At 39.0% G+C, this 127,618-nt stretch overlaps 2 protein-coding genes across 9 annotated transcripts; one reads left to right on the top strand and one right to left on the bottom strand.

Annotated features, from left to right (window-relative positions):
- Nucleotides 1-22,607: 22,607 nt before the first annotated feature.
- On the top strand, nucleotides 22,608-55,720 carry LGALS8 (galectin 8). Of its 6 annotated transcripts, XM_054694977.1 has the most exons (12): nucleotides 29,338-29,421; nucleotides 31,329-31,467; nucleotides 32,368-32,515; nucleotides 41,790-41,878; nucleotides 43,028-43,238; nucleotides 44,711-44,830; nucleotides 45,428-45,484; nucleotides 46,168-46,194; nucleotides 46,750-46,872; nucleotides 47,373-47,461; nucleotides 48,430-48,595; nucleotides 51,869-55,720. In XM_054694977.1, the coding sequence occupies exons 3-12, from the start codon at nucleotides 32,471-32,473 to the stop codon at nucleotides 52,016-52,018; spliced, it is 1,077 nt and encodes a 358-aa protein (XP_054550952.1). In that variant the 5' UTR covers nucleotides 29,338-29,421; nucleotides 31,329-31,467; nucleotides 32,368-32,470; the 3' UTR covers nucleotides 52,019-55,720. The 6 variants fall into 6 exon arrangements, with proteins under 6 accessions (XP_037366276.1, XP_037366279.1, XP_054550952.1 ...); XM_037510379.2 differs by lacking the exons at nucleotides 29,338-29,421; nucleotides 31,329-31,467 and adding an exon at nucleotides 22,608-22,659; XM_037510380.2 differs by lacking the exon at nucleotides 31,329-31,467.
- On the bottom strand, nucleotides 54,486-103,479 carry HEATR1 (HEAT repeat containing 1). 3 transcript variants are annotated; one of them, XM_037510377.1, is made up of 45 exons: nucleotides 103,363-103,479; nucleotides 102,887-103,061; nucleotides 102,139-102,355; nucleotides 101,426-101,567; nucleotides 99,900-100,001; nucleotides 99,331-99,471; nucleotides 98,342-98,553; nucleotides 98,058-98,191; nucleotides 96,889-96,991; nucleotides 95,590-95,700; nucleotides 94,133-94,250; nucleotides 92,135-92,242; nucleotides 90,036-90,131; nucleotides 89,168-89,256; nucleotides 88,034-88,245; nucleotides 87,396-87,517; nucleotides 86,659-86,850; nucleotides 85,881-86,064; nucleotides 85,614-85,750; nucleotides 84,117-84,309; nucleotides 80,473-80,642; nucleotides 79,637-79,795; nucleotides 77,891-78,133; nucleotides 77,497-77,628; nucleotides 76,346-76,449; nucleotides 76,091-76,234; nucleotides 75,334-75,452; nucleotides 75,110-75,231; nucleotides 73,435-73,563; nucleotides 70,870-71,100; nucleotides 70,048-70,174; nucleotides 68,402-68,562; nucleotides 65,816-65,862; nucleotides 65,585-65,708; nucleotides 64,652-64,792; nucleotides 62,535-62,824; nucleotides 61,497-61,647; nucleotides 60,123-60,281; nucleotides 59,827-59,961; nucleotides 59,576-59,680; nucleotides 59,323-59,491; nucleotides 58,683-58,837; nucleotides 57,395-57,553; nucleotides 55,830-55,938; nucleotides 54,486-54,797 (listed from the first exon to the last, which is right to left on the bottom strand). In XM_037510377.1, the coding sequence occupies exons 2-45, from the start codon at nucleotides 103,026-103,028 to the stop codon at nucleotides 54,709-54,711; spliced, it is 6,429 nt and encodes a 2,142-aa protein (XP_037366274.1). In that variant the 5' UTR covers nucleotides 103,029-103,061; nucleotides 103,363-103,479; the 3' UTR covers nucleotides 54,486-54,708. The 3 variants fall into 3 exon arrangements, with proteins under 3 accessions (XP_037366274.1, XP_037366275.1, XP_054550950.1); XM_037510378.1 differs by having other exon boundaries at nucleotides 79,637-79,774; XM_054694975.1 differs by lacking the exon at nucleotides 103,363-103,479 and having other exon boundaries at nucleotides 102,887-103,063.
- Nucleotides 103,480-127,618: the final 24,139 nt, after the last annotated feature.

The following is a 127,618-nucleotide window of genomic DNA, read 5'->3' as shown; positions in this document are numbered from 1 at the left end:
TCATCATCTTTCTAACATTTCCTCACTTCTGCCTTCCCTCTTCTATAATTTTCCTCTCCTTTGGGTCCATGTTTTTGCTCTTAGTGTGGCTTATTTTAGAGTCATTCACTCATTTCTCAAATTGGATTTCCTCTGTGGGACTATGGTCTTCTCTCTTCCAACTACAGGCTAATATCTGCTTCTTATCACTGACATGTACAGAAAGAATTTGTTGGTTTACTCCTTTCTTGACAAATTGAGCTTAATAATGTTAAAACTGCTTTCTACCCTTGTAACTGACACATAACTATATGCACCCAAAGTAGCAACTGAGAAACATTCACCCTATTGGTTCCATGACTTCTCCGTGAGTGTTCAGACTCTACTTTCTCCATCCTATGCACTTGGTTATAAAGACGCGAGCAAGTCTTACTTCTGTTGTTTTTAGAGAGGGTGGTGACCATAATCTGAGCTGTGTGCTGGGCCCACTGAAGCTTTCCAGAGAGTGAATGTCACAAACCACCTAGAGAAAGACTCCTGGCAGAGGAGCCTGTTCTCCTCCTTCCCGTGGCCATATTATCAGAGGATGACCCCTAGACATCAACTCTACATTGAAGAGATCAAAGATGTAAATCGTACTGCCTGAAATGCAAAGACTGAGTTTCTCAAACTTTTTGGAAGTGGGGGGAAAGGGTAAAAGGATCAGCTTCTTGAGCTGATCCATGCTCTTCTGTTTCATGTGACAGCTAGTGATCATTCTCCTTTGAGGCAGTGTCCATAGAGGACACTTCTTGAGCTGATGAGGGTGATGCTTTACTGAAATTTTCTGATACTCCATGTAAAGGCTTTGTTCTGTACTTTTAAACTGCCTTTGTTTCACTTTCCTGTGTCAATTTATACTTTTTTTAAGAAATAAAGATTATTTTAGCTACGCTAATGGGTCCTATGAAATTAAAAATTGATGTCAACCACTCACTACCTCTGACTGGTGCTTCTTTTGTGGATTTCCACACGATCATAGTTTCTTATGTTCTACTGGCCAGGCATCAATCAGAAAACTAATGAGTCCAAAATGTGTCCTGGACACTGGGGATACAAGGATTAAGCCACCACACCTTTCAACCCTCAGAATAGGGGACATTGACAGAATAGGGGACATTGAACACAGTGAGAGCCATTCCTGGGGAGAGCACTGAGAACAATATTGAGAATCACTGAGGTAGGGAGAAAGGTAAATAAAGTGCTTCAGATGCTGTAATAATATCTACATGTGAAAGGTGATTTCACGCTTACTTTCCCCCTCTCCTAAGTTCCTGTCTCTGGCCCTGGCCTGTCCTCTGAGCTGCCAGACATCCCAAACCCCAAACTATTGACACTTCCATGTGGATGATTCGAAGGCACCTCGAATTCAACTCACCCTAACCTGAACCCATGAGCTTTCCTTCTAAACTTTTTCCTACCAGGGTTCTCTTATCACCTCCCTCCCTCTCCTTCCCTTACTATTCCACCTCCAAAATACCACTTAACTGTCTTCCCTTCTCTCCATCCTCATGACTGGGATGCTAAATGCAAGCAGCCACCCTTAATCTCAACCCATAATGGCCTCCCAGCTGGTCTCCATATGGTGGGTGGCTCCTGTCATCTCCACAGTTATACCTTCAGTGGGTTCCCATTTTGAAAATAAGATCCCAAATTGTCAACATGGCCTACCTCTTCCTCCCTCCTCCACTTAGCATCATCTTGCCACTCTGGAGAATGAGGGCCCCGTGGCCATCCTTCTCCTTCCTGCCCAAGGCTTCTCCCCACCATGCTGCTTCCTCTGCTCTGTCCACATCTACATATCCCTCTCCCTGGCACACTTACACTCACACCTGGACTTTCTGCCCACTAGCTAATCCTTCTCAGCCTCCCAAGTCTCACCCTTTATACCGTCTCAGAAAAATTACGCCTGACTCCCAGCCCTGGTTGTCTTCCTACTAGTTACCCCTAATTACTCATCACACTAGTAATAACTTGATTGCTAGCATTGTCCCTGATGGACAACAAACCTGAGGACAGGGACCGTGTTTGCTTAGTCACCTCTGGGACTAACTCACCATCTGTACTTAGTGGTCTAGAAGAGATTCTGAACATGCTGAATGAATGAATAGGAACTAATGAATAAATAAAAACTGAATAAAGTACCGCCTTTCAGACAATTCACCACTCTTGAAAAAGCTCAAAAATAGAAAATGCAAAATGAGGGAAATTGCTTACCAAACCATGAATGGCTCCGGTACACTGGAAACTTCTGTTTATTTTGATAAGGTTCAGCCCTCTCCGTTCATCTTCCAGGTTTAAAAGATCAAAGCAAAAATGTTCTGAAATTAGATAATGGTGATGATTGAACAACATTTTGAATATTCTAAAAATCACTGAATCATACACTTTAAAATGATTGATATGGTGAATTTTCTGATATCTGAATGATATTCCAATTGGAAAAAAGAAAATAATTCTTTCTGCAGGAGGAAGTGAGGAAGAAGCAGGTCCCAGATTAGAGACCAGAGTCTGAAACTGGGGGAACAGGGAGAAGCAGGAAGAGGGAAGCTGAAGAAGAGGCTGGTTTGACATTCGGTGAAAACTGTGCTCTGTGAGCCCAGCAGGCCATGTGCCTTCCACGTCCTTAGTGATGGCTAAGGTGACGAGAACCCTCTGGAACCCTGCTCTCCATACTTTCTTTTTGACTCAGTGTTGAAGATACTATTCCTCAGAAGGTCTGTAGAACTAGGGACCTCGCTCCTACCAACCACTTTATCCTGTTGGCCTCTTATCCCTTCTCCACAGCTACCACCACCCCAGGACAGGGCAAAACACTGAAAAGGCCAAGATGGTCAGAGATGTAGCTCTTGGACTTGTACAACTTATAGATAATTATATTTGCCGTGGATGCAAATGACATCTGAGAACCATCCAGACCACATAAATGGGAGTGTAATTAAAGACAAAAAAAAAGTTATTTTTCTTCCATTCAAAATTCTTCCACCTGAATGGAGCTGGAAGGGATCATGCTCAGCGAAATAAGCCAGAAAGAAAAAGAAAAATAGCAGATGGTCTCACTCATAGCAGGAATTTAGAAAACCTAAATAAGGGACCAGGAAAAAAACTAATAATAATAAAGTAAAAATCAAAGTCAACAAGCAACTATAAACCAGAGACACACTCTGGGGGAGGGGCGAGAAGGGAATAGGATCAAAACAAGGGCGATGGGAATTGTATGGGGACTATAACCAAGATGAAAATGCATACGTTGTGCAAAAAATAAAAATGATGTAAAAATATATAAAATAAAATAAAAAAATAAAGCAGCATTTTCAGAAAAAAAAAAAAAAAAGGCAATCAACGTTATGATCGTCTGCAGCTTCCTCCCTTCCTTCACAGCCTAGTATCTTAAAAAAGTTGTCTGCTCTTTCTGTTTGGAATTCTTGTTTCCCACTGGAGTCTGTACCTCACTGAAGCCTGACTTAAATAAAAGTGGCTGCAGAGATGCAGAGATGAAGAATGACCCCTAATCACCACAGCCTTCCCCTTCGCCACAACAGGCCATCTCATTAGGTAGAAAAGGGCTCGCCAACTCCATGCATGGTGTCTAGTGCCCACTTGTAAGGTTCAAATTCCTTGACAAAATGGCTTGATAGACCCATTGTACTGCTGTACAATATCCAGGGCACTGCTGAGACTGGATCTGGGTACATGGTGGGGGGAATATTCAGGGCTTCACACCCTGAACGAATAACACACCTCTAACAACCTTTGACTTAAGGAAGGACCCATGCTCTCTCCCTCCATCACAAATCTTCATGAAACTTTGGCACTTTGACAGCTCAGGGTGGCCAAGGGCCGAAAGAACCATGAATGGCAGAAGGAGGGGCAGCAGTGACCTTGATCCTGCTTTGGAGCCACAGCTATATGATTGGAGAAGGATCCATTCTGCTTAGCAGGAAATGCCTTATCCAGGGATGCCTGAAGATCCCATGGAGAGCAGCACAGGTGTGATGCGCCCAAGGAGCACTTCTGGTTGGAGAAGACTGAAGGTGCCAAGGGCCTCATGTCTGCAGCTGGAAGTAAAGAGCCAGGGAGAATTTTTTTCTGCACATTTAATAGTAACTCATCCTCCTTTGTTTTCAGAGACTCCATTCACTGCTGGTTCTCCTCTAATTCACTGACTTTTTTTTCCCTCTTCATTTCCTTTGAAGCCTCCTTTTCCTCGCCTGCCTCATTAAATGTTGGTGCCCCTCAGTGTTGCCATTTTCCTTCCCTGCCCTTCTCATGTTGTCCTCAATCTCTTTGGTTTCAAAGTCTCTGCTGCTAACTCATGGGTTTTTGGGGTTTTTTTTTTTTTTTTTTTTAAGATTTATTTATTTATTTATTTATTTATACAAGCACTGGGTACAGTCAGAAGTGTGGGAGGGTGAGAGAATTCACCAGAGCCAGAGCGGGGAGCAGAGAGCAGAGCAGACAGAAGGACCGAAGTACACTGCTGAGGGGAGCAGCGGGCGGCAGGAGAGGTCTGCGCGCCATGTGGGACCCTCCTCCGGAGGCCGGGGAGAAGCCAGGGATTGAACCAGCGCCGTGGAGGCTCCAGGCAGCTTCACAACCCAGTGCTCAACCGCTGCGCCACCAGGGAGGCCCTAACTCAGTTTTATTTCTTAGTCCTGAACACCCTTTATGCCTCCTATGCAACTTTTCATGGAAGTCTCAGGTTCTTCAAACATTGTAGCTTCAATATAGCACATCTAAAATGGGACACCACTTTCTGCCTTATATCTGCCCTTCCCCTTAAATTACCATCTCAGGAAGAGCGCTCACTTAAGTAGGATCTCAAACTTGGAGTCACCCTCGTTCTGGCCACATCCTACTGATCGCCAGTCCTGATGACCCTGCCTCAGCCCCTACCCTACAGAGAACATATGGTCTCATGCCTTACCTAGCTCATTGCTATAATCATAACTGGTGTCTGACACACTGGTGTCCCTTTACACTTCACCACCCCCTTCTCAGGTCCTCCTTCCTCCATCTGCTACAGTGATCCAAAATCAAAATCCAGTCAAATTACTACCCTTCTTAAATTCCTTGGTTTGCTCCCCCTCCCAACCAACCAACCAAATACAATAACTGCCTCTGAAAGAGAGTTTTCACTCTTTCCTGGGAAGTGGTATATCTCTGTCCTGAGCTCATGTATCACGACTATTCAAGCCAGAGTGATGAAGCCTCATGGTCACACGGTCTAATTACAATTTAAAAGTCAACTTAAAAACAATTTTAAAAACTCAGTCCAAATCAAACACAGTCTTGGTAGCTAGAAGCAATATTCTGTTCAGGTCCTTAGTGGATCTATTTTTCACTCCCATTCATGAAAACAAAAAGTCCTTTTTACTCACCACTCAGAAAGAAATACATAATGGACAGTCTTACCTGTTCTTTACAAAGACAATTTGTCTTAACAAGCAGGGTAACTATGCAGATGGTGTTTTGCTCCAAACTAACACTTAAATATTGAATTCGAAAACTATCAAATGGGAGGAAGTATTCACTGGGAAGTTTCATTCATTTAACAAATAAGGCTAATATCAAGCACTGTGTCAGGCCCTGAGGACCTGAAACAGGGCTGGAGGGGTCTGTAGCCATCCAAGGATAGTGGTTGGTAGAGGACAGGTCACTGTCTGTGGGTTCTTCACCGGCACGCACAATTGCAGACCACTCAGGCTCAGGGACAACAGTGGGGTTTATTAACAAACAGGGAAAACAAAGAGTTTCTAAGGCCACAGGTAGCTGGCTATCTCACCTCAGAGAGTATCCACAGTGTCCAAAAGTCCCAAACAAAAGGCTGCTCATGCAAGATGGTGCCATCCTGCAAGCAAGGACCTGGAGCTCATGACACATCAGCCAGCCAACCCACTGCAGCTGGAGGTGCTCACAGGTAGGGTCACTGAGATGACACCACAGCAACAGTCTGAAGATCAGGATAGGCAGCACCAGACACTGGACCAGACAGTAACAGATACAGCAGCACCACAGAGATGGGTCTGGATGATTAACAGCTCTCAGAAGTGACCCAGACAGAGAGTGCCAATCACCTGTCAACAATACTGGACAGCACTGACCGTAGTACCAGTCACCTGTTCACTAGCGATATAGCTTTGTGTGAGTTGCTGGCCCACACCAACAACAAACAGCTCTTTGAGACACTAGGCCTGGGACGTGGTACTCCTTTCAGGCGATGTCAAAGGCAGGCTGGAGGTAGGTGCAGCCAACCCAGCCTCTGTGAAGCTTTTCAGCTTTTCTTCTTTGGAAGTCAGCTTCTAGATGTTTCTTCTTCAGAGGCCAGGAATAGCATCGTTCTCAAGCACAAAGTGAGAAAGTCTCAGAGCCCAGTGAGTGGGGGAGTGTGGGAGTCCATTCTGAGGCAGTTCAGTCTGAGCAAGTCAGAGAGTGCAGAAGTGCAGGAGTCCCAAACTGGCTTCTCTCTTACATTATCTCCTCTTCCCAAGTCTCCCCACTTACTAGTCTGATTGAACCAGTTTCAATCCTATGGCTGATTGGACCATTCCACGATCCATGTACCAAATCTATGGGCCTCTCTACTACCTGCAGCTGGAAGAGCCTCAGTACTGGAGCGGACCCCATGGGGACCCATGTTTCTCCCTGCAGCCCTGAACCAGGAGCAGGAGTGGCATTGTAGGGGAACCACTGCCTCCTGCCATCATTGCTGGCCTCTGCCTGCAGCATGAGCCCCAGTGGAGGCACCGGTAGCAGGCAGTAAAATGTCCACCACCTTCTGCCACTTGCACTGCCCATGAGCAATGCTCTGAGGCCAAGCACTGGAGCCCTAAGGGGGTGGGGGGGCCTTTGGTTTCTGAACTAGTCAGATGTGGCCTCAAGCTCTGGACAATGTGCCCAGGATCCAGAGCAACCCATGCCGGTGCTCTGCCTTTTTAACACCACCCCTTCCCCCCACTGAGTCATGGATGAAGATGTGTCTGGCCTACCTGGCCAGGTTTTCCCCATCATGATGAACAAAGAGGCAATTTCCAAAATGCACATGCATTATTGAGATTTCTCCAGAGAAACAGAATAAGTAGCATAAACAGAATAAGTAGCATAAAACATAATATGAAAGAGATTTGTTATAAGGAATTGGTGCACTCGTGTGGATCATGTCCCAAGATGTGCAGGGTGAGTCAGAGAGCTGATAGTATAAATTCCAGTCTGAAAGCTGCCAGGTTTAAGACTGAAGAACTGACATTTCACTTCAAGTTTTACTTGGGGAAGGGTCAGACTTTTGTTCTGTTCAGGCCTTCAACTGATTGGATGAGACCCACTCAGATTAGGAAGAACAAACTGCTTACTCAGCCTACAATTCAAATTTTAATCTCATCCAAAACACCATTCCAGACACTCAGAATAAGTGAACAGCAGCCTCTTTCGGGGGTGACCCACATGGTGCAGCAGACCTCTCCTGTCTCACCCGCTGCTCCCCTCAGCAGTACCTTTCAGTAGATCTGCCTGTTCTGTTCCCCACTCTGTCTCTGGTGAATCCTCTCACCCTCACACCTCTGGCCTGTACCCCAGCTCTTGTATGCATCAATAAATAAGTCTTTAAAATAATAAAAGAAGAATTAATCAAATGTCTGAGCGCTCCATGGCCCAGCCAGGTTGACATATAAAAAAACCATCAAAATACATCAATCTTTGGCTGAACCCAGATACTTTTAGGAAATGTCAACCCTCTAATACATTAAAAAACAAATTATTGAAGGATTAGGGAATCATCAGATTTCAACTTCAAGTGTCTATAATAAAGGTCTTTATCAGAAAGAGGGGACTTGACAAGAGTCAGTGAAAGCAGGAATTCCCTTCTTAGAGCTCTGCCTAGGCAGGAAAACTAAATAGTAGAGTCCTGTACTACCATTTTTCAATTATATTTTTAAAAGTGCACTACTGATCAAATTGTTAGATAGTAAACTAACTTTAAGATTCACTTTTGTGAAGTTCTTTTTTTTTCATTCTCCATGTCACAAAATAGAATGGCACAAGGATGAATACTTAATGAGAACATCAAGAGACATTAAATGCCAAGAGTAGTTAATGAATAAGATCTCCTTTTACTTGGTGAATCCTGTGTCATCTTCTACAACTGGTCTAACCACCCCTCCTAAATCCCCATCACTGGTTGGGCTAGCATTATAGGGCAGGGTGACAGGCACCCCAGAACCCCCAAACTGCCCACTCTAAATAGGTTCTGCCATCTGCCACATCAAGACAAAACTTACTTTAGTGCATAAAACCTTTAATGGAAATGAACTTTAATGCAATTAGTGTGCAACCAAGACACAAAACAAAAAATATAGTTTCCAAATCAAGCACCCAAAGTTACCCATACCCCTCATGAGTAAATGCCCATCCAAACAGGGTTGGCCTAATGCAAGGCCATTAAGACCCAAAAGCTTGCCTCAAGTCTAAGGCACCTCCTGGTGCGGACCCATAGAAAGGGGCAGAAGGGTCCATCCAGATTAAATATGGAAGGAAAAGGCACCAGTAGCAAAATCAAAATCAAGATAAAAGTTGCCATTGTCAGACTTCCCATGGGTCTCTCATCCACATCTCTGTCTCTTTCAAGTGTCTCCTTCCATGTCCCCCAAGTCCCTGGTACAAGACCAAGGCTAAAAAGCAAGTGCCGGTTTCTCCTCCATGTCTCCTTGCTTTCCATCTTTCTTCCTTCTCCAGTCTCTTCTCCAGCTTCTCCTCCTCCCTACTTAGCTCCACCCTCCCTTGGGTGGGGCAGGGAACTAGAAACTCCCCTTTCCTTGGGGACCACCCTGTTACACTAGCAGCTACTTTTATTGTACAAATTAAAGGAGAAAACATGTTCCCATTTCCTGCCATCCTCACTGGTGTTGCTCTCTTAGATTATGTAATTTTGCAAGGAAAGGTCTATGTAAACATGATAAATGGGAAGTCATGGTGTCACCTATTATTTGCTGTTACCATGGGAACTATTCTGGAGCACCCTTGTGACACTTAAATATTTTGATTTCTCAGGACCAAGTCATTGCCAAATTACAAAGGATATGGGATTTCCAGAAGTTTTAAATACTAACTGAAAATGCTAATGTACTTGCATGGAATTTACTGCATGATTATATGTTACAGATGTTAACTCATTTGATCCTTATGGCTTTATGAGGTAATGACTCCTCTTATTCCCCCTTAATGGATAAGAAAACCAAGACACAGAAGGGTTACATCACTCCCCTAAGGTCATGCAACTAGTAGGTGGGAGAACTGGATTCCACTAGTCAGCTGTGCTGAACCACTCTGCCAGCTTGCGAAACAACCCAAGGACAGGAAGTAGAAAAAGACACATTCAGAAATGAATACCATAAAGAAGTCATAAGATTACTAGATCATCCGTAATGTCACTCCTCTTGTTCTTTTTCAAAAGCCCTGAGGTGGCAGGAAAGCTAGAGGGAGCCCTGAAGGGCTGCATTCTACTCCACTGTGCCTGAAGGGGTGGTGGGTGACAACCCAAGTGGCTATAATAGCTTTAGAAAAGCAAAAAAGGCCTTCCTGCTGCAGCTGCAGCACAGGTTCTATTCCTGGCCAGTCCACATGGCCCGGCAGACCTCTCCTGACTTGCCCGCTGCTGCCCTCAGCAGTGCTTTCAGTCCATCTGCCTGTTCTGCTCCCCACTCTGTCTCTGGTGGGTTCTCTCACCCTCCCACGCCTCTGGCCTGTACCCCAGTTCTTGTATAAATAAAAATAAATCTTTAAAAAAATAAAAAGGAAAAAAAAAAAGAAAAGAAAACAGGTTCTGTTACAGGGCAGGGAGAGGGGCACCTCAGACCCCGCAAACCTGCCTACTCTAAATAAGTTCTGCCATCTGCTGCATCAACACAAAACATATGAGACTTTAATGGGAAGGAAATGTAACAGGGTGGTCCCCAGAAAAGGGGAGGTTCCAGGTTTCCTGCCCCACCCAAAAAGGAGGGTGGGGCTTAGCAGAGAGAGAAGAAGCTGCAGAGGAGACTAAGGAAGGAAAGAAGCAGGATGGAGCCAGAAGGAGACCTGGAGGAGGCACATGGAGCAGAGAGACACGTGAAGAAACTGCACTTGTCTTTTGGTTGTGGACTGGTTGACACAGATGTGGGTGAGACCCGTGGGGAGGTGACAATGGCAGTTTTTGTCTTGATTTTGATTTTGCTCTTTTCCTTCCAGACTTGTCTGGTTGTTTCTGATCCTTTTCTGTGGGTCCCCACTGGAAGATGCTTTAGACTTGTGGCAGGCTTTGGGGCCTTGCTCTGGGCCAATCCTGCTTGGGTGGACTTTTACCCACGAAGGGACAGGTAACTTTGGGTGCTTGATTTAGAAACTAGATTCTTTGCCTTTCCTGTATTGTTTCCTAGTTGTATCAAAGTTCCTTCCCATTAAAGTCTCATATGTTTTGTGTTGATGTAGCAGGTGGCAGAACCTATTTAGAGCAGGCAGTTTTGCGGGGTCTGGGTGCCCCTCTCCCTGCTCTGTAATAGTTCAGCCTTTGGGATTTTGAGGAAGAAAAAGGAGGTGATCAGTGGTTCCTGGCTTACAGACAGAAGGCACACTGAAGTCCAGACACTTGTCTCTTCACACACATTAATCCCTTATTTCCTGAGATCACTTTAGCCAGACTGCTTTATACATGATGGACATTATCTTTAGGTAATGGAATGGTTTGCTTTGACTGGGATTCCCTCCTCCTGCAGCTTGCTCCACAAGGTCTATCCCCTGACCTGGGCCCCTAACTCACACAACATTTAACAAAAACCCAGACCAGGTACAGCAAAAATGCCAAGCACAGTGGCCACTTAGGGGAGATATCTGGAATGAAGGTGTAACAAGGTGGTCCCCAGGAAAGGGGGAGGTTCCCTGCCCCACCCAAAGGAGGGTGGAGCTGAGCAGGAAGAGGAGAAGCTGCAGAAGAGACTAAGGAAGGAAGCAGGATGGAGCCAGGAGACCTGGAGGAGGCGCATGGAGCCTAGAGACACGTGAAGAAACTGCGCTTGTCTTTTGGTCGTGGACGGGGTGACACATGTGGGTGAGACCCATGGGGAGGTGACAATGGCAGCTTTTATCTTGATGTTGATTTTGCTCTTTTCCTTCCGGGCTTGTCTGGTTGTTTCTGAGCCTTTTCTGTGGGTCCCCACTGGAAGATGCTTTAGACTTGTGGCAGGCTTTGGGGCCTTGCTCTGGGCCAATCCCATATGGATGGACTTTTACCCACGAGGGGACGGGTAACTTTGGGTGCTTTATTTAGAAACTAGACTCTTTGCCTTTCCTGTATTGTTTCCTAGTTTTATTAAAGTTCCTTCCCATTAAAGTCTCATGTTTTGTGTTGATGCGGCGGATGGCAGAACCCATTTAGAATAGGCAGGTTTGAGGGGTTTGGGCTGCCCCTCTCCCTGTCCTATAACAAAGGGGGCCTTGAGAAGTTAGTATTGCCTTATAGGGTCTAAAATTTTCATTATGGGGCCTCCCTGGTGGCGCAGCGGTTGAGCGCTGGGTTGCGAAGCTGCCCGTGGCCTCTGCGACGCCGGTTCGATCCCCGGCTGCTCCCCGGCCACCAGAGGAGGGTCCCACATGGCGCGCAGACCTCTCCTGCCGCCCGCTGCTCCCCTCAGCAGTGTACTTCGGTCCTTCTGCCTGCTCTGCTCCCCGCTCTGGCTCTGGTGAATTCTCTCACCCTCCCACGCTTCTGACTGTACCCAGTGCATGTATAAACAAAACAAACAAACAAACAAATAAATAAAAACATGCCTCTATAAAAAAAAAATAAATAATAAATAAAATTTTCATTATGTGGCTAGTATTATTAAAGTTCTTAAACAGTTACTTGAGTCCATACATTTGTTCTGAAGAGAGGCAATTGCTTGGGGGGTGGGGGGGTTAAGTATATAAACTACATTACCAACACATTTTATAAATTATCAGTTGGAACAGAAATCTTAAAGAACAAGCCTCATAGTTTTCACACACAGCTCTAACAATTTGGGTGCAGTGCTTTTGTGAAGGACAACTAGAATTACTTTTAGGAATCCTTAAATACTGCCAAGATTACCTGATTTTTTAAAAAATCAGATTAGTGGTACATCACATGTTTTTAAAAGTTCAGATTAAATATTTAGAGGATCTAGATTATCAGAAAAGATAATGGGTTTTTTTTAAAGATTTATTTATTTATGCATACAAGAACTGGGGTGTAAGCCAGTGGTGCGGGAGGTGAGAGGATTCACCAGAGACAGAGTGGGAAGCAGGACAGACAGATGTACTGAAATACACTACTGAGGGGAGCAGCGGGTAAGACAGGAGAGGTCTGCTGCGCTATGTGGGTTGCTTCCTGGCCAGCAGGGATCGAACTCATGCTGTAGTGGCTGGCAGTAGCTTGATAGTTCTGTCTTTAACCCCTGCACCACCAGGGAGGTCCTGATAATGTTTTTTTTTAACTGCACAATGGAATTCATTCAAAATTTCTATGCATAAAAATGATGTTGCAGAAAAAGCACAGCATTTTTATTGACATGAAGATGTTCATTCTTTGTGGTGCCTTGGGTACCAGGAACTATGGGTACATTTGTTCTTTTTATTTTTATTTATACATTTTTTCTAGAATGAAAGTGTGCTGACTTTGTGCTAGAAATGCAAAGTAAGGGCCTCCCTGGTGGCACAGGGGTTAAGGACAGCCTGTCAAGCTGTCGCCAGCCACTGTAGCAGGAGTTCAATACCCAGCCAGCCAGGGAGTTAACCCACATGGCGCAGCAGACCTCCCCTGCCTGGCCTGCTGCTCCCCGCAGCAATGTACTTCAGTAGATCCACCTGTTCTGCTCCCACTGTTTCTGGTGAATTCTCTCACCCAGCCCCCCGCACTTATGGCTTACACCCCAGTTCCTGTATGCATAAATAAATAAAATCTTTTTTAAAAAAAAGAAATGCAAAGAAAAATAATTTCAGTCCTCATCACAAGAAAAATATTTTTTGTAATTTATGTATGGGGTTGGATGTTAGCTGGACATGTATCACTTTGCAATATAAAAAATATTAAATCGTTATGCTGTATACCTGAAACTAATATATGTCACTAAAACATAATAAAAATGATTTCATTAAAAACAAAATGATAGGGCCTTCCTGGTGGCCTAGCAGTTAGGTCTCATTGATATCACCGCTACTGTCAGAGTGCTGGTCCACATACAGCATGCTCCCCTCAACAATGTATTTCAGCAGACCCATCTGATCTTCTCCCCGCTCTGTCTCTGGTGAATCATCTCATGCCCTGCAACTTGGCCTACACCTCATTTCTTCTCTACACACACACACAGAATTGTATATCCAAGTCAGTGTACAATTACAATTAAGTATCTTTGCATCAGCAGTACCCAACCAAATTCCCTATTGCAACTGTGTTCACTATAGCGCTCACAGACACATTGCTCAGTTAAAAGGAAGAGGCAGATGTAAGTTGATATAAAAATCAAGGACCACTAAAGCTTCCTAAAATGCCAGCCTGGCCCTACAGTGCAACTATTGGGCCCCAGTAACAGAAACACCGTGGAGAACTGCACCCTGGCGGTCTTAACTTCTTGGATCTATTTGGTTGTAAAGGAAAGGTGGAGCTGGGCAGGGAGGAGAAGCTAAAGAAGACTGAGAGAAGCAAGGAGAGATCAAGAAGGAGACCTGGAGGAGGCACATGGAGCAGAGAGACATGTGAAGAACCTGCACTTGCATCTCAGTGTTGGACTTGTACCAGGGATTTGGGGGACATGGAAGGAGACATATTTGACCCCTCTGCCCTTTTCCTATGGTCCCTACCATGAGGTGCCTTAGACTTGTGGAGAGCTTTTGGGCCTCAGCGGTCCTGCTTTGAGCCAACCAACATTTTTTGATTGGGCATTTACCCACAAGAGTATGGGTAACTATCAGTGTTTCACAAGGAAACTATTATAACTATATTCTTTCTCTTTTCTCTATTGCACACTAATTGTATTAAAGTTCTTTTCTCTTGAAAAAAAAAATCAAGGAAACAGTTTGGTATCAATTGCAGGTCAATTATATGTACCGGAATACTTGCTTAATTCAAAGTTACAGCAAAACATTTGCAGTTCATTGCTAAGACTGCAATGGTACAGGAAGGGAACGCAAAATGTACCTGTGAAGCAAAAATATATTATTGACTAAATGAATATAATAAAGATTCCAGCAGAACTTCCAGCCCAGGTGCAATGAACATTCTAATGCAGGCATAATCAACAAGTTTGCTTACTTAACAGCTCCTTCCCCTTCAAGATTCATGGCCAGGGCCTCAGTACTCTTATCTACAACGTTGGGCAGCTGGCCAAGCTGGTCTCTCTCTCCAAGGCCATCCCCGAATGCCTGCATCTTTTCCCCCTTGCCTTGCCCCCCTTGTCTGGGGACTTTGCCCCAAATGGTTGTGTCTGCTGAAAAACGATGTTATCCATGTGACAGATATGAACATGATTGTATACAAAAGGAACCGTTGGTCTTTAAACGGGTGCTCAGACCTTACGGGGCCACCCAGGTCTGGGACCTCATGCATGAGTAATAAAGCTTCCCCTGACCTCACCATTCCTGAAGTGCTGCTTGTTCTTCCCCTGCCTGGGTAAAAGGCTAGAATTTATTTCTACAACACCTGCAGGATCCTAAATATAATCGTCACCTTGGATGAGTTCACTGAAGATCATGGAAGCTTGGAGTAGAAAATTTAGGATGGAGGTTTTCATAAGATCAGAAATCAAAGGTGGGGGCAGAAAGGATTATCAATCAGAGGTGGGGTCAGAAAAGATCATCTGTCATTATAGAAAACCAGCCCAACCTTACCCCAAACTGGTAAATTCCACAAAGTAATTCCCCCAAAGCACAATATATAAGGATATCCCTTGCCCTGACAAAATAGATCTTGCCCTAAGACTGCCCATTTATGTTTATGCAACTATTTCTTTTTCCTAATAAACCTGCCCTTTAAAAAATGCAGCCTCTGCCTGTTCGTGCTTGTGCAAACAGCTTTTTCTTAATGAAACTTCTGTGAGCCGCAGAGTGGGAACTCTGCTGAAATCATTCTCAGAGGAACGCAAGTATCCCATTCACTGAACCTCAACAGGACATTAAGCAAGCCATATTAGAAAGGTCTTGCTGGAAGTGTTATAGGACAGGGAGAGGGTCAGCCCAAACCCTGCAAACCTGCCTATTCTACATGGGTTCTGCCATCCGCCGCATCAACACAAAACATAGGAGACTTTAATGGGAAGGAACTTTAATTAAACTAGGAAACAATACAGGTAAGGCAAAGAGTCTAGTTTCTAAATGAAGCACCCAAAGTTACCCATCCCCTCGTGGGTAAAAGTCCATCCATATGGGATCGGCCCAGAACAAGGCCCCAAAGTCTACCACAAGTCTAAAACATCTTCCAGTGGGGACCCACAGAAAAGGGTCACAAACAACTGGACAAGCCCGGAAGGAAAAGAGCAAAATCAACATCTAGATAAAAGCTGCCATTGTCACCTCCCCACAGGTCTCACCCACATCTGTGTCACCCAGTCCACGACCAAAAGACAAGCGCAGTTTCTTTACGTGTTTCTAGGCTCCATGCGTCTCCTCCAGGTCTCCTGGCTCCATCCTGCTTCCTTCCTTCCTCAGTCTCTTCTGCAGCTTCTCCTCTTCCTGCTCAGCTCCACTCTCTCTTGGGTGGGGCAGGGAACCTCCCCCTTTCCTGGGGACCACCCTGTTGCAGAAGCAACAGAGGGAAAACTATGAAAATAGTGGCATATGTATACAACATGGAAATGGCTTGAAAATTCAACTTCTTAATGAGAATCAGGCATATCCATGGTAGGGAGACCAAGGCTTGTGGATAGGAGACCCACTATGAAATCCTTATCCACCTCCATTTCTCTCTCTAAGCCCAAAGATAAGAGTCTTTCTTACAATAAACTCAATCATATATGGAGGAAGGCCTGCATCCTAGTCAGCAATGAAACCTCTCTCTATTAAGTGAAAGAGAAACTAACTCAAAAAGTATTCTATAAGGAAGAGCCACTCTGGTGGCACAGAGGTTAAAGTCCCAACGCTGTGAAACTATTACCAGCCACTGCGCAAGAGTTCAATCCCCGGCCAGGAAGCTAAGTCACATGGTGCAGCAGACCTCTCCTGCCTTGTTCTCTGCTCCCCTCAGCAGGGTATTTCAGTAGATCTGCCTGTCTCTGGTGAATCCTCTCACCTTCTGCACTCTGGCCTATACCCCAGTTCTTGCATACATAAATAAATTAAAAAAAAAAAAAGTAGTCTAAGGGAAATGGAGCAGACTTGACTGAGGTCTCACAGCATTATCAGGACAACCTAGTTCTCCAAGCCTTCCCTCACAGTCAGGCCCTGAGGCCCTTCCGACTCAGCATGACTCAGCCAGAGGAACAGAGCCCCTCACTTTGTGAGTCCCTGCAGCAGAGCAGAATTGCTGCAGGCCAGCCTAGCTCCCCAGAGACAGCAGACACACCCACAGAGACCTGTGTAAAGTGAAATGATTAGGAAGGCAGCCAGCTGAGTTTTGCAAAATGCAAGGTAGGGGAGGATAGACCCAGGCTCTAACTTGACTTCAGAAGCCTAGTGGGAGAGGTAGTGCTGTCCTGGAGTCTACATTTTCAGGAAATGGTTATATTCTATGGCCTGTTGGTCAGACTTCTAAGTGGTCCTCAGTGGCCGTGGACCTCAGATGGCCTGTCTTGGACAGACAGTTCTGAGGCCCTGCCACTCCCAGCCTCTCATCCTGGTCCTGAGCCAGGACAGGTGAGCAGACGCGCATGCCTGGCAAGAGTGCTTTAGGTGTGCCTTTTCATTAGATTGTCTCCAGTCAGTTATTTCATCCAGCTTGTATCTTACACCCAGGAACCCTCTGGCTGCTGTCACTTAGTGAACTGTCTTGTCCAATGACAGGCCATTTCACTGTCCTTTATACTATGAGTGTCTGGGTGTCTTTTTCCATGTTGTAAATGATTTATGGAAAAGCAAGTGCCCTTCCATCTCAGGCCTGCTATGGTCCTTGTTTCCTGCCAAATGTGGGGGGATAATTTGCATTTTAATTTTCTAATCTCTGGTTCTGTACTGTTGAAAGGTTCTTGGTTAGCTCTGTGGAGTCTCCTCAGTATGTGTGCATTTCATGCTGCAGCATCATAGGTAGATGCCCACCTTCTGCTCTCAATAAACATTCTGAATGAATTAAAAAATAATAATAATCTAGGAGTAGAATGGTGGTTGTCAAGGACTGAATGGGCCGGGGGACCTGGGGATTCACTGTTTAATGGGGACAGAGTTTCAGCTGGGGAAGATGAAAAAGTTTTGGAAAGGGACAGTGGTGATGGTCACATCACAATGTGAATGTATGTAAAGCTGCTGAACTGACACTTAGAAATGGTTAAAATGGGGCCTTACCGGTGGCGCAGCGGTTGAGCGCTGGGTTGCGAAGCTGCCCGCAGCCTCTGCAGCGCCAGTTTGATCCCCGGCTGCTCCCCTCAGCAGGGTACTTCGTCGCTTTGCTCCCTGCTCTGGCTCTGGTGAATTCTCTCACCCTCCTGCACTTCTGACTGTACCCAGTGCTTGTATAAATAAATTAAATAAATAAATAAAAAGGAAAAAAAAAAGAATTGGTTAAAATGGTAAATCTTATATTATTATATTTTACCACAATAAAAAAGTTAAGTAATTGGGCCTCCCTGGTGGTGCAGCGAGTTGAGCGTAGCACTGTGAGAGCAGCGCTGTGAAGCTGCCCACAGCCTCTGCAGCATGGGTTTGATCCTGGCCAGCTGTGGAGCTACCCACATGGCGCAGCAGACCTCTCCTGTCTTGCCTGCTGCTCCCCTCAGCAGTGTATTTCAGTCAGTCTGCCTGTTCTGTTCCCCACTCTGTCTCTGGTGAATCCTCTCACCCTCTGGCACATCTGGCCTGTACCCCGGTTCTTGTATAAATAAATAAAATCTTAAAAAAAAAAGTTAAGTAATCTAGGAGAAGTGAAGACATTTTCTAAAATGTAGTAGAATAAATCTACCATTTCCTACCTAGTTTTTATGGAACCCAAAACAAGATTTTATTATTGGAAAAGCATCTGTTACTCTTTACTGAACTGCTTCCCAACTGTTAGGTAAAAGGGAGAGGAAGCAAGTATATATTTGGAACAAATTATTCTGAAACACTCATAAAGAAAATTAAGATCTCCAGAGCAGGCACTGAGTTTTCCTTTGGTGAAATAAAATACTATATTTCAAGGTTGGCAGAGATGAATGAATGTGGAGAGGAATATAGTGATTTTTGAGGATGCCATGTAGCTCCACATGTACACAAGTGAATAGGAAGGAGCCAGTCATTTTGCTAGGCTTGCTGTATTTCTTGGCAGTGTGTTCAGCTGGCAGCACCGAAAATTCTAAATTAAACAGCCAGAAATTATCTTAAATATTTGGACATGATATTCCCCTAACAGATTGGCTTCAATATGTGTCTGTTGTGATAGAGAACTAAATGAATACCTCCCTAGTTTTAAGGTCTGTGTGCTATAGTTCTCTATTTCAGAGCTGGGTAAATAATTGTTTTATCATGCAAACACATTCATTGTATGATTTGCCAATTTGTTCAGATAGATCAAAAAGAAGCAGCAAATCTGCAGATATTTAAAACATATAATGTGTTATGTTGGGCAACAGGGACTACTTTACTGCATAGCAAAATTTTCTTATTTAATTTTATAAGCTGTGCAACTTTGTATTTTGGGGGAGATTCCTATTATAACCTTTAAAATCCAAAATTACAATTTTCATTTAAACACTTCAAAATACAAATTATTTCCAAAGGGTTAATATCTAAAACTAAATTATCCTTATATTAAAGATACACATTCCAAAAGAAATTGGGCCAGCAACTAGATTTGAAGCATTAGCTGGGTTTAATCTTGTGTTTTTTAAAGCAACCTATTAACTTCACCCCAGGGTGGCATTCTAGAAAGAAGAGTGTGAGTTTATGGATGGAACTTGGGAGGCGGCTGGTGGAGCTCCTGTTCTTTTGACCTGTTTGGTATATATTTAACCAAGGACAACTCCCATGCAGATCATCAATTCAATGTTCAGACACTAAAATAATACAGAAGAACCCTACTGCCTGGCCTAGGGCCTCAAGACTGCTGGTTAAGAGTCTGTTCTAATGTACCACCTGGGTGTCTTTGTGCTCTGGTCTTTCAACTTCAGCCCTTCAATCTGCTGGAGTGTCAATCCTAGCAGGCAGTCTGCCCCATAGTCTCAGTGCCTACTGATTTCCCTTCTTCCTATAGGTTGTCACTGGGGGACAGTGGATATTCCCAGAAAAAAAGGCATTTGGGATTGTAATAGATTTTAAGGGTCATTGCTTTCATTGCATTCAAAATATTCAGTTTCTGGGACCTCCCTGGTGTCACAAGGGATTAAGCATCAGCACTATGAAGCTGTCGGCAACTACTGCAGCACAAGCTCGATCCCCAGCCAGGGAGGTGACTCACATGGCACGTAGACCTCTCCTGTCTCGCCCGCTGCTCGCCTAAGCAGTGTATTTCAGTAGATCTGCCTGTTCTGCTCCCCACTCTGTCTCTGGTGAATCCTCTCACCGCCCCCCCACACCTCTGGCCTGTACCCCAGTTCCTGTATGTATAAATAAATAAATTTTTAAAAAACCCGAAATACTCAATTTGTAAAAGAATCCAGCTTTAAATGCCTGAACCAGAGGTAATGCAGAGTTCCATTTTCCACATTTTTGGGGAATTTATCCTTTTGCATTTATATATATATCTAATTTTCCCAGCACCATTTGTTGAAGTGAATGTGTTTTTCTCCTTTGAGTGGTCTTGGAACCTTTGACCATATAGATATATATATGGTCACACATACATATATATATATATACACACACATATATATGCAAAAGTTCACTTCAAGACCCTCTGTTCTGTCCCATTGGTATATCATTTTAGCCATCACTACCTTATTTTGGGTACTAGTTTGTAATATGTTTTTGAAATCAGGAAGCATGAGACTATCAACATTTTCTTCTTTTTCAAGATTATTTTGGCTACTCAGGGTCCCTTGAGAGTCCATATAAATTTTAAGATATTTTTTCTATTTCTGCAAAAAGTGCTGTTGTAATTTTGCTAGGGATTGAGGTGAATCTGCTGATAACTTTGGGTAGAATCATCAAATTACTTTAAAGCAGATAATTTGATGTATTTTTTATGAGACATAGCCTACAGATTAAAAAAAAACTGCAAATAAACCTTGGTTTTATTTTATAATGATATTGTTAGGATGACATTTAATTTTTAATCCTGAAACTATTATATATAATAGGATAAGTAATGATAAGTAATTATAAGCAAGTAATTATAATTATTTACATGTCTATGGTATATAGGTATACATATATATAATTCCAACATAAGTGTAGTTGTTAGAAATCAAGATTTTTTTTTGAAAATGGGGTATAAATATAAATTAAAAAGCTAAATGAAAACATTATAATCTTGGGCCTCCTCTAGTGGCGCAGTGGTTGAGCTCTGGGCTGCGAAGCTGCCCGCAACCTCGCTCGCCGGTTCGATTCCCGGCTGCCGGCGAGGGTCCCACATGGGGTAACAGACCTCTCCTGCCGCGCCCGCTGCTCCCCTCAGCAGTGTATTTCTCCGTCACTCTGCCTGTTCTGTTCCCCACTCTGGATCTGGTGAATTCTCTCACCCTCCCGCGCTTCTGACTGTACCAAGTGCTTGTATAAATAAATAAATTAAATTTTAAAAAAGAAAAAAAAAATTATAATCTTAAATGTAATGAAAAGAAATCAGTATAAATTCAGATTTTAAAAACTTGGTTTTCTTAGTTTTCACCCACTGAGGAAGTCTGGCAATCAAACACAGTTATGACAAGTATCCCTAGTCAAAATTATGGTTTCTACATATCATTTCCCACTAAAAGGTTCTTTGGAGAAACTGCTGAGTCCAAGTTTGGCAGGAAATGAAAGTAACACATAAGACATCCTGTCATTACAGAAAGCAAGACAACTATCTAAGGTTACTGGGCTGTGCCAAAAGAACCCAGAAGCCAACTCAAAGAATTCCCACCTGCTTTAATATGAGATAATTTTTAGAAAAAAATAAGAAACACATCAACTATGTTAATATTATGAATTCATAACATTTTTAAAAACCAACTCATTACCTTTTGCTGGGCTGAGGAAACGCCTTAACAGTAAGAAAACTGCTGAGTAAAGGGAAAGAATCAAGCACTTATCCTGTCTTCCTGGCCAGGGTTTTTCTGGTATAAACTTCACCTTGGGTTTCCCAAAGAGTTGATAAAGGAAGCAGTATTTCCTTGCAAATTCTAGTCATAAATACATGAGGAATGGTAAAATTGATATACTACCATTTTTATCTCCTAATTAAATAATAGATCTAGTCAATGATAATCCAGCACTAACTGCTAAAACCATCGATCAAAAATCAATGGGAATTTTGTAATTGATGCATCAGGCTAACAAAATCTGAGACCACTGATCAGTCTTAAAAAAAAAAAAAAAGAAAAACAACCAGACATTAATGACTCTTGATGCAACTGGTAGTCCATCTATGGACCTCTGTCAGTGATCTTCTACCTTCTACCACATATGAAGTCTTCAGGCCAAAAAAGTTGAACCTGAATCTTATTTCAACTTCAAGTATAACAATCAGTTTTAAGTTTAACAATCAGTTTTGAAGTTTTACAGATTAAATGAAATCATATTTGCTTCAAAATAAGGCAGTGGTGGGGAGGAGGTAGGTGAGATATAGATGAAATTAGGTTGGACCATGTCCATAATGGATGTGTTGAATGGGAATTCACCTGCCATCTCTTAATGTGTATGTTCTAAATTTTCCAAAATAAAAAGTGTTTTTTAAAGTACTTGGATGCCATAATATATTTCTATTTGGAAAAAACCACCTAGATTTCTTGCTTGCTTCAACTTATCACAAAAGTCTTCCCTCAGGTTTGACTTGTCATTTTATCTTATAATAAACTGTGTAAGTATGAGCTGCGAGAGGGTTAGCTTTGTACAAGAGAGGTTGGTTAAATGTTCAGATTGTGTCACCAAGCACAGCCTTTTAATAGTCATATGAATCTCAGCAACTTTGCAGGAACAGAGACCACAATAAGCATTAGCAGTAACTAATACCATTTTGTGGCACTTTTGAAAATACCTATGTGAAATTACTGAATGCCTAATCTCCAGGATAAGATATATATTTATCCACTGTGTCGCTAGTGCCCCACACATTGAGTATACTGGAATTTTAAGTATTTTATTTTCACTTCTAAAATGTATGATCTCAGCTCCATTATTCTCATGTCAAATAACAATATGGCATTTTCTAGTTAAAACACCATGGTCTGCCAAACCATTCAAAAAACTATTTAAAAAGTAGGACAGCATCTCATTCTTTGAGCCATTGGGATGAATCTCTCCCATCTCCAAGATTCTTCTATTTTATGACAAAATCATAGTTCTAGAAGCTTGTTTCTCACATCTGAAAAGACTACATTAGGGGCATGATCCTGTAGAACATAAGAGGTAAGCCTGATGAATCTGAACAGGGGACCTGGAGGGTGAAAAAAAGGTTGAGGGCTCATAAGTGGTGCTAGTACTGGGATGTGGGGGAGATTATTTTATAGCAAGAGGATTCTGAGGAAATGAGTCCATCTGAAGAGGATAGTCAGAAGATGTTGAGGACAACAACAGTGACATTCTCTTGGGAAGCAGGCATATGTATAAGAAATATGACTGCTGTGGTTTTGTAAAGAGTGTACTCCTAAAGGCTGCATAATCTGAAACTTGCATAATTGAAGACTACTATTCTCATGAGAATAAATGGAAAGCAGGGTGTTATTCTTAGAGCTCAAAAGTGTATAGCTATTGTGGCAAATTTCTATTTTACTATTTTTTTTTATTTATTATTGTTGCTAAAGATTTTAGAGTGCTGGCTCCTGAATTCACAGTGAAAAATCAAGCACTTATGTAAAGTTCTTTACAGTTTATCACATCTAACTTGTATTCCAAAATGGTTAATTGGAGGGGCAGATTTTCTTGGAGGGTCAAAAATTGTTTAAATTATAAATAACTAGATCTATAAATTACAATTATTTATGTATTTTCAGTTATAAATAAAAATAACACAGCAGCACAATTATATACAAAGTTAGAGTTTCCTACCTTGAAACAAGATTGTTTACATCATTGGCCAAAGATAGCAGGTATTTCTGTTTAATCGGCTACTCCTGCTAAGTAAAAGAACATGTGTAGTTTCAATTCATAAATCTAAAATCAGTTTATTCTTACTCATTTTTTTAAAATTGGGGGCAAAATTTATTATTTCACATTTTGTTATATGACTTACACTTTTATATTATACTATTACTAAATTTACAGTCACATTGTATTATATAAATGTAGCTACTTGGGTAAGGATAAAGGATAATAAAGATAATTTTTTTTTCTCTATCAGAAATGATCCCTTCATCTTTTAAACTCTAAGGCAATTGCATGTAAATAATTGGTAGCATCTTTGTTATAGTTTGATAGTCTCAACTTTTATTCCTGTTTTGGGGGCAAAATTATTTCAAGAACCACTTTTGTAACCATGCCCTCTCTCCTGCACCAATCGCTTTGTCTTCTGTACTGGATCATTCACATGGAAGTATAGTCAGTAGTATATTGGTAAATGCTTAACATCTGGCTTTCTGGAATCGGGGATATGTGAGGAGAAGACATAAGTTGCAGTAGTTGTTTATTTCCATGGTGTAAAAATTCTTATTCTGGTCAATTTCAAGGTGCCAACACGAGAGATGTACAAAATGGGTCCTGGCAAAGTGGTGTGATCTAGCTCATTTACACAACTATAAGTGTCTTGTCTTTCAAGCCTCCAGCCACAACTCATGGGTGGGTCTTGGTTCAAGTTATACAACTTTTTTTTTTTTTTTTTTTTTTTTTTTTCTGTTTTTTTTTTTTTTTTTAAATATTTGTTTATTTATTTATACAAGCACTGGGTACAGTCAGAGGCACAGGAGGTGAGAGCTTCAGCCAGATCGGGGAGTGGCAGTGGGGATCGACACCGCACAACTGCCGTGTCTTGCTTTCAAGCCTCCAGCCACAACTCGCTGCGCCACCAGTGAGCCCTAAGCAACATTTTTTAAATGAAAAATTAGGATGCTTCAAACATGAGTATTATTTCATGTAATTTGTTTGTTTCCAGGATTTTAAGTAGATATATAACAAGTATGTAACAAGTCAGAATGATGTAACTATAGCAACAAAATGCAAATATAGTCCTTACTGTGCTTACTTACTTGAAAAAAATCTAAAAGGCACCCCTGTAATATCTTCCCCCTTTATAATAAGCAAAAATAAAAACAAAACAATTAAAATCATTCCTTTACCCTACTGCTTCCTCAGCTGCAAGTTTTTCTGTTCCTCTTTACAGAAAACTTCTTGAAATATTTATAGTCACTATTTCAACCACTTCATCGCCTCACATTTCTCAACCTGCTTCAGAGTTGGTCACTAATGGTACCATGTTGCTAAATCCAATGGTCATTTTTATATTCCTTAACTTTCAAGAGCACTCAGCAAAACTGACTGTTCTATTCTACTTTTTAAAATTTTTTTTATTTATTTATGTATACAAGAACTGGAGTACAAGCCAGAGATGTGGGGGTGAGAGAATTCACACGAGTAAGAGTGGGGAGCAGAACAAGCAGATCTACTGAAATACACTGCTGAGGGGAGCAGCCAGCAAGACAGGAGAGGTCTCCTGTGCCATGTGGGTTGCTCCCTAGCCCACTGAGAAAAGTGATCAAACTCGTGCTGCAGATGCTGCCAATAGCTTGAGGCCCATGTTCTCTTTTTTTTTTTTTTTTTTTTTTTTTAAGATTTATTTATTTATTTATACAAGCACTGGGTACAGTCAGAAGCGTGGGAGGGTGAGAGAATTCACCAGAGCCAGAGCGGGAACAGAACAGGAAGAGTGATGAAATATACTGCTGAGGGAGCAGTGGGGGAGGGGGGGCAGGAGAGGTCTGCGTGCCATGTGGGACCCTCGCCTGTGGCTGGGGATCCCTGGCACTGCAGAGGCTGCGGGCAGCTTCGCAGCCCAGCACTCAACTGCTGCGCCACCAGGGGAGGCCCGCATGTTCTCCTTTCTTACAACTTTTTTTCTTTGAGTTCTGATCCCTTTTTTTGCAGGCCTTCATGGTGTCCCTTCTCAGACTCCTTCATTAGTTTTTTCTCTTCTCAATTATCTCCCTAGGTCGACCTCACAATCTAATTACTTTCCTAGGTGACTTCATCAAATTCAATCACTTTACCTCATATCACTTCCCCTCATTGCCTATGTCTTGGTCATTATGACTTCTATTTCCTTAACAAATTAAATGCATTTTCAGGAAACTTATGGACTTTACATTAGCTGTTACCTCAGCCTAGTTCTTCCCCAGTCCTTTTTCATATGGTTACCTCCATTCTTTCATTTATCAGCAACTTAAATTTTACCTCTTATGACTTTCCCTGGCACCCAGCTAAAGAAGCCACTCAAATGCTCCCAATTACATCATTCTATTGTTAATCTTCTCCAAAACACATCATTACCTGGATCATCCACTGGAATGTAAGTCCATGAAAACAAGAACAGTCAAAATTCCCTGTCCACATGGAATTTAGTCTGGTGGGTGAAGTCAAGTAGATCATACAGTATATGAGAATATAAGTGCTAGAGAAAAATAAAGCAAGGAAGAGTGACAGGAATTGTCTGTTTCACCATGAGGTTGTTTGCAATTTGAAACTCAGTTGTCTGGAAGGGCTGCACTCAGAACTGATACTGAGTAGTTTTGAAGGAGGCAAAGGAAACCTCAAATGTAAGATTCTGAGGTGACTGTGTGTGTGATAGGCTTGCAGTAATACCAAAAAGGCCACTGTGGTTGCTATAAAAATAAGCAAGTGGTATGTAGCTGGAAATGAAGTCAGAGTGTGGGAGGCAGATCAAGAAATGACTTGGATCTTTACTTGAAGAATAAGTAACAACTAGTGCAAAGTTTCAGCAGAGGAGTAACATTTGAATTATCACCTCTCTGGCTGCTGTGTTGATAAACAGATGGCAGGACAAGGGCAAAAAGCAGGGAGAGAGTAGGAGGCAACTGCAATAATCTAGAAGAGAGGTGGGACTTCCATATAGTTGTGTCACTTTTAAATAGAAGATTCCATGAGGTAAGTACAACAAAGTCCTCTGTATACTCATATTCCTTATCACAGTGTCTAGTTTTGCTGGACATTCAGTACATATTTGTTAATTTTAAATGATATAAAAAGCATACTGAATTCACTGGATAAAGCAAGGACCAAAGAGTGGGTTATTTCTAAGAATAAATTCTCTGGATTTGTGGATATTTTAATCCACAATTATTTCACTAACACAATTTGACCCTTTTACTCAGTCCCATTTTACACCTAGACCATTTGCTAAGGAAATAGCCCACTGAAGTGTATTTATTTTAACTTGTAAAGGAGAGGTACTAAACCCAGGCAAAATAGTAAGGCATTCGATTGCACCCCACCTTGCCGATAACCTAAAATATCAACCTAATATTTAAGCATCTATTTCATGCAAATCATTATACTAGACATTGGGGAATACATAGGACAAATTCCTTTTCTCAATTTACAGTCAAGTGGAATACATAAAACACTGTAGACAGAAAGATAAGATCCAAGGCACTGTGAGTCAAAGGTTAAGTGCAGTTACCGAAGTTGCTCCTTTCCCTGCTTTCTGCTTTCCATCATGGTCAATCTTGGTCTGAAAAGATTATATAAAGAAGATATTTTAGAGAGATCATATTTACCTAGCTTTATTACAGTATGTTGCTAAAATTGCTCTACTTTATTATTAATCTGTATTGTGCCTCATTTATAAATTAAACTATCATAGGCATGTACCGGGAAAGACAGCAGGTATGGGGTTCTCTCCTATGTCTGGTTTGAGGCATACACTGGGAGGTCTTGAAATGAATTCCCCCTTTCTCATGAAGGTTAGATTACTGTATTTAAATTTGATCCCAAAGAGTGAATCGAACTTGGAAGATGAATAGGAGAGGAAAGCGAATCCAACATGAGCTATTTGATATGGGATTTATAATTAATTTCTAGATTTAAATAATTAATAATAATAATAATAAAGCTAGAGGAGAAAGCCCACCACAGTGACACCAAAACAAGCTTTAAAAGTAAACTTGGAGGGGGTCTCCCTTGGTGGCGCAGCGGCTGAGCCCTGGGCTGCGAAGCTGCCTACAGCCTCTGCAGTGCCGGCTCGATCCCCGAGCACCGGCGAGGGTCCCACATGGCGCGACAGACCACTTCTGCCACGCCGGTTCTGTTCCCCGCTCTGGCTCTGGTGAATTCTCTCACCCTCCAGCGCTTCTGACTGTACCCATTGCTTGTATGAATAAATAAATAAATCTTTTTAAAAAAAAAAAAGTACACTTGGAGGGCCTCCCTGGTGGTGCAGGCGGTTGAGCGCAGTACTGTGAAGCTGTCTGCAGCCTCTGCAGTGCCAGTTCGATCCCCCCGCCCTCAAAGCAACCCACATGGAAGCAGACCTCTCTTGTCTCGCCCGCTGCTCCCCTCAGCAGTCAATCTGCCTGTTCTGTTCCCCCATCTGTCTCTGGTGAATCCTCTCACCCTCCTGCTCATCTGGCCAGTACCACAGGTCTTGTATAAATAAAATGAATCTTTAAAAAAAAAAAAAAAAAAAAGGGCCTCCCTGGTTGCTTAGCGGGTTGAGCACCGCGCTGTGAAGCTGTCCGCAGCCTCAGCAGTGCAGATACAATCCCAGCTGGCCGGGGAGAATCCCACATGGCGCGGCAGACCTCTCCTGTCTTGCCTGCTTCTCCCCTCAGCAGTATATTTAAGTCAGTCTGCCTGTTCTGCTCCCCGCTCTTTCTCTGGTGATTCCTCTCACCCTTTTGCGGCTCTGGCCCGCATCCCAGCTGTTGTATAAAAATAAATAAATTTTTTAAAAAAGTGGATAAAACCCAAGTACAGACAAGTAGGAAGGTGAAAACTTTGTGGTTCCCTAACAAGAACCCAATTTACAGCAACCAGCTGCTTAAGTAGCTTACATTTCTCACTGATGCATTTTATAGTCAAGAGGCCTAAGTAGGCCAATGTGGACTTGACTGAGAAGTCAGGTTTTTATTGAACATCTAATAGGCTGGGAATTGTGCTCCACATTACTCACATCTTTTCCTAGGGCAGTGTTGACAGAAAACACAACGTGGGCAAAAACTGACCAATAATCCACAGTGACTGCACGTCTAAGTTAAATAACTGAGGAGGGCTTTGGGTACAGTCCAGTTTTCCTGAACCCATTTCCCCACCATTTAATTACACCCAATGGTGTGTACTGGCAAAAAAAAAAAAAAGAGTGTCTCCCACACGGGTTATTATGGCACCTTGTATTCTGATTCAAGACAGACAAGGAAGCAAAACTTGAGAAATTGCTGGTAAATGACCCCAACGACCTGGCCACCAGGGATGGCCAGAGATGTTGCCTCTGGCCGCCTGAGTCCCCGTGGGCCTCTGGCTAAAGTAGGATGCTGGTGTGGTGCCCACCAACTCTCAAGCGCCCTTGGTCCTCCCAGGTGGCAGCTGGGGACACCTGGCTGGGTGGGAGGTGAAAACCAGGTAGCCTGAGAGCAGGTTTTCTTTCCTTTCTTTTTTTTTTTTCTTTTTTAAAGATTTATTTATTTATGCATACAAGAACTGGGGTATAGGCCAGAGATGCAGAAGATGAGAGGATTCACCAGAGACAGAGTGGGGAGCAGAACAGACAGACTGAAATACACTGCTGAGGGGAGCAGCGGGCGAGTCAGGAGAGGTCTGCTGCACCATGTGGGTAGCTCCCTGGCCAGCCAGGGCTCGAACTCGCGCTGCATTTCCTTCCACCTCCCACCACGCGGCAGACAGCCACGCAGCCTTTTTTAAAACACTCTCATTTGGCTCGTCCCAAGCAAGCCGCTCGCGATCGAAGTCCGCAGCGGCCACGCAGGAGGCCGGGCTGGGTGGCGGCGCGCCAGGGCTGGCCCACAAGTCCAGAGGAGCCGCGGGCGCGGCCTGGACGCAGACTCCGGGCCGACGGCGACGCCCCCGGCGCGCGAACCAGGAAATAGACGCGGACTGACTCCTCTCGCTTCCCGTAGTCACCCGCGGACGCCGGGCCGGGGCGCCGGGCGACTAGTCGCGCCAGACAGTCGCCTGCGTGGAGCGCTCGCGACGCTAGTCAGTCCCGGGGTGAGTGGCCGAGGGGTGACCTCGCGGGGGGCGGCGGCGGCTGTGGTGGGCGCGTCCCTCGCGGAGGGAATGCGGCTGTCGCTGTGTACGGAGCAGACTCTGGTGGGAGGAGCGGTCTCGGGTCACCCCTCTCCCGCCTGTCCTCGCCGCCTCCAAGTCGAGACTGGGCGGCGGGGAAACAGCGGTGCGGGCTGGGCGGCTGGGGAATAAGAGCTGTGCTCGCGAGTCACGGCGCTTCCCAGAGTTCGTGGCTTCTGGCTGGCTGTTGGCACGGAGGGGCGCCCCCGCTGCAAACCCACCCCACAGGGCTGCCTGCTCACCTGCTGCTCCCAGCCCGAGGGCCAGAGCCACCTGCTCGCAGAGTGACCCGGGGAAAGTTTCCTGGCCGTAATTTTCAATGACAGTTCCTTACATTTATTCATTTTATTTTATTTTGTATATTTTTTACATCATTTTTCATTTTTGCACAATGTATGCATTTTCATCTTGGTTATAGTCCCCATACAATTCCCACCACCCTTATTTTGACCCTAATCTCTCCACCCTCCCGCCACCCCCACCCCCTCCCCACCATGTGTCTCTGGTTTATAGTTGCTTGTTGATTTTGATTTTTACTTTATTATAATTAGTCTTTTTTCTGGTCCCTTATTTAGGTTTTTTTAATTCCTGCTATGAGTGAGACCATCCGGTATTTTTCTTTTTCTTTTTGGCTTATTTCGCTGAGCATGATCCCTTCCAGCGCCATCCATGTTGCTGCAAATTGCATGTGCTTATCTTTTTTGAATGCTGAGTAATGTTCCATGGTGTATATGTACCACATCTTCTTGATCCAGTCATCTGTTTTTGGGCATTTGGGTTGTTTCCATAGCTTAGCTATTGTAAATAGTGCTGCTATAAAAATAGGAGTGCAGGTGCCCTTTTGAATTCATGATTCTGTGTCCTCTGGGTACAGTTCCTTACATTTAATGGCAGACCTCCCTCGGTTGCTCTCCTCTACCCTTAACGTGTCCTTTTAAGATGCGGAGTCATTTGACAGTGGCGGTAAACATTTGGAAATGTGAGTCATCAAAATGCTTTTGTCTGCAAAACGCTAGTGATTGACTCTTGTGAAGCGAATCTTAGTGTTAACAACTGGACCTGTCCGATGGATACTTGGGGAATGACTGGTTTCATGCAAGTCCTGTCTTAAGATGGGTCACTCTCCGACCACGATGTAAATAAATTATGAATGTGTTTATGGCAGTTATGTATTGTTCTTTTTGCTCTTGGTTTAAAAAATACATCAATGGGAAATTTCTAACATTCTGAATTTTAGGAAGCAGAACAAGAGTTTTGAGGTTTTGACTAACACTTGTAAATAATGTAAACCAAGAAGGATGCAGCTTTTCGTAATAGAGACACACAGATGTGTTCAGTGCATATTGCTGAAAAGAAGGAAATTGTAGGAAGTTTCGGTTTTGCTTCTCTCATTTCTGCTTGATCTTAAAGGCTTCCTTCCCTGGAGCTGTTAAATGTCGTATCAGTGGGTACTGTGATCTTTAAAACTAGCAGGTGCTCCCCCTAAACCCCTTTTGGAAGCTGCAGAGTATACTGTATCAATAATATACTAGGGATTGGAATTTTTCCCTTTGACTTGTTTAATTTGAAGGCAGAAGAGCAATCCCTTCTATTAACAATAATAGATAAAACTTACAAGGTACATATTGTTTTAATTCATTTAATCCTCAAAACAATAGGATGAATAAAAATATTCTCATTTTATAGATGAGGAAAGCCAAATGAATATTTCTGATAGTTGTGCAGGAATATTTGTTATTTTATTTCAGTATTTTTATAAATACATTCAATGTTACAAATTTTCTACTAATATTGTTTTATTTTTTAAATTTTATTTTATTTTTTTAAAGATTTATTTATTTATACAAGCACTGGGATACAGACCAGAGGCGGGAGGATGAGAGAATCCACCAGAGACAGAGAAGGGAACAGAACAGGCAGAAGGACCAAAATACACTGCTGAGGGGAGCAGCAGGCGAGACAGGAGAGGTCTGTTGTGCCACGTGGGAATCTCCCCGGCCGGGTGGGAATCGATCTGGCGCCACAAAAGCTGCACGCAGCTTCACAGTGCTGCGCTCAAACTCGCTGCGCAGCAGGGAGGCCCCCATTTTTTTAATTTTAATTTATTTTATTTAAAGATTCATTTATTTATACATACAAGAACTGGGGTACAGGCCAGAGGTGCGGTGGGTGAGAGGGTTCACCAGAGACAGTGGGGAGCAGAACAGGCAGAGTGAAATACACTGCTGAGGGGAGCAGCAGGCGAGTCAGGAGAGGTCTGCTGCACCATGTGGGTAGCTCCCTGGCCAGGTATGGAACTCGTGCTACAGTGGCTGCAGTTAGCTTCATAGGTTTCGTCTTAACTCCTTTTACCACCGGGGAGGCCCCGTATTTCCTACATTTGTAATCCAATGTTATTTAATATGTAAGCACACTAGGTAAGAATTTGGGTCAGATCTTTGTGATAGCCTCTTTATTTGGTAAATATCAGTAAAATTATTTAAATTTAAAAATAGTTATGGGCCTCCCCTGGTGGCACAGCGGTTGAGCGCTGGGTTGCGAAGCTGCCCGCAGCCTCTGCAGAGCCGGTTCAATCCCCAGCTGCTCCCCGGCCACCGGAGGAGGGTCCCGCATGGCATGCAGACCTCTCCTGCCGCCCGCTGCTCCCCTTGTCAGTGTACTTCGGTCCTTCTGCCAGCTCTGCTCACCACTCTGGCTCTGGTGAATTCTCTCACCCTCCCGCGCTTCTGACTGTACCCAGTGCTTGAATAAATAAATAAATAAATAAATAAATAAATAAATAAATATTTAAAAAAATAAAAATAGTTATGATATGAAGAAAGATGATGTATGCTTATTTTTCTTTCCTTCTGCTTTGACTTTTCACAGGGCAAGTAGCTTCAGTTTCAATCTGGGAAGTCTTTAAATGAAACTTGCTTAAAATATTTTATCATCAGAAGAGAAACCTGTGTCAGCAGTAAGGTGGAAAAGAATGATGTTGTCCTTAAAGAATTTGCAGAATGTCATCCACAACCCGGTAACTCATTTCTATAAAATCACTCTTACTGTGGCAGCACTGAGAGTAAATCCAATTAGATAGTAATTATCCATGACTTGGGACAGGGAATGGGGGCAAATTCTGTACACATGAAAGACACCTACTATGTGATAGGGACTGCAGTGGTGATTGAAAAATAGATACGTCTCTTAGAGTACAGACTAGTGAAAGGTAAGTTCACGGTTACAATACTAGGGCATGAGAATGGTGTTATGAACCGAGAACATGTATACAGTGGAGAAGCCAACTTTTGGTGGGGAGGCTCAGATAATCATAAGACATAATTTTCAAATGAAATTGGATTTCTTACTCAGTTTCTGATTTTCTTTTTTAATTAGTCCTTTTCACGAGAAGGTAATGTTTCTAGCTTTCCCCTCTGCTTTTCAAATACTGGTTGACACTTAAGCAGGGAAGATGGCAGAAGCTAATCGTACAATGGAGAATGAGAAAATTAAGTGTCTTATTGGGTCTTAGACTGGTCCAAGAATCCCTGAATGACTATAAATTCTGGAAATTTTATTGTACATCTAGGAAATAACAGACTTTCCTTGTGTCTGAAGCTGAATCTTGAATTTAGGTCTAAGATGGAGTTGCTGTTTTTCTAAACACCCTAGAAGACCTTTGGGCAGTAGGGATGTAAGGCTTTAGACCTGTCTTATTAGTATATATGAGTTCATTTTTTTTAAAGATTTATTTATTTATGCATACAAGAACTGGGGGACAGGCCAGAACTGTAGGGGATGAGATATTTCTTTTGAAATAGCTCTCCGATCTCTCTTCTCTGATTCACGAGAGACAGAGCGGGTAACAGAACAGGTAGACTGATGAAATACACTGCTGAGGGGAGCGGTGGGTGAGTTAGGAGATGTCTGCTGTGCCATGTGGGTAACTCCCTGGCTAGGGATTGAACTCGTGCATCAGTGGCTGCGGATTGCTTCATAGGTTGTGTCTTAAACTCTTGCACCACCAGGGAGGCCTGAGTTCAGTTTTTTTGTTGTGTACTTGTTGGTATAATTGTTTTCCCCTGAATTTTAGTGTCACTATGTAAGAATGAGGTTAACCCCCAAATCAGGCAAACTCAGTTTTAGAAAAAATACCCTTCAACAGTAGTAGATTTAAAAAGGAAAGCTTACTGAATTTGAAGTCAGTGAGTCATTTAAAATGTTTTTTGTATGTCTCAGAGTTAAAAACATCTCAAGGTTGTATTCTGACTTTCTGCAAGGATTTAAAAAAAAAAAAAAAGGAGCTGCCTGCCAAGGGTGACTGAAGTATAATCTGAATCAAACCAGGAGGAGGAATGGATGTTCAAGTTATGCTGTTCAGTTCTGCCTTTCACATACAAAGATGACTTGTTTGAATGTTATTTAGAAAATGACTGTAGATTAAAATGTGTATCTTGATATTAGCATACTGATGATTTCTGTAATTTCTGGGGTTAGCACCTTCAACTATAGAGTTGAAACAAAAGTAAGTTGATGTTCAATTCCTGATGAAGGAGCCTGGAGAGTAGTGCTCCTGGAAAGCAGTAAAATGCATTCAGGGCTTCAAAACAGCCTCCTTGCTTTCTTTCTTTTTTTTTTTTTTTTAAAGATTTATTTATTTATTTTATACAAGCATTGGGTACAGTCAGAAGCGCGGGAGGGTGAGAGAATTCACCAGAGCCAGAGCAGGGAGCAGAGCAGGCAGAAGGACCAAAGTACACTGCTGAGGGGAGCAGCGGGCGGCAGGAGAGGTCTGCGTGCCATGTGGGACCCTCGCCCGGTGGCCGGGGAGCAGCCGGGGATCGAATCGGCGCTACAGAGGCTGCGGGCAGCTTCGCAACCCAGCGCTCAACCGCTGCACCACCGGGGAAGCCCCCTCCTTGCTTTCTAAGAGTAGTTCATAATTGGTTTGCAAAGTAAATATTTTTGGCAAATAGCTTTAGCTTTGCTTCTGTTTTATAGTTACTTCTCTCAAGCATAAAAGGATAAAGGTAGAAAGATTGAACTCAGTGGCAAAAGTAACATGTTGATCTGTTTATAAATTTCATTTACTGTTAAAATTGATAACTTTGAGTGTCCACGTTGCTCTTAAACTCTTCTCCTATGTGTAACTAGTTGCCCTTTCAAAAGATGATGGAGGGGAAAAGAGGCTGCAAAATGGCTTAGATATTTATAAATTTTAAGGTAATCAATGAGGCTATTGTATAAGCTTAAAAAACTTATTTTTTGCATTATTGGTTATTTTGTTAGAGATCAGTTTAAACAACAGGTAGTGTTTATTGAGTTTCTACTATATTCTTTATTAAGCATTATGAAAACACAGCTCTGCCACTTTTTAATTTTTATTTCTTTATAGGTTTCTAAAGTTTTCATCCATAATCTTGTTAGACAAATTCTGCCCAATGTTAATTCTTCTCAGAAAAGATAAAGTGAATTGTAGAATTGGCCTATGCACTTCTTTCCATTTAACATATTTCCTCTGCTTGCTCAACTGATTGAGTTCCAAGACTGAAAAAACTCAGACTCACTTTTCTTTCTGTTCATACTGAGTGTATAATTTGGAAGACTGTCTTCACTTCACACCAAAAATGCCCTCAATGTAATCTATTGTTTGGCAACTTGGTTTCTACCTAAATATTTTATTGTTTATGGAGTTAAGATATGATTAAGTGTTAGCTGGTTAAGAAATTATTTAGAAATTAAACAGATTTGTTGTTACTCCAAATTAATACACCATTTGTTAACATTAATCCCATCTGGTGCTGAGACTCTCATGCCAATTTCCTTGGGAACCTTGCTTCCACAGTACGAAGATTCTGTTTAGTAATCTAAACACTTCCCTTTCTACCTTATGATTCAATATTAAAACACAAAACAGTAAAATCTTTTAACCTCTGAGAGTTCTCTTCTAGCTTTTGTCCCTTGGTTTTTGCGCTTACTGACCACCTTCGCAAGAGTCGATTTTTCCCTCTGCTCTGACATCAGTTCTACCCTTGGCTCTGCTCTCTGATTTTTTTCACTCTTAATTTCTTGTCTACCAATCTTGTCTTTAACCTCTATTTATTTCAAATCTTTACTGATCACCTTTAAGCCTCTTGAATATATCTACAGTGTATATACAATTTTGGCTTTTCACCTAATGTGAATCTCCAGCTTTCTTAATGTTATGCCAGACTCTAAACTCAAAACTAACCTTCCCAAACCAATTTTCCTACTGTGGTTTTCCATTTTCTGCCAGTATCCTTCTGCTCTTTAACTTTTGCTTCCTGACTTGCTGACAAGCCCCTGATACTTGACGATAATCTTTTCAAAATTTAAAAAAAATTTTTGTCAAGCCAAGTAACTTTTTCTTTATTATTATTATTTTGAAAATACAAAAGTAATTTATGTAAATTATTTTTAAAAGTTTACATGAAACATAAGGGTTTCATTAAAACATAAATTTTTCTTCTTCCTAGTGCTTAATTCCCTGCCCTAAAGCTAATTATTTTTCTGCCATTTTTTTATGTGTCCTTCTTGGGAATATCTGAATTTCCAAGAATGTGGATCCTGTGGATCACTTTTTACATATCTTGTTACTTTACATGCTTATGTCATACTCTACAAATTGTTCTACCCACTGCATTTTCCCATTTAACACATCAGCATGTTTAGAACTTCTTCATTTATTTTAATGATAACATCATAAGTCCACTATATGGATGTACTGTCCCCTATTAAAGAACTGTTTTCCTTTTTCGGTTGTATCTAGCTCTGTGGTATACATCATATTGTATGCATCTTTTTGCACATGTGCCAGTATTTTATTTTATTTTATTTTTATTTTTATGCATACAAGAGCTGGGGTACAGGCCAGAGGTGCGGGGTTGGGGGTGGTGGGGGTGTGTATGAGAGGATTCACCAGAGACAGAGTGGGGAACAGAACAGGTAGACTGACTGAAATACACTGCTGAGGGGAGCAACAGGCGAGTTAGGGGAGGTCTGCTGTGCCATGTGGGTTGCTCTCTGGCTGGGGATTGAACTCGTGCTGCAGTGGCTGTGGTTAGCTTCATAGGTTGCATCTTAACCCCTTGCACCACCCAGGAGGCCCCAGTGATTTCACTTTTACAGATTCATCTTATAAAATACTGGCACAAGAGTCTCCCTGGTGGCGCAAGGGAGAATACCTTTCTAAAGGTACCTTTAGAATATCTTTAGAGGGCTCCCCTGGTTGCGCAGCAGTTGAGCGCTGGGCTGCGAAGCTGCCCGCAGCCTCTGCAGGGCCAGTTCGATCCCTGGCCACCGGGCAAGGGTCCCACATGGCGTGCAGACCTCTCCTGCTGCCCGCTGCTCCCCTCAGCAGTGTACTTCATCAGTCTGCCTGCTCTGCTCTCCCCTCTGGCTCTGGGGAATTCTCTTACCCTCCCGCACTTCTGACTGTACCCAGTGCTTGTATAAATAAATAAATAAATCTTTTAAAAAAAAGTAGAATATCTGAGAATACCTTTAGAAAGGTATTCTCTCAGCAGAGTCACACAGGATGTGTGACGACACTCATGAAATATTGTCTACTAGGGGCGCTCTTTAGAGATTCATTGCCCAGGGTTTGTCTTGGGGATTGGTTGTTGAAGATAGCTTCTGCTTAACATGTACCAAAATTCCAGACTACCAAACAGAAAGCAGATACTTAGCATAAATCATACACTGTTTACAAAGTTTAGGTACAGTAAGCCCACCCTATCAGTTAGTGCTTTGTTAACTCTTTCTTCATATTCCCTAGTTTTACAAACCAGTGATGTTTTCCCCAAATCTTGCTATCTCTCAATTTATGTACCTTGATGTCTTTCATAATCATTTCTACTATGACTTTTAATATGAGTTCTGGCCATTCTCTTAGTGTGTGGTCCTGAATCTTTTAGTATATTGGCTCTTAGATATCCTACCAAACCTTCACACTAAAAGTGTTCAAAATTAAACACATCATCTTCCTTCTCTAGTCTATTTCCTTTAAATTTCACCACTTCAGATGGTCGCCCTATATAGACATTTTCTTTTGAAATATCTCTCCGATCTCTCTTCTCTGCCAGCCCTCACTCCCTAGTGCCTACTGCCATCTGCCTGGGATTATACCCTTATCTCCTTATGCCAAGATTACTTATGTCTGTCTCCCAGATATTCCCTGCCTTCCAGTATATTTTACCCTCCCCCGCAACTGTTGTTCTCAAGCCTCACTTTCCTATGTTAGTCTAAAATCTGACTGTGATTATATCCTATCCTAACTGCTCCCTCACTACTTTTGTCTTTTCCTGACTTTGTGCTTTTGTCAACTGATATTTCTACCTGAACTGGCTTCTTCGCCTTTCTACTCAGCTATATACTTCCCAGCTCAAATCACATTTCCTGCTGGTGGTGTGTGTCTGCAGCTCCAGCTCCTTGGGAGAATGAGGCAGGAGGATTGCTCCAGCCCAGGAATTCTGTGTTCTGGTTACTATGGTGACTTCTTGGGAGCGGGACCACTGGGTTGCCTAAATATGGGTGAATCAGGCAAGGTCAGAAACAGAGCAGTTCGAAACGCCTTTATGGATCAAATCACACTTCCTTCATCAACTTTGTCTACCTTAGTTAGAATTCTTTATACATTTTTTTGAAACATTTCTCTGACCCATTCTTCTAGATTTTATATTGGTCAAGGTTTATAGTTACAAGTACAGGAGCTAATCTCTAGCAGAAAAGGAATTAATTAAATGATATTGGAAAGCTTTAGAACTTCCAGTAGGACTGAGGGAGGACCAAAGAGCCAGGCTTGGCAACTACAAGTCATAGATGGCACCCAGAATCATGCTGCAGAATTATTCCCATGAAGAGACATCTATCACCAACACTGGTAACAGATGAACTTACGTGTTTTTGTACTGGCAGCACCAGCAATGCCATTGCTGCCTCTGTCCCTGGATGTAGCTGCTCCTCTCTTTCCAGCCTTCTTATCACTCATTCTAACTTAAAGTCTGAACTGGGGGTACTGATTGATAGAGTTTTATCTGTCAATTTATGCTCTTGCCAGTATAGAAGAGGCCTAATGTTCTTAAAGTAGAGAATTTTCCAGAAATGGGAAAGAGAGTCTGCTTTGGAACAGAGTATCATGTTTCTGCTCTGATTATCTTTCCATAGCATCTGACTTCTTCCCAACTGTACATACTCTAAGTTCCTCACAGACAGGCCTCTCATACCTCTTTCTAGCTGCAGTCTACCTAATAGAGATCCTTGCTTAGAGCACATATTTAGTAAGTCAGCATAGAAAAAGTCAAAGAAATATCAATCAGGATGTTTTGGCAAATAGTACCAAACCTAACTGGGGCTTAGTCTTATGGTTTTGTCTTCAATGAGATCATATGAGATCTGTATTGCAATTTTTATTTATTTTTTTTAAGATTTATTTATTTATTTATACAAGAACCAGGGTACAGGCCAGATGCACGGGAGGGTGAGAGGATTCACCAGAGACAAAGTGGGGAACAGAACAGGCAGACTGACGAAATACATTGCTGAGGGGAGCAGCAGGCGAGACAGGGGAGGTCTGCTGCACCATGTGGGGCCCTCACTGGCCGGCCGGGATCCAACTGGCGCTGCAGAGGCTGCGGACAGCTTCATAGCGCTGCGCTCAACTGCCTGCGCCACCAGGGGAGGCCCTGTATTGTAATTTTTTACATAAAGTATTTTTGTAATATCAGAACTGCAAAGCTTGGGGTTGCCTAGAAAGTATACAAAGAAGAACATTAAAATCCCACCCTTTGAGAAAACCATTGTAACATTCTTGGCTTACTTCATTAGTGTTTTCTTTTTATATTTATTATTAACTATATACAAAACATATAAAGTTTTGTAGGCTTTTTCATGGATATTTACATCACTAATTTTATTATTAAAATTTTTCATAAATATAATTTGAACATATATAAAGTTTGAAATTACAAAAACTGTTCTCGGGCCTCCCTGGTGGCACAAGAGGTTGAGACATAACCTGTGGGGCTGTCCGCAGCCACTGCAGCACGAGTTCGATCCCCAACCAGGGAGCTGCCCACATGGCACAGCAGACCTCTCTTGGCTCATCCGCTGCTCCCCTCAGCAGTGTGTTTTGGTTGGTCTGCCTGTTCTGTTCCCCACTTTGTCTCTGGTGAATCCTCTCACTGCCACACCTCTGGTCTGTTCCCCAGTTCTTGTATGCATAAGTAAACCTTTAAAAAATTAAAAATTAAAAAAAAAAAAAACTGTTCTCATTTTATGAAGAGATTTGCACTATGGAAAATGCTATCTTATTTGTGGAATCCACTGTACCTAAAAGATCATTGCAGCAGTGTAATTCCTTCTACTTTATCTGCACACAAAAACCAACCACTCAGATATGCAGCTGTAGCCAGTCTGTCCATTTGTGTGATTTTCATTTTCTGACCTAATGGGCTCTGTTCATCCCACCTACTCTGCCTTCAAGCAGTCACCAGGACACCAGATGAAAACTGGCTTCTGCAGTTTCTTGTGTCGTTGCTTAAGGTAACAACACTGTTTTTTCAGCAGTTGCAGAGTTGCTGCTTCTCTGCATATGTGAGGCCTGCTAGGGCCCAGATTCTGGGCACATGGGAGCCCATTCATTCACCATGTAGTATCGATCATCTCTTGACCACTGTTCAAGGGTTGTGGAAAGTGATGATCCAGTCTTGTCCCATGCAACTCATAATCTAGACAATCTAGAGATGTGTGCCGACAAAGAGAGTATAAAGTTGTGTCATGGACCCACAGAGGGGGAGTCTGAAAAACCCTCAATGGAAGAGATTGACAATTTTAACAGATTTGCAGCTTTATGAGCCACTAGCTTACAACTCATTTTTTATGGCCTGTCTCACTTTCTTATTTCTTCATTATCAGATCTACCTTGGAAGGATTTTAGCAGATATGTCATAATTTGGGTGAGCTTGATATAAGGCGTTATGATATCTGGCCTGCTGGCCTCATCAGATGCTCCCAAGTGGAAGAAGATGGTTGTGATGTAGGAATTGCAGCCACATAGCATAGGTTTCTAGCCAGTGGACAGGGAGGAGGTAGTTGCCTTTGGGGAAGGGGATTGACAAGATCTGATAGAGTGTCAGGACCCAGCACAATGGGCTGTGTCCCAGGGAATAATGGGTCAGGTTGAGACCTTAATACTATGTGGGACCACCTACTGGAGCCCATGCCTGCAGACTGGACAGGCCAGGGTAGGTAAATGCCATGTCCTGAGAGATTCACCACCCCTGGAGCTTATCCTTAAGATCTTGCAGTTCTCTGATTTCTAGCAGTCCTGTGTGAGTTGCAGTCTGGAAACCCAGCAAAGAGGTTGGTTGACAAATCCCAGGTGTGGAGGAGTGGCTAACTTTGGAGCCCCTCCATGGACAGTACCTCCATCAACATTAGTGTAAGGCCCGGCGTGGTCTTGATCCTGTTGTTGGGATCATCAAAGGAATGTTAGAAGGAAAAAAGGGGGGTGACATTGTGACAAGAATTTTCTACTATCAGAATTATCCTATTATGTAGAAGTTTTATTTCACAAAACCCCTTAGCCAAATAGAAATTTCTGTTATTTATCTTGTGTCTATTCCCAAAAAACTCAGAGGACTTTGCAGGTATTGGGAACATCCTAGCCATGTTGTTCCATTGTAACTGTTTGAATAGTGTGGGCAACATGGAAAATGCTAGATTCTGAGTGGATTAATACAAAGCCTTTAAAAATGAAGTTCTCCACCCAAATGTCCAGAAACAGATGACTGGATCAAGAAGGTGTAGTATATATACACAGTGGAATACTACTCAGCAATCAAAAAAGAGAAACTCATGCCATTCACAGCAATATGGACGGAGGTAGAAGGGATCATGCTCAGTGAAATAAGTTAGAAGGAAAACAAAATATCGGATGGTTGCATTTATAGGAGGAATATAGGGGAACCTATATTCAGAAAAAAAAAAATCCAATAATAATAAACAAAACTAGCAGGCCCCCTAAATAAGAGACATGATGAAAGGGAGGGGCAGGAAAAGGGATCAAAACGGGATATACGAGCACAAGGGATTCTGGTTATGGTTCATGGGTGAACTGGTGGTGAGAATTTTATGGGGAATACACAATGATGTAGAAGACATAAATTAAAAAAAAATTATAAATAAATATAAATGAAGTTTTTCTTGTTCCTGGGTTTCAGCACCAAAAAAAAAGTAGTTTTTTAATTTTGTTTATGTAAACATACATTTGTAAAAAATTTTTTCCCTAGACAATTCCTTATGTTGGGACCATTTCTGAGCAATTGGAGCCTGGAAGTTTGATTGTCATACGTGGACATGTTCCTAGTGATTCGGACAGGTAAAATCATGTGTTAGAGGAAAGAAAGAACATAAATGAACGTCTCTTTTTGATTGTGAAACAACAACAACAAAAAATAATGTGGAAGAGATCATTTTGCTATTTTGAGGCCTGATTTGGCTTTCGTTAGCAGCTGAGGAGATTGTAAGAAAGATTAAATTTTTTATTTTGTTACTGTTAAGACTGATTTCAATATAAAAAATTAGATACATGGTTAATGAAAGGGATTGTGGTCAGAGGACAAAAAGAGTACAGTTACACCTTTGAAAAGCTGTTTCTTGTAGTTTTAAGTATGAGTACAGTAACTCCTTATCCACGGTTTCAGTTACCTATAGTCAACCAAGGTTGGAAAATAATACACACAATAAAATATTTTGAGACACACACACACATTCACACACCTATTATAGTATGTAATGAGTGTTCTATTTTAGTATTATTTATTGTTAATCTTTGCTATGCCTCAATTATAAAGTAAACTTAATCACTGGTGTGTGTGCATGTAGGTTTTGGTAGCAGGTTTGCCACAGTTTTAGGCATCCACTGGGTTCTTGGACTGTATATTCATGGATAAAGAGGGCTGATATACAAGCTGTATCAGAGTTGGGCTCAGCTCTTTGTGACTGGTGCCTGAATAACAGTGTTGTCAATAATATGTGAAAGATAAGTCCAAAGGAGACAAAGTTGTTAGAAAAGTAGGCCTCTTTTGGCTCACCTCTGTTACCCCTAAGGTGAGGTCTCTTTCTCATGAGACTTAAAAGCCAGAACTCTGGCACTCACCTCATGTCGTGGGTGACTGGATGGCTTATGGGGCATTGGAGGGGGTGGTGGGGCAAAAGGCAGATGCTAACTAACTTTTAAGGCAGGTGGCACTAGTTTTCCTTGAACACTTCCACCTTGTGACAGAGCTTTAAGCATGTGAATGTGCCTGCCACTAAGGGAAATGAGAAAATACAGACTTTTATCCTGGAGAGATAGGACCCCAGCTACAGCTCAGAGATCTTTTACTGAGGAAGGAAGAAAGGAAGATTAGGCCTCTAGGTGTTTAGGCTGTGTGTGAATATGAAGAGTGGGTCAGTCATAGGTCACTCGGCCCGCATTGTTCTGCTTGCTGAGGACTCAAGTGGTCTGTGTCTCTTTCCTTTGTAGATTCCAGGTGGATTTACAGTATGGCAGCAGTGTGAAGCCCCGAGCTGACGTGGCCTTTCATTTCAATCCGCGCTTCAAAAGGGCCAACTGCATTGTTTGCAATACTCTGAAAAATGAAAAATGGGGATGGGAAGAGATCACTTATGACATGCCTTTCACGAAAGAAAAATCTTTTGAAATCGTAATTATGGTACTGAAAGACAAATTCCAGGTAGGTTTTGAAGACTGAAAATACCATGGATGATCATAGGCTTACAGGGCAGCTTTCATACTAGTGAACTCACCCTTACCTTTCTTAAATCCAGAAAAAGAGGTTGACTGTAATTTTTCTCAAAGTCAGGCAGGTACCTAAATTCGAGATGGGGCACTATCTCTTGTCAATGTTGCCACGTGGAATATACAATCGGTTCAGTGCTGCCAGATCTTTTTATTCTAACATACGTCAAGCTGGGCTGAGCTTACTTCTGAATTGGCCCAGCATTATATTAATCACGAAATACTAAATTATAGCCACCATGACCAAAGTACAGTAAAGTCTAAAACTAATATAGACAGACAGAGACTCCTAGCATAGAAGTCAGAAGGGTTTTTTAAAGTTAAGTCCTGACACAAGATAGTTCTTTAGGATCATGAGATTTTAGACCCACAGGAGATCCCTAGAAATCCTGTGTGTAGTGAATGCTGTCACAGGCTTCATGGAGCATTTTATACCTGGTGTGGGTATGTAAGGTAGAATATGGTCCCAGAGGCTCTGCCACTGTAGAGGTTCAGCCTCCTAAACTAGATCTTTGTACTGCTTAGAGTGAAGACTCTCCCACCTCTGGTGCAGATCTTTCCTGTCCTTCAACTGCTACCAGACATTGCCCCAAAATCTGAAACCCATTCATCACTCCCTTCCCACACCTTCTGAGTGCTTGTGTCTGTGTCATGCTTTTGAACACTGCACTATTGTGCTTCGGTGTTTTCCTATCTCATATTGCCACCCGTGAAATTTTAAACTCCTTGAGGTCAGAGATCACAGGGTACATTGCTTGTGTTTTCGTGACATTCCCTAACACAATATCTGACATTGGGGAGGGAGGGGACTCTGTGTGCTGGACACTGCTCTGCATCAGGCACTGTGCTGAGACTCAGAGGTGATCTTATCTCCTCATAATCGGAGCCCTTTCAGGGGGAACTTGTCCTTACAAACAGAAATATCAGACTAAGTTGGGTAACTGCCCATGTTCATTCATTCAGCAAAGTCAACAAATACTTACTGAGTGCCTGCCACATTCACGGTGGCCTCTCCTAGACTGGGATCCTCAAGGACAGTGGGGTGGCAAGCGTGCAGGGCAGATCTCTAATCTGAGTCCAGAGGCCTATAGAGCACTTTGGGGAATCTTTGAATCCCAGGTTTTCTTTGGCATATGAATTGGTATACACGTGCATATAGACATAGATTCTGAATGTGTCATTTGTCAGGGAGGAGAGGGTACATGACATTTAACCAGACCAGGAGAAGTTAAGCACTGCTAGTGTTGTGGATGCTTTCAGTCTCAGTTGGGGCAGATAGGTAATGTGGAGGCCTGTGGGAAATGGTACAAAATTAAACCCAAAAAATATTTCAATATGAATAAATTAATAGATTTATTAATGGTTCTTCTGTGTGTGGGAGTGTGACTGTCTTCTGTGTCTGTCTAGGTGGCTGTAAATGGAAGACACATGCTGCTCTACTCCTATAGGATCAGCCCAGAGAAAATAGATACTCTGGGCATTTATGGCAAAGTGAATATTCATTCAGTTGGCTTTCGCTTCAGCTCGGTGAGTGCCCTGCCGTAGCTTGGGATCTTCTTGATGATGTTTTCTGATGAAATAGTAGGAAACAGCTTAAGCATCTTCTAAGATGATGATAACATAAATGCCTCCCTCATTAGCATATTAATTTTTTGAAGTAAATCTTCCAGACCAGCAGGATGCTACTTATCGACTAAGGGATCTCAAATCTATTATGTTTCTAACCAGAAAGCCCCAAACAGTAACAATAAAACAAAAAAGCCTTTTGGCTAGATAAGGGATAGTTGCATAGGAGTACAATGGAATATTTCGTTTCCTAGAAGTAGAATGTGTGAGTCAAAAGGTATTTTTGCATTTTAAGTTAGGCTTGGTAATATTAATCTGCCCTGCAAAAAGATGAGAAATTGCACTCTCAGCATCTATGCCCACTTGTCACATTCTTCTTAAGTTCTTTAATGTTTGCCAATTTGCTTTGGGAGAGGAGGGGAAGGACCTTTATTAATATGTATTTGAACCATAATTTTCAAGCATATTTCATGGTTAGCACCATTGTAATTCTTTTTGTTAAGTAGATTGTATTTAGAATTCTGATGGGTGTTAAAATTAATCTTATCTTTTCTTCAGGAGTTAAGAAGTGGCCAAGCATGTAATCTGGAACTGAAAAACATTAATAGAGAAAATGTAAATATTAAATCTTTTAATAAACCACTAATTTAAAAATACTCTTTTAGATGCAGTGTAGATTAGGTGGCAGGTGGTTGAGCTTTTTTAAGTTATATTTTTAATATGAGAAATTGTATTTTTAATATTAATAAGCTGGGAGTAATCATTTGAAAATTATACAAGAAGTGTAAATTTCTGTGGTGCCAGTTCTGTGAGGTTTGCTGTGCTCAAACTACCAGTGTATCTGCCCACCACCCGCCACTTTTCTTTTGTAAAAGAACTCTCAACTGTTGAATAGTACTGTCGTGAGGTATTTGTAAATATTGAACACGATAAATATTAAACACAGTCAGTACATTGGCAAATGAACTACCCCATGGATTTTAAACAAATGCCATTTAAATTTGCTGTTAGTGGATAAAATGAAATCTTACTGGACCTGTTACCTCAGAGATAGAATATAATCTCAGCAGATTGGGAGGACCTTGGAGGAACAACTAAAATGCGTTTGAAGCTCAAATGTGGTCCTGTGAAACCATGTTAACTAGCATTCAGGTGAACACTCCCAGCAGCCTGCTCGTAGCTGGAGTCCCCTTTACAGCTCCACACCAGTTGTCACGTAGCACCCAGGGAACTGCTCTTATTATAAAAATAATTCTTCCCTTTCAAATGTCCTCATTTTGTCTTTCTTTTCCCAATAGGTACAAAATGCTGGCATGTCACAACTTGTAAGTATCTTTTTGTTTTATTTTTTACATTATTGTTCATTTTTAAACAATATTTGCTTCCCCTCCACCTCAGGTGTGTCCCCATAGAATTTCCTTCATCAGTGCACCCGTGCACCATCACCTCAGTCCCCTGTGCTCCTCCCTCCCTCCCTCTCATCCCTTTCCCTCCTCCTCCCCTGCAGGATGTCTCTGGTCCCTGATTTATAATTGTCAGTTTTTGGTTTTTTGTGTTTGTATTGTTACTATTTTTTTACACTGATGTCTTACTTGGTTCCCCTATATTCCTGCTATAAGTGCAACCATCCGATATTTTTCTTTTTCCTTCTGGCTTATTTCACTGAGCATAATTTTTTCTAGCTCCATCCATGTTGCTGCTAATGGCATAAGTTTATCTTTTTTGATTGCTGAATAATATTCCATTGTAGCTTGTAAGTATTTTTGCCTGGATTATAACATGTGGAACCTTTTATAAAATTGCCCAGGAAATGAGTAGTTTAAACCTTGAAAGACAGCTTCATTCATTCCATACCTTATTGTAGAACTGTTTCCCTACAGCCTAGTAATAGAGGAGATATTTCTAAAATCGTACCCAGAACTGTCTACACCAAGAGCAAAGGTTCGACTGCCAATCATACTTTGACTTGCGCCAAAATACTACCTTTCAACTGTTTGCCAAAGGTTTGAAGAACCCCAAATTTTCTTAATCCTGTATAACAAATTAAGTTTTAATTAACTGGTATGTGTAACCTCTGTCCTCACTAGAAACCTAAAGGTGCTACTCTGCATTTGTCAGCTGTCCCTGCACAGATATCTGTCACCCAGGCATAAAGTCTCTGAGCTGTTAGTATTTCTTTAACTCCTCCCATCTTGACTGCATCCCTTCAGCAGAGCACAGCTTTATGCCCCAGGCATAGGTGACTTTCTTAGTGTCACTCATACAAAGGCCATCAGTTCCCATTCCATGTCCATTCATTTAATTGACTGAAATGTACTCATCGTGTGCTGTGAGCCAGAGTGTTGACTCTGGGGACCTGTCTGGGACCAAGGCATATTTAGTCTGTGCCTTCATAGGGTTTACAGGGTTGTGACCTTTCAATAATCCCCAGTGTCTTTGGACAGTTTTTTCCATAAGATCCCTTTCTGCAGATTTCTTGGTGCTGACTATGGTTTCTTTTCAGACCCTGCCATTTGCGGCAAGGTTGAACACCTCAATGGGCCCTGGACGAACTGTTGTCATTAAAGGAGAAGTGAATACAAATGCAAAAGGGTCAGTGTCACTAAGTTCCAGTAATAGTATGTCTTTATTGATTTACACCCTATAATAGTCTTATAAACTCTAACTAGCGCTAGTGCCATACCCCCCATTGGGAAAGTGAGAATATGAATGCAAGAGGAAATTGCACTGCTGATCTAGACTTTTTGTAGCTAGACAAGAGGGTGGCGGGCCTCCCTGGTGGTGCACGGGGTTAAGTGTCAGCACTATGAAGCAATCTGCAACTATTGTAGCACCAGTTTGATCCCCGGCCAGGTAGGTGACCCAAAGGTGCAGCAGACCTCTCCAGTCGCACCCACTGCTCCCCTCAGCAGTGTATTTCAGTAGATCTGCCTGTTCCACTCCCCACACTGTCTCTGGTGAATCTTCTCACCTCCCGCACCTCTGGCCTGTATCCCAGTTCTTGTATGCATAAATAAATATATCTTTTTTTAAAAAAAGACAAGAGGGTGGCATTTGTCAAGGCTGGTTCTTGCTTTGTAGAACTCCAGGAAGGCCAAGATCAGGTAACTTTTATTAGAACTCCTCTTGTCATGTGCCTCATAAAAGTTCTACTTTAAAAACCTCCAGAGATGTTTAGACTTCTAAAAACTTGAAATTAGAACTGTTTCCCAGATAGCAGTACACTTTCAAAATAAAAGGACACATGTAAATATTACAAGAGAACAGCTACTTGCAAGGATCCCACACTTCTGCAGCTGGAAGTAATTATTTGGTTTCTTTGTTCTAACCCTTCAGTTTCTTCCCAACCAGATCTATTATCTCAGTATTGATTTTAACATTTTTTATATTGTAAATAACATATCACAGGAATGCTAACTCAGAATTTAAATTTCACCTTCACCAGCCTTCCCCTGTCCATGCATATGTTTTGTGTAATTATAATCAGAGCTTAATTCTGCAGAAACAGCACAACTCTCTTCTTTGTGGTTAATGTGTTTTTTTTTTTTCTCTCTCAAAAGTTTTAATGTTGATCTAGTATCAGGAAAATCAAAGGATATTGCTCTCCACTTGAACCCACGCCTGAATAGTAAAGCATTTGTAAGAAACTCTTTTCTTCAGGAGTCCTGGGGAGAAGAAGAGAAAAATATTACCTGTTTCCCATTTAGTCCTGGGATGTACTTTGAGGTAAGATTATATTTTTTGAAAACTGGGGTAAGAAAAAGAATCCTGCCAGCAGGGTGCATTCAAATAAGTCCTGCAGAAGTATGGGATCTTTGATTTACCTAGTGATTGTATTTCGAGTGCCCTTTTATAAAGCCACTCAGTATAAATGGCAAAGCCAGTAGAGTACCACCTTATTCGTTGGAATTGTTTGAACTGGAATTAGTTCCACATTTTTGGAATTATTTGCTGTCATATTGAAAATTTCTGTGTAGCTGTACATTGGCTATAAGCATTTTAACAGGAACCTTGTCTCAGGATTGGAGTAACATGTTTAATACTAAGTGAACATGAGAACATAAGAACCATCCAGCTGCCTAAACAATCCCGTCTCCCGTCTCAGTAATACACAGCTTTAGGCGCAGTCCTTTCTTCCAAGGAGCTGGTCTTGTGTTATCTATTAAAGGAAAGATATGTTTAGATCATTGGAACTGGAAAGCATGTAGTCCTGAGTCCCTAAGGGTGTGAAAATTGTAACAGAACATTTCCAAAATGTTTTTGGGATGCTGAAGAGAGAATAGTCTCCTTGACATGTGATGTTGGATGGTTGGCAAGTTCACTCACCAGCTTAAGTGACTATTGCCACACGTGGTTGCTCATGTCATGCTGACTTAGGTCATGCTTCTGCAATACATGCTGTCACATGCATTGGCCCATCTGAGTTCCTAAGGATTCATCAAAACTAGTTGCTAAAAGCATGAATGTCAAGGCTGAGTAGAAAATGGTGAGTTGACGTCAGTATTTATTCATGCCAGCCTAATGCAGTGCCCTGGTTTGTGGACTAAAAGACATGTGAGCTAATTATAGAAAGTTCCCTGGAAGTTGTGGATATTGGTTGGAATTATGAAGGGATGTAGGAGGTTGAAGGTAAAGTTGAATTGTCCGGACTTTGAGGATGATTTGAACTAATTACTGGAGGTAGAAAGGGCAGCATTAGGGTTTGGTCAGCTGTCAGGTTTTGAAGGCGCTTTGGGGTTCAGTGGACGGGGAGAGAGTTGAACACTGCTGAAGGAAGTTGATTCTTGTGGTTGGTGACAGGAAATCAGTGACTGGTTTTTTGACCTGTCTGGCTCTCAAGTTTGAAATTGTTTATATTAAAATTAAAGTACAACTTCTTTTAAATCATCATTTGTTAATTTTATACTTCAGGACCAGGAATTATGCTTGTTGGATTTTCAATTTCTGAGGTGATTTTTTGTTGTCTCAGGTTCCAGCCTTTTTAATACACGCTGAGATTATGTCATCTTTCCATTATGTCATTTATTTGATTTTAAACATTTTCTATCCCTTGCTGTTTCAAATTTATTAGATCTATTTAGTCTTTAAAAAATATCTTTCAATTCTGTAAATTCATCTGAGGCTTTTTTTTTTAAATCAAAATCATGTTCTTACTAGCTGTTAAATAATATCAGATGTTTCTGAGGGATTTTGTTGTTACATGTTTTCTTCTGACTGGGAGGTCTTGCCCATTATGTACTTTTCTTCTCTCATTTAGTTGTGCAATAGTGTGTCTGCCTGTCAGTATCCTGTGTCTTTTCCTTTGTTTGTGGTGTGTTGGCGCCGGAGTTGTTCTGATTAGTAATTAATTTACTTTTCACTGCATCTACCTAATGCTAACTTGTTTTCCCTTCTGAGCATCAGACTGTTTTGAGATTTTGTTAAATGTACATTACCACAGGTCCCCTCCACCTGCTTGAAACTGGAATTTCACCATCCTTGTAGGCATATAATCCCAGTTTATGAATATTTTTTCCAGTTCTGCGTGGCCCTAGAATCTTCACATCTTATCAACAGCTCTTTTATCCATTGAATTTCTCCTAGTAGCCATTTCCACTATTCCTATCAGAAGAGTAAAGATTCAGTTTGCTTCTTTGCAGACTCAGATGTTGTGCCTCATTCTGGCCTCTGGGGGTGGAGCCAGGTTGGCAGCAAGGCTGTGCTGCTGCTCTCAATTCTTGATGAATTGAGGTTCACCGAACTGCCTTGTTCAGCGTGGATTTAAAGCAAATGGTAGAATCTTGAGACTGGCATTTGAGACTATGGTATTCAAAGGCTGAGGATGTTGTGAAGGTGACTTAGGGGCAGTGGTTTCTTTTGTTTTCTATTGTTTTGAGTTTTAGGCAAAGACAACTATGAAGGGCAACATCAGTGATGACTGAACAGAAATCTACCAGAATGTTAATTTAAATTACACCATAGATTCAAAGAATACTGACCATTTTTTTTCTTTTTATTGTGGTAACATTGGTTTACATATTGTTTGTATTTTAGAAGTATAGGATCTCTCCCCTCAGGTGTCGTTACCACACTGCACCAGCACCAAGACACCGGGGTCTGCCACCGTAGTCCATTCAGCTCCCTCCTCATTGCCTCTCACCCTTCATCCTTCCCTCCCGGAAGGCGCAGTTCTGCAGCGAGCTTCCTAGGGTTAGTTCTTAGTTTGCTGTCTGACCCTTTGTTTGGTTTCTCTGTACTCCACACACACATAATTGCCACAATCTGGCATATGTCTTTCCAACTCCTTTTGACTCCTTTCCCTTAGCATAATCCCTTCCAGCAACCTCCATCCTTTACCACAAATGTCGAGTTTTTTTTTTTAAATATCTTTTTGATAGCTGAGTGTAGTATTCCATTGTGTGAATACTGAGCTTTGAAGAGTACTTAAGAAAGAGATTGAAGTCATGGGAAGAAAATCAGGATCACCGAGCAGTTGTGCAATTCTTACCAAGTGCTCTGAACTTCTGAAATTTCATGTTGTCTGACTTGTCCAAGACCCTAGAGTTTGAGGCAGAAAAGTGAGGCTCCAAGTCCTGTCGTTCCCTACCTGTTAACTGCAGTCAGTGCCTCCAGGAATGGCAGCCATGATTCAGCAGTTTTCCTCCTTGATTCGGGTTCCCAAACATGGGCGAGGAAGGGCGACTCTTTGCTTCCCCAAAAGCAACAGTCAGGAATGCAGAAGAGGGACTGTGCTAAGGGAATGCAGGCCAGCCAGGCCCCAGGGATGTGTGGGGTTCCAAGTCCCTGAGTGGGACAAGGCAGAAAGTGCCACTACCTGATACTTTAGTTTGATTAGGGTCTTATATGATACAGAAGGGAAGTTAGCAGCAACAGGCTCAAAGACCTTCCCTATGTATAAAGCAAACCAAATGGTGTTACTTTTTGACACTGTTAGTGTGCAAAAAGCAAAAATTACTAAATCAATGGGAACCACTAATGATATGTTTCCTTGCCTTCCAGATGATAATTTATTGTGATGTTAGAGAATTCAAGGTTGCAATAAATGGTGTACACAGCCTGGAGTACAAACACAGATTTAAAGAGCTTAGCGATATTGACACGCTGGAAATCAATGGCGATATCCACTTACTGGAAGTAAGGAGCTGGTAGCTGTCATGACTATTACAAAAACTGAAATACAAAATGGCTTATGTAACACTGGCCTTGTTAAAATGCATCTCATTCTCATTATGTTGGTCATGTATATTGTTAAAATGAGCTTGTATAACATTAGGTACTACTGGGTGTTCAGTCCTTGCCATGGTGTGTGGCTTTGTCCAGCATACAATGAAGAAATGAGACAACAGCAACCTATTGCCATTATTGTGGCCATTCTGGTCTTCCCGCACCCTGGCCTCTTCTTTTTTAAACTTAACTACACATTCATCAAGTATTTATTACTTGCTTCCTATAATGCAGTAGCTAGCATCGAGCATTGATTTTTCAGTTGGTGTATAAAACCACCAGGTCTCCTGTTCTCTTGAGCTCAGAATCTTCTTGATTTGCCCCTGTGCCCCTGTTTTTCTACAGGCATTACATAAACTCACCAAGAACTTGAAAGAATCACTTAACTATTAAATCACACTAAATTATAGAAGACACTATTCTTTCTTAAGTGATCACTTTCTTAACGAGTTTTTGATGATTTACGTCTGGCACTTTTGCATAATAACTAAATCGGCTTTTATGCATTACCAAATAAATAACATTATGAAATTTGAACACAGCACAAAGATTAATGCAAAAAAACCCAAAGATGGTGTTGAAATTAACTTGATGTAAATCTCAAGGCCACCGATTTATTTTAGCATATCTGCATGTAGTGTGTCAAAGATCTGTATGTATTCCTACAGAAAGTGTAAGGTAGAAGCAAGATGATTTCAATTTGTAAAATGTTTATGGTTAGCAAAGCACCGTCACGATTAGATTTAATGAATGTTTATAAAGTAGGCGCTATCAGAAAGTAAAATAGACTACTGAAGTAGAGGCAACACAAGATCTGTTGCTTGTTGGCATGTAAACCCACACTCTGCTCTTTTAAAGATTAGTCCATCATCATTAGCAACTGAGATCAAAACATTGTTCTTCTTTAAGTGATTAAAATCAAACCTGTATCGGCAGGTTAAAACTGTTAAATTTCTGTAATTTTTTTCTATTCTTTGAAGCAAGTTGGCAGAAGTTCTTCATAGAGTACTTACAGGTCAGATCTTGTTACAGGAAATTTCAAAGGTTTAGAAGGGGAGGTAAAAAGCTAATCACTCAGATAATTTTATCTCATTCAATTGCTGGGCTGAATTTTGCCAGGGTTTAGAAATATTTTCATTAAAAATTTTAGCTAGATACTATTTGTACCCATATATTGAAAACAATTATTATCATTCTTTATAAGCACTTAGTGTAGAAACTTTTAGTCTTTCTTTTTCCACCTTCTCCTGTTAATTTATTATGCTGAGTCCTGCCAAGCTCCCGAAATTTTGGGGGGTGGAGAGAGTTGAGAGAGCTGTAGAAGGCTCTAGAAATGCCCCAGGGTGGTGGTGATTTTCTTTCCATAAAGAACATCAGAGAGCATGACTGAGATGCTGGAGACCTTCGGCAACTTGGGAAAAAACAAAAAGTACTCACGTTGTTTCCTCTGAGTCTAAAAAGAATTTTCATTTTTGTTTTACTTGGAGATATTAAGATAAGATTAATTCTTTGATAGAATAAATTATAAAATCTTAAGATAATTTTTGTGGATAGATGCTATTAGCATTTATTAATGAATCAGACTGAGATGTTTCTTTAGAAGTATCATTCCTAGCAAGCTATTTCTAAACTGCAAGTCAGCTTTTTTACTTTGTCACAATGCTACACAAAATTTCTATATTAATTTAGATGAAAGATTCAGAATCAGTTTGGACAGTCTACAGGATAGTTCTTAGAAACCTTAAATTTAAAAAAGACAAATGAAAAAAAATGCCTAAAATAAAGGCATGATTTTATTTGAGTTCCTACATTCTACCTTTACCATGACATAGTATAGAGATTAGAGAATGTCAAAGCACTTTTAAAGACATATACTGATATTTATTTGAGTAATTTTTGGTTAACACCAATGGAAATGTGGTCATTTCTAATCCTGGAGGAGTTCTTTCATGTTACCTAGTGTTTCTGAATCCCTTCTATTTGTGGGTTGTTTTATAAACAGCCTGTTGCCTCTACTAATCACCCCTTCTCCCCCCAAAAAAGATAAAAGAGACAACCATCCTCTTGAGTGAAAAATGCGTTCCATCCATCCATGAGCGCACACACAATTGAAAGCTGAGTGTCATCTACCCGAAATGAAAAGTAAAAATTCAAATGACTTTATGGTTCAAAGCATTCTTGCTGAATAACTGTCATTTTCTTAAGTAGAGAGGTAGGTTGAGTGAAATCTCTGACATGGATACCATGTACACAGAATTCTTTACAGAAGAACTAAAGTTAAAATCGAAATGAGGAGTTGCTAGATTTGGGTGCTGAAAGTAAAACATGTCTGTACACTAACATCAGTTAGAAAGCACGATAGTAAATGTTTAAGCAAACACATCAGTCTGTGTAAAAACTCCATGTATCATTTACTTTTTGCACTTCTATACAACTGGCAGGAGAGGCTTATGTAGGAGCACAAAACAGGTGGGAATTTTCTAAAGAAGTATTTAAATATCTGTGAGCAGTCCAAGTAGATGTTAAGGTACCAAAAGTAATATGGTACCAAACACCAAAAAATGTGAAAAATAAATGTGAACTCTGAACAGAGTATGAAATATCAAAACAAAATCTTAGAAGTAGCTCTGGAGTGGCTCTCCCAGGATAGTTTCCAGTTGCTGAATTGTCTTTTGGCACTGATGTTCTACTTCTTCACATTCATCTAAAAGAAAATCCAAAATTAAAATGAGTCAGTCTTCCTGCCTCTGTTCTCATTAGTCTAATCCATGTCTTTCATTCTCTGGCAGTTATTCAATCAAATGAACAAAATAGAACACTTCTTCCATATTCTTCCTTTCTGCCTTCATTTCCCTCCCTCTTACTGGCTGAGTTTTTGAAGCTGAGTTAGATGGAACCCCAAAACAGCAGCACCCAAATGAAAATTACAACTTTGTAACAATGCCACTCCTTTCAGCAGCTCACAGAATCCCCACTCCAGGACATAAGAAACAAAGCAGAGCATACTATTTTAGATAAGCAATGCATTACTAATATGAAAACATTAACTTGCTTCCATCACCCTTGCTTAATATGAACATGTCCCATTACTTCTGGGGCTGTGTAGTGCCACAGAACTTACCATGACATGCATCTAGACACTGTACAAATCCAGACCTAACCCTATTTCCATCTGGCACACCATCTATTACCTTATAATATTTACTCCTTTTAAGTTTCTAGTTTCTTCCATTTTAAAACAGGGATGAGGCATACCCCTGTGGTGGGAATGAGAGAGCATTCAGGCAGGACACCCCACACAGAGTGCCGAATGAATGCTGGTCTTTACCAACAGGTAGCTCTCCTGTTGCATCCTTCGTGGCACTAGACTTCGATTAAAATTAACCCTTCATCTCAGAACCAAAATATTCAATCATATATGAGGTAAATGGAAAATAGTATTATAGTCTGTTTTGTACCATCACAATAACCTCACAAGCATAAAGATAATAAAATTACACCATAATCAAGTTCTCAGGTGATCCTTGGGTGGTCACCTCTGAACACACCACCTCCATCTTACACAAAATAGGAACTCAGCTTCCCATATTTGACATCTGAGGTTGGCAGCAGTGCACAGGACTGGTGCCAAGGCCTAGTAATAGAGGCCTAATAATCCAAAAGTTTGCATTATCATGGGATACATTTTTTTTAATAGGCTTTTACTGTAATTATTTCTTCATAGTTTGGGGATTACCTTCCATCAATTCAGCCAAGAAAGGAATGGATTCTGGTAGCAAAACTATATAATTCTCCTTTAGTTTTTCAGCCAGTGCTAACACAGTAATCAGAGCAGCAAATCGAACCTGAGAAGAATAAAAAGTAAACATGATTAAAAAAACAACAACAAACCTACTACAGGTATATAACGTTAAGATCTGTTTAACTTGAGACAAGCTCCAACTTTTTAAACATTTATTCAACTTTGATTTTAGAATAACAGTTTCTTTAGCAACTTGTAATCTGTTTATAATATGGGTACCCTTATAAACCAAGTGTTTTTCAAACTTGTTCCAGTACTGTATTTCACCTTTTTAAGTACTATTTTCCTTAAAATATAAAGTATGCAGGCAAACTCAAACATGTCATCAAATTTAACTGCACTGCAGCTCATCAGCTCCCCAGGCTGAGTTCATGCCGAACTGGTCATCGATCACCCCAGCCACAGTAGGCAGGGGATCCCCCTCAGAACCTTGACTGGTCATCACTAGAGTGTGTGAGGAGCCAGGGCACCTGCTTTCATCTCAGCACTGAATTAAAATATGTATTCATTGAGTCACAATGTCCTAGTTTTGGAAACAAAAAAAATCAAGGTGTTTTTCATGAAGTGTTGTCTACAATAAAGAATGCCAGCAGTCGTTTTGGTAGTTAATGATCATTTTGAAATAAAAGTGCTATTAGTTCTCTTTCTGGTTCTGAATAAATTTTTAAAGAGTATTTGGACAGACCAAGGCAATGTTTCAAAAATTTTTACCTATAATCAATCATGATTTTCTTGATGATGTACATTGAAAATATAAAAGTAAGTTTAATGCTGCAACTTGTTTAAGAACCTACTTAACATTTGGGCAGGGTCATCAAAATAACCTCACTGTTCTTGTTACTTCCTAATGTTAATATTTCAACTAATCTATCAATATCAAAATAAATGAATAAATAAATAAATCTGTCAACACAATTCTGCTTTGGTGTGTTTTTATCCACTGAGGTTCTAGTATGATCTGAGAAATAGGAGCTGGGGCTAGAACAGTTTGAAAACACTCACACTAAGATATGGACTATTGATTTCCATTCATCCTCCCCCATGTAAGTATACTTCTACCACCCCATTCACCTCTTGTTATACAACAAAATCCTAAGTCTAAAATATCCAATGGCATAATACTTCTCCTCTAACTCAAAGGTATTATTCTGTGGACAGAGCATTTATTTCTGGGAACATAATGCTATTTAAATGGTGCTTTAAAAACACAAGGAATTACCTTAAGTCTTTTTAAGATTTAAAAGCATTTAGAAGTCTTCTAGTGCTATGTCTAACACACTGTAGGGTAAGGGTATAGATTGCTATTATTTATAAATAGCCTATTAAGTAAAAACCAAATATGTTTCAGCTCAAACTTCTGTCTATGTCTAGTCCCAGAAGGCAAGCAATGCTCTCGGTCCCTGCTGGTTCACTGTGGTCCTATACCCATGACAGTTCCAAGGCTGTCCGGGCTACCCGTGAGAATGAGCACACCAGCCCTTCTGAATGCAGCTTCTAACCTTGGGAGAGGAGTCTCTTGTCTTGAGTAGAATCTGGTAGTTCAGTGGCTTCCAGAGCGAGTCATCTGCCATGGCCACTGAGAACTGTGCAATGCACGGGATCAGGTGCTTCGTCACCCGCTCCTGGAACTTCTCTTCTCCTCCAAGCCTGTTTTCCAGCTATTAAGAGTGTGCAAGAACTTTGAGCAACAGCTCTCACCTTTTCTTCATTTCACAAAATACCCAGTTTGTAAATATTTTACTATCCCCTTCATGACATCAGCAGACTCAAAAATCAGGTACTATTCTAATACTCTCTTTAGAACAAAGCACCAAATTTGGGAGGCTCCAGTGGACTCTCATAGCCCTTGAGCCTCATCCCTTCCCATCTAGCAGAACATCTTCCAGAGGGTGGCCAAGGTCTGAAACATTGTCAAGAAATCCAGTTTTGGGCCTCCCAGGTGGCGCAGCGGTAGAGCACTGAGTTGCAAAGCTGCCCGCGGCCTCTGTGGCGCCGGTTCAATCCCCGGCTGCTCCCAGGCCACCAGAGGAGGGTCCCACATGGCGCGCAGACCTCTCCTGCCGCCCGCTGCTCCCCTCAGCAGTGTACTTCGGTCCTTCTGCCTGCTCTGCTCCCCGCTCTGGCTCTGGTGAATTCTCTCACCCTCCCGCGCTTCTGACTGTACCCAGTGCATGTATAAACAAAAAACAAACAAACAAACAAACAAAAAAAAATGCCTCTATTAAAAAAAAAAGAAAGAAAGAAAAGAAATCCAGTTTTAAAAAGTTAAAATTTTAGGGCCTCCCCGGTGGCACAGCAGTTGAGCGCTGGGTTGTGAAGCTGCCCTCAGCCTCTGCAGCGCAGGTTCAATCCCCGGTTGCTCCCCGGCAACCGAAGGAGGGTCCCACATGGCGTGCAGACCTCTCCTGCCGCCCGCTGCTCCCCTCAGCAATGTACTTCGGTCCTTCTGCCTGCTCTGCTCCCCGACTGGCTCTGGTGAATTCTCTCACCCTCCCGCGCTTCTGACTGTACCCAGTGCTTGTATAAATAATAAATAAATAAATCTTTTAAAAAAAAAGTTAAAATTTTAACCACTAAGCTTATATGTCAAAGGGAATTCAAAGGTAAGCTAAAACTCAGTGTATGCCACATGAAGATGTTATAGCCACAAAAAGTGGTAATTCAGAAGGAAAAGGCTCCAGGTGAAAAAAGCCCAACAAAGTATTATTTTAGTAGATAGAAAACCTGTAGAAATTTAACAGTGATGGCCTCCTCATCTTTTACCAAAAGATAGTTCTATTTGGTTACCTGATCCACCAGGGGCATCATCAGAGCTTCTGCTCGCTCTTTACTTACAAAATGCTGGGTATCAAAAAGGAAGATTTTATACAAACAGTTCAAAATAAACTCTAATAGCAAGCAGCACTTTTCAGGGTCATTTTCAGAGTCAAAAAATGCTTCATCTGTAGATAAGGGAAGAAATGAGAAAATGAATTTCACGATTAAATTTCCACTGCTTAAACACTATTAAAAGACCCATAATCAAAACTTTTAAAATGATCCAGAAGTAATTATCAGAATGAAGACAGAATGCAAATAAAATGAATGCTCTGTCTGGTAAGTGATTCCTTTTTTTAGAGTTAAGATTGTTCAGGGTTAAGATTGCTTAGTTTGACAAGTTAAATCACCAGCTGCCAATCTTAAAGTTTTAAAGTTACTTCCAATAATGTACAGTAATCCCTGTTTACTTTATTCTTTCTTCCAAGTGAGTCAATGAATTAATAACATGCCATCGTGCTAAAACATTTCAATGCCTAGCTACTGACTGTAAGGTAAAAAATTCATTCTCCTTAGCCCCAAGAGCCATCAAAATCTTGCTTGTACTTATTGTACCTTGTGCAAGGCACATGGGGAAACGGTGTCGACTGAACTGGCGTCAGCTACTAACCTGTTTTGGAGATGTTCACCTGGTTCAAGGTATCAGCAAAAGGCTTCACTAAGTGGCCAGCAAAGAGACTAAAAAGCCCTTTCAGTTTTTCAGCAATGCAATCTGCCAAGTTGTAAAATGTCAGCAGTCTGTCCTTCGGGGCATCTTCTGTTTTAGCCCAATCAAACAGCTAAAAAGATAAAGTATATTAGTTTCTTTTACATATCTTGCAACTTACATACCTGAGGACAAAGGAGATAGGAAGAAAGCATACCTTGAAGAACAGGGGTCTGAATGTGACTTCAGAAAGTTTTACAACCATGGCTACTAGACAATCAATGATACAATTTTCTGTTTTTCTAACTTCGTCCAGATCATTCTGAAAATAGAAGAGCTGATTTATTAGCCAGAATACTGACATCTAGGTCTAAATGATTTTGACAGGTCCAACAGGTTATACAGTTAGATTTTTCTGATTCTTAAACAGGTTAACTTTAGGATTTGGGGGAGTGGCCTCAAGCTTACCTCAGAGTGCTGTGCTCGGAAGTCCAGGGCTTCCAAGAAAAATACGGTTAGCTGAGACTGATGGGAGGTGAGCTCTTCCTTCTTCATTACTCCAATGTGTTCTCGTAAGATGCTCATAAATGGACCCATGTGATTCTACCAGTAACACAGCAAAGAGATATGCCAATTTTTATTATCCCTGGAGTTCAACAATGCATTTATAAAGGGATTAAATAACCATATTCTTCTTTCAATGAAAATGTAATTTCAGTACCACACCTCCCTTCTCCAAAGTCTAATCCCCAAGTTGATCTAACCTTCCAGTTCTTCTCAATCTGTTTGTATGTTTTGTTGATGGCTGGCAGTAAGACTCGGGGTGAGAGCTTGGTAGCCAGTGTGTTCTTAACAGACATGAGACGGACATTAGCCTGGGAAGCAGAACCCATTTCACTGGTGATTTTCTCCAAATGAATCACCTAGAGGAATGTAAAAACAGTGATCAAGGTCATTGTGAGTACTCACCGGGAACATCTACATACTTAGAGTCATAGTGATGATGTGAGAAGTCAGTCCAATTGCTAGTGACTGGTAAAGAGCTCAGTGCATTTTAGTTCTAAATGCAGTTCCTTTTAAGTCAACCCTGAATGTCTGTAGATAAAAAAGGGCTGACATCTCTTTTTCAACTAGGAGTCAAGGATATAAGTAAATGGTACAAGGCAAATGAACAAAGAGTTATCTGACTAATGATTTTCTTAGAGAACAGGAATCCAGGGACCAGGAGAAGAGTCCAGACCTCCCTGGCTAACAACCCAGATGCAGAGATCCCTTTCTGTAAGAAGGCTACTTTGATGCTCTGGCTGAAGAGTGTGTGACTTGGTTAAATCATTTGCATCATATCAGTTAAAGTTTCAAATCTCACAAATGGCATATAATTAGTATAATAGAACAGGGAATGTCATCTTTGGGCATTTTCAAATACAAATGTCACTTGCCCATTAGCCTGTTTCTAAGTAAACACTGAACTGTAATACAGGAATTCTGCTTTCAAAGACAACCTAGGATTAAGAAACCTTTTACACTAGAATCAAAGTCTACAGAAAGTACTAAAAGGCAGCTTCCGTAGCCTAACTCCAAAGATGTCACAGCAGAAGAAAATCAATAAATACATTCTGCAAAGTGAAGAGAGAGCCTCAAGACAAAGTGATACCCATATCAATGTCACAATTAAGCAGGAGAGACAGTAGAAAAGAAAAAGACATGCATTTAATTACAACAAGGACATCAGAAATAATTTTCCTGGCAACAGAAACTAAAATGTTAAAGAACAAGGCGTCCCTGGTGGCGCAAGGGGTTAAGATGCAACCTATGAAGCTGTCTGCAGCCACTGCTGCACAAGTTCAATCCCCGGGCAGGGAGCTACCCACATGGTGCAGCAGACCTCTCCTGTCTCACCTTCTGCTCCCCTCAGCAGTGTACTTCAGTCAATCTGCCTGTTCTGCTCCCCACTCTGTCTCTGGTGAATCCTCTCACCCCACCGCCCCACACAAACACCTCTGGCCTGTAACCCAGGACTTGTATGCATAAAATAAATCTTTAAAAAAAAAATCTTAAAAAACAAATAAATCATTACATTTATAATCTCCCCCTTTCCTAGCCATCCCAAATAGTACCTCATGGTCACTGTGGCTCACCTGGGACAGAACACCTTCCAGGTAGGGACTGATGAAGTGGGGAAGAGTCTCAACAACCTTCTGCAGGGTCGCCAATGCGCTGAGCAGATAGACCTCGCCTGAGACCAGCTCACTGGTGTTTTTCATTATTTTCAACAATGCTGGCATCAGGCTAGAAATGAAAAACAGAGAATGGAGAATGGACTAGAAGTCATTATGAAAAAAATCCAGACCTCTGTTACATCACACATAGCCTACAAAACAATATCTAGACATTTTGTGTCTTAAGAAATCACCCAGTGCCATTAGTGCTGACTAAAGTCATTTTGAAAAATAACAATGTTTTTCAATTTAACATTTGTTGTGTCAGGCACTGTGCAGAAAGTCTTCTATTCATTGCCCGACAGGAATCCCATGAAGTAGGTACTTGTCTTGGTAGCCTGCCCACAGTTGCACAATTAATAAGTGAATGCCAGAACAAAGGGGAGCACGCAGGGTGCTTGACTTCTGAATGTGGGGTAGCATGAGGCAGCTTTTGCCCAATTGGATGGACCCCCTAAAGGAATGTTATATATTACTTCCCAGTCAGTACTGGTCAAAGGGGAGGAAACAATAAACTCCATAAAGATAAAAAAAAGTGTGTTTTCCAGTTTAAAGGAAAGATCATTTCTTTAATCTAATTTTATGTAACTTGTATTAGAGGCAAAAAAAAAAGTGATGGGCCTCCCTGGTGGCGCAATGGGTTAAGACGTAGCCTATGGGGCTGTCCACAGCCACTGCAGCACGAGTTTAGATCCCCAGCCAGGGAGGAGACCCACATGGCGCAGCAGACCTCTTCTGTCTCACCCGCTGCTCCCCTCAGCAGTATATTTCAGTCAGTCTGCCTGTTCTGTTCCCTGCTCTGTCTCTATTGAATCCTCACCCCCCACATGTCTGGCCTGTACCCCAGTTCTTGTATGTATAAATAAATAAATCTTTTTTAAAAAAGTCACTAAAGTATTACCTTTCCATTTATACTACAACCCCCTTGCAATTAGTCCTGTTCCAGGTCCAGCGTACCTGGGGAGCTGAGGAATGGCCAGTGCTTCCAGGGTGGAGGCTACCTCTGCTACACACAGCAGGGCACTTCCCAGCACATTCTTCTCCTCCTTTGCTTGCGGAGCAATCAGTTTCACTGCAGTGTTCAGCACTGGGACAAAAGACTCTGGATGCTCTGCACCAAAATTCTTGCATAAAAGCTTTAGGGTATACAAAGCCGTCTGTCTGTTTATTGCTTGTTCTTCTAATGCCTTTTTTTTATGTTGCACAATGACCAGAAGAACTGGAACCAGTTTTAGGAAATGGAAAACCTAGAAGAAAGCCAAAATTCCCAAATAATTAAAACCACCAAAAAAATAATACTAATCCACTTTTCCTGTCTTTACTGCTTGTGACAGCCTCCATGGAAATCAGACCAAGAGGTCACATCATTATACACAAGTGACTGTTTTCCACTTGCTTTATTTACCACTAAGTAAATGTATGTGCTTGTGACCAATTTTTTTCCTTACAATTTGGAGTAAAACAGGATAAGAATGATTCTTACATTAAGGCAACATGTGGCCCACGTTAAACAAGAATTCCATCAGGCTAAAATTCCATTTTAAGAGTACTTAGAAAGAAAACATCCCGTTTATAACTACATAAAAAAAAATTAAGATACCCAAGAATAATTTAATCAAGGAAGTGAAAGACTAGTATACTAAAAACTAGAAGATATTACTGAAAGAAACGGAAGACACAAATTAAAAGGATATTCCATACTCATTGCCTGCAACAACTAATAATTGGTAGGCTCACCGCACTCAATGTAATCTGCAGATTCAATGCAATCTGTCAAAATTCAAATGCCATTTTTCACAGCAGTAGAAACAATAATCCTTTGTATGGAACCATGAAAGACCCCCAAAAGCCAAAATAAACTTGAGAGAGAACAAAGTTAGAGGCACCACACTCTCAGATTTCAAACTATATCACAAAGCTATGGTAATCAAAATTGTATACAGTATTGATTAAAAAAGATATAGAGGACCTCCCTGGTGGCGCACGGATTAAAACACAGCCCTATCAAGCTATTGCCAGCCTCTGCAGCACGAGTTTCATCACTGTCCCCAGTGGGCAAGGGAGCAACCCACATGGCACAGCAGACCTCTCCTGACTCGCCCACTGCTCCCCTCAGCAGTGTATTTCAGTCAGTCTGCCTGTTCTGTTCCCTGCTCTGTCTCTGGTGAAACCTCTCACACCCCACACCACTGGCCTACTCCCGAGTTCTTGTATGCATAAATAAAATCTTTTAAAAAAAAAAGATACAGAGATCATTGGACAGAATGGAGAGTCCAAAAATAAACCTAGGCATTATGGTTAATATATTTTTTTTACACAGGAGCCAAGAGTATACAATGGAGAAAGGACAGTCTCTTCAACTTAGTTAATGGTGTTAGGAAAACTGGATAGACACATGCAAAAGAATGAAAAAGAACGCACTATCTTACACCATCCACAAAAATTAACTCAAAATGGGCTGAAAACTTGACTGATACCTGAAACTTTTAAAATCCTAGGGAAAAAAACAGATGGTAAGCTCCTTGCTATCACTTTTTGTAAGTGATCATTTCACAATACAGACAAATATCAGATCATTTTTTGAAATCTGATACTAATACAAAGTTGTATTTTAATTATATCTTAAAATAAAAAGAAATTCTTACAAAAAAAAAAAAAGCTCTTATAAAAGCAGTTTTAAAATACATCACTGCGGGCCTCCCCAGTGGCACAGTGGGTTGAGCACAGTTGTGAAGCTGTCTTGCAGCCTCTGCTGCACAGGTTCAATTCCCGGCCGGCCAGGGAGATATCCACATGGCACGGCAGACCTCTCCTGCCTCGCCCACTGCTCCCCTCAGCAGTGTCTTCGGTCCATCTGCCTGTTCTGTTCCCCGCTGGCTCTGGTGAATTCTCTCACCCTCTCACACCTCTGGCCTGTACCCCAGTTCTTGTATAAATAAATAAACCTTTAAAAAAAATACATCACTGTATTAGATTCAGGTAATACACTTAGTTAAATTTTAACACTGGAGAAACTTAAGGGAGTTGAATGGCACTTTCTGATGAAGCGAAAAGGTCTGGCAGTCCTCACTTACAATTTTCTTCTTCCAGGATATATTCTGTTGTAGCTTGTTATTCAGAAGATCCAATGCTTTACGGCGAACAGATGGCAGTGGGTTATCCAGGAGCCCTCTGATCACAGGAATGAAGGTCTCTGTGGGCAGCAAGGCATTGACCTATACAGCAATTTTTCATTTAACACAAATATATAAATAAAGACATAAATTAAAATATGGGAAGACAAACTCAGTTTTTCAATTCATTGCATACCTTCTAAGTGCCAAGGATTTTCACATTTAATTTCTACACTAACCTTGGCAGGTAGCCAATACTAACCATACTTACGGGAAAACAAAAACAAAACCCAAACAACAGGGCCTCCCTGGTGGCCCAAGGGGTTAAGACACAACCTATGAAGCTATCTGCAGCCTCTGCAGCACAAGTTCGATCCCCGGCCAGGGAGCTACCCACATGGTACAGCAGACCTCTCCTGACTCGCCCACTGCTCACCCCCCACACCTCTGGCCTGTACCCCAGTTCTTATATACATAAATAAATAAATCTTTTAAAAAACAAACAAACAAACAAACAAACAGCAAGTGAACTGGTTGTTTGTAGCAAGTGTAATGGTTAAGTAATTTCACTAGATTTTAAGTAGTGATTCTGTGTCAAGGTCAGGAATATTTCTAACATACCACATACTAATGAATGGGTTTTTTCTTTTATTCCACTTGAATAAAATGGAATGTTAGGTAGTATTTCATGACAACATTTAAAACATTGTATTTACCGAGCCACATGTTCTTGTTTTTGGCAAGGATTCATTCCTAGCCATCAGACTTTTATCCCCAAGAAAAATTTGAACATTTATTTACTTATAAATTTATTCTTACATTAAAGCTTTGTTAAATAATTTCATGACATAAAAATGGCAGCAAAACAACAGATGGGGAGAAATGAAAACCTACCTTATCTAGCAAGTCATAAGCTTTACTAAGGAGAGCTCGCCAAAACTTGACAGTTAGTTTGTCTGCATTTTTCTCCATGGACTGTGCTACAGCATTAATATAGTTAAGAACCATTTCTAACAACCTACAACATAAGAGACTCATATGAGTTTCATACACGATTCTTTCAGGGTTTTTAAACAAAGTTTTCAATTACTTTCAGAGAAAAGGGGAACAGATAAAGGAACTTACCTCTGTTCAAGGCCCTTTAAAGCCTGAGGACCACCACTTTCAACTACCTAAATTTTAAAAAAGAAGGCATCATTAGGATAGTATGGAAGCTGGTTAACAACCATTTGAAACAGGCGCAATGAAGGTCATCCCAGACTATTCAACTCAGACTTCCCACAGTGACTGTTTTCAGACATTAATATTTCATTATGTTCCAATCACCCCCATCATACTCTATATACTATTTCTCAACAAAGACTCAAAAAACTACATCACACTATCAAAATTCCTTTCATGAAATGTTAACCTTTTGTTAGTTCATCTCTAATTTCAGATGTTAAATATTATAGATTCTGCTACAGTCTTCTAAGTACTGCTCCTTAATCCCATTCTCTACCCCCATCCCAATGTCCCCAAACTTGAATCTAATGTTAAATTTGTCAGAGTACAAATCCATCAACACCATGCACTTCCGATAATACTGTATTTTTGAGATTTATCTATGGTGACTTAAGTTGTTCAAATTCATTCATTTTAACTGTATACAGGTATTTATATATACTGCAACTTATGCTAAAGAACAATTTTTCTTGTCTCCTTGCACATCTGGATATTTTTGTAGATCATGTACCTGAGAAAGGGAATCGCTAAATCACATAACTTCAACTTGATAGGATACTGCCAAGCGCTTTCTAAAGTGGTTGTACCAACTCACACTAGCCATGACTTTGTATATAAATAACTGGCCCTATAACCTTGCCATTTTTTGAGATTAACAGTTTTAAGTTTTTTGGTGATTTGATGGATGACCAAATGGCAAGTTGTTTAAACTGCATTTTCCTTCTTCCTAGAGAGGATGTTTTGTTGTATATTATTTGAGCATTTGTGATTCCTTATTAGTCAATTCATATTTTGCCAGCTTTTCAAATGGAAATTGATGCTTTTTGATTTTGCACAGCAATATTCTCCTCTTAGTCTGTGACTTGATTCTTTGTTTATGGTGGCTTTTCTGAACTTAGATTTTCCAATAATTCTCTATCCTCTGATCACATAATGTTCCCTTTAACTTTCTTCTACAAGTTCTTAAGTGTTCCCTTATACAATGAAGTCTTTAAATCTATCTAAATTATCTTCTGTATATAGTGGGACACAGCCTTTTTCCCCCACATCGAAAACAAATTGTGCCAGTTCTAGTTCTTGGACAGTTCTCTTACCCCACTATTTCATAATGCCACCTGGTGCATACTACTTCCTACATGCACATGGGTGTATGGAAGGTGACAGCTTCAGTAACATTGATCAATTGGACTGCTCTGACCTTGGCAAGCATGCATGACACACAGGGTATTTACACTGACCTCTATTAACTATTAGCTCTGTAATTATTAGCTCTGCAAATCTGTTAATCTTTTGCTGATTCTGATCTTTATTTTTTTCCCCGATCTTCATTTCTTTTGCTGGACATATACTATGATAGAGTGTATCTTTGTTTCACCTTTAACAGGAGCACAGTAATGTCTCATCAAGAAATGGGATGTAAACTTGAGGTTTCTGATATACAGCTTTATCAGGCTATCCATCTTGCATTGCCTAGAGGACTTTTTTCTTAGAATCATGAGTAAGTATTGACTTCATTATTTTTCTGTAAGTATTTCAGTGATCATCTGGTTTTCCCTCTTAACCTGTTCATGCCTTGTAATAAACAGATAAACAGTAGGTCTCCTAATGTCAGAGCATTCTTATACTCCTGGTCATGAACATGGTCTTTCTCTCTCATTTTTTCTTATTTCTCATTGTGGTTCTGTATTTCCCTTTTTCTCACCGCTTAAAACTTAATACACAAACAGGTGCACACATCATACTTATAGAGCTCACTACAGTGAGATGAAGAAAGAGCACATTATTAACACCTCAGAATCCCTTCTCTAACTGACCCTCATTATTACCCTTTCTCCCCAGCTCCAAAAGACCATTGGTACTTTTAAAACCATAGATTTGGTTTTGTCCCTTTTTGGACTTTCTATAACTGGAACTGTAGAATGCATTCCTTTGTGTCTATCTCCTTTCTTTCAATACGTGTATGTTACTCATAAGATGGCTATGTTTTGCTGAGGTTCGCCCATGTCTATGGCCTTTACTTCTTTGTTGAGAGACACCTGTCTCGTAAATAGTTCTGGGCTACCACAATGTCATCATGAACATTCTTGTAGCTGTCTTTTGGTACATTCACACATTTCTACTGAATACACACCACCTGAGAATGCAATTATGAGTCACAGGATTTATATACACACAACCTTAGCAGACCAGGTATTCATAGTGAATTGCACTATTTTTTTGGTTTTACATTTAAAGGCAAGCCTCCTGTTTCCATGAGATATTTTCCAAGCTATTTTTACCATTTTATAATAGCTACATTAGAGGGGCCTCCCCTGGTGGCGCAGCGGTTAAGCGCTGGGCTGCGAGGCTGCCCGCAGCCTCTGCAGCGCTGGTTTGTTCCCCAGCCACCAGCAAGGGTCCCACAAAAAAAAAAAAAAACAACAAAAACAAACAGCTATATTAGAAAAAGTAATTATTTTATCATAAGCACATTTAAAGAAACATCACCTTTCTGATAAAATTATCGGAAGCCAGGAGTTGAGACATGAAGGACACTGACAAAAATTTAAAATGCCGCAGCTGCTTGCTAGTGTGAGTGTCTATATTAAAAATCTGTAGCATTTCTTTTTGTGATTCACTCTTATTAGATACTGCTCTGGGAATGGTTTCTGAAAAAGAGCAACAATACAGTGAGCTCACTTATCTTCAACCTGAATCTTTAATATAGATATATATATAAAACAAGGATTGATAAACAGGATACAATTTTCAGACAAAGTTGTTAATCTATTACACCCAGTTGCTCGCCTTCTCAATTAGTAGAAAATGTGAATTCATTCACCAAGAAAGTATCCAACAGCCCTGAAAAGATAGTAGGGCTAAAACAAACAAAAAAAGCAAAGACAGGCAAATGAAAGCAAACAAATTATAAAAGGAGTCTTTAAATGTTGGCCCCCCATAACCAATTTCTGAAGCCTCAGAAGCATTTACTTGGTGATCCATTATAAACTGAAGGAAAGTCATCTCTAGCCTTCAACATTTAATTCTAAAAGTTTAAAGATGTGTGTCCTAAAACTCTGTAGAATCCTTTATTCTCAAGTATCTAAAATGAAAGGCACTGTGGCAGTGATCGGGAATCCATGGTGGGCTACTTAAAAATGACAGTCTTAGAGGGCCTCCCCTGGTGGCGCAGGCGGTTGAAGCTGCCTGCAGCCTCTGCAGCGCCGGTTTGATCCCGGCCGGCCAGCGAGGGTCCCACATGGCACTGCAGAACCTCTCCTGTCTCGCTCACTGCTCCCCTCAGCAGTGTACTTCGTCAGTCTGCCTGTTCTGCTCCCTGCTCTGTCTCTGATGAATCCTTTCACTTTCCTGTGCATCTGGTCTGTACCCCGGTTCTTGTATAAATAAATAAATCTTTAAAAAAAAAAAAAACAAAACATGACAATCTTAGAGAGTGACTCAAAATGAAGACGTCTTACTTAAACAAGTCACCACGTAAGTTCTCCAGGGACTTTCCTGGTCTATTCTTGACACACCTAAGTCAACTGTAGAATGAGACAAGTCACTACTAGGCCAAACAGGGAAAAACAGGGCAAACAGCTGATCACACACAAAACAGTCCCAGTGGAGCTTTGAGTACCTTCTTTATAATGCACTTTGCTCTGCCAGGCAGAGAACTAAAAACATTCAACACATCAACCCTTTATCAAGCCAGTCTCACTGGTACTACAACTGATGGAATTACCTTCAAGACTCCCATATATGGTAATATTTAATATTTATTTACTATTGCTATTTTTTTCTTCTTGTAAATGTCTTCAGATATTTCAACAAGAAGCTAAGAGATAGCTAATAAGGTCCTGCTAACCTGCTGTTATTTTACCACAATTCATTTTAGACAGTTTTAATATTCCATAACAACACACTAGCACAGGCACAGAGGTATAAAAGTAAATGTCTGAGGAATGCAAATAGAAGTCCTACTTACTATTTCCTGTAAGGATTTGAGAAGGTTCGTAATCATGTATTCAAATTAAAAATTATTTTATCAAATTCTTCTAAAGAAGTACTATAGGTTCTCAGGATAATTTGCACTGTCCTCTGCTTCTCTTGAGTTTTCAGACCAAACAATAATTAACATGACTTATCTTTACCTTCTTTTTCCTCTGGCAGCTTTATTAAGTACTGGAGGATATTCATTAAGCTCTGTATCTGATGCTGGACACTAAATTCACAACAGACTGAAATCCAAAATTCAGTGTCTGCCTCTAAAATAGCATCCTATATAGAGAAGTGAAATAGGTTAAGAAAACTGTAGCTATAAAATTTATATTAGTTAGTAAACATAAATAAGGGAAATGTTTTTAAAATATTTCTTAGCACACAGCCATTACAGAGTACGGTCATATGTGTTACCAGATGAATGACAGCTCCCATATAAAAAAGCAATGAACAAGAATTATGAAGGCAAAATTCCAGAGTAATTTGCATAATGATAGCTCCCTATCTAAGAAGTCATTTAAAAATAGTGCTGGACCTGTAAGTTCTACCTTCATCTCTCCTAACAGGGCTCTTCAAAAATATCACCCACAACTTACTGATTTCAATGACACTTACACTTTTCCCTTTCCCCATGAAATACCTTCAAAACCACTTTCAAGATACAGTTTAATTACTTCAGTCAGATACTTTATAGGGCTTAAAAAGAATCATGCAGCCTGGTACCAGACCTGTTTTTCAGAAAAATTAAATTATTCTCAGGAGATGTTTTGTGGCTACCAAGGATATTCAGAGTACCACAGGATCTGAAACCAATTCTAAAGAATGTCTGTAACATCTTTAAAACCAGTCTGAGCCAACACTGCTAAATTACACACATCAAGTACCACTATTCTCATGTTTAAATTGGCAAATATCACTAAGCCTGTGTGAAACATCACTATTTTCCTTCTTATTGCCCCACTCTATATTCTGACCTTTTCTCCATAGGCAGCCACCAGCACTGTTTTAGTGACGTATTGTTCAAAAAGTAAGATGAGTAGAACCCAGAGGAATCTTTCTGCACCAAGCGTATCAACAAGTTGAGTAAGGATGGGCAGGCGTCTGTGCTCCGGAACATGTGGCAGTGCATCCACAAACACATTAACGATTTTTACCACGATTTCCTCCACGTTTCTTGTGACTTCCACAGAATCTCCACCATCAGACTGCAGAACAGCAAGTGGTGATAGTAAGTAGGCGCAAACCCGTACTCCATCACACAAGCTTTAAGTGGACATGAAAAGGCCTTCAGATGTGCCCCAAAAAAGTTGCTAAAAGAATTTGAACCACCAGAGCCTTCCTGGTGGTGCAGGCAGTTGAGTGAAGCGCTGTGAGACTGTCTGCAGCCTCTGCAGTGCCGGTTCGATCCCCGGCGGCCTCAGAGCAATCCACATGGCGAGCAGACCTCTCCTGTCTCACCGGCTGCTCCCCTCAGCAGTGTATTTTGTCAGTCTGCCTGTTCTGTTCCCCACTCTGTCTCTGGTGAATCCTCTTACCCTCCCCCACATCTAGCCTATACCCCAGTTCTTGTATAAATAAATCTTTAAAAAAATAAAAATAAAAATAATTTGAACCACCAAAGGCCCATTGCAATTATTCAACAAGCATATATTAAGTCTTAGGTGACATCTGACCCCGAGGGGAATACAAAGGATAGGAAGTAAGTCCTGCTTCAAAGGAGATGTATAATCTTATGGAATAAAATGCACATGAAAAGACAACAACAGCAGGCACTAAATGGCAGATGCCAAATACGTGGCATGGACAGCCATCTAGGAGGCAGCACAAATCAAGCTGGCTTTGTGTCGTGCCTCAAGAAGAATGGGTATCGGGCCTCCCCTGGTGGCACAGAGGTTGAGCACTGGGTTGCGAAGCTGCCCGCAGCCTCTGCGGCGCCGGTTCGATCCCCGGCTGCTCCCCGGCCACTGGAGGAGGGTCCCACATGGCACGCAGACCTCTCCTGCCGCCCGCTGCTCCCCTCAGCAGTGTACTTCGGTCCTTCTGCCTGCTCTGCTCCCCGCTCTGGCTCTGATGAATCCTCTCACCCTCCCGCGCTTCTGACTGTACCCAGTGCTTGTATAAATTAATAAATAAATAAAATAAAAATAAATAAATCTTTAAAAAAAAAAAAAAGAAGAATGGGTATCATCTAGATAAGCAGAACACAGAAGAAGCCAACAACTTTGTCACTTCAGAATAAAGTAACAGCAACAAATCATTGTACACTAGTACTGCACTAGAAATAGAGATGCTAAGAGAAAGAAAGAATGAATACAGCTGACCCTTGAACAATGGAGATGTTAGTGTCATTAACCTGAATCCAGTAGAAAATTCACATGTAACTTCTGACTGCCCCCAAACTTAACTACAGTCATCCCTTGGTCTCCATGAGGCGGCTGGTTTCAGAACAGCCCCTCCTGATGCCCCGTAGATTTGGACACCAAAATATGTAGATGCTCAAACCCGTTAGTCAGTTCTCTGTATCCACAGGCTGCATATCTGTGCATTCACCCGACCAACATACCAGGTTGGCTGAGTCCATGAACACAGAACCTGCAGACAGGGAGAACCAACTTTATTTAATGAAAATAAAAACTAAACTATAATTGAACACCCCGCCCAGCACAAAGCAGTAAGTAAAATACCACGATACTAAAGGGTCAATTGTGCTTGAGTGATTAAACCAGTGTCTTCCTTGTACTTCTAACTTGTCTCAACTTGGCTCTCTACTAAATCAATCTATATGACACTCTCCACACACTGTGCACACTGCTACACCAGGCCTTCTATCATGCTATTGACAATGCAGCCATTTCACTGATGAAATCCTATCCTCTTTCATACAGTAAAATTCTATTTCTTATACAGTTTTGTGGTCATCCTGACCTATATGAACTTTTCTCAATTCTGGACTCTCCAGTGTTTTTCTATTCTACTGGTATAAATCCCATTAATGCATGGTCATTTTTCTTGCTACAAATGTTCCCTGTACTCGCCAAACTGTTGGACACAGAAAGCACCAATCTAGTATCAAGACTGCAAGGAGATGCTGAGCATGGTCACCCCTGGCATGGACAATAACATGAGAAAAGACATTAAACTGTGCTTGTGTGAGGAGGAGGGGGTTTAAACAGAAAACTCAAGTAGATGACCAAGTGCTTTCAAATTCAGAGCTTGGTAAATATTTGTTGAACTGCAAATTAACAAATTTGCTGCAGTACCTCTAAACCTTCCTATCTTCCTCAACATACATAAGGGCGCTATATTGCAGTTCTACCCTTCAGCAACAGCAGAGCCAGTAATGTGTTTATTCATGTTCTCGAAAAAGACATTGTTCCCATGATTACCTCTTCATTTCATCGTTCTAAAATTTAAGAGGCACAAATACTGGAGCATTTCAGAAAGACCTTAACTGTCACTTATTTACTACGACATGAATTTAATACTATGTAAAAATTTCTAAGTAACAAATACTAGTGACAATAATATAGAGAGCTTACCTGAATAAGTGCTGGAATAACCATTTTCACTGTCTTGTTAATTACTTGAAAACTGTAAGTATCATCTAGACGCATCACACTGGCTCCCATAAATGTAAAAATAGACATAATATTGTGTAGAACTTTATCCTGAAAGAAAACAAATCTTTCAATACTTTCTACATTAAACACATCAAATGTCAATTATTCATTATAACTCAGCAATAAAAAGAAAAATAATGTAAATATGGGCAAAGGGCAAATAGTCAATAAACACAAGAAAAGATGTTACCATGCATTAGAAAAATGCAAATTCAACACAAAGTATCACTTCACACCCACTAGGGCAGCTACAATGAAAAAAAAAGACAGATAAAAACAATTATCAATAGGGATATGGGAAAATTAGAACCCTCATCCACTGTTGGTGGCTGTAAAATGGTACAAACACTTTGGAAAATAAGCTGGTAGTTTCTCAGAAAGTTAAAGATTAAAAAAAAAGTTAAAGATAAAGCTAGTATTGACCCATAAATTTCATTTCTAGATATATAACAAAGAGAACTGAAAACTAAGAAAACTAAAATTTCATATGTGAATGTGTCTCATAAAATTCATAACAGCCAAAAAGTAGAAACAAATGTCCATTCACTGATGAGCAGATTAAAAAAAAAAAAAAAAAAAACCAATGGAATACTATTCACAGAAAGAATACCAATTCAAGTTCCAAAATAGATGAACCTTGAAAACATTATGCTAAGTGAAAGAAATTATACACAAAAAAGGCCACATTATTTGATTTCTTTTATAGGAAATGTTCAGAGTAAGTGAATCCTTGGAGGCAGAAAGTGACTGGTGGTGGCCAGCGGTATGAATGGCAGCTATAGAGGCAATGGGGAATGACTGCTAATGAGCTTGGGTTCTTTCTGGGATGACAAAATGTTTTGAAAGTACATAATGGTGATGCTTACACTACTTTGTGAATTTACTGAAACCTCAGAATTTCATGGTACATGAACCATATTTCAATAAAAACAACATAAACACTATCATTGTTTCTTAGTTATTTCTGGATTATCATCAACCTCTTTGAGAGCTACTGACCACACACACACATAATCTTGCACTTAATTTTAGTAGATTAAATGACCCCTCCCCCCTAAAGCTCATGGACAACCTCTCATCTCTGACCTAAATCCCTAATATGAAAACAGTTTTAATCTCTTCAAATATCTCTAAGAGATACATTTTCATAAGGGTCATGATTTCTTTAATGAAGGTAGTTTTCCAATCAAATTAATTTTCTTAAATTCACTGGCTGAAAGCTATTTAAGGATTATCTGAGGATCCATGGGATAGTTGTTTTTTTCAAATAACACTACCACTTACTGGATAGTTAACATTTGTGCCAGGCACTACATTGAAAGCTGACCATAAATTACCCAATTGCATTCTTATAATAACCCTACAAAAGATTACTATTATTTCTACTTCACAAAAAAAGGGAAACCAAAGTTTAGCAAGATCAAACAGCTTGTGTTGTCCTAGCTCTCAATAAGCAGGCCTGAAGAGTCCCAGCATCCAAAGGTTCCAAAGTCCACTGAATCAAATACTGAAATCAAACCAGCAAGTTCTGTGTATTTCCATAACAGAAAAAAAAAAAAAAAATATGCTAGAGACTTAAACCATTAATACTTACAGGAAATATCCCAGCAACAGTACCCAAAAGTAAAAGGGCATGGTGATGGGTCTGAGGCATCTCTGAAACACGGATGCACTGAACTATCAATTCTACATTGAACTTCTCCTCATCTAGAACATCTAATGGTGAAAAAAAAAATATTGCTCAGTCTCTCGGTGATAGGTACATTCTTACTCAAAGTAGATAATTCTTCTAATCTTTTCTCCCAACAAAGTATATACCTTTTGGTATTTTGCCACCATCTGGTGAGAGTTTTTGGCAGATGTTGAGTAAACAACTCAGAATTAATTGTTTGGTATATTCCATATTTCCCTGCTCTGGTGGCAAAGGCTCTAAACATCTTCAGGACCCCCGGTTGGGAAATGATAGGAAATGAAGAATTGAGTAATTTCAGTGATGCACAAATCATCATTGTCCAGAACATACATAAGGAAAAACAAAAATATTAACATTAAATATAACATCCATAAACATGATATAACAATCCTAATTCTATTTTTTTTTTTCTTCACCTAGGCAGGTGTTCATCTCTCCTTCTATTGCATTTTCCATTAACCAGTATGTAATCTTGGAGAAACCCTGAGAATTACCTTTCTTCTCAGATGAAAGTACTCATCCACAATTAAATAGCATACCCTTTAGCTATCTATCCAGTCATTCTTACCTAAAAAATAATGTGGGTATCACACTACATCTTTAAATACAATTAATGAAACCCCAGGGACATGATATTTTAAAATTAAGAAAGAATGTAAGCTGGCAGGTAAGTTGGTCATTCACTACCTAATACAAGGATGAAGGTTAGTTTGGGACAATGGGCACCTAAAAAAATCCTTTTAATCTATTATAGTGTTTAACTAGCTTTATTTTACAGACTAGTTAAACAAAAGAATATGTTAAAGGTACTGTTAAGTAATATATTATGGGCAAGAATTCGAATCCTGTTGTCTCAATAGATATTAAAGCAAGTATCATTACCTTGATAGCAGACTAAAAAGAGTTGGTATCAGTATCTGAGGATTTTTGAGTTTCTTTTTGTGCTGTAGCAATTCTAGGATGAGGGTTACTCTTTGCCAGTAAGAACCTCCAACTTCCTGAACAGATTCCAGATCTTGTGATTTTCTGGGAGACAGGTAAGACACAAAGTTGGAAGAGCAAACACGATTAATGTTGAATAAAAATGATTATACCAAATTGATGGGTATCAAAAATGTTCCCAATAAATTCTCTTACTTCTGTTGCATTTTCTGCCTTCTTGTTTGCTGGATTGTGCCTAAGGACTTAGTTTTATCTGGTGGCTCCAGTTCTATTCTGACTTGTTCCGCATTAACAGAAATCTGAAATATGAAGCATGACTGATGATATAAATCCATGGGATAAAATTAGAGTTGTGTTAAGAGATACAATAAAAGTATTTGTGCCCACTTTACACCTTCTTATGCCTCTAGTGCACAACCTAATTCCCAATGGTACACTGCTGACCATTTCCTATATATTTCTGGGGGGAGATTTTCCATATACACAAGCAGGAATGTATTACACACATTGTTCTGTCCATTAATTTGTTTCACTTGAAGTATCTTAAAAGTCTAATTATATACATTAAAATTTTGAGAACTGCTATGTCTGGATATGAGGACATCACCATATTATTATGTGAACATGCTTTCCTAAAAAACACAAGTAAAATCACAAAATAACTAAGTGAATACTCCAGTGTACAGCTAGTTTTCCATATACATATAAACCAATGAGCAAATTCTCAATTCCATCATATATATGTAATTTAATACCTATTTAAATTAAGACTAGAGCCTCCCTGGTGATGCAAGGGGTTCAGTCTCAAAGTAATCAAGCTACCTGGCAGCCACTGCAGCATGAGTTCGATCCCCACCCAGGGAGCTAACCCACATAGTGCAGCAGACCTCTCCTGTCTCACCCTCTGCTTCCCTCAGCAGTATATTTCAGTCAATCCACCTGTTCTGCTTCCCACTCTGTCTCTGGTGAATCCTCTCACTCCCCATCCCCCGACCCCTCTAGCCTACACCCCAGCTCTTATATGCATAAATTAAATAAATCTTAAAGTTGAATAATCTGTTACCCAGTTGAACAATGAGTTGACACACATTTATATTTCTTTCATAAAACAGTCTGTAGATACCACCTAATATGACCAAACTAACATACACATTCTTCCTAGCTAAAATAATAAATATTTCATAATATAAAAATAATGGTGATGATTTATCATTTTGATTTTGGACCTCTCTATGGCCTTTTCTATGATTCTGGTTAATGGTAACATCTGACTTTCTAAAACCACTATAACATGGAGGCTATTTAAACATGTTGTTTAGAAGACAGCAAATTATAGTGCCACTTACCCCTTTAAACACACTACTAATAGTCTGAACACAATGTGAATTTTTACAGTTCACTAATAAGTCAAACAACATGCACAAAAGCTTCTGCTGAACTTTTTCATCCGATATAGCTGCAAAAAAGGGCTTTGTAATCTAGGAGGCAAAAAAAAAGTAAATTGAGCTCAATGAACAAATCTGGACTCAAATCTTTATATCACTGTTTCAATATAAAATTCTACTCCAAATTATGTTATTTAAAATGCAATTATTTTTAATGACCTATGTACATTGTTTTGTGAAATGGGTGAAATATAGCATATTCCTTTAAAACATAGCCATTGTACTTTATTTATCTTTACTAAGTAAAACAATACAAGTTTTGAATATGCTTTAGTTCCTGAAAGAAGTCACTGACCTTTTCGAGGGCTGTGATCTGAATGGCTGGCATTCCTGCATGAAGTTCCTTTGTTGTATGCACAGCTTTTATAAAGAGATCTAGACTCTTGGGGTCTTTATGTAAAAGAGAAGCTGAATATTCATTATATTTTCCCAGAATAAGTTGCAAAACAATGGCCTCATCTTTCAGGACAGCTGTGGGCTCCTTCTGGATCTTTTCTAGTAGTTGTTCAGCCATAGGCAATAGCTGAGAAAGCACCATCTAGAGTGTGGAAAATTTATTAATAAATACAATCTATAGTGATAATTATTTTTGATTGCTTTACAGACATCCAAAGGTATCAATGCTGGAAGACTGGGAGCTTAGCCTGGAGAAAATCCCAATAATGTTGACCTTTTGGACATGAGTAATGGCTATTAATCCAATCATGGCACACAAGCCTACCCACTCTGATAATTTTGTCTGTGATGATCAAAAGCTCCAAACCATTCAGAAATGATTAATCTGAATGTTCCAAAACTTTCTGAAAACAGCAAACACTAATTATGTTTTAAACTATAACAGCAAATTTTACTTTTCCCCAACAATGTTTTCAACTTAGTGTTAACATGATATTAATTCAAATTATTTACACAGCATTTTTAATGACTAAACCAGGAACTAGCAAATCTTAGCTTATGGGCCAAATCTACAACACCATCTGTTTTTGTAAATTTTGATTACTAAAACACAGTCATGTACATTCATTTACATATGATCTACAGCTGCTTTTGCAATATGACAGAGCTGAGTAGCTGCGACAGAATGCAAGGCCCACAAAGCCTAAAATATTTACTATCTGGCCCTTTACAGACTAAGATTGTCAATTACTACTTCGAACTATACCAGGGATGACACAGAGCTGACAAATATCATCTGCTTGTTCACATTAGGAAAATGTAACCGAAAGTTCTCCATTTTACCCGTTCTAGTTCACCAGATTGCACTAAGTTCAAGGCCTGTACAGTACACAGGATTTTTTGAACAGAGGAACTTTTCTCTACTGACCAGCAAGTACTATCACATAAATAAAATTTTCATGATTTCTTTTTTTTTTTTTGGTATCACAGGATTCCCTAGCAATATAATTTTCTAGGTTTTTCCCCTAGAATAATGTGCTATCATGAATGTTTATAACCTCTTATGGCCAACAGATTAGACAAAAAGCAACAGTTTTTCCAGTAGTGGTTTTCTAAGTTATTTTAAAATTCATTTAAAATCAAGTTAATTTGGGCTCCCTGGTGGCCTAGGGGTTAAGTCTCAGCTCCACGACACTGCAAAGGCCTATACTGAAGGCCTGAGTCCGATCCCATGGGGAGCTAACCCACATGGTTCAGCAGACATCTCCTATTTGCCGGCTGCTCTCCCTAGCAGTATGTTTTAATAGATCTGGCTGTTCTACTCCCCACTGTTTCTGATGAATCCTCTCAACCACTGCACCTCTGGCATGCACCCCAGTTCTTCTATGCAAAAATAAATAAAATCTTTAAAAACCAATCAAGTTAATTCAACAGAGATAACACAATTTTAAGATAGCAATAAACACCAATACTTGCTTTATGTATCCTTCATTTTTTCTCCACCTCCATGCTTTCCTTTCCCAAATTAATAAGAAAAGGTTTACTTCTGAATGTATAAATATAACTTGTAAATGACTTCTTCGTACATGAGTAGTTATCATCTTTGGTAACAAGTGAATATACCATCCACATAAACTGCACCTACCTCACTGTTGACTTTCTGCAGTATTTTCATCAAATCTTTTGCAATGTAAGATGGGCTGCTATATACACAATAAAGTATGTTTTTCAAAGTTTCAGACAACTTCTGATGAGATTTCACTTTCTTCTCCCTTTGTAGTTCCTCAAATAAAGTAGCCAAATCCTAGAATACCAAAAAGAAAATTGGCATAAAAAGTGTTAGATTTACAAAGGTTAAACATACCAATTACGGAAGATTCTTTCCCAAATGTGACACTGCTTATAATTCTTCATTTGCCCTTGAGATCATAAAAGGAAAGGGTATTAATACCCCTCAGTAAGCCTACTATGAAAAGCAAAACAGGGCTTCCCCGGTGGCACAGGGGTTGAGTACTGGGCTGCGAAGCTGTCGGCAGCTCTGCAGTGCCAGTTCGATCCCCGGCCACCGGGTGAGGGTCCCACATGGCACGCAGACCTCTCCTGCCGCGCCCGCTGCTCCCCTCAGCAGTGTATTTCATCAGTCTGCCTATTCTGTTCCCCACTCTGGCTCTGGTCAATTCTCTTACCCTCCCGCGCTTCTGACTGTACCCAGTGCTTGTATAAATAAATAAATAAATCTTTAAAGAAAAAAAAAATTAAGAAAGAAAAGCAAAACACTGGCCAGCCAATGAAAAAATGAAAAGAGACAGTAAAAGTGAAACATGGTAATAGTCTCTTTGAAAAATGAAGAAAAATGTGTAGATACTGACAGGTCAGCGTCTAGATTCACTTAGTAAATCAAAACCTACAAAGCATGAGGGCAAGAAAGGAGAAAGTTGTTCATGTGCACACACAGACTTACATAGAGTTTGGCGAGTTTACCTGAACAACATAGGAGGCATCTGAGGTGATCTCCTCTGCTTTAGGAACCAAATGATCTATCACCAGTTGAAACTGGGATGCCACTCCACTGAGGGTCTGGAGACAATAAATGGCAGCCCTCCGTACTTCCTTTATGGGGCTTCCCAGATTAATGAGTAGCGATGTCACCACTAAAATCCAAAGGGGAAAAAATTGTAAGTAATAGTCTAACAAACTGAAATAGCACAAAATTGAAATAGCACTGAAGGGCACATGAGGGAAAGTTTTCCTCACAGGTGAAACTCCCTCTTTGAGGACCGCTCACTATTTTACTGTCCTAGAAAAATGACAGTCATATTTTAGTGTATTCTTTTGAATATATACAAGTGCACACACACGCACATACACACACACCCCGACCTGCACTAACTGCTACCATATCTCAATGTAAATTGGAAGTATTTTCCACAGAATTATCTATATCTAGGGTCCTCCCTGGTGGCTCAAGGGGTTAAGATGCAACCTATTAGCTATCCACAGCCACTGCAGCACGAGTTCAATCCCCGGCCAGGGAGCAACCCACATGGCACAGCAGACCTCTCCTGACTCGCCCACTGCTCCCCTCAGCAGTGTATTTCAGTCAATCCACCTGTTCTGTTCCCCACTCTGTCTCTGGTGAATCCTATCACCCCCCACACCCCTCTGTTCTTGTGAGTTTAATTTTTAGTGCAGAAATATTTTAGTCAAAAATTTTTCCTAATTTTATATGTTGTTTATGGCCCTCCCTAATCTAACAGAACTCAAAAATACCTATCTCTATATTTAGAGAGATCATATATATTCATGTTTTCTCCTAATACTAGAGATAAGCAGAATTAGGTTGGAGTCAAGCTTTTTTAAATACTTTAAAATGGCTATCCAGATTTTCTACCTAAGAATTCCTCATAAAACTGGAATTTTATTTTATCATTCATACATTCCATCAGTATCTGAAACTCGTCTATTTCTATCTTCTAGAACTAACAACTATGCTCAATAATAGTGATGAATTTAGTAGGAAAGCTTTTCTTTCACCACTTACGCAGTGAAAATGTTAGCTTTTGATGCGAAAAGTATTTTTATGATGTTACTTCTACTTTGCTGTCAATTAGGAATCATTATGGATTTTTATCTTGCTTTTCCAGATCTTTGGACATGTTTTCTCCCTTAGAACACTGACATGGCCAACCATATTGAGAGTTCCTTATCTTAAACATATTTTGTATTGTTTAAATACAAATGGGCATTTTTTTAATATGCTAAAAAACTACAAATATTCATGATCTTTGCATTATTATTACAGGCAATTATGTTCTATAATTTTGTTTAATCTCTGTGTTGTCAATTTCCAATATTATGCTAGTTTTGGACAAAGAATTTGGAAGCTTTCCTTCAAAGTTAAATGCATTTTTGACATCAACTGAATAGGTGTGTGTGTTTTTTTTTTTTTTAATACTCTGGAATAAAGAAATATTTAAATTCCTTTTATTGTAATTAGTTATATATGCTTCCATGCTGTCCACTGGAGCAAATTGTTTTTAATTTGCTAGAAATGATCCGTTTCACATACTCTATTTCTGGAATGCTAACGAAGAGCTTGACTAGCTTTCAAACTTTTCTAAAGAGGTCATGGGAAAGCCAGAAGTTCTGGTCTCTACAACATTAATTTATAAAATAAAGTCAGAAGCAATCAGTTAGAATGTTGAATTCATACAAATGTCAGCTTCTGTCGAAGATAATCTATTTGTTAAAAATCCTTGAATACTGGAAAAGAACTTTTGGAAAAATTCAAGTTCTAAATGCAGACTACTATAGCTAAAATGTTCCCATTAGGTACTAGAACACCAGGTAAGTCAATTTTAAGCTTTGTTTTTAAACATACAAGTAAAGTTACTGTATTGATCAGGCATAAAAAGCCAAAGGCAATGCTCATCATCTTACAAATGATGTTAAATATTTTTATATTAAACAAAGATTTACTAGAGGCAAGACTGAACTAGAACACATATTTGCCCAGAAAGTAATAAACTGGTGTTGATTCTGAAAATAACTTAAAAATTCATAAAATTAGATAGTATATATATTTTTTCTTTTGAAAAGCATAATTTCTGGGGTAAATATAATAAAACAAATATCAGCCAACACTTCCTAGACTTTTCACAGAGAAGGTATGGCGAGCAGCTCACTGTGGATTTAAAGTAAAGGGCTCTGAGGACAGGTGTAATGCCTAAGAGGCCTACTTGAGACACTTTGGAACAGTAGTGCACAGTCTTTGAGTTTTCAAGTAGAACAAGGTGTATCTCTCCTGTTTTCAGTGGAGCACACTGACAGCCTAGGTTGTTTGATGAAAAGGTACTTTAGGAAGGGAGGAGATGACAGAAGACAAGGCAATAGGGGTAGGCAAGGAATATGCCTTCAGGAAAAGTTGAATATTTAACAAAGTTTTGGTTACAATTGTAACATATGCTCTTTCAAGGAACTAATGAAAGATAAATACTGAAGAATTGTTGTCAGAAAAGTAAATTATCATTTTGCTTTAATAGCATATTTATAAACAACGATTTTGGGGGGTAAATAAAAAATCAAAACATCTTCAAATTTCCCAAGGGCTACTCTTATTATCTATTAAAATCATAATAGTTTGAAATATCAGTCACAACCCATCATCCTCATCAACTTTCTCATCTTTAATCACTATAAGGTCTAATTCTGCCAGATGAAATCACTTATTAGCAGCATTGAAAATATGTCAATCCATTTTTCAATATTCATGAAAATTTTATCTTTTGTAAAATCTACAGGTTTACTTTATAAAAAAAAACAAATTTTATTTTGGGGTGTTTCATTAGTGAACATCCAACCTGAACATGACATCTGAGAAAGGAGTTAAAACACTTTAATAAATTGTGCTATCTCCATACTAAGAAATACTCTACAGACATTTTCAAAGGATAAATTTCTATATTTTTTTAAATATAAAAAGATAAATAGTTGAATACTGAATTGTATTATAGTGTTTTGACTTCTTAATATAACCCTGACACTACTGAAGTTCAGAAAATAAAAGCTGGATATTAGGAATCCATGGATAATAAGAATTCATCTGTCATTTCTATTACTTGTAATTAGTAAGATACTGCAACTGACATTAACATCTTAAAAACAATACTTACAAGCAATCAAAAATAGTTTATAAGATAAAGATTTGAGGGGCCTCCCCTGGTGGCACAGAGGTTGAGCGCTGGGCTGCAAAGCTGCCCGCAGCCTCTGCAGCGCCAGTTCGTTCCCCAGCCACCAGCGAGGGTCCCACATGGCACGCAGATCTCTCCTGCCACCCGCCGCTCCCCTCAGCAGTGTATTTCGTCAGTCTGCCTGTTCTGTTCCCCACTCTGGCTCTGGTGAACCCTCTCCCCCAACCATGCCTCTGACTGTACCCAGTGACTGTATAAATAAATAAATAAATAAATAAATCTTTAAAGAAAAAAAGGATAAAGATTTGAGAATGAGCATTATTTTTTTAAATTCCCTGTAATTTTTAATGACTGAAAAAAACCAACCCACATAAACCAACAGAGAAAGCATCAGCAGTTGGACATGATAGAATATAACAATGCTATTTGCAATACCTGGAGAAGATGTGGATGCCAGCTGATGTTTATACTGTGCCTTCTGAGAAGACAGCATTGCACAACCTATATAAAGAGCTTGAGTCTGCAGCACTGTTTTCACGCAGCAATTAAGTGGATTTGAAAGGCTAGAACCATAGGTCCACAAAACAGAAAAAAACTTGAATAACTGAAAAACATCTCCAAGATGCACCTTAAAAAAATGAAAGTGTAGCTTTATTTTCAGTCATGTAAGTTGGTTCCAAATTCTCTTTTCATTAGTGTAGAGTTATGGAAAACAAATGATTTACTACAATGTTTTGCTTTATCTAATTACTTCAAATTATTTTAAACTACTGGGAAGGATATAAGTTAATTCAGGGGACTACCAATAATTTTGCACCTGAACACATTTAACAAAAAAAAACAAGGACACTAAGCAGAAAAACCAAGACAAGAGTGAAGCCAAGGAAGAGTGAAGCCTCATCAAGAAAGTACATCGGGGCCTCCTTGGTGGTGCAAGGGGTTAAGCACCGCACTATGAAGCAATCCGCAGCCTCTGCAACACAAGTTTGCTGGCCAGTCGGCCAATGAGCAACCCACATGGTGCAGCAGACCTCTCCTGTTTTGCCCGCTACTCCCCTCAGCAGTGTATTTCAGCCTGCCTGTTTTGTTCCCCACTCTGTCTCTGGTGGGTCCTCTCACCCCCCAAATCTCTTGCCTGTACCCTAGCTCTTTTATGCATAAATAAATAAATCTTTAAAAAAAAAATAAAAAAGGAAGTACATCAAAGAAATGGTGAGCAATGTCTATTTTGTCAAATGCTGCTGAGAGGGCAAGGAAGACAAGAAAAAAGAATTGATCACTGGTCCTGGTCACATGGAGGTCCACTAGTGCAATGACAAAATCTCTTAATTAACTGAGTGACTTTGCATATGTACATCACTTCTCTGAACATTAGTTCCTCACTGGCAATGTGTAGGGTAAGGTAAAAAATCAGGCTTTTCTGCCCTCCCACCATCCAGATAGATGAGGGAACCCTGTGATCCTGAATGCATGCCTGATGGCGGGCACCTGAAGTGGGTACACCTGTGCTAAGACGGTGCTTTTTAAGGGCGGTGTCATGGGGACGCCAGTAGAAGCCGAAAGAGAAGAAGCCCAAAGCAGAAGCAGAGAACACCAGAGAGCCCAGATAGAGTGAGGATTTGCTGGGGGCTGGGAGGACTGCCAGCCTCCCGGCCCCCCAGCACCCCTGCCTGCCATATGCGTGGTGAACCCCAATAAAAGACCTGCAAAAAACCACTGAGGACTCTGACTGCTCCTTTACCCTGTCTGCATGGGATCAGAAAACCTGCACTGTGTCCATTCCTGACTCTATACAATGCCATTAAATCAACGCCTGTGTTTATTATCAGAGTCTTCACTGTTTACCTTCATTTTCACTACAGACTGTCATAACTAAAAGAACTAGCAAAATCTTGAAGCAAAGAGTATGCCTGAAAAAGATGAGCCTAGTACCTGTATGAAAAGTTTCATCAGTACCCTGAAATGAGTGGCATCAGCACCACTGAGTATCATCTCAAAAAGCCCAATAAGTAAGTGCAGATAGTCTCTGCTATCTTCTTTCAGTTGTTCAGGATTCCACCATATAGCATCTAAGGACATGAAAAGAAAGAGAAAGGGTATGTGAGATCATATTATACACTGTTGGGAAGTTCTTATCCATAACAAAGAGCTGTGAGTTTTCCAAAGTATCACATTCTTAAGAGTTACAGTTTATCCTACCTTTAGGAAAAGATTTAGGAGCCTTTAGTGCATGAATAAAATTTTTCAGTGAAAAAACAAGTAAAACAGAATCCTCCACAGGAATCCTCTGGGCAGTGTTGAGCTGTTCTATGTAATGTGCCCACAGTTCCACTGGCAGCCCTCTGTCCATCATTAGCTCAAAATGCCATTCTGTGGGGATTTCCTGAAAAGTTAAAGGGAACAGAAAGCACAAACTTAAAGGGGTCTGAACACAGGTTATATAGTAGATTACAATGGCAAAGGTAATATATAAAATTTTGTCTCTATTTTTTCTATATTTCCTTATACTACTGTCCCTAAAAACAACTGCTATTTATATAAATTGTGTTTAGCAAGTAAAGGGTAGGAATAAGTAGGCACATTTATAAACAGAAAAAAAAAAAGGAATTGAATTTCCAAGAGATCCTTTAAGGGACTTTTCTCATGGGAAAATCTCCAAACTTGCAGGTGATTCTAAACAAGTAGCAAAAAGTTAAGGTAGTTAAGTTCAGTTTGAGTAATCATAAAGATGATACCTGGGAAAGAACCATCAGATACAAAAACACTAACCCTGAAATTCCATATTCAATTAAATTTTCTGGAAATTAGGCACTGGAAAAATGTCTAATCCACTATCTGCTGCTAATCAAGACTGCTTCACATTTTTGCCCTAAAATCCAAAGATTCAGTAGCTTGACCTCCAATTGTTAGTTCTGCTAGGTTACCAGGCCAGGCTATCACACAACATGCAACTTTCTGGAGACACTGTACTTCTTACCACTGCGGATATCACACTTCTGAGCTTCTTTATTTTTTTCTGCAACAAACTGAAGACTCTTATTGCAAAGGGAAAGTGCGTTTCTTTTAAAGATGAACAACAAGCAACAAGAACAGCTGTGATCACATGAAAAGTCACTTTCTGCTTCAGATTAAAGGACTCTTTTTCCCCAACACTTATCAAATCCTCCACCTTGAAAAAAATACATTCTATTACCAGTAGCTCTTGAGCTGAATAAAACAATTTTCTCTACCGCAAACCTATTATAAGTTTTATAGTATATTTAAAGTGAGACAATAAAAATAGTCTTAAAAAAGTAGTTAAGTGCTGATTTCTAACCAGTTATTTATAAAAACAAGTAATTTCAAAAATATTACAGATGTAACCTCTTGTCAAATGCATGTTTTAAAATTACAGATCGATAATCTTTACAAAGATTTAATTACTAAGGCAAAAGAATTATTTCCTCTTTTAGTTGTATTTTGCTATTTTAACAAAAAACATGACTTTAATATTTTAAATGAAAGCTAAAAAAAGGAATAACAAAAAATTAAGTAAAATTAAGCATTTCAAATAATATACAGAATACAATGAACATACTACACATGTTTTAAGCATAACAAAGGCCTCAAGAATATAAAGTTATTTTAAAAAGAAGACTCTAGCAAGCAAATGCTATAAACAGAATAAAACTGTGAGACAGAAAACCAGGGGGTGAACTAAGATAGCATACCTACCATCTTTAACATAGAAGATGGATTCCCTGAATTTATATTGCCAGCCAACAACTCAATCATCTTCTGATTTGCTACACCAATTAATTTTCCTGACTTTGTGCTTTTAATGACATTTTCAAGAGCTATAACAAAAAAAAAAATAAATAAAAATCAGAGGTCCTTCTGTCAGCAACACTCACCAAAGGAAATGCAGAGTAAGGAGTCTAAGCAACAATTTTACAATTTTTCTATGAAGGTTTCCTTTCTATATTTCCTTTTATCCAATTCTGAATTTGCCTGCAGGTAGCTCACATTTTCACTTCATGCACTCCTAAGGGGAACAGCTGAGGAGATAGGACAGGTCTGCTGCACCGGATGTGTGTTAGCTCCCTGGCTGGGGACTGAACTCAAGCCATAGCAGTAACAGGACTGAGACTTACCCATAAGCCATGAGGGAGGCCCTCTACTTTTTATCTTAGAAACAATTTTTAAAAATCTTAACATAATAAACATAATAAAACATAATAAAAAATCTAAACATAATAAAATTAACATAATAAAGATGACTTTCTAATAAAGTTTATAAGCAATTTTTAATTGTACTTATCTTTTAAAGTGTTACCTATTCACTTTTTCTAAAAAATAAGTGAACTTCTTACCTTCTTTCCAGCCTTTTAATATAGGATGCAGAGAGCAAATTCCTGATTTTGATAAATATATAGCCATTTTCAACTCAGCAGATTCCCTATCATCAGTACTGATGATCATAAACGGCAATAGATGAACAACCACCTGGTTTGAGAACTGATCACTTTCACTCAGTATCTCTTCTTTAATTAATATGTCTGCTGCTATCTCAAGTACCTTGTACCTAAAAGATATGTAAGCACATTTGGTTGAGACATTACACACTTTAATTCAGTCAAAACCATCACTACATGTTTCAGCTCAACTGACATTATTCTGGTCTTATTAACACACATATTAAAGATGTGTGATAGAGGTACCAGAACATCACTTAATTATTCATGCTAGGAAGAGTTATTTGGGACAGTAATTTTAAACTGCTAACTATATCAAAAAATTTTTTTGGTCAATCATTAGGTTAAGTATAACATAAAACACTTATCACACTATATGTTTCTACCTACTAAAAAATCAGTCACTCCTAAATCCAAAAGTATTTTCTGAAAAAATTTTATGGGTTAAGAACTAAATATGAGATATAAAAACCTGTAAGACATGACCTCATCCTCTCAGAAGCTTATCATTTTTCCATGCAAAAGCTTAGGTGCCAAAAATTAAATAATCAGAGTTCATCAAATACTTAAAAGATATTGTGTGTTTCTGAGCTTATTTTTTGTTTAATGTATTTGCTTTAATTTTAAAGTAAAATACTACCCATGTTAGAAAGAAAATCAAATGTAGTTGTGTGTGTGTGTGTGTATATATGTAATATATATATGTAATGTACTATATGCAAACTTCTATATAGTAAACTTCTTCACATCCAATTTCCCAGATTTCAGTATACCATACATTATATAACATATTCTTTCCCCATTTTATTTAGAAAAATTTCAAATATAGCAAATAATATAGAATCCATAACAAACTCAAATGAATTATTTTTATGACTCATTTTATATCAGTTCCAACACCTTGATCAAAGGGCCACATAACTAAATTCTAAATTTTATAAGAATGTATAAAAAAAGAAAAAGAAAATCAAAATAAACTTTATAATGGTATTTAATCAATTCAAAACAGTGTGAGGAGAAATGAGTACATACCATCCTCTATTCTTTGAAAGTTCTGCTCTTCTAAAAAGGTTCAAAAGATTTGAAACAGTCACCTCTGAACTAAAATGTTGTTTGAAAATCTAGAAGAGAAAAAATGATCCATGAACAAATTTTTACTTGCTTCAAATACATATAGTAGTTGTTAAATAACTTTAATAAAGAATTAATTAAAGGGCCTCCCCGGTGGCGCAGCAGTTGAGTGCTGGGTTGTGAAGCTGCCCGCAGCCTTTGCAGCGCCGGTTTGATCCCCGGCTGCTCCCCGGGGAGGAGGATCCCACATGGAGCGCAGACGTCTCCTGCCACCCGCTGCTCCCCTCAGCAGTGTACTTCGGTCTTTCTGCCTGCTCTGCTCTCTGCTCCCCGCTCTGGCTCTGGTGAATTCTCTCACCCTCCCACACTTCTGACTGTACCCAGTGCTTGTATAAATAAATAAATAAATAAATAAATCTTAAAAAAAAAAAAAGAATTAATTAAAAAGAATTGATTTCCCATCTTAGTATCATTTAAAAACTTTGAGAGTAATTTCTCAAAAGTGGCATACATGAGCCACCTTCCATGACCCCAAGAAATTTATTATTGATAAAAACTCACAAAGCCCTTTCCCTTTTAGAACTTTCACATATGTATAGAATATACGTGTGCGTGTATGTGTGTATAAAACACAAAATAAACTGTGCAATCTAATTATACCCAGGTTTGAATTAATTTCTCCAACCAGGCTTAAATTTGTGCTTTCAGGGGAATAAAATTACAATGGAGGAATAATTCCCAAATATACTCCTGCCTAGAGCAGACTGAAAAGGGCAAGAAAATATTTATAAATATAATGTGTATTTCAACAAATAACAAATTCACTCACCTCAAAAGCATTTATAGCTGACAAAACAACATCTATGTTATCATCACCTAATCGAGTTAAAACAGCTTCTTTTATGAAAGACTCATCAATACTCTCCTGTGCAACAGAAAAAAAAAATTAATTTGGAACATAGACTCTGTCCTGGATAAGAATTACGACATTCTAAGAATACTTGCATTGAACTAATCTCTGGAGTAACACTTAAGATGACTAATTGCTTGGTACAATTTTTCCTAGTTTCCATTGAAAATATAATAAAGTACATATAATCCAATATAATTTTTGCATTAAAGCATTCATTCAACCGTTAAAATTAGAACAGACTAAAGAGTGTGTAGACTAAAGAGCCACAATGCACAGGTTTAAATTCTAGCTCTACCACTTACCAGCTGTGTGACCTAGAGCCAACTACTTAACATTTCTTGGCCTCATTATCCTTGTTTTAAAAAAAGGCTAATAATAACACCTACCTCAAAAGGTTACAGGATTGAATAATAATTGTCAGTGCTTAAAACACTGCCTTACACATACTAAGTACTGTTAAAGATCCGCTATTAACAAGATTTTTGTAAGGATAAGGTCATGTACTAAGAAGTCCTCAGTTTAAAGTAAAAAAGAAAATAAAGCATGTAATCATTCACAATAGGCAATAAGACTGCTACCTGAATATATTTTTGCTTGTAGGTGGTAGGGAATAAAACAACTAAATAATTACACACACACACACTCACACACACACACACAAAAGTAGCTTGCTGGTTTGGGAGACAAAACTAAATGCTAGAATTCACAAAACTGATGTCAAAAGTTTCATATATCGGGCCTTCCTGGTGGCACAGCGGTTGAGTGTCGTGCTGCAAAGCTGTCTGCAGCCTCTGCAGCGCTTGTTCTATTCCCCACTGGCCAGGAGAAACCCACATGGTGAGCAGACCTCTCCTGCCTCGCCCGCTGCTCCCAGCAGTGTCTTCGGTCCATCTGCCTGTTCTGCTCCCCGCTCTGTCTCTGGTGAATTCTCTCACCCTCCCGCGCTTCTGACCTGTACCCCAGTTCTTGTATAAATAAATAAATAAATCTTAAAAAAAAAAGTTTCATGTATCAATCATCACCAAAATTTTCTCAAGATTTAACAAGTGGCTAAATATCTCGCTGTCAATTTGTAGAATAGAACCTAAGTTCTGCCAATGGTAGAGAATGGAAAATTAAAAGAAAGCTATCTGTAAGTATAATAGGATTGTAAATTGAATATAATATAATGTCCTGTATCAAGAAAATCCAGAGGAAGATGGGGAGGAAGGGTCAAAGGCAAAAGACTATGAGTGCTTAGTTGGGGGCTGAAGTATAGTGACATGTATCTGAGGAGGTGAGAACCTATTCTCCTAAATGATACGCAGTGTGGTAAAGAAATATTTACCTCAATTTAAAAAATATAAATTTAAAAAAATGCAAATAACTGCTAATTAGGCTAAGCAGATTTCTTCTGTGTCTATAGAACATTTAAAAAACTTTGTGTGTGAGATATCATTTAAGTCACTTGCTGTGTTTTCTTTTGGGCTGTGTGTTGTTTTGTATGGATAACTGCTTCTCTATCTTGCAGATTTATTTTCCCACTTGGTAGCTTATATTTTATACTCTTGACGATATTCTAAACTAAATTAAAAAAAATAAAAGGATGATAATTGTTTCAGGAATATTATCCTTAGAATGTCTTTTTTTGTTCTAGACACTTATCTTCCTATTACAAGAACAATAACCCATGACTCGAGGCTATGCAACAAGTCCACTTAAAAGATACTAAAGAAAAATGGTAAGAAAATAAAATCAGTTGTAGACTAACGTATCAAAAATTGTGACGATACTTCTTTTAAGATTGAAGTTTGGAAAACAATGCCCTATTTGAATCACTATATCATTTTGGTATTAAGACATAATTTACAAATTAAGTCAAGTCTCTGTACTTACTGTTTGGGGTGACCAAAACTTTAAATACAAATGCAGGTACTGAAATCAAAGCTATCATTCTGATTTTCCCAAACATGCTTAAGTTAAAATGTTCAATGAAAGGATAAAACTATCACAAATGAAAGCCATCTGACACAAACCTTTGATGTTTCCATGATATTTTTCAGATGATTAATGGCCAGAAGTCGCACAGGAGCAAGTGGATGATTCAGACTGAGCATCAAGGAAGTATCAGAATCTGCTAAAAACTACAGGATTTATCACAATTACCAAATAATTTCATCATTAAGTTTGAGTAGCATAAGATCAAGAATAAAAATCAGAGAAAACTACTTCAGACTGCCCAGCATATTCAACAACAACCATCTTATTTCAGAACCCAAAATGTAAAGCAAAAGCTTTATCTCCAAAACATAGCATAAGTTACAACAGATGGAAAAAACACTACTGTTAACATTATTTCAAGTATACTGGAGTCTGTATGTAGGTTTGATTTAATGAAGTAACTCTAGGGAAGTTTGGGTTTATACTATCCCTACTTAAAACAATTTATTGAGGGCCTCCCTGGTGGTGCAAGGGGTTAAGTCTCACCACTATGAAGCTATCCACAGCCATTGCAGCACGAGTCAATGCCTGCCAGGGAGGTGACCCACATGGCACAGCAGACCTCTCCTGTCTCATCCACTGCTCCCTTCAGCAGTGTACTTTTGTCAATCTGCCTGTTCTGTTCCCCATTCTGTCTCTGGTGAATCCTCTCACCCCACACACCTCTGGCCTGTACCCCAGCTCTTGTATGCATAAATAAACAAGTCTTTAAAAAAAAAAACACTTTATTGAGGTGTGACTGACATACATATTTAATGTATACAACCTGATGACTTTGGAGATAAGTATATATTCATGAAACCATCACCATAATTTATGCCATAAACATATCATCTCCAATTTTATGCCTATCCTCTTTTATATTAGTACCATAATGTTTTGTGATAAGAATACTTATTGTAAGATGTACACACAGTAAATTCTTAGTATATAATACAATATTTTAACTACAGTCATGTTGCTATAGTTAAATTCCCAGGACTTACTCATCTTGCATAACTGAAACTATGGACCCCTGGGCAAACATATCCTCTATTTTACCTGTCCCCCCAATCTTTGGTAACTACCATACCAAGCTCAACGTCTGTGTTTGACTTATTTATTTATATTGTTTTTAAAAAACTATTAATTTGTCAATTATTTACATAAATACATAATTATTGGCAGATTTTTACATCTTCATATGTACACCTGCTTCACCTACCTTCTATCAAAATTTCTGTGCCAATGCCCTATCCCTTTAGAAAGTTATTTTGTAGTCTCTCTCTATATGATCCAAAGTGAAAAGTACCTAAGGTAAATCACTATATTATCAGATAAATAAAACATAAATTTAAAAATCTAATGACAAAGACAGAATGCAATTCCTCTAAATAATACAACAATGAAACTCAAATTAGTGACAACTTAGTTTTTAATTTTTCTAAGAGGGAAGTACTTCTATCAGCCTCAAAATTGGAAATGAAACACCATTAAAGATAAAAGTCTAATTATGGAAGAGAGAAACCGAAATAGACTTATCTTCATAATACTTATTTTCAAGACTAAATACAAGAACTGCTTAAATGTCTAATTTCTTGCATAAAGATTTGCAGTGAATTATCAGAAAATTTCATAAGTTCCAACGTGATCATAAAAAAACCTGTCTTCCTTTTTCTAATCAATGATGGAAACTGTCAGATGTGTCTGGTGGGCACTGCACTGGGAAGAGCACGTATAGGAGAAAGATAAAGAACTCAAAAAACCTTAACAAGATCACTGTTTGGTGATTGGTGATGAATATCATGTAAAAAATTTTCAAATAACACATTCTGAAATAAAGTATCACATCTACCATGTTTTAAAATTACTATATCTTTCTCGAATTTTCAATTTCTACCATGCCAGATAATTAGGTGAATGTACAAAATTTTATCTCTCCATGACAATTTGCAAAGAGAAAGAGGAGTAAAGTACCATATTTCCTTCCAAACCTCTTCAAATAACCACACAAATATATACCTAATTTCATGTTCTACTGAAGAAAAACTTACCTGGTACTTCCCTCCACTTGTAGAAAGAGAGATAAATTGGTGAAAAATCTCTTGTTTATTTAGATCTGAAATTTCCTTTAGGCGTTCTTCTAATACAACGTCCAATGTTCTGGGATATCTGGGAAGAATGATTTATTATTCTTAATAAGGTTATTAACCATAAACACTATACATGCATACAAGACATAAATTTTAAATTACTAACAAAGACTTAAAATTTTAACCAATTTTTTAATGAAAATCACATATTGATCAAGTTTGTTACTATAACTGTTCCAACACACAGTCTTTATATAAAAAAAAACTGTACTCTCTTGGTGGGAGTGCAAACTGGTCCAACCACTATGGAGAGCTGTGTGGAGATTTCTGGACCTACTAAACATAGAGCTTCCACAGGATCCAGCAATTCCACTCCTAGGTATTTACCCAAAGAACACAGAAACATCAATTCCAAAGAACACCTGCACCCCTGTGTTTATAGCAGCACTGTTTACAATAGCTAAGCTTTGGAAACAGCCCAAATGCCCAAAAATAGATGACTGGATCAAGAAGATGTGGTACATATATGCCATGGAATATTACTCAGCATTCAAAAAAGATAAACACATGCAATTTGCAGCAACATGGATGACGCTGGAAGGGATCATGCTCAGTGAAATAAGCCAAAAAGATACACTGCTTTCTCTCCACACCTTTAATTTCCCCGCCTTTTTAGAAATAAGCCAAAAAGAAAAAGAAAAATACCGGATGGTCTACTCATAGCAGGGATCTAGAAAACTTAAATAAGGGACCAGGAAAATGAATAACTATAAGAAAGTGAAAATCAAAATCAACAAAAACTATGAACCAGAGACACTTTTTGGGGGGTGGGGGCGGGAGGGGAGGATTGGGGTCAGAATGGGGGGATTGCAATTGTATGGGGAATATAAAAATAAAATTTATTAATTAAAAAAAAAAAAAAGGCAGTAAACTTCTAGACAGAATGATCAGGAAATTTAAAAAAAAAAAAAAAAAACAGAAGCTGAATTAAAAAATAATCTACTTGGAGAACCAATGCTGATGTGCTTAGATAAAAGAGGAAATAATTGTTTAACTTCATGGTAATTACTACAATTATAAAACTGCAAAGTGTTTCTTTCTTCTTAGAAGTTCTTGTCAATTAATAACCTGCTCTAGGCCTGTTACAGAGATTTGAGATTTAAACTTAATAAAGAAGATGATCTTGTGCTAGTTAAAAAAAAAAAAAAAAAAAAAAAACTGTACTCTCCACAGTCCCTATGCACAACTCTTATACTTCCTTTTAAATATTTAATTCTTATATCTCCTTTCCTAAGCAGGGAAGGGGAAAGGATAGTCTCTCTGTAATTCAGTGTATTAAGGTGTAACTTGTGAATTATTTCTTTATAAAACAAAAGGTACTTGCTTTAAATAAAGGGACACACACACAAACAACTTACTTGCTTTCTAAAAGTCTGATGAGTGGAAGAAACTGTTCATTAAGCAAAGACACTTTACTAAGATCCATTTCTTCCTGTGACCTACATGAGATATACTCTTCAAAAAGAAGGCTGCAAAACAAAACAGGCTATCAGCAGACATGAAGATTTACTATTTTTTGAGTATCTAGTATGATCTAAGTGCTTTAGAAATTTATCTCCAATTGTCATACCTCTATAAGTACAGAAAGTACACTTATTTTTACAAATATAAAAACTAGGACTAAGAAGTCTTATAATCTATCAGAGGTCAACTAGAACAGCAACAAGAGCTAATATCTGGTGAGCCCTACTGTGCAACAGAAAGTCAAGCCTGATTTTAAACCCCAGTCTAATTCCAGAGGCAAAACCTCAACAGTACTTCACAAGGATACTCTCACTTAAGTCACAAACAAACCCAGTGAGCAAGGTGCAGATACACTCACACCAACATATAGGTACCACTCAAGGTTAAATACGACAGCAAAATCAGACTGAACAGTCTGACTCTCAGAACTTGTTACCCTACTCTCCTGAAAGAGAGTCAAACCTCTGTCTGAATGCAGTGTCTTACCGAATGAAGTTGCCCTTCAAATAATAAAATGGGGGACTGAATCATCTTTACAGAAAAGGAAGAAATTGTCTTTACTTCACACTAACTCTCAATATTACACTGATATTTACTGAACACCAACTGTGATGTACTGTTTCGGGAGTTTTACCTTATTTATTAATAAAAATTTTTGAACAGCTACAAAATGCATGTAGCTATATCCCAAATTGAGTTTAAATAAACTTTTCATGATTATATGTAAGTACTAAAGACAAGCAAGACAAATTATTTGATTATTCTGTTGCCACAATTATTGGACTAAGTACCTATAATCAATGAAATGATAGAGACATAGCAAAAATAAAAAGGGATACTGGAAAACTGCTAACCAATCCTGAAAATTATACTAAACTACAAATTTACAAATCAAAAATAATAGCTTAGGGGTCTCCCTGATGGAGCAGGGATTAAAGTCTTAGCACTATCAAGCTATCACCAGTAACTGAAGCATGAGTTCGATCCCCCCACCTGGGAGCTAACCCACATGGTGCAGCAGACCTCTCCTGTGTCACCCACTGCTCCCCTCAACAGTGTATATCAGTAGATCTGCCTGTTCTGCTCCCCACTTTGTCTCTGGTGAATCCTCTCACCCCCAGTATCTCTGGCCTACACCACAGTTCTTGTATGCATAAATTAAAAAAAAAAAGCTTAAAAAAAAAAAACCTTACCTAGCCAACATATGGTCTAAGTTGTTCTTCAGTGATATATTAGTCAGTATAGCTTCTAAGTGTCTCCTGTAGATCTGACCATCCATACCTTCAGTTTCTTCTCCTTAATACACAACATATTAAAATTGATTGGGAGATTTTTTTTGGTGTGTTTATACTATCAAATTTATTTAGAGCAGAAGATTTTTCTTAGGAATAACCATATTCCACTTACTCAGTATATTCCAGTTACTCAGTCATATTTTTTAAAGCATATTTGTAAACATTACCTTTATCTGAATTCTCTGTAATATTTAAGAAATAAGTATTATCATGCCTGAATACAAAAAAATAGTTTCTCCCCAGGTTACATTATAAGTGGCGAAGTTGAGAAATGAGCCTAGATCTCAATAAAGTGTCTCTGAAAACAGGCTCAACTTTTACTTCAGTACCTCCTTACTGAACCAAGTGGGTTTTATCAATAGTCCTGGGATCACTATGAGAAAATGAAAGATACATTTTCATTTATGTTAGTCATATTACTGAAATTTGGCTAAACAAACCTTATTTCCAACACACTGACATAATTTTAGAGATGTTCTCTTAGTATGTTTTTTCTTAGTTCAAGTAGCAATAGGACCAAGTATTTATTTCTTCATCTTTCTGTATTTATTGACAAGTTAAACAAAAATATAATGCAAAAAAATCACTAATTTTATCTTTTTTTAAATTGGTATTTTTAAGCCTGAGATTTTCTTGATCTTACATTTTTTTAATGATTCAAGGGAAAAACCAGTTACTTATTATAAATCACTCAAGTTCATTAAATATCTACATGAGAAGATACGATTGTTATAGAGATAATAGGTATAATTGGTATAGATATAATTGGAAAGTTATAATTGGCAACATTATAACTTTCAAAAAGAGTTCCAGTCTTTTTCAAGGAGAAACAATTGAAGGACACAGATTTTTTTAAAAATAGAGTTATAAACTTACAACTCAATTAGCAAGGATCTCTTATCAACCAATCTGTGCCCCACCCCAAGAGTTTCCATACAAAAGGAAAATAGACAAAGTACACAAAAACCAATTAGCAGAAGTTTCAAACATCTTGAAGATATTTGAAGGGTGTAGTTCCTATTTTAAAAGAGAGTAAGTTTTAGGACACAAAATGTGAAAGCACATACCTGCCACGTGATTGATGATGGAGATAATCAGATGGGGAAGCATGTAACGCAGAAGAGGACTGATGTCATATTTTTCAGAAATCCCTTGAAGTATTGTAATAAGATCAGGAACATTACACAAATGAGGAAAGGGCCTTTGAAGAAGTATAGAATGTGTTGACTTTACAAGTTAGAGAATAAACGCCAATTTTTAAAAGAGAATAACATTTATCATATAAAAAAATTACTCAATATTATTTCATTCAAGTCTACTTATTATCACTTCTCAATTCAATTGTACTTACTTTTTCCCAAGGCTCTCTGGTTTCTGTCGCTGCAGGAGCACTATCAAACAACCTAATCCATCCTTGATCAAAGAGGGAATTTTGGTCAATGTTCTGATGATCTGTGAAGCCAGTGAATTAACAAAGGTCTCTTCCATTGTTACTTTCACAGAAATCTGACATATTATCATGTATGTTGCAGCTCTGTAATCTGGTAAAGATGATTTCAATCCCTAGATTTTTTTTTTTTTTAATGAGGAAAAAGGAAAAACTAAATTATTATTTTCTAGCATTCTTAAAATGTTACTTTACTATTGCAAATCAGAAATGCCATAAATGAGAGATTAATAAAATCTAAGAATCGATCATTCCTTACAAGTGTACAATCAAGATGTTGAATTCTTTTCCTGAGCGGATATAGAGATGAGACAAATCTCTTGATAGAAAAAAGGGATCTCTAAGGTACTTCAACTTAAACATCCACTACACATCCTAATGGACGCTTCTTTTATATGCAAACTCATAAACTGTGTAAGAGAGATTGTGCAGAAACAGAATAGTGTTCATTCAAGATAAGAATTTTGGAACACTGGTGAGAAGCAAAAGCAGTACCTTCATGGGAATCTAGTAAGGTGGTAGGCAACAAGGCATTTGGAAAGAAGAAACATTAAAAAGGTTAAGTCAGTGCAAAAGGAATAAGAGCATTTATGCTTAAAAGATATTTCAATCCATTCTCTTTCCAATATAGAAACACAACTGCTAAGAAAATAGACGTGGGAGACAGTGGAAGTTCTAAATTGCCAACATTTATTTTTTTAAGGACCCCTACTTACGATCCCATTCTGGTAGGTTTTTTAAGACAAAAGTCATGGTTTTTTTTTAACAAAAAATTAAATGTCATCAACTACTTGAAATAGTCAACTTTAAAACATTTATGTATAAGTGAAACTTGAAAGCAAGAAATTCCTTCAAATACAACACAATATACTTTACACATAAGCAAGACCAACCTTTTGGAGATAGGGAAATAGCTTGGCAACTACATTGTCTGAGATGTCCTCTGCAGTCACTAAAGCAGACACGATGGTAGAAGCATAAAATGTTAAGAGCACCCTCAACTGAGCTGAACTCCCAGGATACTCAGCAAATACCTGCAACAAAAAACACAAATAAAACATGTTGAGAGTAAAAGGCCAATCAGATAAAAATATTAAAAGAAAATACAACCCTCAACTACTTTAGGCTGAGGTTTTAATTTTCACATATGCAACATTTAACACACAAATTTAATCATTAATAAGACAAGAATAAAACATTTTAAAATTATCTGTTTAAAGTCACTTACATTAGATTTTGCAAGAACATAATTAATTTTTGTAGATAGATACCTTTAATGATGTATGTCAAATTGTTTATGTTCCAGAACTGATCACTTAACATAGGGAACTTCTTTAAGTACCACTGTTAATAAGGAAGGCGTTTTTTTTTTTTTTTTTTTTTCAATTCAGAATGCTTTTTTCATTTAGAGCAAGCAATCTTATAATGGAATTGTATGTTCATGAAACAATATAGTTCTTACCTTCACAGATTTTGTCACCAGACTACAAATGAAATCCATGAATCCAAGATCTTTGTAGCAGTGGGTAATTAAAGTTCCTTTAGCTAAGGGCACTCCAGATTGCTGTTATAGATAGAATCAAGTATTATTAAGGATATTCATCAACTGATCATTATTTTTAAAGTAACTACCATACTAACAGTTTTATAAGGGGGCAGTTCACAAACAAAAAATATTGTCTCTCCTTATAAATGGAGGTACAGGTGAAATGAAGGGTGAAGGACTCTGAAAAATGTCTACTTATGTGTGATATGTATCTACCTAATAAGGATTCTCTAGTTTCTTAGCAACTCTACTGGTAGATTTGGATTATGAGTCAATGTGATGTGGTCTTGTACTGCTCTACAATAACATTAATAACAGAAATAGACTAGAAATCCAGCCAACTTATATCCTGCTAATCCTCATTTAGCATTGGGCATGGCATGTCTTAGGTATTCATTACTAATAAATCAAAAAAGAATATGAATTGAACTTTAATACATGAGTGCTATTTGGATACCATATGAAATAAATGTGCCAAGAGTAGCAAGGCCTGTGTGTAAATTATGAAAAAAAAAAAATAATCTTGATGTTATTAGCAGAGTAAATGTTGAGCAACTTAATAAGCTTAACTATAGGTTGATTTTCTCTTCTTGAACATTCATTAGGTCAAGTGTTTCACATCCAAACTCTTAAATTCTCCTTCTAATTAAAAATTCCCATTTCTTTCTTTTTACTAATTCTAATCTCTGACCTAACTATCCTCATGAATAAAGGTAACTCCATAGTTCCCACAATCTATTAGTCTACTTTCATTCCTATTTGCTCTCCTCCTGGTCTAAACTGCATGCTCTTTGTCCAAAAAATTCATGCTAACAAAATACATCAGTTTTTCTCTATTATTTGTTGCAAATAAAATGATGACAAGTCAGATGCTTTACTACAAAACTGTGCTATCTAATCTGAGCCATATATTTTTGGTAAGACAACCATCCTATTATTCATCATAAATTAATTTCTAACATCTTCTTTACAACTTTAGTATTTCCTGTAGCCCTTCAAATTATTTTCTGCTTTTCTTCACATCCAATCATTTTTATGGTCTTGAGTTTCAAAATTTAAAATGCAGACAGCAGAGTACAGTAAAAAGACATAAGCTTTAGAAACATATCTGGATTCAAATTCCAACTCTGCCACTTTATAGCTATATAAACTATGGTAAATAACTTACTTCTTGGAGTCTATCCTTCTCTATAAAATTTTTTTGTGTGAACCCAACAGATCTATTTGTCTGTGTATGTACACATATATACACACACAAGATGCAAATGCCTAGGCTAATGTCAGGTATTAAATAAAAAACAGCCGTTATTCAACGGAAGTGAGGTCATAAACGTGATGGAAGCTGTATCTGCATTATCCTCAGCAGCACTAACAAACTGATTATTTCCAAATTATATCCCTGAAGGTCTGTAATGTTTAGATAAGTCATTCAATAGTCATACCTTACTTGGCAGCAACCAGAACCATTTGTGTTTTGAGTTATTAATTTTTAGAAGTTGTATAACCCGCACAAATATTTTGGTCTCATGGTATGGCAGAACACAACCAATGAGGCTGTCTTGATTATAAAGATGAATATGGAACCTGAGAGAAAAAGCAAACAATTCAAACTGACACAAACCTTTATAGGCACATATTTTCTTATGTGTCAAAATTGTACATCATTTTTTGAATGGGGATTATACAAATATCTCCCCATAGGAATGCTGTGAGCATTGAGATAATGCACACAAAGTGCTAACCACAAGGCCTGGTGTATAAATACTTGATATACACAAGTTATTATTATTTTTAAGTAAAGGTATTTAGAGAATACCATTACTCTTTCCCCAAACCATTGTTTATTATTTTGGCAAGAAAAGTTTAATACCTTTTGCTCCAAATATGCAGTAAGAATTTATAATGGCAAAGTGACATGATCTCTTTTAGAACTAACAAGGTTGGATTATTTATTCAAGATCTTCAGTAATGCTACTTTTTACTATCAATAAAAATGAGTTTAATAAAAGGGCATGCTCATCTGACCTAATATGCATCATGTTAATCTTTTACATATCTAACTTTTTAGCTTTAAATTGATGTGTCCTTATTACTTAATTTTTTTAAAAGATCAAAGTATTTAACTTATAACTATTTCTATAATTCCATTTACTACCTGTGAATTAACCACTCCAGACACTTCTGAGCTGGTTTCAGCAGAAAGTAAGGAGACAGATGAATAAGGAATAAAGAAATGTTTTCATCCAGCTGTTTGTTCACTGCTTTGGTCTGAACACTGCGCTCCAAGGTTTTCGCTAGCTGGCTGAACAGCGGTGCTTCAAATTGCTCAAAGGAAGGGTCGATTCCAAGCAGCTCTTCTAGGCCAGTGCATCCTAGAAAAGGGGCACTTTACTTAACAATTCATTGCAAGAGAACGCAACTCACCACACTTTTACAGTTTTACTTACCCCTAAAACTGTGAATTCTTTAAACATGAAACACAGCCCCAAACAGATTTGTCCTTTAGAAAATAAATCACATCTCGCCAAATGGGAGAAGAGAAAGTACTTCTTGGCAGGGGCTGTACTTTTTTTTCTTTTAATATCTGCAACAATAACTGGCCAGTTATTGCAAAGGCCAGTTCCCTGCGAAGACTCTTCCTCCACCTCAGCCACTGCCTTCAGCCCCTTTTGGTTGTTCTGCTCTATACATTAGATGACCTCCCTAACTGTTTCTCCACATGACAAGTTCACATGCACCTACCTTTATACATTACAAGCATCTAACACATGGCTGTTCTCTCTCCTTAACAATACAAATCAAGTTAGAAACTGCTAAAGAAGAGGGCGGGTCAGAAGAGACTATAACCACCTCCAGAAAACAAAACCTTCAAGGAGCTTTTTCTAAGTTAAAGGGTAGTTTACCAATGGCAAAAACGGTGTCTCTGTCGATGGTGGCCGCTTCCTTGGGGTCAAACAACAAAGAGGCAACTTCATCTCTAGACAGGAGACTGGGATCACTCTGAGGGAGGGCGAGTCGCTGAAGCTGCTGGGCTAAAGACGTCATCTCTCACGCCAGGGGATTTTCTAAAAACACAGGCTAAGAAACATACGGCACGTGAGAAGTCTGTACGAAAACGATCAAGGTGGTTTTACTGCAAGCAGCAAATGCCCTACGCAGAAGCAACCTCCCTCTGCACTCAGCGCTGTCACTGATCCAAAACCGGCGACCCCAGGACTCCCGGACTCCGAAGGCGCAAACGCTACATCCACGGCGATCACTAATTACACCCCCTGGGGCCGCGCCAAGAAGGCTGTCTTCAGTCCCGACTCCGCCGACGCCGGAAAACCCGCGGACGCTTTGCTGTGCCCACTATACCGCGCCGATTCACGGTACTTACTGAGCCGGAGGTGACTTCGGGCAGAACTCAGTCGCTCACAACGCTTCACAGCAGCTCCCACATGGTACCCAGGAGTCCAGCCCTCGCCCGGAAGTCCACAGCACGCCTCACTCAAGCTTCCGGTCTCCGGCACTACGGCAAGACAAGAGGTACAAACTTGCCGGAAATGCGAACAAATGACTCCGCCTCCCCGGGCGAAGCCCCGCCCCTCCGCCGCTCCAGCCCCTCCAGGTTCCTTAGTCTTGCTACCTGCGCGCTTGTTTGTGCCTGAAGTTTCTGTCTGTAGTTAGTTGGTGTTTTGTGAACTTTACAAATCTGTAGCCGGAATCATTCATTCAGCAGATATTTATCCAGTTTTTACTTTGTTTTTTTTTCTTTTTTGTCTTTATTTATTTTTATTTTATTATTTTTTCAACAATATTTGATTCCTCCCACCTCCTCAGATTGAATCCCTATAGAATCTCCTTCACCAAGGCACCCGTGCACCATCACTTCAGTCCCCTGTGCTCCTCCTTTTCTCCCTCTGATCCCTCTCCCTCCTCCTCCCCTGCAGGATGTCTCTGATTTATAATTGTCTGTTTTTGCTTTGTTGTGCTTTGTATTGTTATTATTATTTTTTTTTTTTACACTGATGTCTTATTTGGTTCCCGGATGGTTTTGTTATAGGACAGGGAGAGGGGCAGCCCAAACCCCGCAAACCTGCCTATTCTAAATGGGTTTTGCCATCCGCCGCATCAACACAAAACATATGAGACTAATGGGAAGGATCTTTAATAAAACTAGGAAACAATACAGGTAAGGCAAAGAGTCTAGTTTCTAAATGAAGCACCCAAAGTTACCCGTCCCCTCGTGGGTAAAAGTCCATCCATATGGGAATGGCCCAGAGCAAGGCCCCAAAGCCTGCCACAAGTCTAAAGCATCTTCCAGTGGGGACCCACAGAAAAGGGTCAGAAACAACCAGACAAGCCTGGAAGGAAAAGAGCAAAATCAACATCAAGATAAAAGCTGCCATTGTCACCACCCCATGGGTCTCACCCACATCTGTGTCACCTAGTCCATGACCAAAAGGCAAGTACAGCTTCTTTACTTGTCTCTCGGCTCCATGTGCCTCCTCCAGGTCTCCTACTGGCTCCATCCTGCTTCCTTCCTTCCTCATTCTCTTCTGCTGCTTCTCTTCTTCCTGCTCAGCTCCACCCTCCCTTGGGTGGGGCAGGGAACCTCCCCCTTTCCTGGGGACCACCCTGTTACAGTTTCACTCATAACAGGAATATACGGGAACCAGCTTTTACTTTGTATCAGCAGCATCGCATTGTGGCTACAACTTTGAGTTGTGAGGTCACATTACTTGGCATCAAAACCTGGCCCTGGTGCCTTTGGACTGTATAAAATCCTCCAAATTATTTCTTCTCCCTGAGTTTGTTACCATCTCTATAAAGCGTGATCAGGCTGAGGATTTCCTGAGATGAGCTATTCTCTAAAGGTTGGATACCACCACTTTTTTTTTTTTTTTTTGAGCTAAGGGTCCATCTTGTCATCACTGCTTTCCAGAAACGCAAGTACTGAATTTTTCTTCTTTTAAAAATAACTATAGGGCCTCCCTGGTGGTGCAAGGGGTTGGGTGCCGCACTGTGAAGCAATCCACAGCCTCTGCATCATGGATTCGATCCCTGCCCCGCCAGGGAGAAACCCACATGGCGAGGCAGACCTCTCCTGTCTCACCGCCTGCTCTCCTTAGCAGTGTATTTCAGTCCTTCTGCCTGTTCTGCTCCCCACTCTGTCTCTGGTAAATCCTCTCACCACCCGCATCTCTGGCCTGTGCCCCAGCTCTTGTATGCATAAATAAATAGATCTTAAAAAAACAATAAAGTTTTTTGGGGGGGCCTCCCCTGGTGGTGCAGCGGTTGAGCGCTGGGTTGCGAGGCTGCCCGCAGCCTCTGCAGCGCCAGTTCGATCCCTGGCCATCGGCGAGGGTCCCACCAAAAAATAAATAAATAAATAAATAAATAAATAAATAAAGCTTTTTTAAAATAAAGAAAGAAATAATAAAAATAACTATAATGTTAAGATAAAATTTAAGCACCTACTGCAGTTTAGCATTTCGATGAGTTTTGACAAATGAATATGTGGGTGTCAATGTCTCCCCATTCAAAACATGGAAAGTTTCAGCACCCTAGTAATTACCCTCCTACCTCTTTGCAGTAATGCCTACCCCACTTTTGGCCTCATTGGTCATTCTAGCGACAGTATAGATTAATGTTGCTAATGAGTGTGTCATGGGTATAGCACCATCTGGCATGTGCTACAAATGGGGTGCACTGATGTCTCCAGGAAGCGACACGAGATGCAGGAATGAGATTGGATAGCCTACCTATCTTTTTTTTTTTCTTTAAAGATTTATTTATTTATGCATACAGAGCTGGGGTACAGGCCAGAGATGCAGGGGGTGAGAGGATTCACTAGAGACAGAGTGGGGAACAGAATAGGCAGACTGACTGAAATAGACTCTGAAGGGAGCAGCGGGCGAGACAGGAGAGGTCTGCCGAGTCATGTGGGTTTCTCCCTGGCCAGCCCTGGGATAGAACTCCTGCTGCAGAGACTAAGGGATTGCGTTGTAGTGCAGTGCTTAACCCCTTGCGCCACCAGGAAGGACCAGCCTACCTATCTTTTCGGGATGCATTAATTTTTCTCAAGACTTGGAGCTCTTTGGTGCTAGAGTGTCAGTCCAAGTAACCCCTCTTCACTGAGAATTTGGGAAACAGTATAAATTTGGGGACTCCTATACACATGTAAATTCCTTCCCTTTCATTAACACAATCTTGTTGTTTTGGCTTTCCGAGCATTTAAAGTAACCAGGAGGTCTCTTCACTTATTTCTACACAGTTAATAATCTTCATGTTGTGTTTATTGCCTTGCAGAGAATAACATGATTCCTTAAAATTCCGGTGGTATCCATCCATCCTTACAAACATCTCTCAAAGGCAGTTTTTTGGCTTCTAATGTGGCACAGGAATTTTACCTTTACAAAAGCAATCACCTTGAGCCTCCCCTGGTGGCGCAGTGGTTAAGCGCTGGGCTGCAAGGCTGCCAGCAGCCTCTGCAGCACCGGGTTTGTTCCCTGGCCACTGGCAAGGGTCCCACAAAAAAAAACAAAAAACAAAAAAAACAAAAACAATCACCTTTGGGAGAAATAAAATTGGTAGAAATAAAAGTAGCAAAAAATGAACAATAGGCCTATTTTATAGACAGGACATATACTTTTTCATTTAAAAAATCCTCAATGTATTTTTAAAAGCTTTTCCAAGTGAAAATAAAAAGTGCTGCAGGTGTTTGGTTCAGTCCTCTCTATGTCAGTTCTAATCGCATGTAGTGCCATGCTGAATTTTACTTTGGAGCTAAACTAGAAAAATAAGAAGAAAAGTTAGAGATATGGAAATTTTAAAGTGTTAGTTAAAATATATACAAGTAAATCTTCAAAATCCTTTCTGCCCATCACATAGAGCAGAGTTATATTTTATTCATAGCATTTACCTGAAACGATCTTATGTTTTTAGCAATTTGTTTCTTTTATCCCTATGGAGTACTCTCTTCGTGTAAGCTGACCTGAAACCTGCCCCTAAAATTGTGGACCCTGAGCAAGAGTATACATGGAGACTCATCTACTGTTGATGTAAATATCTAAAAGTTATGAGTCAATCTAGCACTGTTAACTAGACTATAATCTCCAATTTGGACAACTAAACAGTCTGGGAACAGTGTTGACTAGCTGGTGGTTTTGGATGAATAATAAATACACATAGAGCTCCTGTGTATTTAGCCCATAAAATTTTAACTTTATTTCAACAAAACCACCAATTATGTTGCTTAATCCAGATTTTCATGAATTGTGTTCTGTTGACAAAAATAATTAAAAAGATTAAAAAGTAAAATTAACTATATTTTAAGTGTACAATATATGTATTTTCATGAAAATATACTTTGTGTAAGTGCAATACATTATATTTCTCACTTGTTTTCAAAAGTTTTCTTCTAAGAGGCAAAATATAGATTATAATGACACATTTATAAATAAAAGGTAATGTTTTTGATGAATATTATTTTTAAAATATTTCCCAAAAAATTAGTCACAAGTTTATTTTCTAATGTCCACCTAGTTGCAAATGTAAAGAATTAATACTACCCTTTAATCATGTTCCATCTGTATCTACCTTTTGTCAAATATGAGTCACGTGAAGTTTTTATTTTGCTAAATGATCCTCAACTATCGTATGCAATTGTTGAGAACTCCACAGTAATTCATGAATACATCTAGAATTGTCAATTGGAAAACAAAGAGAAACAGAAAATATATTTTTGGAACTACTTAGAAATAATACTTCATCATGCAAAATATAATGTGTCATGCAGTCTGAAAGGAAAAGTATGACAGGTTAATCAATCTGTCTTTCCACTTACCTATGCATTCCCACATTCAAATCCTCCCTGTGTGTGCACCAGTGCTCAGAAGCAGTGTAACCTACAAGCCTTCAGAACATTCAAACAGGTTGTGTTTTATTTGAGGACACAGGCAAGAGGCATCTTTCCCTGAAGCTTAAACACACAAATCAGAAACTGGATATTTGGGATTTTAAATTATGCTACCAGTATGTTAAATGACTTTTTCAAGAGCTGATAGGTTCCCACACTTTAAAACAATTTTTTTAAAAGATTTGTTTATTTATGCATACAAGAACTGGGGTACAGGCCAGAGGTGTGGGGGAGTAAGAGGATTCACCAGTAGGTTAGGCAGGATAAGTTTGCTTCACCATGTGGGTTGCTCCATGGCCTGCTCCATGGGATCGAACTCATGCTGCAGTGGCTGCGGATAGCTTCATAGGTTGCATCTTAATGCCTTGCACCAGCAGGGATGCCCTAAATTAATTTTTTATATATTTGTGATATGTAGGGTGCAGGCCCTACTCTGTCCAAGGATGGTGTGGAAAATAGTTATGTCATGTTACTGCTGAATTCCCTGCTACAAAGTAAAGTACCTCGGCCTAGGTTCTCAATCTGTTCAAGAAACGTGTATCAGAAGTGAATGAAATCACATTGTTACAGTAATCACCTAGAATTATTCTGTCTATATTAAAAGTAAATAATTCAGAAGTTCAGTGTTTTATTATGAGATTATTTGTATTATATACCAATACTGATGGGGAACTATCTATTTGAATATATATCTATTGATAGAAAATAAAATAAGATGACTATGATTAGCAGTGTAAATTCTGCAGGTATAATCTATATTTTAATCAAGTGCCGATAAATTCACGACTAGTTTAGTGACCGGGAAATTGAGTTTTTCTTCATAGTGCGTCCCAAACATAGTCATTTACATTATTATGAATTTAAACAGTTGTAGTCCAACCAAAGAATTAGAAATTATAATTATTTCAATGCTTTCACAGTTGAAAAAAGATTTGGACATCAGTCTGAGTGCCTAGAATCTCTTTAGGAACCAGCAGATGGCACAAAAGCATTGCTCTGACCCCCCAGAGTACATTCAGCAGTGTCCCAAGTATGGAGCAGCAGGTTTCAAACTTTTTAAATTTGAAAATCTTGTACAATTATATAAAAATTGGTTCATTAAATCTTATGTATATTATAAAATGCAATATAAATAATGCCTTTAAATGCTATGTAGAGAACCACAGGACTTGAAAATGTTTAGATTTTCTTAGCAAATGAGAATCATTCATCTGTTTCATAAACTAAGTTGTGTGTGGGTAGGCTGAATTCCTTTCACTCTCCCTCCCCACCTCATTCTAAGTTAATTTCCATCAGATATTTGCTACTGGGGATATTTTCATGTTGATTGGGCAAAGTAGAAAACTGGGAAAACCAGCAAAGAGAAATTAATAGAAATAAAATGACAAAGAATTATCAGAAGATCCAGGAAATTTGGTGGGCATCAGACGAGGTTTTATGTCACTGTATTTGAAGAACTTGGAGTAGCGGAAGGAGTATAGAGGTATAAATTGAAGAGAAGAGCACGTCTTTGTGAGATGATATTACATAGATAGAAAATAGAAAAAAAATTTTAATTTTGCTTTGTGTTAAACTTGAAATTTCTCTTTGGTTCTCTTAAAAGACCTCTATGAAGATTTTAATTTATTTTCTGTTCTGTTTGGGAATCTGACTAATGTTTTTTGTAGTATAGCTTTGCAGTAGCTAGTTTCAAGACTCTGTAAGCCAGTCTAGTTTTAAGTATTGTAAATAAAGAGATAAAAAAAAATCACCATTTCCTAATAACATGATTATATGCATACAAAGGCCAAGAACTTGATTCTAAAAAACAACTGAACATTTTGTAGTATGAAATATAGGTAACTAGATGGGTGTAAGTGGATACACAGATACATACATGTGGCATCAGTAAAAATTGTACCTGTAATAACTGTAGGAAAACTGACATGTCAATTTCCAATAGCAAAACACACACACACACACACACACAATTCTTGAGAGAAAATTTAAATTTATAAGATTTTTATGAGGAAAACTACAAAAACATTATCGAAAGTTAAAATGAAAGACTTGAACAATCAGCTAGCTATTTTATACTTCTGGTATGAAGACAAATATTTAAGGTGTTTATCTGCTATCTCCAAGTTACTATTCATATCCAATTCAGTCTTAAGAAATGTTACAGAATGGTTTTACAGACTTGACAAAATGTTTACTACATGTATATAAAGGAATAAGTAAAATAATATAGTTTTTAAATTATCAGAGAGACACTTAGTGGAAACATAATACAGGAGATAAGCACTATCAGATATTAAAAATAAATGACAAAGCAATTGCAGATAATAGAGTATAGCTCTGGGAGGAGATAGGCAAATAGCTCCCTAGTACCAAAGAAATAATACAGAAAGGGCCTCTCTGGTGACTCAGGGGTTAAAGACACAGCGCTATCCAGCTTGTGACAGCCACTGTAGCACGAGTTCCATTCCATGTGGCCAAGGAGCTAACCTACGTGGTGCAGTAGACCTCTCCTTTCTTGCCACTGCTCCCCTCAGCAGTGTATTTCAGTAGATCTGCCTGTTCTGCTCCCCACTCTGTCTCTGGTGAATCCTCTCACACTCCCGCACCTCTAGTCTACATCCCAGCTCTTGTATGCATAAATTAATAAATCTTTAACAAAAAAAGAAATAATACAGAAAAAGACCCCAATATATGTGAGTGTTTAATACAGTATAAGGTAAACATCAAAAACACAGAAGAAAATATTCGCTAAAGTTGAGATAGGCAATTTGGATGGAGTAAAAGAAAAATCAAAACTGATGTTCATTTCAATCTATATAGAAGAATGGAATTGAGTAAAAGGGGGCATTTTTATGGTAGAAGATGGGAACTAGACATTTGATAGCTAACATAAGGCAGTATATATAGATATTGATTTATAATACTGTATACCTGAAACCTATTTAATGTTATAAACCAAAATAACTTCAATACTTTTTTTAAAATAAAATGTTTTTAAAACAAACTTATACTTCTGAATAAGATGAAGTAACAGGGACCATAGTTATATCCCTTTCCCCGCACCTCCCACCTCTTCCTCCACCCCAAAATAACCAAAACATGAACAAAATATGAAACAGTGGTTTTCAAGTTGTTGAACATCAGACAACTAAGTTACCAGTGATTCCAGAGAGACAGGAAATAACTAAGGTGAGCCCTACTACTGCCCCAGTGTACTACCTCGGCTGTAGTCAGGAACTCTGAGTTGAAGAAACAGAGCTAAGTGTCCAAGGAAAACAAGGTAGCTTGAGTTTACAGCACAGAATACTGAAGAGCAAGCTCAAAGTGAGAGCACTCTGGAGATCAGCTGTCTCACTTCAGTATTGTTATGAGGACATTCCCTAAAACTGAGGAAAGAAGCATCTGAATTACAGAAAGCAGTACCTGCATTCACACAAAACCAGGAACAGAACCTATTCCTATCAGTGAGGAAAAGCCTTGTGACTGAGTAGACTACATGAAGGGTCTTGCCTCAGAAGTGGGGAGTAATTGGCCCTAAATGCTGGACTGCTGGACCCAGCAAGGCAATCAAGATAAAACTGTTTACAAGTAACCTAACCACATTCCAGAGCAAAAGTCAAAAATGTCTAAAGGAATATGAAAATATCCAGCACAACAAAATATAAATTTCACAATGTCTGACATCCAATAAAAAATTATGAGGCATGCAAAGAAGAAAGAAAAACAATGAAGAGGAGTAACCACAAAGGAAACAGACCCAGAATTGACACAGATGTTAGAATTAGCAGCCAAGGACTACAGATAATTGTTACAATTGTATTCTGTATGTTCAAAAAGTTAATAGAAGAAATGGGATATTTTTTAAAAGACCTATATAAACTATTAGAGAAGAAAATTGCAATATGTGAGATGAAAATAAATTGCATGGAGCCAGTGGCAAAGTACATATCACAGAAGAAAAAAATGAGTGAACTTTAAGTATAGCGAGAAGAACTATTCAAAATCAAACATCCAGAGAAAAGAGGTATTTTTTTTAATGAATAAAGCATAAGTAAACTATGAGACAGCAAATGAACTAGTGTATTTGTAATTGGAGTCCCCAAAGGAAAGGGACAGATAGAAAAGAGAATTTTTTTCCAAATTTGGTGAAAAATGACGAATCTGTAGATCCTGGAAATTCAATAAACAATCATATAAGCCTTGAAAGTGGACAACAGATCTGAAACATTCAGAATGGTAAGTAGGGGGAGTGGCAGGGGGGAGAGTAGAAAATGGACGGAGGAGAGCCCAGTGGACTATGATGGAGGACCATGGGTGCTTTGGTGGTGGGAAAACTATGGTGATCATACCTCAGGAAGAAATCCTATATTGTGAAAAAATAAACAATGACATGTGCAAAAAAAGTAAATTAAAGAATAATAAAATAAATTGGAAGAAAACTATACCAATTCTCACCATAATCAAAATGCTAAAGAAATTATGTAATAAGTTATAGAAAAAGCAGAAGAGAATGAGATTGCACATTTATCAATTTGGGGGGTGATGTGAGGGAGGACTTGTTATATTTTCAGGAAAAAACTGTGAAAAAGTCAGCAGATACAACTACTTATAAAACACAAATTCAGTGTTTGTATTGAATCTTCCTTGTATCTTCTGCTTTTTAAAATAAAGCATAAACTAAACAAAACTTAAAAGTCAAGCAACAGCATAAAAAAAACAAATAAAGAAAATAAAATAGAGAATGATTCACACATACAAAATCCAACTATTAACATTTAAGGGAAAACATTCGACTCTGTTAGAAAGCAAACAAATTTAGGTTAGAATAATGACCCTTATCCTTACTAAAATAGCAAAATTTCTAAATTAATGTTGTTTATTCTCAGCAAAAAAATGATTTTAATGCATAATGGTATGCATTGCCAATGATTCTAGAAAGTGGTGGCACCCTTTCAGAAGCAATTTGGAAGTATGCTCAGGAACTCAAAATATGTTCATACCCATTAACTTACTAATTCCATTTCTGGATGTCTATACCAAGCCAACATTCCACAACCATAAACAGATTGTTAACACTTTATTGTGGGGGTTGATGGAATATTAAAATTATAGTTATATATAGTTAAATATAAATACCATTGATAATAAGTACATATTTTAATACAAACAGTTTAAAACCATAGTTTGATAGTTTTGAGCAAAAATAATCAAAGATCTTTTTCTCATTTATGCATACCAACCATTTTAAATTAAACTCTATAATTTCAATAGAGTCGGCAGGTTTCCCTAATAAGTTAACTTCATGTAGTTAACTAGAGACACTATAGTAACAACAATTTAAATACTAATGCAAATTTTATATTTTGCTATTTTAAAGTTTTTTTTCTGTATTTGGGGACATTCAATTCTAGCCATCAGGAATAATGGACTGACTTTAGTATATGTTCTTTTAAAGACACTGGGAAATTTTTTATTGTGTATTTCAAAGAACTTTTCTGTAAAAATCATTATACTTATGAAACTTTTAAGCTACAAGTGTAATTGTATACATTATAGGGCTCAAGATCTTAGATTAAAAGGTGATATGATTATATTAAAGTGGTTATTGTTTCAGACTATCAAAAAAGTAAATCTTACAAATTTTAATTGTAAAAGCTTCAAAATTGTTTAATCATTTTGAAGGTTCGAAAGATGATGGTATACCTTAAAAAAAAGATTGGATGAACACTAGCAAAGTGAGCCCTACTGTATTTTATACATGTTGTTAGTCTTGAGGTTTTTTAAAAATTTTTTTATTTTTATATTCCCCATACAATTGCACCCCCCCTCTTATTTTGACCTCATTCTCTCCTTTCCCTGCCCACCCCATAGTGTGTCTCTGGTTCATAGTTGTTTGTTGATTTTGATTTTTTTTATTGAGTTTTTATTGAATGTGCTTTCAGATATTTCAAAAGCTTTCCAAATCTATACGAAGGTATGGCTATTATACAATAAGTATATCAAAGACTACAAAAACAGCAAAATGAAATCTCCTTCATACCTTCTTCCCTTAATAAGGACTTTGGGGGTCACTATGCCAAAAATGAGATTTATTGGTAATATGCACAATTTTTAAGTGTAGCTTATTTGACAATGTTTTGTTGGAACTTATGCCAAGATCACACACCAAAAAAGTGAGTTCTAAGTAATATAAGGTTCACAACTATCTTGTTCAATTCAAGTCAATTTACATAAACCACATCTTTCCAGTTTGTGTGGCACTGATAAATGATGGAAAGATAACTGAGATGCAGGTCTATATTTAGCAGGAAAAAAGCATTAGCAGAATCTAGTACAGAAGACAGTCACTTAAAATAACTCTGCCATTCTGCTTAAGGGGGCACAAGATCAGAGATTGAGGCCATAAGGGGTCAGCTTTCTCCGTGGAGCTCATTTTCTAGAGAAAGGTGACATTTGAGCTGCATCTTGAAAGATTGACTAGAAACAAACACAGAGATAACATACTAGGGGACAAGTCATTCTGGGAAATGGAGATATGAAATAGAGATTGGGAGAAACTGTCCATCCGATATGCTTAGAAGTGGGGTGTGCTGAAGAAAAAAGTTGAGCAAAGAGGAGTAATTCAGAGATCAAGGTTAAATAGAGAAGATGTTACAAGCCAATTTTTCTGTAATGCAGGGGAGCTTTAGGTAGTGACTCTGGCCAAGCAGAGGAGGTAAGGTCAAAGGGATTAAGGCTGGTGATGGGGAGACTGCAAGAGTTCAATCTAGTGTTGTGCTAGTATTTTGATAAATTTCGCTACAGTTGCCATTTAGAAACTATTTTTTCCAACCAGAAAGGAAGGTATCAAACAAAAACTAATGGTAATTAAGAAGTTAGTTCATGTGGAGCCTGGGGGAATCTCACTAGTGCCTTAAATCTAGGAGATTGCTTCCAAAGTGCTACTGAAAAGACATAGTAATTCTTAATGGAACAAGTGAGTGCTGAAGCCAGAAGGGCACATCAATCAAACTAACCTTCCCTTGGTAGATTTCCCAATGCTCTGTCATAATCTTTTTCCCCCACTAGGGCTATCTGAAAGTTTTATTGGCATTAGCATAATATCTACATATCTAAAATTTTAACAAGAAAGAAGCCACTGACAGATCATTTCATTAGCATAATTATTATCAATAGTTAGTGAGTCCCTGTCAATTGCTGCATCTTAAGTCCCAAGCTTCTGTCCTGGCTTATAACATACAGTATTGAAGGAAGGATCATATATTTTTAGCCTTTTGTTCTTTTTCTCCTTTTGCTCGTTTTCTCCTTTTTAGTTAAAATTGCTGAGAATAATAATATTAGTCTTCCTTCACTGCATATGAGATTGGCCTCTTTAACTGAATGCCCGATATCTACAGAAATTCTCAGCAGAAACCCATAGGACTATGCATTATAGTTTTTTAGATGGGTCAGGAAGTGCCCAGGAAAGCCCATTGTGATGTCAGATCTTTATGTTTTTAGGTAAAACAATTTTATTTTCCTCATAATTCCACATATAGCATTTTAAAACCCAAAACGACCTTAGAGAACATGCAATTGAACTCATCATGTTAAAGATGAATAAAGTTTCAATAAGGTTCCATTTTCAGTGATCTTACTGGCAGAATATAAAAGATACACAATATTTGGGGCCTCCCTGGTGGCACACGGGGTTAAGTCTCAGCACTATGAAGCAATCCCAGCCACTGCAGCAGGAGTTCCATCTCCTGCCAGGGAGGTGACCCACATGGCATAGCAGACCTCTCCTGTCTCGCCTGCTACTCCCCTCAGCAGTGTTTTCTGTCAGTCTGCCTGTTCTGCTCCCCTCTCTGTCTCTGGTGAATTCTCTTACCCTCTGCACCTCTGGCCTATACCCCAGTTCTTGTACGCATAACTAAATAAAATAAATCTTAAAAAAAATAAGATATACATTTTATGTTGGTAAAGATGTGCAGAAGGCACATGGGGGAAACACGTAGTGATGGTTTAGGAGAGCTGTTTGGTACTACCAGTACAACACCTATACTCAAACTCCAACACGTTGACTCACTACTACATTTTTATAATCACCAATGTGCTTGTTGTAGGATTTTTAGATGGTAAAAATTTGGATCCACCTAAATATCCATCAGGAAGGGGAATTGTTAAATAAATTGTATACTGTAAGTGGGTGGGGAAAAATTTAAAAACTAAAAAAATGTTTTATTGCTAGAGGAAAAGTATAGCTCTGACATTGGTATTTTCTTGTGAGCTGATTAAGACCTTTTCAATGGACATAATTTAATGGACTCTATGTTTTTATTGTTTGCATTGTGTTTGTAATGAATTTATTCATTAAATATTTATTGAACTCCTAAATAAATAAACAAATAAATAAGGAAGTCTTTATACCATGAAATACAAGATTGCATTGGAAAGGATATTCATATATTGGTAAGTGGAAAAGGCAAGATAGGATAACGTATAGAATTTGATCACATTTTTATTTTAAAAAAGCATTTCAGTGCTTATGGAGAAATGTATAGAGTGATATATACCAAATTTTAACATCAAGTAGACTTGGAAAGTATAGGTTTACTTTTATATACTTAAATATTGCTTAAAATTTTTGCAATGAACATGTATGGCTTTTATCACTTGTTTGTTTGTTTTTAAAATTTGTTTAGAACTTGGGTGTAGGCCAGAAGTATGGGGCGAGAGGTGAGAGGATTCACTAGATACAGAGTGCGGAGCAGAACAGGCAGATTTTACTGAAATACACTGCTGAGGGGAGCAACGGGCCAGAAACAGGAGAGGTCTGCTGTGCCATGTGGGTTAGCTCCCTGTCCTGGGATTGAACAACAAATCACTCAAATGGTTAATGAAAAAGAGAGGACCAAAATCCATGTTTTCTAATTCCAGTTGGGTGCTTTTTCTACCAAAGTAAGTCTGTGAGAGATCTGGATGTTCAGCTTCCAATGTGTCTAGTCAGATCTTGTATTTCTTTTAAAAAGGAAAAAGATGGTCTCCCTGGTGATGCAAGGGGTTAAGCACCGCACTATGAAGCAAATCCTCAGCCTCTGCAGCACGAGTTGGATCCCTGGCCCGCCAGGGAGAAACCCACACGGTGAGGCAGACTTCTCCTGTCTAGTCCACTGCTCCCCTCAGCAGTGTATTTCGGTAGATCTCCCTGTTTTGTTCCCCACTCTGTCTCTGATGGATCCTCTCACCTCCACCCCACCATCTCTGGCCTGTGCCCAGCTCTTGTATGCATAAATAAATAAATCTTTAAAAAAAAGTAAGAAGATACATGATTTCCTGCTTTTATCAAGGTAAGTAAATTTCTGAGCCTCTTCACCAATAGTATATCTCAAGATTTTGTTCTTAACATACTGCCTTAATCATCATAGAAATAATCATTTATAGTTACTATGCTTTACTTAAATGACTGAAACTAATCCACAAAAAGAGGATTGAAACTAACTGGGATGTCATTCGTAGTTGAACAAGAGACCCAGACTTTCCAACAGAGCACACAAGTCTATTTGCAAAGGACAGAGGAATTTGCTATCATGTTCCCTCATCTGTTCTCAGAATATCTTCTGCAGTCTTACTCAACTATAGTTGTTATTTTTAGCTGCATTTGGTGTTCATGATGGATAGCGCCATTGCTCTCCACGAAATTAAATATATGAAAATTTTTTTTACCTTAAAACCTAAAACAATAGTAGCTTTTTCTATATGTTTATCTTTAAAGTATAATTTTAGTGATTCAAAAATTCAAAGTGTAGAGTCAGAATTTTCAAACTTTAGGAATGACCGTAATTATTGGCTTGATCATTTTTCTAATTAATAAGTGAAGGGAAATATCTGAAAGTAATTCAAGGTTAGACCTTTAAAATAGCATGTTGAAAAGAACATTTAATTTTGTAGAAAATGTCACAACACTCTGCTATATAAACAGATACAAAAAAAAAAAAGTGTATCCCAATACACTGAGTATATCTGATACTGAGTGTATCTCTATTCAGTAAACATATTTTAGATGCAGTCATGTATGCATAGAGTAAGATCGTGAGAAACATGTATGCAGCTGCTAACATTAAACCTGGATGAGAAGACTAATTTTTGTTTACACTTCCTTGTGTTTTCTTGTTTTGTCAAAAGAATGATTACTTTTGATATTAGAAAAAAAAGTAAAGAAGATCTAAAAGTCACTATCACCTAAAACAAAACTTCCTGGGCCTCCCTTGTGGCACAAGGGGTTAAGCACTGTACTATGAAGCAATCCGCAGCCTCTGTAGGACGAGTTCGATTCCTGGCCAGCCAGGGAGCAACCCACATGGTGCAGCAGACCTCTCCTGTCTCGCCTGCTGCTCCCTCAGCAGTGTATTTCGGTCCTTCTGCCTGTTCTGTTCCCTGCTCTGTCTCTGGTGAATCCTCTCACACCCACACATCTCTGGCCTGTACCCTAGCTCTTGTATGCACAAATAAATAAATCTTAAAAAAAAATAAAACTTCCTGAATGTCTTTTTATGGAAATAATAGTCAATTTTGGGTAAACCTTGAAGAGGGTGACACAACCTCATATTAATTTGTATGCTTGCTGGTGGAGAAGTCAAACTGAAATTTCTACTTTTTAAAGAAAAAAAATAGACTTCAAAAAAAGAGAGAAAAGATGCCAAGTGGCAAGAAAAAGCAAGAAAGGGGGTACATATGTTGATTTGCTTGGGTGGTACTTGTGTCAACTTGGTTTTGTTTTCCTCACTCCCATCCTTCTCAGCTGGGACACAGCACAGTACTCAGCACCTGGGAGACTCTCTCTCTCTCTCCCCCCCTCCCTCCTTCTGTCCCACCCTCCCTTCTTCCTTCCTTGCTTCCTTCTATTTTGGATCATAAATGTAAAAAAAAAATGTAGTAGTTGTCAGAACTTAGACAGGATTGAAGCTGAAGTCCCAATTACAAGGGACAACCCAGTAAATTGAAATACACCAATGAATGCTTGCCAGCATGATGACATTGGTGAATAGTTTTATTACTCAACTAAGTTTCAAAGAATCTGTAATTGAAATCACTTTCTTGGGCCCAGACAAAGTTGTTGCTCAAAGATCAAATTAAAACCAAGAAACTGATCTAATTGTCATAAAATATTAGAATCACAGAAGGAAAAAGACCAATTATGTAATTAGCTATTTGTTTTTCTATTTTCTTAGAGATTAAGAAATAAATAAGAGGGACAAAAGATCAAACGTACACAGAGAAATTGATCTAAGGCATTAATATCTATTATTTGATGGGCCATTGACTTTCCAAATCATCATGTAAAATTTCTTCAGCCTCTTTATGTGCTTCAGTGAGATGGAATTCAAGTTATACTTGCCCCATTGTTCTTAAAAATAATGTAAACATTAAATTGCAATGCTAAAATAACAATTTATAAATACATTTTACTTACGTTGCATTTACTATTCCCGGAAGAAAAAATCTCTAACCTACTCACTTTTGGTGAGTAACACTTTATTTTGGGTGAAGTGAAAAAATAACAAGGAATTATTTATAGTAAATTCTCAATATTGCAAGGATTATTTATTTGGTCCTTTATTTTTCTACCTCTTCCTTCTTAAAGCTCAAAATCAATTGAATGTTCATTACCAATTCCTATAGTTGTGGTTCAGAATAAGAAGTTTAATGGCCATGGCATCAATTTTTCTACTTATTACTAATCATTTCAATAGTCATATAGGGAAGACAGTTGCAACTACATATTAAAACAAGAAATATTAGATTATCTGTGAGTTTCACTTATCTAAATGATCCTTAACTAGTTATTATGCCAACTGTCACCTTTAATAGATGACTTCATTGGGGAAAGTGGAATAGAGTTGGTTCCTTAGAAGAAATAGAGTGCAAGTTTGGGAGATTTGGTTTTTGTTTTGTTGGTAACAATGCATAAAAATGAGTATTATTTGTATTTTCCCATAGAATACCTTTATATTTGTTTCAAATCTTCTGTAATCCATGTGTTTATTCAAAAGCATTTAATAATTTATTAACAGCCTAATAGATCCAAGAGTGTTATGCTTGGGTTAGAAATAAAGAGATTAATAACACAGTCCTCAACCTCAGTACTCTAAAATAAAAATAAGGAAAAACTCCTAAAGCTTGGTCTCTTAATATAAAATAATACATTTCATTATATATATATATTCTAGAAAAATATCTAGACTCTGTATATATACTCTAGGACTGCTATTATTAGTATTTTTTTAAAATCGAGGGATGATTGACATGTAATGTCATATTAGTTTCAAATGTACAGCATAGTGATTTGCAAAATAGTTACTGTATGTATTGCAAAATAGTCACTGTAATAGGTCTAGTTAACATCCATCTCTACATAGGCATGAATTTTTTTTCTTGTGATGAGGACTTTTAATAAGATCTACTCTATTAACAACTTTCAAATATGCAATATAGTATTATTAACTATATCGCAATGCTGTACATTGCATCCCTTTGACTTATTTATTTTGTAACTAGAAATTTGTATCTTCTGAGCTCCTTAATCTATTTAAACTCCTGGCTAGTGGCAAAGTCAGTATTCGAACTCAGGACTTGCTGGCACCCTGCTCTGCCATCTGGGCAAGTCACTGAAGGTGACCTTTATCCATTTAGCCTGTGGACAATGTTCTATGCATAGGAGGGAATTCTGAATATGGGTCTTATACGTGAGACTTACTTGTAACTTTACTTTCTATGTTTTCCCCGAACCAGACAGTTGCAGTAGCAGCTAGAAATTGAAACTTTGCTCTGAATGAGGTTTAGCTGTCTTTGAGTGCTTGGGAAAAAACATTGAGGCTAATAACACTAGGAAACCATAAAGGAGGAAGACCATAAAGGAGGCTCTTGGGTAGAACACGTGCTGCTAAAATCTATTTACCCTCCTAGGGTAGGTTGCTTTGAATGCATGAATGAGTGAGTTTAGTTTTCTTGGCTTCAAAGTATCAGGAAGAAGAATCTTATGACAGACGAACGCAAAGTGGTCCTTACAGACCGTGTACTGGTATGCCTGTCTTTACCCAGTCCCCTCTTGAGTGTGAATGAGACCTTGGACTTTCTTTAATGTGACAAAGGTGACAGGATAAGTGTGATTACGTTGTATGAAATTGTAACATCAGTCTTGTTCGGACTCACTTCCTTGCTGGCTTTGAGGAAATAAGTGATTGGAGGACACACATGGCAAGGAATTGAGAGCAATCTTCAGCTAACAGTCAGTAAGAAACAAAGGCCAAGAGTCAAATAGCCCACAAAGAAGTGACTGCTGCCAATGATCACATGAATTTGGATCCACATCCCTCCCCAGTCAAGCCTTCGATGAGACCACAGCCCCACTGGCATCTTGTTGTAGGTTAGTAGATGCTGAAACAGATGACCCAGCCTGACTGCATGGACTCCTAATCCAGAGAAAGTGAAATAACACATGTGTTATTGCGAACCTATAAATTTGTGGTAATATTATTATGTAGCAATGATTACTAATACAAACTCAACAATGCCGAGTTTTCACTAATCCTGAGGCTAGAAAAGTAAGAAGAACCTGAAATTATAAAGACTGTTTTTGCTCCTTGGTGAGATTCTTCACTGGTCTCCTACTACACGAGCAACCCATAGGGGTGGAGACAGCTTCAGCATTCATTCATTACATGAAGGCTAGCTACGAACTTGGGCTATCCACATCAGACCAGAGTCCCAGTGAACAAAAAACAAGCAAGCAAACAAACAAACAAACAAAATCTTATCTAAGGAGAACTACTAGATAAAAAGAGGAATATAAATCAAAGCTAACAAAAGAGTTGTCTACCAAGTTAGAGTTGCTGAAGATGACAAACATCTTGAATTTAGAAGTCTCACTTCTAGTACTGGTATAGTAGCTAGGATGGACAAATTTTCTTGCAGATGAAAAACATAATTTTCAGATACAAAATCATAAAAATCATGTATTCAAAAATATTTTTAAAAAATTTTAAATACTAGAGAATGACCCAAAACAGGCACAACAGAGAGACTTAGACACATGATTAATGAATTAGGCACTAATAATATCTCTTAACGTGATCTCAACATTTCTTCTCATTTACTAATTCCCTGCAAGAAACCAGCCAGACTCAGCTAAAGCTTTGTGTCTGGGATTTGTCAATCCCCTCCACACTGTGCCCTTTTCCTGAATCTTCTTGTCTCTGTGAACTCAGGATCTTAGTGCTTCCCATCCAACAGGAGTCCTGACCAACCGATCTCCTGGTCCAGTAGTGTGATCCTTAGTCCTTCTCTTCCAATGTTTTTTGTCACTTACCTTTAGGGTTGTGACATGTTGTTCTTAACAACTCTCAAATTACAACCAGCTTTCTTATCTACACATAAGATGAACTTGGACTCTGGGCACCATAATTCCAAATTAGTGGCCCTATGTCATATTCTAGGTCAATGACCTATAAGGTCCTATTCTACTTAAATCTCTTTGACCTCTTTTCTTTCTATTTGTTTCAATTCCAGCATACTTGTCTCTTTATTGCTCACAGCTTTTTTAACTAACTGTACTATTTTCTCCGACTTAAATGTTCTTTCAGCCATCTCCACGACTTTCTCCCCTCTTCAGGTCTTTGCTCAAATGTCATCTTTTTGGCCAGCCCTTACCTGAAATTCTATCTGAAACTATCAACCCACTACTACTGCCATGACCTCCTACCTCTCTACCCTTGGCACTTATTATCTAACACGCTACATATCTTACTTATTTAGCTTGCTTACTGTCTCTTCTTCTGAAATATAAATGTTGTTTTGCATGGATTAGTGTCTTTCCCGCCCCCCCCCCTTTTGTTACTTCTACCGTGTTTGGAACAGCAGCTGACACATTCAGGCAGTCAATAATTACTCCTTGAATTTCTCAGTGTGGCTTAGTTTCATTGTCATATAGTATAATTTCTCCCCATGAATTGGTGGGCTGATAATTGCAGAAGCATCTTGGTTATCCACAATTATGCTTTTGATATTTAGTTCCCTTTGGCTTGATATTTAGTTCCCTTGATCCTAGGTGACTAAGACAGAAGGAAATAGAACATCAATACAATATACAAAGTCATGAGTTCTGAAGTTCATTTATAAGCCAATTATTTGGACATCCTGAACTTATTTTCAGAACAGATTGGGTACAGCTAGTTAATTTCAGGGAGCCTGAGAAGACTGAAAGGTGCCAAAATTTGGAACCAGATCTGTCCACTGGAATGGGCAGGCCCTGGAAGGACAGGGACAGGTGCTTTGAAGTCTGAGGGTATTCATTGAAGCCAGCAGAAGACATTGTCCTGAAGGCAAGGGCAAGGGCAGCAATTAGCATTAAAGAGAATGCAGAGGAAACAGGGTGACTCCACTGGGAGGCAGAGTTTAGCAACTAGCCATCTGGGAGTGGTGATACTTCAAAAACAAGTTTATTGAAAAACATCATTGTGACTGCAAGCCAAAGAATAAAGAAAACATTTGCAATACACGTATCTGACAAATAACTTCTATCTAGAATGTTTAAAGAAGTGCTTCAAATCAAAATGAAAAGCTAGACAGACAATTCAATAGAGAAATGGACAAAAGACCTTAATAGTCACTTCCAAAGAGACAATATCTAAATGCCTAATAAACATGTGAGGATGTTCTTAGCAATCATTATGAGCAGTACAATTAAAACTACAATGAGATTTTATTCCACACCCACCATAAAGGCTAACCTAGAAACACTGGCAATACCAGGTGTTGATAAGAATGTGAAACAACTGAAATTCTCTTACAGTGTAGGCAGAAGTGAAAATTGGCCAAATGCTTTTAAAATTGTTTCATAATTGCTAAACTTCTCAGGTATAAATTATAGAAATGTATTCATACGTGTATCAAAAGACATGTCCAAGAATGTCCAGGTAACATCATTTGTAATATTTTAATCTGGAAACAATACAGATGTTTATCAACAGAAGAATGGATAGCTACATTGTGGAACAGTCATACAGTGGGATACCATTCAGCAATGAGAATAAACACATCCCTGCTATACACAATAATAAGACTGAGTCTCAACCATAATGCCAAGTGCTAACAAGTCAGATACAAAAGAAAACATGATTGTATTTAAAATAAATTAACCGGGCCTCCCCAGTGGCACAGCGGTTGAGCGCTGGGTTGCGAAGCTGCCCGCGGCCTCTGCGGCGCCAGTTCGATCCCCGGCTGCTCCCCGGCCACTGGAGGAGGGTCCCACATGGCGTGCAGACCTCTCCTGCCGCCCGCTGCTCCCTCAGCAGTGTACTTCGGTCCTTCTGCTTGCTCTGCTCCCCGCTCTGGCTCTGGTGAATTCTCTCACCCTCCCGCGCTTCTGACTGTACCCAGTGCTTATATAAACAAAACAAAACAAACAAATAAATAAATAAAACATGCCTCTATAAAAAATAAATAAATAAAATAAATTAACCTATAATAAAGGGAATAGGAGTATTTATCTTTATGGAGCAGGGACTGCTGGTAACTGAGAAGGGACATGAATTTTTCTGGGGTTATGTAAATGTCCTAGATCTTGATTTGGGTAGTAAGTCCTTTTTGTTTAAAAATGAATGAAGTTATACACTATACTTTTATTTTGTTTCATGTAGTTCAATGTGATGTATATTCAACTTTTTTTAAAAAAAAGAAATAAGAATGGGGCCAGTTTTGTGAAGCATCTGGGCATTAGCAGGACCCAACTCCAGGCAGGAGTTGAGGAATTAGTGCCTAACTCAGGTAAGGAAAACTGATAAAAGAGCAAAGTAGAACTTGGGAGTTAGGCTGACAGCTTTTAATCCATCCTGGGCTCTGATGCCTACTCTTCTGTTTACTCCATGTAGCCTGGATCTCAGATTCCTCACTTGCAAAACAGAGAAAATGCAGAACTTTCAAGGTTGCTTGGTACAGAGAATAGTTCAATAAATATTTGCTACTAATGATCAGAGTCACTTTATCTCCATAGCAGCAAAAGAGTAATGGCGTTACCAAATTTGCATAGAGTTCAAGTTTTGGGTGTTAGGAGCATCATAGACACTAATGAGAACCAGTGGTCAAAGTCAGAGCTGATCATCCAACAGGAGTCCTGACTAGAGATGCTCATAATTCTGCAAGGTATGAGGGGGGGAAACAAGAGGGATGCAGAGAGTGGGTGGGACCTGATAGGGTAATTTGTCCAATAAATATGACCATTAACCGTTTCTCCCATCTTATCAGTAGATGGAGTTGACTTCCTCTCCTGGAATCCTTGTTGATTCTGAGACTGGTTTTGACCAGTAGAGTCAAAAAGTTGTGATGTTGGGGGCCTCCCTGGTGGTGCAAGGGGTTAAGACACAACCTATGAATCTATCCGCAGCCACTGCAGCATGAGTTCAATCCCCAGCCAGGGAGCTACCCACATGGTGCAACAGAACTCTCCTGACTCGCCTGCTGCGCCTCTCAGCAGTGTATTTAAGTCGATCTGCCTGTTCTATTCCCCACTCTGTATCTGGTGAATCCTCTCACCCCCACACCTGTGGCCTGTACCCCCTTTCTTGTATGAATAAATAAATAAATCTCTTTAAAAAAAAAAAAAAAACTGTGATGCTGGGCCTAGTAGTTTAACCTTGCATTCTTGAAACACACAGCTATCTTGTATGGCAGACCAGGTTATTCTTCCGAAAAAAGAAGCTACATGGAGAGGAGAATGAAATGCCATGTGGAGAGAGAAGCCACATGGAGGAGAATGAAGGCCACCCCAGATTATGGTCAGCAGCAAGGATCCAACATATGCAAGGATATTTTCCCCATGAAAGCTCAGTCACCATTGAAAGCAATCCATAAATGAGCTTTGGTCAATAGCTTGTGAAACAAAAGAATTGCTCATTCAACCTATAGACTTGTGAGAAATAATAAATAACTATTGTTCTAAGACATTAGTTTTGGGGCTGGCTTGTATATTGATAGATAACTGATTCAGGATTTGGTACCTGTTCTACACTGGGGTGCTGCTGTAATAAAAACCTAACATGTGTGCCTTTGACTACGGGGTCAGGCAAGAGCAATGGAGGCAGGAAGAGCAATGAAATAACCATCACTGGAAACTGGAGAAAGGTAATTAATGCTGCAAAGTGGCAGATGATACTAAACTAAATCTTGTACCTCTTGTACTTATGGAGTTTGTCCAAGAGATTTTCCAGCAGAATGTGGAAAACACCAGTTGACTTATTTAACGTCCTGTGTTAAAGACAGGGAAGAGACAGATGAACTGAAGAAGAAATTGATCAGTTTAAAAGCAAAAGTTAGAGGATATATTTCCACCCAGGACTTGTTGGATGGAAAACAAAACTATTTCTAATTTGCATGGTGTCCAGGTTGGAAAAAAAAAAGATTCCCAAAGTAAAGAAATAGTCTCAAGGAAATGATCAAATTCAGAGTAGTTAAACATGACCTTGGGATATATGTGTGTATTTATATGTCTGTGGATATATATAGTGTTATGGAATGGGGGAGAGGGAATCTCTGGAATTACCCAGTTGTGGGAGCAGGTGCAAGTGGTCAGTGTACTGCAGACAGGGATGGGCAGTACATGACAGGAGCTTCATAGTAGACAGAAAAGCAAACAGCCTGGTGTTGTGGTTCTGCCACTGTGACTTCTGAGGTTCAATGCCAAGTGTTAATGGACTCCCACAAGAGTCATATTGGCCTTTAGTGGAAGGAATGACTCCCACAGGACAGGATTAAGAAGGTGTAAATTAGAGAAAAGCATGCTAGTCATTTGCTGGTAAACTTGCTCCCCCAACCCCATTTTTATCTTGAGAAGCTTTAAAAAAACACCCAGAAGCTTAGAGTACATATTTCGAATTATCTTTTAAGCCTCTTCACCAAACTTATAGAAAAATTCTACTTCTATGCACTGCTTTTCTAAAACAATGCAAAAAAAGATTCTGGATTGCATACTCACCATTTCCACCAAAACCTCATTCATTCCATTACCATTAAAAGCAATCCTTTAATTTAAATTAAATATAAATTTAATTTTAATGGCATAGTTTAGTTATTAGCACCTTATACATGAACAGCATATAGATCAAAATAACACTTGTATGTATTTTTAAATGTTCAAAATATAAAAAAAAAAATGTTTGGTTATACAACACCAGTATTTTTTTATGGAATTGGAGAAAAGTACTGCCTTAGAGAAAACTTATATTTGACCACATTTACAATCCACCTGTGTTGTTCTTTCTTTACTGATAGAGTCAATGCCGAAGGAATCCTTCCACATCCCAGTGAATTTTGTATCTTATTCTCTCTCTGCAGACCCACAACGAGTTTGGGGCATTGGTGTAGAAGATTATAGTCATTTGGCTACAGAAAGTCACAAATGGCTAAACATCCAACCACTGCTTCCTCTTCTCTCAACTCCCTGTAGAATTTACGTTGGTATAAGAGGGGATTGTGTACCGGACTTACAAAATCATCTGATGAAGATATCAAATGAAGATATATGTTTATAAGTGTATGTGTTTATATATGTTGTAAATACTTATGTTTCTAAGTGTACATGTAAAATAACTGTGCATATGTCCTCTCTTGCCATCTTGTTCCATGTTTGCAACAAGGCAGATTCCATGTCTATTTTATTTTTGAATATTTGTCTAGTTTTAGTACAAAGCCTTGACCATAG

This window comes from Talpa occidentalis, unplaced genomic scaffold (genome assembly GCF_014898055.3).
Source record: "Talpa occidentalis isolate TD23 unplaced genomic scaffold, MPIMG_talOcc4v2.1 talOcc4.14, whole genome shotgun sequence".
Taxonomy (NCBI): Eukaryota; Metazoa; Chordata; class Mammalia; order Eulipotyphla; family Talpidae; genus Talpa; species Talpa occidentalis.
This window is presented reverse-complemented; position numbering and strand designations above follow the sequence as displayed.

Coding starts and splice junctions, on each gene's coding strand:
- LGALS8 (XM_037510379.2), top strand. CDS start 32,471: ATGATGTTGTCCTTAAAGAATTTGCAGAATGTCATCCACAACCCG. Junction 43,239..44,710: donor TACTGAAAGACAAATTCCAG/GTAGGTTTTGAA, acceptor GTGTCTGTCTAG/GTGGCTGTAAATGGAAGACA. Junction 46,195..46,749: donor ATGCTGGCATGTCACAACTT/GTAAGTATCTTT, acceptor GTTTCCCTACAG/CCTAGTAATAGAGGAGATAT.
- HEATR1 (XM_037510377.1), bottom strand. CDS start 103,028: ATGACGTCTTTAGCCCAGCAGCTTCAGCGACTCGCCCTCCCTCAGAGT. Junction 87,518..88,033: donor ATTAAAAGGCTGGAAAGAAG/GTAAGAAGTTCA, acceptor TTTTTGTTATAG/CTCTTGAAAATGTCATTAAA. Junction 57,554..58,682: donor TGATGCCCCTGGTGGATCAG/GTAACCAAATAG, acceptor CACTCTTAATAG/CTGGAAAACAGGCTTGGAGG.